General features: G+C 43.5%; 1 protein-coding gene across 2 annotated transcripts; it reads left to right on the top strand.

Moving 5' to 3' along the window:
- Nucleotides 1–41349: 41349 nt before the first annotated feature.
- On the top strand, nucleotides 41350–141326 carry WNT7B (Wnt family member 7B). 2 transcript variants are annotated; one of them, XM_054188415.1, is made up of 4 exons: nucleotides 41350–41578; nucleotides 98389–98615; nucleotides 126648–126919; nucleotides 138942–141326. In XM_054188415.1, the coding sequence occupies exons 1-4, from the start codon at nucleotides 41508–41510 to the stop codon at nucleotides 139419–139421; spliced, it is 1050 nt and encodes a 349-aa protein (XP_054044390.1). In that variant the 5' UTR covers nucleotides 41350–41507; the 3' UTR covers nucleotides 139422–141326. The 2 variants fall into 2 exon arrangements, with proteins under 2 accessions (XP_054044390.1, XP_054044391.1); XM_054188416.1 differs by lacking the exon at nucleotides 41350–41578 and adding an exon at nucleotides 49262–49355.
- Nucleotides 141327–144179: the final 2853 nt, after the last annotated feature.

The raw sequence follows: 144179 nt of genomic DNA, 5'->3' as shown, positions 1-144179 counted from the left end.
CTTCAGTTTTCCTGCCCATAAAATGGGGGTAATGTTACATAGCCATTTTCTAAATTACTACAGGATGTTTAGATGGGAGTCTCTACATTAGGGCACGATAGTGCTACTTTCAGTCTCTCTCCACACAATACTAAGTGCAGTGCTTCCAAAAACATGCCCTGTCTACACTGCTGCGTAGTCAAGTCTGATTTAAAAAAAAAAAATAAAGGCGAGTGAGTGATCAAGCACATATTACAGCTGTGCCACTGGGTCAGTAAGTGAGAAGTTAAAATAAGAAGTTCATTCAATAAAATATTGATTCTGGAAACAGATTACAGGAAATCATACCGTACCACTAACTTAATTTATGAGTATTTATATTGCAGGAATTATACCAATATATCAAACACAACGCCTTCAACCTTAGTTCAAAAGAGAATTTTATCTCTAAGCTTTAACAACAGGGCTGAAAATAATTCAGATTATATGCGCAGCATTTTAGCAGCCCATTTTCATCTTCTTTAAAAGCAACACTCTAATGCATGATGGTTAGGGATCAAGTTGGGATTATGTGGAGGATGTTAAACATATACCAAATAATACATCTGTTTTGAATAAAAGATGTTGCACAGAGTTCCAGTTCATTTTTTTCAAGTCTTTGCTGTACGTGTTGTAGCTGCTAAGTGAAACCACGCATCAGATAAATATATCACTTCAGCAACAGATTGCTAATCAATTGTCTGACATGTTCTGAAATATGTGGGTTAAAAATACTTCGGGGCAAAGGCTTTTCTAGTTCGGAAAAAAAAAACTGTTTCATGTTCTCTTGTGGTTCATTCTTCCATCTCTGAGCTGCTAGGAGTGCTGCCACTGCCCCTGGGCTGGTGCTAGATCATTTTCCCTGTGCCTGAAGCACAGAGAAAGACTTTAAGCAGACCTTATACCATGTTCTCTGCCCATTTACAAAAGCTAGTCTGACTGCGGTCATATTTGCTGTCCTGTCAGCCTCCGGCCAACAAACAGGTTGTTCCCACTAAGAGATCCACTAATATACTCTGTTTGATTGTTGTATCTTATGACTCGAATATTGTTTTGAAGCAAACAGTTTTTCAGAAAATTCATTTAGAAGTTCTGACGCTTGGATTTATTTTTTTTTTAATAGGAAACCGAAAACTTTCCATAGCATACGGTTTGTCAAAAGTACTATCTTTGACTCACTAATAATTTCATTTCAACATGTCAAAACATTACGCTATAACATATTGGTGTTAAATATCTAAATTATAAAACCTGTACAATAGCAATATCAATGACTAGCATGAATAGTTCCTAATATTCAAGCAAAAATACTTTTAATACGTTAATGCTTTCATTGAAAAACCGTTCAGCACTTTTCCTGGTCCTTGCAGGGGACAACCAAAGAAGACACCATGTAGCACCAGAGGGCTGCTCACCATGGGAGACCAATTTCTCCTCTGCCCCCCTTCCCGTGTTGGCTGACCTTTGGGTCCAGACTTGTTACCCACCTCCTTGGGCACATCCACCAGGAAGTGCAGGCCTTCCTCTTAGAGGCAAATGTGACAAATACAAATCACAGCCCAGAGCATGCTTCTCTTGCAGAAAGAGAGGCCCTCTCTATAACATCTGAGAAGGATGCCGCTGGGCTTGTGGCCAAGACCCTGCTGAGGACAGGCCAAAGGCTACAGCTGCCCCACTGGTGCAGGCTGCTGAGAGAGCTCTGCCAAAACTTTCAGTCCCCTAAACGAGTCCCTAACAGTGATGGTCTGTGCACTGGTGGGACTATGTTTGATGGGACTGAGTGGATCCCATGCTGCTTGCCCAGCACACTGTGTGAGCAGCAACTGCACTTCCCACAGCTTACTCTTTTTAGAGTAAGATGAGGGATGCTTTGAATCCCGCAGTCTTCTGGCTTGGGTTACTCCTGTGCAAAAGCAGCCCAGTGCAAACCTTGAAGAGCTTCTCTGCCTCATGAGCCTCCCTGGCCACTTCCCACCCAGCACTATGGTAAGCCACCATGATGCCTGTCCAGTGTACTTCCACACTGCACCCCCAAGACAGTTGTACAAACTCATACTCCTCTCACTGCCTTTCCCAGCAACCAGACCACAAATTAGCTGCCCCTCTTACTATCACGAGAAGCTGTCCCTCTTATCATCACACAACTGGTGAGAAGCCTCAGTTGGCCAGCTTGTACTCCAAGCTACAAGCAACTTGGTTCACTAGGGACATAATTTGGAGGCTTCTTTGTGGAGCAGTAGATGTGGGCACGCTCACAGGGTTCCCAGACACATCACTTCCCAATGCAAGGGAAAATGGGTGCACATGAACACTGCATGTGCTAGGCTGCAGCCACTCTTCTGGTGTCCTCCAAAAAATCTTATTGAATTTCTGGCAGCATTCCTTCCCTTTTCTCATTCTTGGTACCCTCCCCATCTGCAGCCTCACCTCCTTGTCTTCACAGGAGCTCTCTGCAAGACTCCTCCAGGGGCAGGGGAGGAGGGCATTTAGGCTTTTTATTTCCGAATGAGGAAGAAAACAGTAGAAACAGCTGCCCTACAAAGGCCTAGAGTGCAATTATACAAATATTTGCCCTGAATACTCATCCAGCCTCCAACTGACTCCACTCAGGAGCCATAGATATCTTCTATGTAGTGAGTAATTTAAACCCTATTTGATGCCCTCTACTTCTCATACTGGAAAAAACAGTAAACAGTCAATCCCTCTTCAGCTTCTTCACTCCACTCATGCCTATTGTATCATTGTTCAGTGGCCTCCTCTCCATGCTGAAGAGCTTCGGACAATTGATTTTGGTAACCAAACAAGTCCACGTACACTAAAGCGTCCTGCAGCTGCCGGCTCCCAGGAACTCAACCATTCCTACATCAACAGGTATCAAAGACAGAAAGCTTAGTAAAAACACAATCATCACCTGTAATCCAGACTGATCCTGGGCTGACCTTCAAATATTTCCTTACTTGTGTAATTCTCTGTGGTTTTCTGATAACCTGAGGCAGATGCATGTGATGACAGAAGAAATACTTTGAACCTGATATACTGCCGGGTTATGGTTTTGTGCAGTCCTTTTGCTGTGACTGTGAAGCAGGCAGAGTTCTTTAGTAAGTGTAGTATCTGCTAAACACCAGGGCCTTTTACAGTCCCACTGGGATCTGGCTGAAGACCCAGCTCCTTTCTACTACACAGAAAAATCATCCTAAGATAGACTCTTTAGCATAAGAAAGTTGCCAGTGCAAGGGCGTAAATGCTCAGTATTTCTGAGGCAAAGACAACCTAGCCACACCAGCAGATGTTCCTGCAGCCAGGTGAAACTGGCACACACAAAAAATGTAACTTCCAGGGGGAAAAAGAAATTGATTTATGGAGTGGGAAGTTTTCAAAGGGGCTCTTGCAGTCCAAAGGGCCACCTACTACCAGCCCTGCCAACGACTCTTGCTGTCTTCTCAGCATCCTGTTCTCAGTATCTTTATCTCCAATTTGTTCTCACGCAAACTAAATCTCATCTCCTGGCCTAAGTAAGCTTCAGACTAGGATCTGCCTACAGTTACAGTCACCGCGAGTGTTACACCAGCGCTGCCAAAGCAGCAGAGGTCTGCAGCGTGGGTGCAACATTTGTCAGCTGAAGGAGATTTTGTCCCATGGTGGTTACACTAGGCGCTGAACCCAACAGGTTAACCTGGCAGCAGCTTTCTCCTGGCAGCACAGCTGTGTCCACACCAGGAACTTTGCTGGCCGAGCTCCGCTGGGCAGGTGGGATTTCTGTTTTTTTCAGACCCAGGCTACCATCACTGCGTGAGCAAAACTTTCTAATGTAGGCCTGGTCCTAGAAGGAACATCTCCAATACCTATCTAAAAAGCTCGTTACCTCTGCAAGTATCAATAAGCTTGCTTGCCCCTCAACTCCAACTATTAAGAGATATGATTTTGTGTCCTCCAAAACAAAGGAGGTGGGAATACTGGTGATGCTGATGGATCACAGGAAAAGTCAGAACTGCTTCACCGGTTTTTCTGTGGTAGCAGCGTGTGATTGTTGCACTAACAAGGCAATTGGTGAAGCTTCTTCTTACTGATGGTACGTGAGAGACACAGCATCATGATGCGCATTAGAGCAGAATCAGCTCCAGCTTTGGAAAGCAGAGAAAATACACTCACTTTTTTTAGAACCCGTAGGACCACTGCCATTGAAAGACTTTTTAAAAAAGGCATTTAGTTAATTTGTTTAATTGCTCGGCTTACAGATGTCCTACTTTCAATTCTAGTACAGAGCTGGGAAAGTTACACAAAATTAATATGCATTTAGAAATGAATCAACACATTGAACATTAATGCCAGATTATCTGTTAACTTGTTGATATTTAGGATCTTTTTGCTATAGGACCACATTCACTCTTGCCAGGAAAAAAAAAACCCTCTTTGTATGAAGCTACTCGGAAAAATATCATGAGCTGGAGATCTTACGCTGCTTGATAAACAGCTTTGAGTAGGAAACAGAGTGAGGTGAAAGAGCTTTTCTTCATGTGCCTCGTGTTAGAGATGACATTTTGTTCTTCCTTATAGTTACACGTGGGTTACTTCAGTATTTTATTTTGAAAAGCCACAGCATATCCAGCATGTCTCACTCCAGAGAGTCAGATAAAAAGATTAGTCAACAAAAAAAGACGAAAAGAATAAGGAAGTAGTGTGTCATCCCTATATACATGTCAGGCTCATACCACTTTACCCATCTCTGTTTTGAACTGCTGTCGCCAAGTGCATCCTCCGCTCTCCTTAAGCGCCTTGTAGCCTTTTTCAGGTATTTTTTCTGATTCACTTGATTTAAAAACAAAGCAATAGTCACTGAGAGAAATTCTGTAGCTCGTGCGACAGATATCTTGAGGGAGGACCAGGCAGACATTTTAAGTACTGTGTCAAATAAATAAAGAAAAACAGTGCCAATGTAATACTAATACCAGTCATTTTATAAATTAGGAAAATGAAAAAGATCTTGAAACATAACATGAGACTCTTTGTATTCAGGCAGTATAGTACATGTCTTTGATTACTAAATATGTGCATTAACCTAATGATTGTTATTTTAAGTGAAAAATCGTTAAATGTACAGGATATACAGACCATAGTTAAAGTCACACCTCTGTAAAAAGCCTATCTTTTGCATTTCCTGACTTTAAAAAACACTTGAAAACTTGATACCTTCATAAAATCTGCAATGTGGTACATTAATAATAACTCGGTGTTATGTAAAGTTAAAATCTGCTGCCAAATATTAAGGTTGCCAAGCTAACACTGACTTGCAGATAACCATTCTCATGGTGGAGAGTTTTTCCTGGATAATAACTTATTCACTGAAAATGCAGTTTTCACAAATCAAAGCAATCCTTAACTAATGTCAAATCTGGCAAACACATCTGAACATTTTTTTTCAGTGACGAAAATCCTTTGGCTCTATTAATTGAGTAGATGAAGAGCGTTCAAGAGCATGACCCCACAGGGCCAAGGTTAAGGCATTTGCCTCTGAGTTGGGATATCTATTTTGCAGTTTCTGTTCCAAATTCACTGAAGAGGATATTTAACCATTTCGTCTTTTAGTTCTCCAGGTAACTACTCACCACTCTGGTAGTAAAAGGAGAGGGGAAAGGAGGAATAACGAAAATTACCATCTACTCCTATTTATCCAGATATATCACTCACTCTTTTTATTTTCATTAAAAGTGGCCAGGAATATTTTGTATAAGACATTTATGTTAATATGCCATTATTAAAATGTTTGGATTTGGTTCTACCTGAAACAATGTTTAAAACCACAGCCTGGCTGCTGAAACGAAAACTTTGCTTATTCACCTGGGTTTTTTAGATCAGTACCTTTAGTAATGTATTTTCCAGGTCTCTCTTCCTTTAGAAAAACCTGTCTTACGGAACCCTGCCACATGCAGAGAAACAGAAAGTGGTCAAATGCAGCCAGATGCAAAAATCTCATTGTCATGCACATGCGGGGACAGGAAGCAGAAACAATATTAACAATCAGTAAGTAAGAGAATTAATACAGACCCTAGCGTTTACCACGAAGCAGAGGTTACAGATGCTGTAGGCAACATATTAAACACATAGAAAAGCAGATTTTTACCAGTTAGAATGCTTCATTTCCACATGCAATAAAAAAAAAATACGGTCAGCATCTGACCCGCCTGGACCAGGTAGACGGTGATCGATCCAACTCTGACCACCCGCCTTGGCTGAGATCAGCCTCCCTGAGCATTTCTTCCTCGGCCACATTTAGAATTAATCCCAGATGATCCGGATTAGGGGGACCTGAAACCCAGATTCAATACCGCTCCCATTTAAAATACACAATCAAGAAAATTATATTAGTATATTTTAGAGGCATCTAAAACAGTCCAAGTCCATTAAACTGACTGAAGAAGGATAAAGAAATCTCAACAAATAACAAAGGGACCCAGCTGAGAACCTGTTTTTCTGGGGTTTGTGGATGCCTTACTCGTTTCACAATTTTCTTTTCTTTAACTGTTGTAGAGCTTTTAAGAAATAAATGTCTTTAAGATGTAAAGAAAAAAAAAATCTTCTCAAGAATCAGCAATACTCTCTAGGGGTTGTTTTAGGCAATTCTAATTTTACAGTTTCCTCTTCACATTGGATAAGGATCTTGGATATTGTCAGAGATTTGGTATGTGCACAAGATCTTGGCCCTGGAACATTAAGTTGTCATAGCTACTTTGAATGGTTTCTAAACATGACCAAATCCTTCACAGTATCCTTCCCAAGTTTAAAGGGCTCTTCTGCAAAAGCTGGTTCCGAGTGCCTTGAAGTAAGTCTCACTCTTTTGCCTATATGTATCTGTACAGCTGATGTAAAGAAAAACAGTCTCTAAATCCATGACAAGGCAAGTTTAGAAATAACTAACTAAAAAACTAAATAAAAGGAGTCCAGGAATGCTTAAGAGCAGCATTCCTCATACTTAAACAGCAAATTTTCATGGTCTGCAGGGGACTTCTCTTTAAAAAACAAAAGTTTGCAAGGCTTTCTGTGTAACAGTTTTTCAGGTAGAGAGGTCTTCATTGTTCTTCTAAACACACGCTTTTTTAAAAAAAATATAAAATAAGAAAAGCATGGGATAGGGAGACTACAGACCAACTAAGAGAAAGCTCATCTTCTGAAAATATAAGGCAATGGTCCGATTCTTTGATGCAGACTATAAAATACATCCTCGTTTGGTCACAGCAGGGTAAAACTGGAATAAATTCATCAACACCGGAGGAGCTGAGCTGGAATTATACCAGCTGAGAGCAAAGCTAGGCCTTTAGTTTTACATTATGTTCAGCTCTCCTATAACTTGAGTTGAATCATAAATCAGCGGCTTATCATCTCTGGAAGTATATGGAAAACTAAGTCATTTTCTTCTGGGCTTAAAGATGGAAGAATGGTTTAATTACCTTTATCTTCAAAGCAACAATCTCGATTTGAAGATACGGTTGTACTTTAGAATATGTTATTATAAACCTTCTGACACAGGAGAAAGCAACATTTTCCAAACTGTATTTTACACTGTATCTTCAGGTTAGTCTCCTTTCTTTTCCATTTTCAATGCAAGACGTGAGAGCAGAATAAATTGTGAACTTGAACTGTTAAAAGAAGAACAGGGATTTTTGATTGCAAAGGTAGCTACAGGGTAGATTCACAGCAGAGAAAATTAAAAGGGAAATCTAGTAAATGAAAGTTGGTTTGGAACAAGCTTTTCAGCAAGAACTATTGCCGTGAAATACTGCCTTTGAAATAAAAAAAACCAAACCAAACAAACCCTCCCAACCCCTCCCCCCCCCGCCAAAACTCAACAACTCAACAAAAAAACACCAAACCCAGCTTAGTAGGTTAGATCTGCTTTGAGTAGGAGGTTGGACCAGATGACCTCCAAAGTTCCTTCCAACCTAAATCATTCCATGATTTTAAACAAACCGGAATTTTTCTTCTAAACATATTTGTTCAAGAGATTAAAAGAGATTTTAAAATTGATATTGATTGGATAGGTAGTTATTACTATAGCAAAACTTACAAGTAGTCACTTACAAATAGCAAAAATATTACTTCCTCAGTAATACGAAAAATAATGACCTTATGGCTTGATCATTCAAGTAAAGTCTGTTCAGAGAAAAATAAGATGCATAACTCTTTTAACATTTTCCCTAAGCTTTCCCACTGATGAAACACAACTTTCTGGTCATGTATATCACTACTTCTCTCTCAGTCGCAGTCCTCTTGTTGCGTTCCAAAAGACCCAAGGAAACAATGCTGTTGAATACAAAATGTTATGAATGTTATACAGTAAAGGCCTGTTGGAAAATGTTTTAGTGTATAACTTCTAGGAAATTTAGTCTTAATGTGGGATATGCATCACTTATGAACAGGGCACTTAATTTTTATTGCCTTGTTGGTTAAGGTAATTACTTTATAACTGCTAGCAATTTTTCATCAAAACAGGAGGCTGTTTTACCATAGTTTTTTCCTTTTGCTCCACTGGAGTGCACTGGAAAGTATCACAAATGTGGACAGAGGAGAATTGTTAAATGGTGGTATTGGTGCTCATAAATTCAATTTAAAATAAAGTTGCTATAAACCAACAATAGAATGGAATATAAGGCTGACATTAAGATAAAGGAGTGGAATTTGCCACAGTGAAATAATTAAATATTTTAGCAGCTTTAGCTTCAGGTGTGTATTAAGTGAAAAACAAGTAATACGTAAAAGTTTTTGGACTGGTTCTCCCATTGCACTTGTGTTACTTAACAGTGCTTCAGGGTTTCAGTTGGAGATACGAACATGGCTAGGTGAGGTGAGATACTAAACAAAAGCAACAACAAGAGGGTCCTGGAGACTCCACTGGTGCCAGTGCATGTGTACAGGCCCAGTCTTGCATTGCTTCCCTACCTGAAAATCCCACTGAGATTTCTACTTCCATCCCACTCAATCTAATACACACAGAGAGAATCCCCGTTTTCTTTCAAGGAAAAAGTTAGCGTCAAAATGGACTGTGGTGCACTAATTTGAACAATAAATACAATATTTCTTCCTAATGCAGTTAGAGTATGTCCAAAGAGCTCTGCTGGTAAAAATCTGGTCATTTTTATGCTTGCATTTATGTGCAGATCGATAATCCTATGAGGTATTTTGGTATTCATCATATCCATCTCTGTGTTTTCCCAGTGTTCTGATGTGAAGCTCAGCTTTTATATCTTCATGCAAGTCTCTGAATCTGCAGCAGTCCAGCTTCTGAAGGTATGGAAGGCACAACTGGCTGTAATGTTAAAGCTCGCTCCTCTCCCAAAGAGAAACTGAACCGCTTTCAGTGATTAAATGTAGATAACAGTAAACACTTTCAGGATGCAATTATAGAGCATTTTCACTCCTTTTACTGGAGGAAGCAAGCTGCCGTTGACTTAAAAGGGGTTTGAGCTTCTGCTGATAGTTACCCTTTAACAGTTGGGACCACTTCTGACCCACAACACGTGAAACAGTGATCTATACAGTACCATGATGGTCCTAAGAGATATCTGGTTAAGATGTTCTCCAAGAACAGGCCCAAAGTACAAGGAGAGTTCACTCAACTGCTATTAAGTTTACAAGTGCCGTTACGGAAGTATTTTCTGTTTCCTCTGCTTTCATCATGGCTTTGTTGGTAGTATTTCTTTTTTCCCTGAAAAGTTCAAACCCTCTCACATACCTTTCCTTCATACAGTTTTATAGTTTAACGTTTTGGGCTTTCGTTTCCCTTGTAGTACACCTTTAAACATTTTTAGGACATACACTTCTTACAAGTAGCAGCAGATATTTCCTGAGGCAACGTAAGTCTCCTTCCTCAACAAGATGTGTTCTTCCCCCTCTCACTTCTCGTCTTTTGGGTTTTTTTCTTTTTTAGCAGGGGATTATTTTTATTATTTTTTTCTATCTCTTTTCTAATCATCATCTACTTGGAAATATGGATTTGGATGACCAATCTGTCTTTCTTCAGATGAGGGCAGTTTATCACCAATATCTGTAATCCTGGGCCACTACACAAGACGCTGTAAAGACACAAACTACAGAGACAGTTCCTCTCCTGAAGAGTTTACAGTTCAGTGTTTGACAAGAGACCACAGTTGGACACAACGCATGCACACACGAAAGGAGAGACCTGTGGTGGTATATGGCAAGAGATCAGGTAAATTGTCACCTGGACAATGCTCCCCTGTTAGAATATCACTAAGATCTGAAGGACTACATGAATGCTCTTCAGTTGTGCCTACCCAGCCAAACTAACTCCAGGGGAAAACAAACAAGCGAACAGTTAATTCATGGAAATTGTGTTTCCCTCAGCGTGTCTCTGGGTGAGAAGACAGGGTGCTGGGCAGGACATCACAGCAACTCAGGAGCAGAGAGAAGTTCAGTTTTGAACCCTGGAGCCCCTGTATATTTGGAGAAGGAAACCTCCCTGACTTTCCCAGAGAATGATATTTTGAGGGCTTTTTCTGCTACTGTTCTCTCACTTAAACCTTTTTAAAGCCACTGCCAAGGAGGGAAGCAGATCCAAAGATGAGAACTTACAGTTCTCTGAGGTCCCACAGGTGAAAGAATTGGAGAAGAAGATTGTTTCCTCCTGGCATGTCCCTTCTCCCTCTTCTTACCCCTGCCTTGTCATGCAGTGTCTCTGTACTCTTGGAATATTTTGATTTGAGCTTAACTGTAACCAAATCCTACACTACACTCCAGTAAGGCTAAACTAAAAGGCCTGATGAGGAAATGCTGCTGGGAAACATCTGTGCTTTGTTTTCTGCAGCCGAAGAGTTAAAATTATTTTCATAAATACCATAATGTATAAAAGCTGTGAACTCCCAACTGCAGTGTCAGGCTTCCAAATTGTATAAATCTATTTGTCTCTCATATTAGTAAACATTATTTGAACAGAAATAGCACATTGTAACAGCCTAACAAGAAGCAGTCTTTCTGATGATGTTTGAGACTTCTTTGCTCCGCTGTATGGAAATATTTAAGACTTAAAAGATTTATATTACAACATTGCATTTAAAATGGCTCAGTCCTGTTCCCAGTAAAGTCAAAGAGGATTTTTACCGTCAGCTTCCATGGAAATAGCATAAGGGCCAGGAGGCATTTTGACATTATTTTTTTTCCCTGTTTTGTTCTAAGAGTCGAGAAGTTTCTCCACAGCACTCCCCCGCCTTCCTGCCATTCCCTCCAAAAAAAAAAAATTCAAGCAAGTTACCAAGCGTCAATCACTGTCATGGCCAGACATTAAACGTCCATTGAGACCGCTCCGCAAGTAACAGTAAGCGGGCTCTGAATGACAAGAGTTCCACCGTGCACAGCAAATTGGGCACAGAGAAACACAGTGTATATCTAAGTTTATTATTGGAAAGCTTCTGTTGCCTTTTAGGATCCTTTCTCACAATATCCAACACACTTTTATTTGCTCTGAGACAAAAATTCTCACCTTATGCACACATTTGAACTAGCAAGTGATGAAAACTGGTCCTTTAAAGGAATTTGAGTTCGAGTAAACTCAGCAGCCTTTGGTCCACTTTCTTTTTTTATGGTTGACAGATGCCAAATTAAATGAGATAAACAAAGAAACAGTCCCATAACTTTTTTAAATCCATGCTTTAATTTAAATAACGCGACGACAATCACCATTTCTCTTCAACTGAGTTTTCCCACCAGCCTCCAGTATTAAAAAGTTTGTCTTTGTTGTTTTTCGGTTTATGCTGGCTGTTTTTAACAATTTTTTAGATCATGCATTTTGCATTTCTATTGAGCCTTAAAGCGATATGTGAATAGCAAAAGCATATTTTCCTTCTTGATAAAAGTTTACAGGAAACATGGAAATGACACATCCTAATATTTAGGTTTTCCTTCCTCCTTCTGCTTTTTTGCTTGGGTTTTTTTTTTTCCTCTCCTGTATTTTAGATATTCCTCTGCTACAGTGCCCTAAATATTTATGTAACAGACGAAGGTTTTCTCTAAAGTATCCTCTGCTGCATTTCTTAGCAGTGTATTTTCCAAAAAGCTTGTTTGACGTCCCTTAAAATACCAACTGCATCAGGACACCAGTCCTCACAAAGCTAACAATTAGAATGCAGGCAAACTGTGTATCTTCCCATATTTTAAACTGCATCCAGTGGATTTATCTGACCACAGACAGTTACCTCAAACAGCTGGTTTTCAACTGGCATATCTAAAAGCTGAAATGAAGAAAAAAAAAAAACACCCACAGGAATGAAAAACAATGAATTTTCTCAGTTAGCTGTACAGTTTCATTTATTTGAAGCAAACTAAGGGAAAACTAACCTTGCAATGAAACTACTGAGTTGGGACAAAGGTGAGGGTTCTTTAGCTGCTGATTTGATCAAAGATTTCTGTAAAAACTTAAGCATTGACTAGTATGAATTTAATTTTCCCACAAATCTCAGGTGGGAATAGTAATAATAATAGTATCGTTCTCTTCCTTTTTGTTCTGAAAATTTATTTGGAATTATAAGCTCCGTTGGAAACTACCTACTGTGCAGATGTCCAGAGCCCACATTGATGGGTTCTTGATCTATTTTGGTATTACTAAATGTAGCACAAATATATTAGTCATGAAGAAAGCATGTTTATGTGCTTCCTAAAAGTTATATTAAAAAAAAAGTCTGAGCATTTTTTAATGTGGCAGTATGTATTGTATTAGAACAGGAGCCACTATCAGCGTTCAGGCCTGCATCTTCTTTTCTCTTTAATATATAAGCAGCGAGTAGTTTCTGAAATACTTGCATTGTAGTTTTCAGCTAAGCACATTTCAGCAAGTGAGGGGGAGGCGTATAGGATAAGCAGCTGAATTGCTTCCTAAATTTTCGAGTGAGAACGAACACTGGAGGAGACAACTGCACATCCAAATCTGGAGTAAGATGTTTGAAAACAGACTGTTATAATAAATAAATAAAGTAATAATAAAGATTTGCCTGCCTGCTCTTTGTTATCCTTTCTGTTCGGTACTTTTACATATAAGTATATATACACACACATACCATGTATGAATAAAACAAGTTACGCGTTGAAGAAAACCCTCCAGATTGCCTTCCTCGGTTTTTTTTCAGTGAATAATCAACCTACATTGCCATGAAAACTGTGTCTTCGTGGGTGAGCAACAATATTTACATATGCAGATAAACACAAGAAATGCTCTCACCGAAGTTTAGGGTTTATAATCCCCTGTTACTGGTAAAGTCTTCCATAATTTCCTGAAGTATTTGCTGTTTGGGCTGAGGTTACTTTTATTCTTATGCTACTCTTTGAACTGTGGCAAACTGGCAAACTCCTCCTGTGTGATCCTTCCCTCCCGCTGGTTTAAAAGCAGGCAGGTACTCAGCACAAATCTTATATGTCTGCAGTTGTGCCTATGCCAGCCTACAGGCCCAAAAAGTAAGGATGTAACAACACAGCATCCGACACAGTCATTAAGGCACAGAAACACATCAGGCACAAATATGATGTCCTTGCAACGTGCTCCTGTGACAGCTGCCATGGGAAACCTAACTTTGAATTTCCTTAGGTCTCGGTGTAAAAAAAAAGTTTGACCGTGTAGCATTAATACGGAGGGCTGGCCTTGCACCCTTTAGGCACAAAATTATACACTACAGGTGTAAAAGTGAAACCGTTTCAAGCATTTTACTCGCGGCTTTTCCTCTGGTGTCGTGCTTCAGTGTTGTTCTGTTTGAAGAGTCCTAAGTGACCCTTTAAGCTTAAACACAGCCAGACAAACTTTTATCCCAGACAATTATGAGGGAAAACACGGTAATGTCACGCAAACGTGATCCAGTGACTTAATTAGAACCAAGTTAGCAGAGATGGAGAGAAGCCGTAAATCTCCTGAGACTCCTAGGGGGGCTGTTGCGGGAGGGTGAAGCCCTTGCAGCGCTGGGAAAAGGCAATACAAGGGCGGCAAAAAACTCCCCCAAACCCAAAGCAAAACAAAACAGTACCAAAAAATAACCCCCATTTTACAGGGAAAAAAAAAAAAATATTTTTTTTAGAATAAGGCTGTATATTTTTAGCGGAAAAAGTTAAAAAAGGCTGCAGGGAGAGAGCCCAAAGAGTTAATTTCCAGCAGCACTTGAAAGCAGGCAGCAGCCTGGGAAAGGCTCCCGGCGCCCTCTGGTGCGAGGCAGCAGCAGTAGTGGAAATTTCCTTTGGAAACCAGCTTTGTTTCCAAGTTCAGACAGATTAAAATGACTCTCCAACGTGCCGACGGGACGAGGGGTAATTTCCCCGAGCGACAACGCAGGACAAGGGGAGCCTTGCTTGGGGGGCAGCTTAGTTCGGGTGTTTTAGGGAGGGAAGGTTGATTTATTTTTTATTATTATTATTATTTTTCCTTCTCTCTCCCCCCCCCCACCCCCCGCCTCTTATTTCTGCTCCGGAGTCTCAAGTTGAGCCAGCTGCGATATGAAGAAAGGAGCCTTGAAAATCGGGCGGTGAATGAAAACATCGCAGGCTTCTCCGAATAATGGTTGCAGCGTGACAAACATCTTTCCCCCCCCCGAAAAAAAAATCAACAAAAAAAACCCATGCACGCCTGTTTCCCTCCGGTCTGGAGTTTCCAAGGGAGGGCTAGCCTAAATGAGCACGGAGGAGAAACGTCTTCTTCCTACATGACTTTAATACTAAGCGGGAAAAGCCTAAAAAAAAAAAAAAAAAAAAAGGCATTCTTGACTTCAAGCACCTCTCCCTTAAAATTGAAGGATGCTGCCTCACACCCTTATTTTAATTGCCAGGAGTAAGGAGCCTTCTCTGCTATTAGGCTGCGAATTCAGATTTTTTACATGTTTACAATCAATAACAACAAGTAATTTGTAGCTACTTTTGAGAAACAAAACGCACACAAAAAAGCCTACCTACGAACGAAAAGGGGCCGACAGCTCAAAACGGGAGAGCAAACCGCAGGGTTATTCCTTTAGGTACCTGCTGGGGAAATACACTCTGGTTTTAAACCACCCCCCCAAAAAAAAAGGGCGGGGGGGAGTGAAGGGAAGATGATTGCGGGGGTGAAGGCAGCTTCCCAGCTCATCTTAACCAGCTGTTTCTTCTTCATTCCTAAAACCTCCCAAAGTGGCCTGTCTTCCAGCAAAAACACCCTCCAACCCCTTCAAGAGACCTGACAAAAAGCAGGTACCGCTTTTTAGCGGGGAGGGGTGGACTTGCAGCCGTCTCCTCCCCCCTTCCCCCCCACCTTGAGGGTGGGCGATGGTTCGCGTTGGTACCTGGTTACAGCGATGATGTCAACGGGGGTTTTTAGCTCGCCTTTGCCCGCATCTCTTCCTCTCAGCATCCTTTCCGCGGGGGCAGCAGGCTCAGGGTTTCTCCCTCAGCTAAGGATAAATTTACCTTAAAAAAAAAAAAAAAAAAGATGGGATCTTTAATTTTTTTTTTTCTTAAAGAGGCTTTAAAAAAAAAAATGTGGGTTCGTTTTTTTTTTTCGGTTGGTTGGTTGGTTGTTTTTTTTGTTTGCTCGTTTGTTTTGTTTTAAACGAGGCTTTTTAAATAACTGCTTTCACCTCCCGTTCTGACAACGCTTGAGGAAGTTTGGGGAAATAAGCGGCAAGACCCTGACGGCCGCTCTGCTTTTTGCATACGAATCAAAACACATTTCCTTGGGCGGAAAAAAAAATAAATACAAAAATAAACAAAATTTATTTAATAAAAGCCAGCAGATTCCTGTTCTCAAGGTGCGGGTAAGGCTCCGCACCTAACATGGTTTGCAGATGTACATGCATGCGGTTCTTCCACCCCAAGTTCCGCACCGAAGTGCTTTAAAATGTTTTGGTTTTAATTAAAATTTTGCAGCCAGCGATAAGTACGAGCAAACTGTGGCCGAATATTTGTAGGAAGGGTCACGTGCAGGAGGATTTGTCCTATTAATAGGACACAGGAAGAGCCGGGAGAGCAAACGCTTGCCCTGAAGACAACGTGGGATGTTATTTGGGGTAATAGATTAAGGACAGACACTGGAAATCAGTTACTTCGTGGATGCTCCAACGCGTTGTTATTTCGCGTTCAGTAACATTTTAGAAGAAGCTCCTCCGGCTTTTCTGCTGGAAGGGTGCGGGATTATTTGGAAGCAGTATTAAAATGGGGGGGGGGGGGGGGAGCTGGGGGGGGGGCGGAGGGTGTGTGTGAATACAGACGACAGCTCCCTGTTGGGAAGCTAATCAACATTATAGATTGTAAACGTTCAACTATCAAGAGCTGCTTTGCCGCAATTAGTTTAAAATCATAAACATATAAATACAGGAACTAATTATGAGACCACATCGTAGTTTAGCTGGAAATGACTGGAAAGTAACAGACTATTCCCGAAAACTGTCAGTACCTTCCAGGGAAGCCTGTTGATGCTGAAGAATTGATAGTCGGCAGCAAAAAAAAAAAATGGGGCGGGAGGGAAACCAATGTCCCCGTGCTTAGAAGGCAACACACGATACGTTTCTGAAAATCACGATCACCTAATTGTTATTTTGGTAGGTAAAATATCGGCTGAAATAGCACATGTTAAAGATCTCGTAGTAATCCGCTGTTAGAGACCTACGGAGCTTTTAAATTTGACCTTAGCAGTTTAAGAAGTACGCATTTAGGTAACAAGAATAGGATAGCAATTCTTTTTCCTTAATTAAAAATAATTGATGTTTAATGAACACTTTTTACAACAGAGACTTCACAAAACAAGATTTCCGTATTTTTCTTCTAGTTTCTTTTTTTAATTATTATTTTTATTTCGAGCTTTCACTGTTGTGTGGTTTTTTTATTGGTTTTTTTTTTGTTTGGTTGGGTTTTTTATTGCCCATTTTGTATCCATGTTCATTTCTATTAATAAGAGTTTCCAGAAGGAGAAAAAAAAATACGGAGGCGATGAGGAGGGCCTGACTATACTTCTTTAATGAAGTGGAAGACAAAATTTCTATTGACTTACGCGGGAAGAGAATGAGGCCCTACGAGAATTACTGATGGGTGTCCCCTGTGCAGGAGCCAGGTTTACTTTCCTTTCTCCCTTCAGCCTTGCGAGAAGAGACGGCCACCGACCCAAATGCGAACTTCCCGGTTCTCCCACGCGGGTGCATCAGTGTCAGCGCTTGGAGCCGCCTGTCCCTTCCCAGGGAAAGGCCGTTCCATCGGGAGGGAGTGCTGATCTTTTCCCTGCCCGAGCGGCACAAACCCGCTCCCAAAGCTCACCGGCATGCCTGGCTTGCGCGGCCGTGGGGAGGGGGAAAGGGGGACACGCGTGGCAGCTGCGCGCTGTCAGCGGCTGCCATCTCGGTTTGCAGGGAGCCGGAGCAGGACCTGCGGACGGCTGGACCGACGGACAAGGCTGTTAGCGTGGCTCGCTAGTTTCTCAGCAAGCGAGAAACTTGCTTGGTATTCCCACGCAGCAGAAACAAGCCAGGGGCTTTGCAAATCTTCCTTCCAAGGAACTGGAAGTTTAAACTGAATTATCAAGTAGCCCGGAATATTCTGTCTTCATTCACGTTTCAGAGAAATTATTTTATTAACGACCCGTTAGCTGTTATAATGAGCATGTTATTTAATCACTAATGTGCCATGAAAGTTATTATTTATTTGAAACTTCACTGCAATTTCCAGTCTTACCGTGGGTATAATACACGCTATTTAGAAGAAAGGGAGAGGGCTCTCAAATAGGAAACACAGAGTTAGTCCCACATATTGCAGGACGAACACTACACTTAGACTCCTAGTTCCATTTTTGATTCAAGTAAAAGTATTTTCCCACTTGCTAAGCACTCACTGTTCCTGTTGATCTCCCTGGAAGGTGCCGGGTACTGAAGCCTTGGAAGAAAACAGGCCACCTTTCAATAAAGGCCTAACTATGGATTTAAATAGCCTAACTTTAAGCGCCTACGTTAACAAACAAGAAGCCCGACGACTTCATTTCAATCCCCAATTCACCGTACCACGCTCCAAAGATGACATAAACAGATGTGAGCCCTGTAGAAACACTGTGCGAATGTTAAAGCCGGGTGAAAAAAAAAAAAAAAAAAAAAAAAAAACAGAAAAAAGAAAAAAAAAAGTATCATAAACGAAAAACTATTTCAGGGGATGTTAGCATAGTGACAGCCGCACTTCAGAGCACGATCTGCAAACTCCGTCATTCCCTCTGGACACCGCCAGTCCCATTCCTACCGCCGTCCTAGCAAGAATATCAGCAGCGTTACACTCGTCTGTAACACACACACACACACACACACACACACACGGAGCACCGGCGCGACCCGCCGAGTGGGTATTTACGGAACCAGAGCCACCAGTTAATAACCTTGTAGCCAAACAGCCGAGAACCAAGTGATGCCCCCCGACACCCATGATTTCTTTTCGTTCGGGTCCGGCCTTTGCAACCGATCAGGTTTGGGTTTTTTTGCTCCGAGGCGAGGGCATAAAAAAACCAAAACACCCCAGTCCACTAAAACTTAACGGTGCTGTGTCTGAAACCCAGCCCGGCGCCCCGCTTGCAGGCTTCGGATGCGGTGGGAGAGATGAAGCCCACGCGGGAAGCGAGGAAACCACGGCACGAAGAGGGTGACAGCGGCAGGGCAGCGGCTGGGACCCTCCGCCGGCGGGACCGGGCAGGGCTGCGGGATCCCGCCGGCACGCCTCGTTCCCCTATTGTTAAATCAGCAACAGAGACAGTTAAAAGAATTCAAAAGACCTAAAATCAAAACGTTGTCGAGATCTTTGTAAAGCAAAGCAAAGCAAGGAAAAAAAAAACAAACCCCAAGAAGAAAAAAACCCACCAAACTGAAACCAAGCCAACAAAAACCCCCAAAATAAAAGCTTAGGACGCAACGCCGCAGACTGAGCTGTTGCTCGGATTTTCCTCCACGACGCTCCCACCACGGAGGGAATGAACCTTTTTTTTTTCCCCTGCAATGTCTCTTAGCTTTTCTGCAGAAGGCAGCAATCCCATATCTCTGCGCTAGGCCTTGTACAACATCCTAAAACAGTGCAGCGTGAAATAAAGGGTATGCCCAAGATTGAGATATTCTGACTGACATTTATTTTATTTTAAAACTGCATCTTTAAATACAGCGGGCACAAATTAGACCCGAGATAATGCAAAGTCAGTAACAGCAGCAGCTTTTCTAGCCAGGCATTGTCTTTATGTCTGGTTTACCCAGTGCTTCGTAAAATGGATTAAACAGAACGATCCCTCGGTGAATCTAAGCGATGTGATAAACCACAGTGACAAAATATGACCGTACCATTCTCTACATGGTACCTCCGGATTATTTTATGATGGTACGTTCCCCGGTTATTACCTCTACTCATGACTAACGACCGCGGGGTTGGCTGCCAGGATTAAAATGCACAATCTAACCCAGGGAAAGTTTTACATCCCAGGACTAACCTTCCTCTTCACAAACAGTAAAACATGCAGAGTTCAGGAGGTGTAGCGATAAACTCTCACTAAAAATTGTGGCACGGGAGCAACGCATATATTTTTAAATAAACGGCGTGATTATTTATAAAGAATTGGTATGATTTCAGCAACCTTGTCTTTTAAATACAATTCGGGGGCCCTGAATATTACGCATTCAGTTACTTGGGAGGCAAAGGGCAGGCAGGGACGTTCGGGCTGATCACATTTGGGTAATTTTGTTGTCATTTTTTTTTTAGAATTAAGGCAGTACAAAACGAAAGGAGGCGAGAAGCAGGAGCAGCCGCCCGCTCCAGACGAGCAGCAGGCGGACGTCCTCGCCATTTTAAACACTCGCCACGCAGGCCCCGGTTCTCCCGCGTTCAAAAAAAAGGAAAGAAAAAAAAAAAAAGGTCAGCGGAGGATGGGATTACACCAAATGGTAATAAAGGCATTAATTTGGGGACTGCGAAGGGGCCGAGTAAGCGCCAAGGGAGCGAAGTGGTTTCTCCCCGCCGCCCCCTTCCCGCCCGGCTGCGGAGCGCGGCCCCGGGGGGGGCCGGTCCTGCCCGCGGGGGTCCCCGCAAAGGCTGGGCGATGTGAGACGGGGGGAGAGAAGTGGGATGCGACAGACCTTCGGGCGGCGACACCGCCGCTGGGCTGCCGCACGGACAGACAGGCGACCGCAGCCCCGCACCGCGCCCGCGCAGCGAGAGCGCTGCCGTTTCACAGAGCCGAAAAGTTGGAAAAAAAAAAAAAAAAAAATTGTAATAAGCGCGGTGGGGGAGAGAATCGCCACCCCTTCGAGTCTTTATTTCCAGGCAAGAAAGAAGCCTATCACACAGCCCGGCAGAGGGGGAGAGAAGACCCCAAATAAAGATGTCTGCGTGCTGCCCTCGGGCTCTCCCCCCTCTTACGGCGGGCGGGGGAAAAGGCGGGGGGGGACGGACGGGACAGGACAGCGGGGCGACAAGCCCCCGCCTCGCCAGCCCGTGTCCCCGCCGACCGGGGCCCGGTCGCCCTCCCGCGGCACCCCGGGGCGGTGACAGCCCGCAGGTTCCCCTCGTCGGCCCGCAGGAAAAGGGCGGACTGGCGGCGGCCGCGTCATGTCCGTGCGGCCGGAGGAGGAGCGGGAGGGGGACGGGGGTGGGGGGGCGACGACGGGGACATCTGCCTGCGCTCCTCGGCACGCACAGCGCCCGGGAGGGGGGAACCGGGGGCGGCAAGGAAAGGCGGAGAGAGAAAATGGAGAAAGGCGAGGGGAAGGCGGGCCGCGGGCCGGCTGCCACCTGGGCCCGGCGGCCGCGCCAGCGCTCGGCGGCTGCATGGAGGCAGGCGGGGCGGGCAGCCCCGCAGCTGGGACCCGGGCGAGAGGAGCGGCGAGCCTTTCTTTTCCGCCTCCGAAGGCGGACCGGGGGGCCGGGCTGGCACCGCGACGACCCGAGCATCGTGCCGAGGGGGGGGAGCGAACGAGCCGCCTCCCCAGCCCTCCACCCGGCCGCGTCTCCGCAGGCCGGGAGCGGGGAGGGGGGGGGGGGGGGGTTCCGCCGCTCCATCCCGGTTCTCCGCAGCCGGCGCTCAGTCAGAAGCCGCTGGGGATGGGGTGGGAAGCCCAGGCCGGGCCGGAGGACAGCGGCACTCGGTGCGCAGGACCGCGCTTCCGCTCGGCCCCTCACGGAGGCTAACGGGGCCGCCAGGGGGAAAGGGTAAAGCGGACCCTTTTCCAGAACGTTCTCCGCGCTCTGACTGACAGGCCGTCGGGCGGAGGGCGCCCTCTGCTGCCGCCCGGCGAGCAGGCCGACCCCGGATCCGGTCGCCACGCCCCCGGATCCGGTCGCCCCGACCTGCCGGGGTGGCGAGAACAAGGAGGGGGAAGCCGTTACCCTTAAAAATGGAAAATGTAATCATTTTGGCGGGGCAAGGAATCATCTTTCAAAGCTGATCGGGCACCCTACAATATATATCCCCCCTCCCCGCGTATAATTTTTGTCAGGATTTTGTCAGATTCTTTTATTTACAGCCCGGGCGTTTTAAGGCAAAAGTGCTGAGCTGCCGAGTAAAATTAAAAGTTGAGGTCAACCCAGCTGACGAACGCGACGTAGATTTTGTTTTGTTTTGTTTTCGTTTTAAAAGCGCGTGCCCATTTTACCATCGCTGTGTGGTGGTTGGTAGTTCCATTAAAAAGCTCCCAATGTCAGATCGCAAATGCTGAAAACGTAAATCCAGCTTGTCTAATCCAGAGTTTAAAATATTCTTGTGATGTCACAAAATGATGGCTTATAAAATATTTTCATTTAATTAGGAAGCACTAAGAGGATTTCTGCAAGAAAAAAAAAAAAGGCGAGGAAGCTCTGTTTGAATTATTTATGTGCTGTGAACTATCCTGATTGCCACTGAAGCTTTTCAAGTACAAAAAAAAGCAGGCTTTCCTCGCTTTTCATTTTTAGGCTCTAATTCTTTAATTATTCAGGCATGCAAATTCCTGTGAACGGGGATTAATTATGCAGGTAATCAAGGTTTTATTCCAAGTTTACTTTTAAAAAGCGAAGATTAGCCAATGCTATGTACAGTGTTGCTGACACTGCGTTCATGCGCTGAAATACTACTTTGAGGTATGATAATGGTTTGGGATTTCGTGAAAGTAAAAAGGGGCGCAGATGGATTCGTGCCTGGCGTGAAGCGAGGAACGCCAGCCATGTCAGCAGCAGTGTGGCCACCTGGGACAACCCTCTGTCCTGCAAGGGAGGAGGATGAGGGAGCTGGGATTGTTTAGCCTGGAGAAAAGGAGGCTGAGGGGAGACCTTATTGCTCTCTACAGCTACCTGAAAGGAGGCTGTAGCCAGATGGGGGTCACAGAATCACAGAATGGTAGGGGTTGGAAGAGACCTCTGGAGATCATCTAGTCCAACCCCCCTGCCAGAGCAGGGTCACCTAGAGCAGGTTGCACAGGAACGCATCCAGGTGGGTTTTGAATGTCTCCAGAGACGGAGACTCCACCACCTCTCTGGGGCAGCCTGTTCCAGTGCTCTGACACCCTCAGGGTAGAGAAGTTCCTCCTCATGTTTAGGTGGAACTTCCTATGTTCAAGTTTGTGCCCATTACCTCTTGTCCTGTCGCCAGGCACCACTGAAAAGAGCCTGGCCCCATCCTCCTGACACCCACCTTTTAAATATTTATAAGTGTTGATAAGGTCCCCCTTCAGTCATCTTTTTTCCAGACTGAAGAGACCTAAATCCTTCAGCCTTTCTTCATAAGAGAGATGTTCCAATCTCCTAAGGGTCGGTCCCTTCTCCCAAGTAAGAGGCGATAGGACAAGAGGAAATGGCCTCAGGTTGCACCAGGGGAGGTTTAGGTTGGATATTAGGAAAAATTTCTTTGCAGAAAGGGTTATCAAGCATTGGAACAGGCTGCCCAGGGGGTTGAGTCACCATCCCTGGAGGTATTTAAGAGATATGTAGGTGTAGTGCTGAGGGACATGGTTTAGTGGTAACTTGGCAGTGCTAGGTTAATGGTTGGACTTGATATCTCAAACGTCTCTTCCAACTAAAAAGATTCTTCTCTTCTCTTCTCTTCTCTTCTCTTCTCTTCTCTTCTCTTCTCTTCTCTTCTCTTCTCTTCTCTTCTCTTCTCTTCTCTTCTCTCTTCTCCCTTTCTTTTCCAGTGATTTGCACAAAACGGGGTCCCACAGCCTGTGCTGTGAAGAAGCAGGGAGGTCAGAGTCTGGGATTGGGATGAGTGAGCTCGGAGCAAGAGGCAGGAGGAAGACCCTTAATTTTACCATTTTGTACAGCTGAGCTGGCCCCACTCAGGGGTGCCACCTGCTGCCTTTGGTGGTCTGTCCCCTCCAGGAAAGTGCTGCCTTCATTACACAGCTTCGTGGTGCTTTATTTCGCTGCCCCGTTCCCACTTACCTGCCTGGTGCTTGGACACCGACATGGCGTTGAGTGTCTTGGTTTGGGTGCCAAAGCACACAAATCTAGCGGTGGCAGGCCCTAACACGGAGAAGCTCAACTTCTGTGCAGAAACGCTGCTTACTACCATTTAATAGATGGTGCTGTCAGAAGTACTGCTAAATAACACCAAGAGTGAGCACCTTTTACACCTCTAAAAATTTTTGCACCTGCAATCACACTTAGATACTTCAATTAGCAATCCCTCGTTCAAAGCTGGCAGTTATACTTCTGTACTTTCCAGATACGCAAGTGCTGTTGTGTCTTTTTAGTGCAACTATTAGTACGACTAATTCCAGTAGAACTCTAATTTGTTACAAAAGACTTTCTCCTGACCCTTCAGACTAATATATTTTAATGCAGAGCGTAAGTCCCCGAAAATAGCGAGGCTGAGGCCCTGCCAGGCTGACGCCATCCTGCCCAGGGCCTTCCACGGTGCCATCTTGCGTGAGGCGGCTGGGGGGAAGGTGGCCGGCACCTGTTTCAAGGGTCGCTTATGAGCTGTCGGTATCACTTCGAGATACCAGTGAGTTTGAAAGTCAAGATTTGTGGATTGGCCTGTTTTGGATGCTGCTTAATCACGATCAGTCACTTCCATCAGTTGAAGAAATAAAGCCGTACCCTACGAAAGGCTCTTTTGGAGTTGGAGAAAGGGAGTTGTTGTATGCCTCTGTTACTTTATTCATGGTCCAAGGAGAAGAAAATTTGGTTAATTTTAAATGCCAGAGGATTATTTTAAAATGTTAGGACAAGATTTAGAGGTCCGTGGAATGGGCAGCCTGAGTCCTTTGGAGGCCTCGTGACTCTTTCATCTTTCTCCCCCACCCCAGAATTCCCGTTCCACTCCAATTGTTCGAGGCACCCTCTGGGCAGCAGGGAGGGGTCCAAACCATTAAAAAAAGCTGTTTTTTTTCAGGCTGGCAAAAATGCACTACAGCGTCTGTCTCATGCACACACAGCAACTAACAAAACCTCGTAGCTTCTCCCTGCCAAAGTAGCTTCCTCAAGCCTCCCTCAACAGCCGCTCCTTAAAGCAGGAAAAGGAAAACCCAAACCCTACCCACCTTTCACCCACCAACTGATCTGCTGGCGGATATCCAAAAGGAGAAATGGACCTCTTACTTTCATTGGCGTTTAATTTTTTTAACTCCATGACGAGGGTGGTAATTAAGCAGCATTTACAGCGTGGCAGTTCTGACAATGTTAGAAGGAAAAGACAGTGTGGGGGATACCGGTACAGCAGGGGAAAAGTCTACGCATTTTGTAACCAGCCACATTCAGATAGATGAACATCATGCTACAATTAATTATGTAGAAAGTGATACAGAAAATATTTATAGTAAATATAAATTTACTACTTAGAAACAGTAAGTAGCCTTCTCGAAGAATAGAAATAGTAACGCTCGTACTAATCAGTATTAGCATTAGTATTAGCATAGTGGTTTTCAGCCAGCTTGAAGGAAGACATCCTGTTATGAACAAAACCTACAAGTTCAAGTTCATACTTTGTTCTGAAGATAACTTGTGCAATATAAGAAAAGCTGCTTAGAAAAGGAAGATGATTAAAAGAAGTCATGACTAGAGAACCTGCATGCGTGCATCTTCTGGTGACATTTACTTGAGATAGGAAAGAAGAGGAGAGAGAGACAAATTAAGCTCACCAAAAAATCTGATGCACTCCCTTATTTTTTCAAGACGTGATGAATGTGAAGAAGGAAAAAAAGCCTATCGTAAGAATGCACACAAAGGAGAAAACTATCAGCACTTAGTAATGGGATTAAGACATTTTATTTACTTCACTGTAACAATAAGGTATCATATATTGTCCTGCTTTTAGGACAGTTTACAGATGGTTTATAGAATGCCCACACTCAGGGCGTGCAAGCCATAGGGTTGCCTGCTGTGCTGTAGTTACATCAACATAGCCATCACGGTGCAAATCCTTTGTAGATACTGTAGTACTGGTGTGACTTCTGAAGAAACTTCCTGCCTAGGGACAAAAGGGGTGGGGGAATCAGACATCTCCTCTTCTCCCTTATGTTGCATTCAGTTTCTCAAAGCATTGTTTCTCCTGCCCCAGGCGTGGAAGCCACTTCCAGCTTTGGGTGGCTGGAAGACGAAAGGCTGAGGAGCTGATCTTCAATTGTATGGAGTGAACAGCAACAGATGGAGGAGTAGGAAACAAATGAATTGTTCCTTCCCTTTCTGGATCTCTCTCTGGATTTAATTATCCAGTGATTTTGTAGCTGTCAACTGATGGATGTGCAGTCTACCAGTGCCTGCTGGCTAATCCACTTTTGGGCTATATTAGATTGGTTGAAAAATGATTGAATTAGAATAATATTCTGCTGTAACATAAAACAATACTGGGAGAATGAGGAAGTCTATGGAAAAATTATTATTGGTATCAACAGAAGAAACTGAGTTTCAATTTCTAAGGGGTAAATCTGAGTTTCAGTTGCATTAGTGCAGCACCACAGAAAGAGTTGGGCTTGGTCTTGTGAGACTGAGAATTACATAAAAGAAAAAATGAGAGACAGAAAAAAATAGCAAAAAAATAATAGAATGTATGGTCGTGTGGTTTGCTAGGAATCCAAAATAGAGGTTATTGAATTTGTTTTGTGTGGTCAGTAGCATCTTGTAAATCCAGATGCAGAACAGAGAGAGTGGTAAAACAGTAACAACTGGAGAAAGATAAATGGGAAGTTGTAAACCTATCAAAAGAAATACAGGAGAGCTCCTTTAAATGAGTACTTGAGGTTTACATAGCTGGAGATTTGTCTTATGCCATGAGAGTTCTGTGTGTGAAGTTTGTATTCAATGAATCTTGCTTAAATGAATAAGAAAGAAAAAACAACACCAAAACCCAGAATGGTGCATAAACCCGAGTGTGTCTTGACACTCTGTCCATTCTCACACTCTTACTTCTGAGTAATGGTTTACTCTTAAAGCAGTGATTTGGAGTTGATCCCTGAGTAAAATGAGGGATTCTCTGTATATCTTAAAGTCCAAGGAAACTTGTTTAGTATATATGTCTTTTTAATATTTTGTACTTGCTGCAACAAACACACTGTGTGAAAATTGTTTCTGCATAAATGGTACGCCTTTATCATCCTCAATTGTTTCCTCTTAGATATATCTGCATACCAGTATAACCATTATCTTGACTGAATTGACCGTGACTCAATCTACTGTTCCATTTTCTCTAAGTAACTGGAAAAAGAAAGTATTTTTTCAGACTGACTGTTTGCATACTGAGAAATAGAATAAAATGGAATAGCATAGAATATTTCCATTGGAAGTGACCTTAAATGATCATCTAGCCCAACTGCCTGACCACTTCAGGGCTGACCAGAAGTTAAAGCATGCCAAATGCCTCCTAAACACTGACAGGCTTGAGGCATCAACCACTTCTCTAGGAAACCTGTTCCAGTGTTTCTGGAAACTTCAGTGCTCTTAGGAAAGATATGCAAATTATCATTTTTGTATCCAGTGTTTATGAAGGGAGTAGAAATGACCACTGAAAGCAGAGGCCTTGTACTTCCACAAAATTCCCTGAACCAGCCAAGAGTGATTCAGGGAATATCAGTATATCTTACAAGATACATATGGTGTCTGCAAAAGATAAGCCTGATCTCCGTACTTGTTTCTGTCCCTGGGTAATTTTTCCTTGTTTCACGCATATAGACAGATAAAGAAAAGAAGGTGGTGAGAACACCACCAGCAGTATTGCCTATGAGAAGCAACAACTGATGCAGTCACTAGCACATACAGATGACACCTTCAGAAGTGCCTTCATTACAAATTGTGCAAGTGGCCAGTATCCGCCCTTTATGTCAGAAAGTATTAACAATCTTGTCAGTAATAACCTTAAAACCACCCTGTTGCTTTTTGCAAGCCACGAAGAGCAAGGTCTAGCTCACAGTTCTGGCATTTCCCATTCAGCAAAACTGGCGGAAACATCCGAAGAAAGTGGTATATTTATATCCTTTGGCTTTGTTATTGCTTCTTTTGTATCACCCAAAGCTACTGCCATAATTTTAGGTTTTGCATCATTAATAATACCACTGCGGTCTTTCATAGCACAATGAGCAGATAGCAAAGCACACAGAGAAGGAACTAGCACGAATGTCCTCATCTTCTCGCTGAGGCAGGAGGCACAGGGGTGGAAATGACTCACATAAAGTCATTCTGTAGGCCAGTGATTCAGTAAGACTAGTCACATAAAATCCATTATACTCAAATTTCCTTAATGTTCTGACAAACTACACAAACAATGACTAGCTGAAGTAACCTGTGACAAAGAACTAAAAGGCAGAAGGCGCCCACTTACCAATTGTTAGATTTCTATGGGTAAGGTTTGCATTATTTCACTACATTATCAGCAGGATGCCTTGACAGACAAATAATGTAATACACTTAAAACAACTGGAACTGAGTTGGTCTGTCAGCATCTACAAGGAAGACCATTCAGAAAAGCCATGCTAGTCTGAAGGAGAGCGGTAACAGGGTCTAAATTCAAAAAGGGAGCTATTGCCATGGAAATTATTAGTGGAAACAAGGTCTTGTGGATTCCAGAAATACTACATATGCTGTAGGATTACGCTCTTGAACCTAGCTTTCATTTTTATTTTCAAAATATAGTTGTTACAAAGAAATTCTTAGAAATACCAAAGAAATGCTGTGTTTCTTGTATGTTTTTGATACAATTGTTCCTTTTACCAAGGTACTTTTCTTCCATTTGGTTCCAGAATCTTCCTTTCCTTCACTCCTATTCTGATAAACACATCTCTTCTCTTATCGCTGTCTGCTGACTCTCTTCTGTGCAACATGTTTCTCTTATATCACTGTTCTTTCCCAATTTCTCTGGAAATTGCTACCTTACCTTTTCTGTTCTCTTACAGTCTTTTTTTGTCAATGTGTAAGTAGGTATAATAGTCACCCTTAACGGCCTTTGAATACTTATTGTCCCATATTGAACTCTTCCAAAGCACGCACTTATCCTACATACAGAAAACAGATTGCTCTGTATTATGAGATCAAAAAGTAAGATTTAGAGGGCAGTCTCTGCAAGAATGCAGTTCTAAGGAATGACAGACAATTAACATTTGGTTTCCACATTACAAAGGAAAAGTACCCATACAACAATAGGAAAGTTGCAAAGAAATGTCTAGAAAATTGCATGTCTTTTTTTTTTTTTTGATTGCCAAAAGTAAATGGACACCTACAGCTGTCAGCTAACAGAGGGGGTTCCCCCTTACTTTTATGCCCCATTGATTGTGAGAGACATTGTAGACAAAGCAGGACATTGCCTGTAGAATCAAACCAAGTTATGACTTTCTAAAAGGAGAAAAAAGGGAGTGAAAAAATATAATAAGGAAGCATTCAGCCAAGAGCCTGTGTTTGGTAATAGCAATAAATACGTTGTCAGTTTACGGCTCATGGAGACTCAGTAGACAATAGCGTTAACAATTAACTGTTGTATGATAGATCTCTGTTATACCAATCAAAGAGTCAAAGGCAGAAGACCGTATTAGCTCCGGCACACACATAAACAAGCCCATAATGATTCTGTGAATAAAGCTTTCTATCACTTTAGAGGGAATAATTTACTCAGCATAAAACTCTCCTTCAACCAGAGACCCTGCAGACAAAATGTGGTGAGGAATGTCCAGCAGAGTGGTACTAGATTTCAGGGCTATACTCTGGATTTGGAAGGATGTTGGGGACTAATCATTTAAGGCTGGTAGTCAGCAATTTTGTGTTGCGGTGCCAGCCTGCGGAGGAGGAGAACGACTAATAGATAATGGAGGAAACAGGAGGCAGTCTAGCGGTCAGGATTCCTAGGTTCTTGACGGCGTTTGTTCTCTAGCTAGACCAGACAATAGACAGCCATTACAAATAGGGAGAATTATTGTTGGCTTACGTGCATTGTCATATATACAGAGACCATATCAAGACATTTCCTGGTGTGAATTACATTACATTTGTATTGAAGCATTTTCCTTTTTAGGACCCTATGAGTGAACATAGCTACATACAGCTACTCTTTTTTGTATAAAAAATCTCCATGGACAGATGACATTGCCTCACCATTTCTTACTAACACCAGTAGCATTCATTATTAATGTTTATGTAATAGTATCATGTAAAGGTCACAAAGTTAGTCTCCAATTTGCCAACTCTTGTAGGAAGGTGTAGAAAAAAGCCATTGTCTGTACCCAAAGAGGACTGAAAGAATTTCATTTATACCCTGGTTTGAAATCTGTCCATCCTTCAGGAACTGTTTATACTTTCTCCAAAGATGTCCCAGTTCTTCACTTTTCTGTGTGCACAGGTGGAAGCACAGTGGCACTTAGACATTTCCCCCTTTCTTTCAAAAAAGAAGAGAAATTGATTTGAGAAGCCACAGAGAATTAAAGACTCTGTGCTGAGGCAGGGTCATGGAGACTTCATTTGCCAAAATCATTAAGTAACTGATTTCTGCTCCATGCTTTACCTGTATTGCCACCATGGATGGTAGGTATGACAGGAGCCCAGCACCTTACAGGATCTTACAGCATCTTACAGGATTTGTTTTACATCCTTTCTTAGGTAACCTGTCCTCACGCTTTGCAGCTTTCAGGGAGCACACTCTATGGGGGGAGAGATGGGAGCTATGGCAGCCACACGATGTTTTCAAATAATCATAGAATGGTTTGGATTGGAAGAGGCCTTTAAAGGTCATTTAGTCCAACCCCTGGTGGAGGATTGCAGGTGTCAAGCCAGGAAGGCAAAATGGGGAAGCTACTGCCCTTTTGGGCCCTTGCTCAGTAGGCCTGTGCTTGGTTTGGGAAGAATTTTTTTAACATCTTTTATAATGCAGGTAAGGGTACATTAGGGCTGCATCCAATAAAACGCTGGGAACCTTCAGCTCCAACGAAGGTGATGAAAGAGTGGAGGCTGTCAACACCACTTAAGATTCAGACCCTCGTCTCTACAGAAATCTTGTACTGAGATTAATCAGACACTGGATTCAAGCAAAGAGTTAAATCTGAAAAGTAAAGTATGCACTTTCAAACATCTCATAAATTGCTTATAACTGCACAAAATACCGCAGGGTGCATGTGAGCACCCCCACACGGAGCTGAATTGCAGCCAGATAAAATATCCTGCAGCTTTTGCTGATAATCCTGATGAAAGAGAGGCTTATTGTAATAGAAAGAAAATGTAGGAAAGATTTGTAGATAAGTGATCATTATAATTTAGTGACCTGGGGGAGGACATGACACAAACAACATTATTTGATGAATCGTTGAAAACTGTAAAGAGAAGAGTGGCAAACCTTTCTACATTATTTCCAAAGTTTGGCCATTTCTGTATAATTAAATTAATATATTCAATGCAATTATATCATAGAACTACAGTGCGACAGCACAGAGGCAAAGATTTAAATACCCGTGTAAAAGAGACAAATGTTTTGGAAAATGGATGAAGGGTGCATGAAGGGTAAACTCCGTTGGACACAGCCTTATGAAACTACTCACTAGGCATCATCTTCACTTGAAAACCTCTTTAAGGGGGCAGGTTTTTTTTAGATTTAAGACACTGGCAATAGATTGAACTCTTAAGAAGTAAGCTAATGAATGGACATATATCTCAGCACTGTCATTACTATAGCTTTAAATGAAATGCATTCCCTCCTAGGTAAGAGCAGTAGATGGTCCTTGATGATGGCTGGGTGGAAGAGACAGGAAGCTAAACACACCAATGTCCTCATGTTTAGGTTGGCAGCGTCAGTATGATCAATCCTGTGCTTTCAAAACTAGTGCCTGGACTCTCCCTCCCCCACATACCCATTATTAGATTTATTTAACAAATCAGGATAATTTTAAAAATAGCAAATCTAGATGTGTTTTCTTTTCTTAGAAGGCCATAGTTTCTGGGAGGAGGGGAAAAAAAATCACTTTTAGGAGTTTTTCTTGGCATCTCACATGCATGGCAAAAAAAATCCAGAGGTTCTCATCTCATCTGTTTAAAAACATGAAGCATTGGAAGGCATGCGATTAGCTTTTGAAATCTGGCAGTGATGATGTACTGTCAAGTGTATATAAATATGGATCATCAGAGTAATTTTTAAAAACAACATGCACAAAATTGAGAGATGATACTTTTACTCCAAACAGGCGGGCATACATTCATACAGATTTATCCCAAAATAGTAAGCAGTATACAATAAAACAAATTAATAATTTCAATATGAATAAAGCCTATAAAGTCCTGTATTTTTATTCAGAGATGGTTATCAAGTCCTTTAATGAGTTATTCTTAGGAAAAAATGAGTGTTTTAAAGCTCAATTACAAGATATAAAATATGACCCAAACATATGGCTGCTGTTATGAAGTTTCTTACTGATTGCTGAAATCTGTTGATTTTTTTTTTTATATGGGAGGAAAAAAAGATGCTATTATATGGCTTTCTGCCTCTACTGTTCACCTTTCAGGATGTTTCCCTGACAGAGGAGACTGCACCAGGTAGCTAGAGCTGTTACAGCGTGAGACAGATGTGCATTTTCCCTCTAGACCTGAGATTTCTGAGAAATGTAGTTTAGAAACCATAAAGGAAAAAAGGCTGATTTTTTATATGCTTATTTGTAATTCGTGAAACGACAAGATTTTTGTATTTGCAATTAGTGAAATTACAGGATTTTTGTATGCTTATATCCCTGGTCTGGTGGCAATCCCACAGAAGCATGTGTTCCTTCTGATGACAGATCTCTGGGAGATTATGAGTAACACCTTTGAAAGCAGTAAGATGAACTGCTAAAGATGATACACATAATTAAGCTGTATCCATGTTGTGGTCAAGCCAATGGGAAGTGAGTAATCTCCACACTCAAATTAGAAATGAGTAGATTCTCTCTCACTGTCTAGCAATGAGGCAGGGGCATGGATGGATGGAGATGAGGCAGGGTAAGTGGAAACCTCACTAGACCTTAGAGCTCAAAATGTTGATGTCTGATTCGACTGGAGGAGAGAACCATTGTACCATTTTATTTATTACTAATGCTTTCCCCCACTACATTTCTCCCTCTTCTTTTTTTTTTAATGAGTATGCCTACTGTATACTTTTAACGATTCTTACCGAGGTGCCTTAGCTTCTTACAATGAAAAGTACCTCTGCAGAGGGTTACCTGAAGAAGGACTCAAAAGGACCTGCAACTCCAGACTCACAATCTAACTGCACATTATAGGCATGAAGCTAACATCAAACGAGGAGACAGCTGCGGTAGCGGAAAGGCTATAGTAGGGCCTGGGAGAACCTTCTGTTTGGTAATTAAAAGGATAAGAACGTTTGTCTCATATTTCTGTAAGGAAGCAATATCCCCTTAGCGTTGGTAGAAGAGTCTCGTGCTCCTTATCTACAACCTCATCCCATAATTTGGCACTGTGGTCCCTCTGGCCTCACCTTCACTGGGATGCTGCCCCAGTGACAAACACTGTGTCTCACCGTATCTGAACAAAAGCAAAGCTGCTGTTTGCTGTAGCGAGATTTCAAGGTTTGTTCTTGTGTTTGAAATCTACAGTCACGAAATTTCACTGGGACAAAACATCAGGCCAAATCCACAGAGTAGGTACGGCTTTAGTCTTCACGGGCTGATTATCAGTGCTTTTTGGTTTGCAACTCATAGAAGCCAAAAATGATTTTGCATCAGATAGTGTAAGGTTACAATAGAAGAAAATCAGTTAGGTAAAAAGACTCTCCTATAGACTGCTTAACAATGTGTAGCTTCCCTTTTAGTATTATAAAAATTCCAGCACACAATAGGCAGGCAAAAAAATTCAATATATCACATAAAACTATTCAGTCACCTAGCTTTCAAAAAGATGATTTTAAGGGGTAAGTGGAATCTAGACCCACTATAGTACCTTTTGTATTCACCATTTGAAAACAGAGATAACTAAAAAGGTGTTTGCCCACCTAGACATTTCTGAGAATATAATTAGAACACATGACAGGAGCATATAAATTACAAAAAAAAAATTACTCCTGAGTCCTGCTTTTCCTTTGTTGCATCATAGGTAGTTGTTGGCCTAGAGGCCTGCAATAGCTCCTAGAAAAGGGTGAGAGAAGGGATTCCTCTTTAAGTAAAATAAAAACGACAGTAAAAGATTATACTGATTACTGATTATATTACTGGACTAAATTTGTCTTATTGTGATTCCACTATAAACCTGGCTGAACTCAATATTTGGTTTGGGTTCATTTGAGGTGCTTTAGTAGGGCTGCCTTAGGCAAACAGCCGACTTGTGTTCAGTGAGATTGTCTCTCTCTACTACATTACCTGAAGTAGGGAATTAAAGTTGTTCACAGAGTTTCAAAACCTAAAGTTTCAAGCTTTAAGTCTCTGAATTGCTTACCTGATTAGAAATGTGCAGAGACTCCTTTTATTAGACATTTTCTTCGTGAGAACCAGTGAGAGTACTTGCTATTGCAAAGTGAGGATGAAATGGGTCACCTCATGAAACACACCTAGACGCTTTGGGTATTCCTCTGAATTCCTGGATACAAACTATATCTCCTTTGGTCAAGCTAGATGCTTTCTGAAGCTCTTTCAAGTAAGTTGGGAATATTTATTTTATATCTCCCCATGCTTCATGAAGGACAATAGCATTTTCACAGCACAGTGCTTGAAAGCAGAGTCACAGAATCATAGGCATCATGTCTAAAAGGGACCTTGATGCTTCTAGCCTGAGGTAGGATCCTGTACTCCTAAATTTCTGTAGATGTTTACTTAACCTGATCTTAGATCTTGGGAATATCTTCCCTAATTCTTAAACTAATTTTGCCTAAATGCTGCTCAAATACATTTATGTCTGTGTACAACAAATCCTTACCTTGCCATCTTTGCAACATCTTTTTTTCACGTTTGAAGACTATTATCCTCTCTCTGCTCAGTCCATATTTCTGTAAAATAAACAATCACAGCTGATTCAACTTTTCTTCATGGATCATGTCTTCTACACACCTTCCTATTGTTCACCTCTGGGTCACCTCCAGTGACCCACCTATGTCATACTTGAAGTATGCTGCCCAGAAAACACAGTGCATCCATCAGTCTAGGCTTCCTACTGCTGCAAAGAGTAAAAAGATTAGTTCACATACAGCAGGTACATACAACATGCTAGTTTATTCAGAGTATTTAACTTTTTTTGCAGCTATATAATACTGCTGACTCACATTCCGTTTTAACTGCTGAACATTTTTCTGCGGAGAATCTTTCAGACTAGCATAGTCAATGGACTAAGAAGCTAGTTCATGAAGAAGAGAAAAAAAGGACCTAAATTGTATCAAGTGCAGCGCAACAAAGCCAGTAAGTATCCACTTAGCGAGGAGTTAGTGAGAAACTCTGTTAGTTCCATTTCATGCTGGCCCTCCAGACCTGTGTAATGTATCTAATTATACACCTCTGTGGTTTGAACAATGCCTCTCAGCTTTGATGAAACAAAAAGTAAACAAAAATTTTCAAGCCATGATTAACCTGAAAATGTGAAATACATGAAACAACTGAGCATGGACTCCTATGTTACTTATTAATCTAATTTGGTGTCTGTTAAACTGACAAAATGCTAGCAGGCTTAGGAATTACAGGAAGACAGATACCCTGAGAAGTAGAACATATTCCAGGTAATGAGATGTAAAAGAGAGGAAAGATGAGGGAAAGAAATAGGGAACAGGAAACAGAGAAGGAAGGCAAATGAAAGCCAGTGGCAATGAAAGGTGTGGACAAATGCTGTTTTGCATAATACCAAGTGAGAGAACAACCAAGAGTAGCACCGGAAAATTTAGTTACTATCTAAGACCAAATCAAACCTTGACCTTGGTGCAGACCTTCTATTCCCATGAATGGGCACTGTCCTGGACATCTTGCCAGATGTATGCCCCAAAAGCATAAACAGCATGACTAATCTGATAGCCTTCTATGATGGCACGACTAGATGGATAGATGAGGGGAGGGCAGTGGATGTGGTCTACCTTGACTTCAGCGAGGCGTTTGACATGGTCTCCCACAGCATCCTTATAGGGAAGCCTAGGAAGTGTGGGTTAAATGAATGGACAGTGGGGTGGATAGATAACTGGTTGAAAGACAGAGCTCAGAGGGTCGTGATTAGGGGCACAGAGTCTAGCTGGAGGTCAGCGACAAGTGGTGCTCCCCAGGGGTCAGTACTGGGCCCAGTCCTCTTCAATATATCCATCAATGACCTGGATGAAGGGATAGAGTGCACCCTCAGCAAGTCTGCTGATGACACAAAGCTGGGAGGGGTGGCTGACACACCAGAAGGCTGTGGCGCCATACAGAGAGACCTGGACAGGCTGGAGAGTTTTGGCAGAGAGGAACCTTATGAGATTCAACAAGGGCAAGTGTAGGGTGCTGCACCTGGGGAGGAATAACCCCATGCACCAGTGCAGGTTGGGGGCTGACCTGCTGGAGAGCAGCTCTGTGGAAAGAGACCTGGAAGTCCTGGTGGACAACAGGATGACCATGGGCCAGCAATGTGCCCTTGTGGCCAAGAAGGCCAATGGCATCCTGGGGTGCATCAAGAAGAGTGTGGCCAGCAAGTCGAGGGAGGTCATCCTCCCCCTCTACTCTGCCTTGGTGGGGCCACATCTGGAGTACTGTGTCCATTTCTGGGCTCCCCGGTTCAAGGACAGGGAACTGCTGGAGAGGGTGCAGCAAAGGGCTACCAAGATGATTAGGGGACTGGAACACCTCTCTTATGAAGAAAGGCTGAGGGATTTGGGTCTCTTCAGTCTGGAAAAAGGACGACTGAGGGGGGGGTCTTATCAACACTTGTAAATACTTAAAAGGTGGGTGTCAGGAGGATGGGGCCAGGTTGTTTTCAGTGGTGCCTGGCAACAGGACAAGAGGTAACGGGCACAAACTTGAGCATAGGAAGTTCCGCCTAAACATGAGGAGGAACTTCTTTACTTTGAGGGTGGCAGAGCACTGAAACAGGCTGCCCAGAGAGGTGGTGGAGTCTCCATCTCTGGAGACATTCAAAACCCGCCTGGACGCGTTCCTGTGCAACCTGCTCTAGGTGACCCTGCTCTGGCAAGGGGGGGTTGGACAAGATGATCTCCAGAGGTCCCTTCCAACCCTACGATTCTGTGATTCTGTAATTTGCCCACTTCCATCAAATGAGTTCCATGCCCTTCTGCTGAATCAAACCTCAAAGACCAGGTGACTGAGAACAAGGCTGGGCATCAGAAACCCACTGAAGGATATCCTGAGTCTTAAGAAAAGCTCTAGAGGCAGAGAATGGGTTTGGTAGTATCTCAGAAAGAATGGACATCTTAGACCTAGGAAAGAGCTGGGTAAATGAGAGTCATTTAAGAAAAGACTGAATGTGCAAAGGCCTGATAACACGAATACAAAATATTAAAGACTGGTACTAAATATATGTGTATATATACTTAACAGACATTTGTAAAGAACACCGGTAAATTGTGTGTAAGATATGTACACTTCTTATTTTAATTTTTCTTCTTTCAGTTCTTTTTCTCTCTTTCTTTTTCAATGCCATATGCTCTGTATATTTTCCCTGAGGAACATTCTTGCGCTTTTATTTTCATAGTGTTAGATGGAGCCTTCATCTACAATTGCATGGAGCAACAGTGCCAGACAGTGGCTGGCTGGGATAAATGCAGCTGGATTTTCCCCGTAGTTAAGCCTTTGGGACCTGTAACAAGCATGCTAGTTACCTGTCATTGATTTGACCAGTACAGAAAGAAGAGAAAGGCATGTAAAGCAGCCCGTCGCAGAGGAATGATCCCTGTTGCCAATATTCCCCTGAAATTTCACGGGATTTGCTCTGATTTTGAACCCCACGCTTGGAAATAAGCTCTAGGGATGATGATGTGAGCTGTGACCAGCAGTTTAAAATTCCTTTACCCTTCGGCGCTGCTTACACTTCCATTTACAGTATTTACACGTACCTCCTCCTCATACTGTGAAGATTGCTCCTCCTGCTGGGACAGAGTCGTCTGCCAGTAAGGCCCTACAAGTCATAGTAGCCCAGGTCAGGCTAATAGCACCGTGGCCCTTTGTTGCACAGTATGGGTGATGTGCAGTCTGGAATAAAATGAGACCCATGCCTCGGCCAGTGAAACTCTTGCCTGTCGTCCCCTCTTCTGAAGAGTCTGACACCTAAGTTCACAGCCTGACTGGTGACTTCTGGAGGTCACTTGGGTTCTCCTCTCTCAGTGCAGGAAAAGCCTCTCGGTTGAAAGCGTGGGGGTAAATGCACTTGTGACAGACTGTGAAAGCAGAAGTCCAATGGGCCTTTGAAATATTTTACCACAGGAGCCGTTTTATCAAAAGGCTATTGGGAAGTATAGGGACCGGGCAGCAGTGGGGTACAGATGACCTTTCCTTCTGTGGGTTTAGAGGGGCGAATGTTAAGATTTGTCAGCAGAAGGTCAATGGTTGGAAAAACGAATTTTCAATTGACTGCATCACCTGCCACGCCAATTATTTTGCACGAGTAAGAAATAATGATTGTGCACTAGAATAGCATTCAGCAAATGGTTTCAACTCACGTTTACCAATGCTTTTGTCTTTATGAATAGTGCTTTATTTTCTGTAAGTCTTCTAGCATTACTAAAGGGGTACCTGTTTAAAGTAGTTCAACGAGCTTTACATATTTTGCCTATAAAGTAACTGAATTTCTGAATGCTAATGTAAGAATTACCTATTTTAATATTCTATAATTTTTTTTCCTTAAATCACAGAATTATTAAGCTTCATGAGATCTTCTTATCCTCAGCCTAAGCTTTCAGCAATAGATAAACCAAAATTTGAAGGAAAGAAAATCTGTTATTTTCCCCAGTCCATCATCTGCAAATCAATTAGCTGAAGATAACAGGGGAGTAAGGGTCAAAAATACAAACAGATTTTGCTCTGAAAATGATGCTATCTCCGAAGTTAGTTTAGACACAATCTAGTTTAGTTTCTGTTGATGAAAGTTCTTGGGTTTGCATGGAAACACAAAAAAAGGCCTGATAGGTCAAAGAAGCAAGCAGGATGAGCTAGCCTGATGGCTAGCACATAGTCATTGAGGAGATGAAGGTCATCTGAACTGCAGTTCTACTTCGACGGGTTTTGTGAGGATAAAACCCAAACCAACCTGTATAGGCAATCTTTAGAGGAGTAACATAGCAATTAACAGTTGCACTGCTGAGCGCCTTGCTCTCTCTTAACCTCCCCGGACCAGCAGAAGACTAATTCCTGTATACAAACCGGCACGGCTTCACAGCCAGCGGAAGCGTGTCCCTCCACGCTGGTTTTTCACACCCACGCCCGGCTCTGTGCGCGGGTGGGGATCCGCAGGGGACGGGGGGAAGCAGCCCACGGCCAACACCCAGATTTTGCGCTCCCAAAGCCCACAGCGGCCGCGGCGGGGCCGGCCAGCTCGGCCCGGCCGGGAGGGCAGGGGCTGGGGAACTACGGCTTATCGTCCCACCGCAGCCCGGCGGGAACTACCTTCCGAGTCCCCGCAGCCGCCCCTCGCCCCGGCCCGGCGCCGCCGCCCGCCGCCCCTGGGTGGCGGTGTTACCCCGCGGGACGCGGCCGCGGCCGGCGTCCGGGACGCCCCGGCCCAGCGCTCGGCGGCAGGGAGCCGCGCCGGCCTTGGTGGGGCCGGGGGCTGAAGCTCCCCGACGCGGCCCCGCTGCTGCCGCCGCCGCCGCCTCGGCCCTGCCACCGCCCCGCGGGCACGCCTCGGCCACCGCGCCTCCTCCCGCCCCGGGCGGCGCCCGCTCCGCGCCCCGCGGGTGTCCGGGGCTCTCGGGGAAGGGACACTCTTCCCCTTCAAAATGCTTCAAATACCGGCAAAAACACAGGGGGGAACGTGGGCGGGGGGGAGGGGGTGTGTGCTGCGTCTTGAATTCCCTCTGGGCGTTGGTCGAGGGGTTTGGATGGCGGGTCTGGGTAAGGTTATGAGGCTCTCGGAGAAATGGTTTTGCAAAAGGGAAGCGTGGCCTCATCTTACCTAAAAATCCTCACAAAAAAAAAAAAAGACAAAGGGGGATGCAAAAATAAGTGATATTGGGTCAGGGAAAAAAGAGTAAAAGACTACATACAAGGGAAAACTCAACTTTTTAAAAGGACAAATTGGTCATAATTAAGTATTGGGAAAAATGTAGCAGAAGCGGTCTGGAGGAGGGCCGGCTGTCTGCAAGAGCTGGAGCGTTGGTTATTAAAGAATAAAACGTGAGGAATGCATGGGGAAAGGCAGAGCAAAACCGATCAGCAGGGAGAGATAGCGGAGGGCGGCGGTGGGGTGGGCAGGCTCGGCCCTCCCCATCCGTCCGTCCGTCCGTCTGTCCCAGGGGGGACGCGGCGTGAGGCACCCCACAGCAGGGCCCGTCTCCGTCCCGCTTCGCTTCTGCTTCCCCTGCCCAGGGCAAGGCTTGGGATCTCGGGATCTCCGCGCCATGACCCAAGGAGACCCCGTTCTCGGGAGCTGGGCGGGTGGTGGCAAGGTGCGGGCAGCGCTGGCTGTGGGAGCCATCTAAAAATGACCCGCGATTTCACACTGCATCTCCTCAACCACGGCAGCCTGGCTGGGCTTTAAAAAGTCCTTTGTTTTCTCCGTCAGGATAGATACTTTACGATGAACTTCTGTGTTCAGCCTCTTTTGCTTGCTTGTCACTGCCTGCTTTCCTTTCAGCCTTTACTGGTGTGTGTTCAGCCGATTCTCTTCGAGAGATGCCTAGAGCTATCTATGTTTACTGTTACTACATGTATATAAATGTATGTGTATAAGCGGGCATAGGTGCACGGGTTTATCCCTATCTATATAACTTACCACAGCCCACAAACTTGTATTTGAGTGCTATTTAAGCGTGCATATGCATGCAGATATATGCCTCCAGACAGGCGCACATTATGTAGTAGACTGGAATAGATAATGCCACAGAATGCAGGAATAAACTGAGAAGCTCAGAAAACAGCGAGAAAGAAAGAAAAGACAGAGACGGAAAGGAAGAAAAGACAGAAAGAAAAGGAAGCCTTGCTTCTCTGTTAGTGTCCGAACACAAAATGAGTTTTTGCCTCACTGATTAATCTCGCTACGACCAGCAAACTGAATATAATAAACTTGCGTTAAAAGCCAAGTATATCTGTTTCTTAAAGGAGGAAGAGTGTTTTCTTACTGTGGAAAATGATATTAAATTTAGTGACAGGCGTTTGTGTCTGGACACACACACATATCGCCTTTTAGGATACGGAGCTGTAAGCCAACAGGGGTTAACGCCTGCCTCTTTTTGATTAGAAAGAAGAGGGGGAAGGGGGAAAAAAAAAGAGAAAGGAGAAAAAAAAGAAGAAAAAAAAGAGTTAACAATCTCTTTTGCGAAGTCCATACATTGCAAATCGAGCCGCGTTACCATACTAGAGGAAATGAAAAAATGCTTCGGTTTGAGAGGACGAGTCCTTTATTTCCCTTATTGGATACGTTTCGTGTGTTTTCCCCAACGCTCCGGCTTAAGGACATGCCTTCTGAAACGCAAACACACGCATAACTCGCACACGCACATGCACACAGACAGATAAGATATGTATTAGATCCTGACACACACGGGGTGGGGGGAAGAGCAGGAGAGAGAGAGAGAGGAGAGAGAGAGAGAGAGAGAGAGAGAGAGAGAGAGAGAGAGATCCTCCTACCTGGAGCCATAGATTGCAAGATACGTAGTGTTACCTGGGGAAGTCAGAACAAGTAAAAACACATTGAACTTCAGGGCTCTATGAGGCAGTTGATCAAGATCAGTGCTTGCTCATTTTCTCCCTCAGACTGTCTGTCTTGGGATTTTTGTTTTATCGTTTTGAGCAGCTCTTTCTATTTTTTCCTCCCTCTTTAGCTTTAATATCGGAGCCGGTTTCGGTCACCATGGCTCTGGGAAGAGCTGCTTATCTGCATGGTGTTGATTTTTTACACTTCGGCCGGCTTTGCTCCTGGGTAGCTTCGGCAATGCTCTTGACTGGGATTTAATCGACAAGATCAGTTCGACTTTTTGTGCAATTTTTATGGCTCAGTCCATTTTCTAGATCATGCACAGAAACTTTCGGAAGTGGATTTTCTACGTGTTTCTATGCTTTGGAGTCATCTATGTCAAATTAGGGTAAGTCCTTGTGCACGACAAATCTCCTTTGGCTTTTGGGTCACGTTATTACAGACTTGTGAACAAAATGTTGCAAAAGGAAAAAAAGAGAAAAAAAGAAAGAAAGGAAAAAAAAAAAAAAAGAGGTGATTATTTCTCTCTGTCTCCCCGCTCTGCTCCCCCGGGGTGTCCCAGTGGTGGCAGCCCCCCGAAGACGTCCGCGTTTCCCCCGGTGCCGGGGCCGGGGCCGGGGCAGCGCGGCGGGGCGATGCCCGACTGCGGAGCCGCCCAGCCGGGAGGGAGCCGGTCGCGAGTGATGACGGATCCTTTTATTTTGTACTGCTTAAGCGAACTTAAATATTATCTCTGGCGTACAGTACCCTCAGGAAAAAAAAAAAAAAAAGAAAAAAAAAAAGCAGCCTGACAGAGTTAACTCAGCCGCTGCTGCTGGGACAATGGAGCTTAGGTATTAAAAAGGCGAAAGGGGCGGGAGGAGGGGAATCCCTGCTCTGAACCTGCACTCAGGGATTTGTTTTATGCAGGCCTAGACACAATTTGCGTTTCTATCCATCACACAGACGTGTTGAAATTAACTTGACAACTGGTCCGGCTACCTCCGCGCTGCAGCGCCCAGGAAGCCGGGCGGGCTCCGCCGACGGGACCGGCCCCGGGGGCCCGTAGGCCGGCGGGTAGCGGGGGCTCCCGGGAAGCCCGCCGTTTGCTCCTCGGTATTTGATCACCACGATCGAGATCACGCTGTTATTTTAGTTGCCAGGTTTCTCCCTCTCTCCCTCTGCCTCTCCCCCCCGTACCTGTATGCCCTTATTAATATTGCTCGTCGCAGTAGGCTGACTTGAGTTGAATTTCCACATTCCTGAGCCCCAGCCGAGTCCTTACCTGTCGAGCTACAAACTCTTTAAAGATCCTGTCTTTGCATAGCTGCGGGATTTTTTTTTAAATGATCAAGAATGCATAAGGTGAGTTGCAATCCAAAAACGCTCGCTTGCCACCTTGAAATCAATAGAGGGAAGAGCGGCGGGGGGGGGGGGGTGTGGGGAGCGGGGAGCCAAAGGGCAACCCCCAAAGGCGGGAGACCGGGGGCAATTCCCCGGAGGGCCGGGCAGGCAGGCCGGCCGGCGGCACGGCGCAGCACCCCGTCCCGTCCCGTTCCGTTCCGTCCCGTTCCGGAGCGGGAGGGCAGCGGCGCAGGGAGAAGCTGGGAGCTGCCCGGCCCTGCCCGCCCGCCGGGACCTGCCGGGGCCCCGCCGCCCGCCCGTCCCGCCGCCGCTGCCGCCGCGGGCGCTGCTCCGGGCACGATGCGCGGCGGGGACAGCCCCGTCCCCGCTGTCAGCAGCCCGGGCAGCGGCGGGGAGGAGGGGGCTGGCGGGTAGGGAATCTGCCAGAGGGAGCACGCCAGACCCGAGGATTAAGGTTACAGGGGGAGGGGAAGGAGAGGGGGGGAAGAATTAAATTAGGCTCCTCAGTGATGAGAAGGGAAGCGCTGCCCCAGCAGGGTCGGTGCCCCCCACCGGGAGCTCCCCCTGCCCTCTCTCTCCCCAGCCGCGGGCAGCCAGGGCAGGGCTGCTGGCGAATGCCTTCCGGAGGGTCCCCAGCAGGTTGCTCGGCGGGCACCGGCCGGATTGCGTCCCTCCGCCTGCGTTTGCTTATTTTTTTATATTTTTTTTGGCACGGTTTCTCGGCCCGCCCCCGCAGCCGCAGGTGCCGCCGCGGGGGCCGGCGGAGCGCGGCGCTGCCGCGCGGGCGGCCCGCGGAGGATGCGCGGACGCCGAGAAGGCCCTCTGCGCTGCACCCCCTGCCCTGGCCCGCTGAGGAGCCCACGTCAAACCCCTGCCCCGACCGGCGCATATGCCCGGGGGTGGCCCCAAGTCCTGCCTGCTGGCGACAGGAGGGTGTTTTCTGTGCTCTGACCTCTGCGGGGCTACATACCTGTGCCGCCCTTTGTCGTCGCTGTGGTCGGCAGCGACGGGCTCTGTCGTCCTCCAGGCTCAGGTTGACAGGGATTTTAGACGAAAAGTGAATTTAGGGAGGTTGCGTATCCATAAATGAAGCGATGGCGGGGGCACCCCGCCTGCTTCAATAACCGGAGGACTTCGTGCAACACATCCCTCACAGAGAGAGCGAGAGGCAGGCGAGCCCAAAGAAAATGCTTTGCAAAATAAGGGTAATGATATTGCTATTCGCTTTCACTGCGGTTTTATTTTTAAAGGGAACAGAAGATTGGGCACATGTCAGTCTGGAAGGCAGATCTTTTTTCGAAATTGATTTGGGCTGTTTTAGAAGGGGATTCGGAGCAAAAATCACAAGAATGCTGTTGGATTGAGCCTGGAAGTAAAACTGAGTGGTCAGCAGGAGCAGTAAAAGCCCTTACAGAAACCCCATCAGATCCATCACCATGCCTGTAAGGCGATGAGGATACTTCACTTTCTCTGAACAATAGGAGAGAAATTTGCTCCGAGATCCAGGGCTACTTCTAGGCTAGGCATGTGGGATGCAATTATTTCCTCTTTCATCAGCCACTGGAACTACCATTTTGTTGAAACCATATCCTTTGAGTGTAATGATACCTTTTCTAGTGAGCTCTCTGCATAGAAAAGGGGGGGCAGATGAAGTGAGATAAAGCGTAGTTTGTCTTCCAGTGCATTAGGTTTATTTTGCAGCGCGAAGGAGAGCGCCATTGTGTCAGCGATGGCAAAGAGGTCAGACTTGGCAGGCTTTTTTTTTTTTTCTTTTTTCTTTGCTGTGGAGCACGTGTTCATGTCTTAATAAAACGTGCTAAAAGCTCCGCTCTCAGTGGCAAACAGGAGACTGAGAGTAGAGAAAATAAAGCAATACAGAAGTATTCACCCAGCTGTCGGGCGGGGCGGGGGGCGTTCCATGGGGTGACATGGCAGGGTACCAGAAAAAAGCCGCGATGTCCAGTCAGGAGGAGAAAGCAAGGTCCCGCTCCAGTAGTCCTCCCTCTCAGGGAATTCCCGTTGTTCCCATTTCTATTTCCTATCCCCGAGTTTGCCGGAGAGAGAGGCGTGAGGTGAAGCATCCCTTGATATTTCTGTCGATGACGTTTCCGTCCAGGCACCGAAGCGTAAAGCGCCTGCAGCCCTGCTGCTGACTCCGCGTATCCCCTCGCGAAAAGAGATCACATCAAATATTGACCCCAGCTAGCAGCAGGATTGAAACAGAAATATTTCCTGCGAAGGTCGCAGAGCACTCGGCTCCAGTTTAATTAATAAATACGTCGGAAGTTAAAAATCACAGCTGTACCCCAGATGCAAATCACAGCGGATGCTCTGGGGATGTGACCTTCCTTCGGAAAGACGGGCAATGCCCGCATCAGGGTTCTGGGGGCAAACCCCACCCTTTTTTATCTTTTCTGGAGGGGAAAAAGGGGGTCAGCCGGGAGCAGCGACAAGAGGAGCGGAGAGGACCCCCTTCCTCCGCGGGGAAGATGCGGTCCGAGGGCTGCAGGCGGCGGGAGCTGGCGCTGCCCAAGGGAGCAACGAAAGGCGCCGGCATCCCGTCTGGGGGCGGCGGGGACCCTTCCTCCGTGCCCCAGCGGCAACGCCGAACGGAGCTGGGGGCTCACAGGGCTGCGGGCGTCGGGGGCCCCGGCCAATCCCGGGGAGGCCGGAGCACGCCGCTCCCTCTGGGGACTCCCGGGGGACGCTGAGGCGGGGAACGGGCCAGCCGACCCCGCTTCCCGCCCCGTCGGCGAAGCTCGCCTTGGCTTTGCGGCAAACGCCAAAGAAATCCCGCTCCCCTCGCCCATCCCCGGGGCTGCCCTCGACGGCGGGCAGCACGTGGCAGCGCCGGGAGCCCCCGGGAGGAGACGAGCGGGATTTACGCTCGAAGCCCCGGACGGTGCGGCTGCTCGGCGCCGTCCCCCGCGGCGGAACGACAGGCTCCCCCGGCCCCTCGACGGGCACCCTCCGTTTGTGCCGCTGCTGATGCTGCCGCCGCCACCCCTCGCCCTCCCCGCCAACCATACGTCCGCTTATTTTAAGCGACTCATCTTTTTCCCCCGCCTTCTTTCCCCTGGCACTAGACTTGAAGCTCGATGAGCTACAAAGAATTACCCGGTTCCGACCAGAAAGGAGTCCGGTGTGCTGGCCACCGGGCGTACCTTCAAAGCTCTCACCGGCTTCCGACGTGCTCTTGTGCCAGACACTCTCCAGGTTTGGGGTAAGAAAAGAAGCCGCAGCTGGGAATAGACAGATAAAAAGGAAAAACCAAAAAGGAAATACTTTATTCGTGCCTGCTCTGCTTCATGTGCCCGGCTGTGGTGTCGGCAACCATTTCGATGCCGTTCTGCCCCTGTTTTGTCCAAAATACACGTGTTTGTGGAAGAAGCAACGACAGATGCTGAAATGCCCATATTAGGTGTTGCTGACAATACCCCCTCCTCCAGTGTCATACCAGTTTATTGAAGGCAATATATTCGGCTTCAATCAACTAAACAAGTGCACTTCTCGCTACCCCCGGCTAACGTACGTACAGAAACAATTTGGAGGGAATTTAGCAGGTTATTCTTATCATCATCATTATTAATTTTCCGACGTAATAACCGGCCCGCCGTTTTAGAATAAAATTTAACTTTCCGAAAAGAAACGACACGTTTTTGTTTCTTTTATGCAAGTTTCCTCCTCCTACACAGCTAAGCTGTGGACAAAACCAGTTTCGATCCGAAAATTGTGGAGATTGGTAAACCATCTTCGTTTCACATGCACTGGGTCAAACTCTGCCAGCACCAGTTCGAAGTTTTCCAGCGCCAGCATTTACTTTTCATTTTTACAATTCGTCTTTCCCCCTCCCCCCCCCTTTCCCCCCGGCACATCTTTAAAAGCAGATGCACGTTTAAAAATATATTCGAAGCCGTACAAGTGCTAGAAATAAAACATGAAAAGTCTCTACCCGTTCCCCTAGTTCGTGTTCAGCACAGCTGCTCCAACCACAGCCTGCATGTCCGAGAGAGGGAACGGGCACTAGAGGAGATACACATCTATATGTCTGTCTATATCTATACATAAGCGCACACACACACCTACAGAAGTATAAATATGACCATTTTGGAATCTTAAAGAATTATAAATAAGAGGATTCTGGGATGCAAATAGTCGTTGAAAGGCTTAATCTTCTGCCTCTTGTTAATCGAGATTAGTGTTTCTCAAAAGGACGTTGACTATCCCCCGCGTCTGGACTGAACTTGTAGATGAAAGTGGTTAAATGAAAACAAACCCCGAGAAGATTTTTATCGCATATTGGGCGGCAGACAACGTTTTTAACACCAATTCTGCAATTCCCATTCCATCTGAAGGAATATTTCGTTGTGTCACGGAGACAGCTGCACCCATGTGCCGGGACTGGTTAACTGGAGGAGGTGTTCCCAGGGTGTTTGGAAGAGCTCTTGGCCAAGAGAACTCCTTCAGTCATTAGGCAATTAACCTGAGACGAACATTTACAAACCCTACGGACCGAGGAGACTTCGGAGCCTGGTTCTCGCTCGTTTCGGCTGCATTTGTGCTAAATTATCTGCGGTGCGCGTTTCTCTTTCGGTCTTCGTTCTGAAACCCTGACCTCGGCATCCGCAGCGCACGTCTTTCCACCATCTATCCCACCACTAAAAATTCTTTTTTTTTTTTCCCCCCCCTACGAAAAAAAAAAAAGGACAAACGCCCAACGAGGCAAAGAGGAAGACTGACTATCTGCTGCACCGTTGGGGTTACACGGGACGAAGGGCTCCCGCCCGCCGGAGCTGGGAAGGGTCGAGCATCACCTCGCCCCGGAGCGCGGCGGTGCCGAGGGGCAGGAGCCGCCCGGCTCGGAGGAAAGGCAAGTGAGAAGCAACTAACCTGCCGGGAAACCTCCCTTCGGACTGGCGTCTTCTCAGGAAGGAGAGAGGGAGAGGGAAGAGAGGAGACGCCAGCTCTGCCTGCGGGAGCGGCAAGCCGGGAGCCGCCGGCAGCTGCTGCCGCCCCCCGCTCGCCCCCCTACAACCGGCTCTTTCGCACCAGTCCTCTCCCTCCCCTTCTCGCGCGAAATCCAATCTCGCCAGGAAGCTACGAGTGTGCAGGTCTCTATTTCTCACTCAGGCGAGCTACGACAACATATACGCCTTTTTGGGTTTTGGTGTTTTTTTTTTTTTGTTGTTCTTTTTTTTTTTGAAAGATCCCCTGAAACCGGAGCTTAATTTTCAACACCGGGGACAACAAGAGCCAAAGCCCTGCCGAGGCTGGAGGGACGGCGAAGCCCTTCGGGGGAACTGGGGCAGCCGCCCATAATAAAAGCAATTAACCGAGAGCGGAGCCGGGAGCTGCCAGCTCCTTCGGGATCCCTCCCAGGGCGAGCTGAAAGGGTGCCACGGCCGTCGCAGGGAGCCAGCCGCCCGCAGCCCGCCGAGCGCCGAGGGAGAGCTTTAAAAATGCCCCATGGAGCGGGTGAGGAGCGGTGGCGGAGCCAGGCGTAGGGAAAGGGCTCAGCCAGGGAGCGCGGATTCATTTGCAGCCCGGGCTAGATCAGTGTCTCTCCATTGTCATCCTCCCCTTTAAAAAAAAAAAAAAAAAAAAAAAAGAGAGAGAGACAGAGGGAGAGAGAGAGAAAAAAGTAGGCGGATTGCAGTGACTGACTGCCCAATGGCAGCCCCGAGTCTCAGGAGAGTTAGAGAGAGAGGGGGAGAGAGAGAGAGAGAGGCACTTTCTGCCATCCAAATCCCTTAAACCATCCTCATTCCAACACGAGAACCCACTGTAACAACTTCCAACCACTGAGACATGACAGGCAGGAGCCCAGAGGCAGCAGCAGCAGCGAGAGCAGCAGCAGCAGCACATACTCTGCACAGGGAGCAGCATTAGGACCAGGGGAATACTAGACACAACAATACAAACAAACAAACAAACAAACAGACAAAGCCCCCCCAAGCCCAAGGGACTGGATTCCAACTCAGATTCAAGCCACAGCTGACACCAAAAAGGGTGGGGAATTACGACCAGGGGGGGCCAGGAAGGAATAACCAAGGAAGCGAACTCCAAGAGTGTAAACGGGATTCAGCCATGATCCTTTTTTCATCTCGCAGTGTGTTACTCTCAGTGTATTACCCTCAGATTTTCCTCATCCTTACCAGTGGGAGTTACCTGTAAGTGATCCAGATTTTTTTTTTTTTTTTTTCAAAATACTGTTTGAAATGACCCCGCTAGCAGCTACCTAGGGGCAATGCGCAAAGCGAGCAGAGGGAGCCGGGAGAAGCCAGCACGGGCGGCAGCTCCGTGCAGTGCGTGGTGGTGAGGATGATGATGGTGGTGGTGGTGGCGGTGGTGGTGGCGGCGGCGGCGGAGGTGCTGTGCTGGTGGCGGTGCTGGCGCTGCTGCTCGGACCCTGCCCGGGGGAAGGTACACACCGCCAGGTAACTCCCGGGGCTGCCCCGCCGGCGGGGGCCGGGGCCCGGCGTGCCCGCAGCGGGGGCGGCGCACCTTGGAGGGCGGCGGGGCAAACGGGGCAACGGAGCGGCCGGCGTCTCCCCTGGGGACTCCGACCCCGACTCCTCCTCCTGCCAAACCGGAGATGGGCATCGCTTCGCGCTCGTCGGGGGAAGCGTGTTGTTTCTGCGCGGAGATCCCGAGGAGCCGTGGGCCGCTGCGGCCGGCGGCGAGCGCCCAGCCCCGCAGCTCGGGGCGAGCCCCCGGCGGCGGAGGCGCTTGCTAGCCGGCTGCTTTTGCTCCGGAGGGATCTCCAGTCCCGCAGTTAGAGCTGGCTCCAGGACCTTTTCCTTGTGAGGAAGGGGGTGGAGGTAGGGGTGGGGGAAATGAGAGTCGGTGGGTGGGACTGCAAGGAGTTTCGGTCTCTTTTTTTTTAATATCTATATCTGTATCTAACGTTGCGGTGGATAAGTCGCGGCTGGGTTAGTCCGTGCGGGCTGCGGAGAGAGTGTCCGCCGCCGTGCTCCTGCAGGTCCCCCCGGCAGGTCTCTGTCCCCGCCGGGAGCAGCGTCAGGGTGCCGGGGGTGGCGGGCCGGGGGTCCCGGCGCCGGCCGAACGCCGTGCCGAGGGGATCCGGGCCCGGTCGGGGCTGCACGCCGGAGCCCGGGGGGCGGGGGGGGCCGCTGGGAAGCTGTCAAGGGCTTCTGCTCGCCCGCGCTCCGGGCGAGACCTGACCGCGCTTTGGGGCAGCCGTGGGGAGGGGAGGGCGCTGGGGGCGGCAGGTCCCCCGGCCGGTGGAGCCGGTTTAAAGTCTGGACCCTTCTCCCTCCCTCGAGCATCCCGCCAGCCCCGCCGTGCCGAGACACTGGGATCGGGCCCGGGGGAGCTCCGGGAAGCGCAGCCGGCGGTTGGGGTCCGGCCCGGGGGACGGCGGCAGAGGGGCTCCCCTCGTCTCGGTCTGTGATGGGGAACACCCGCCTCGGTATCCCCGGCCTCGCATGCACCTCGGCGGCGGGGGCCGGGCGGATTTCCCTTCTCCCCCACCCCCGTACCAAGCTCGGACCTTTTCGCACCCCGGCGGGTGCAAAATTTGAGCTCCTACCCCTGAACTGTATGTGGATTTATGTATCTATGCCTCTTAATATTTTTTTTTCCTTCTGTCTGCCTGCGCGGGAGCACATGCATATAAGAGAGCACGTGTGTGTGTGTTCCTCTCTCTCTGTGTGTGTGTGTGTGTGTATTTTCTGTGGGCTATGGAAAAATATAACCCACCGCTATGGAAGAAAAGTAGGAATAAACACACCCATAAAAAGAAACTAAACGCCTATTTTTACATTCTTAATTCTTAATGAAATGCACATGCCTTGGCTACCGATATTTAAAGGCGCTTGATTTATGGAAGCAAGTTAGGTTTAATTCGGTTGGATGCTATTGATTAAACCAAATAGACAGAGCTGCCTGTTTCTTTTCACAGGCGGGATAAGTCTGCTGGTAGGTGACCAATAGCTTGTAAAAAAAATTGCAGTGCTATCTTTTTTTTTTTTTAAAAAAAACAGGAGAAAGGAGTCGTAATAAATAAATAAATACACCCTTTTAATATAAGCGTAGCCATATTTTTCTCAAAACCGTAGGAAATTACTATCCTACAAAGTTTTCCTTCTATAAATAGTTCAAATCTTGAAACAAAAGTTTTAAACCGCACACCAGATGCTGGGATGCTAGCGGTTTCCCTTGCTGTGTGACATAATTATAAGGTCCGAAAGCAAAAGCTATAGAAGTATAATAATAATACTAAGGCGACTGCTGAGGGGAAATACAAGGGAAGCAATGCCTGCTTTATTTAGAGCGAACTGCTTGGGGATCTTTTGAGCGCTGCCCCCGCGACAATGAGAAGTTGTTGCGGATAAATAATGCTCCCTCGCCTTTCCCTGTGCCATCCCCAGTTCATCCCCTCAGCGGCAGGTCACTCGGAGCTGGACCCGCGGAGCCGGAGCCGAGGTGGCTATTGCAGTCCAGCAGAGCAGAAGGGAAAGGGATCAGGAGGTGAAACCCAACAAAGCGGAGCCCCCAAGCAACGCGCACCTCCCTCCATCCATCACTCCGGAGGGACGGAGCCGGCTGCCTCCCCGGGGAGAGAGCAGCGCCACCGGGGCCAGCGGGGAGAGGCTGCCTGCCCCCCCCCTCCCTCCGCTGGGCCACCCCCGACTCCCCGCCAGCCCCCCGGGTCACCCCCGACCCCTGGGTGTCTCAGCTGTGTCCCCAGTAAGTGTCCCCCCCCGGGCTCTTCGCCCCCGGTAAGCGGGGAGCAGCGGCGGGGAGAGCCGGGCACGCTGCGATGCTTCGCCTCGCTCCCTTTTGGAAGTTAAAAGAAAGAGGAGTTATTTCAGTGCTTAATGGATAGTAGCCTAGAAAACTTGTGGTGTTTATCTTGTGGGTAAATATACTCCTCTGGCTTACTAATGGTAGCTTTTGAAGATTAAAGCATAGTAGAGCCTGTTCGAGCATTATCTTCTGGTGTCTGTTTCTGCTATCCTTGCTCTCTGGAGGGGAGGATGCTTCCCGAGCTGCTATTTACTGAGCTACATGGACTGTCAATGGTTATGTTAATTTTGCCCGAGATCTCTATCATCCTTTGGCTATGGGAACAACTCCATGGGCTCGGAGTTGCTGGTCCTTGAGGCATACAGAGGATCCTTTGGCAGTATGTAGCAGTGGGTGAGCTAAACCGAGTGTCCCTGCTCCCTCTCTCTTGGCGCGTGTGAGTTGGGGCAGGAGAGGGGAGGTGGGCACGATGCCGCTCGGTTATTCTGCTAGAGAAGCTGTAAAGCAAAAATCCCATAATGAGGAAACAGGATTTTCAAAATGAAAAAGGCAATGATGAAATGAAATTTCATTTTCAGAATGAAAGAGGCACGGGGGCCTCAGTGTTTTATGTGCACTAGCTGGGAAGAAAGTGAACTTATAGTAGAATACATCCAAAATTACTCTAAAGAACCTACTCCTTTATAAAATTGATTTCTGTATTGTAAATATGCTATCTGATAAAGTAATCTTCTTAGGCGTGCTTGCCTACTAACCTTTGGCCCTCTGAAACACTGTAAATATTTTTTACAACCAGAAGCGTGTGATGACTGACTTTTCAAAAAAGAAAATCGACTGCAGCTAGAATAGCTGGTAGTGTGATGATTGATGCATTTTAATGCTCTGGACAGAATTTGGTAATCCAATTACATATTTAAAGTATAAAACTGACATTTAATAATATCTATGTAATTAGTATAAATGTCTAAAAAACAGGATTATATATAATACTTTCTGGCACCATTTCTTGCAGTGCATGTTTGAGTGCGCATGTGTCTGTACGCACACACATTTAGCTTATTCTGAAGAAGATGGTGCTAGTCTAACTTTCCATTTGCGTACTCCTTTCACTGTTCATCTTCTTTAGGGTTGGATGCGCTCACCAGCAATGTGAGAGTCGTTTCTTAAGAAGCTTATTTCGGGGATTACCTGCTGGTACACAGACAGAGTTAATTCAGTTATTTGCTGTAAAGTGATTGTGAATAACTCGTAAGAGACAGCGTGTGTATGTAGTAACAGCAGCATAAATCTTCAAAGCAACTACGTATTGTAACAGCGTAATACAGCAAATAATTTATATTAGCGAATAGATAATACTGGCTGGTTAGGAAATGTAGAGGAAGAAAAATCCTTTGCACATTTTGCATCTGTTCTGCTGATGCTCTCATGTCCTTACAATTCCACATCCCTTACAACAGGGCTTCTCCACACTGGTGGGAAGCGGGTTAGAAGGAACGCATATTTTTCATATGCTTACAGGAAAATACTCATGCCTAATCCCTAAAGATTAGGGCTGCTGGAGACAGTCCCTGAAGCTTGTCCCTTAGTCTGTGCAATGCGGGAGGGAGCTACGCAAGCAGAGAAGAGCCAGCCTGCTCCGTGGCGCAGACCCTTGGAGGGGACGGTGGGCACGGCTTCACTGTTAATAGCAACCAGCGTGACTGATGCTCCCACATCAGGGCTACACAATCTGTCCCACTCTTCCCTTCCCGGTTAGATCAGGGCTGTATTGACCTCTGTGATAAAACTGGCTGCTACGGGAACAGGATTGTCCCTGGCTCAGTCACTGGACTGCGGTGTAAATCCGTCACTTCCCTGCCTTTGCACTTACTTACTCATAACTGAGACCGTGTACTCTTTAGGGCAAGCTTGCCCTCTCAGCCTCTATTTGTGAAGAGTCCTGTGCCCAAGGACAGCTCTGTTGAGATCCTTAGGTACTCCTTTTATATGGTACTATAATAATAGTCATTGATAAGAGGATTTGGAACAGGACTTCAACTTTACTGTCCCTCAGAGATGTGTTGGCTTAAAGACAGAACATGTGAACCTCCAAAGGAAGGTTTTCAACCTGTTTTCAGGATCACCTAAAGGTAATGCTTTTGCTTGTCAGAAACAACAAAGATAAAGTATATTTGTGTGCTGGGCTGACATAATCACTGCGAGCTTGGCTTACCTGCCTGATACAGGCTATTTCCATGTATTGAAGCTGCCACACAAAGATGTGAGTGTGATTGTGATATGACTTCTTGGTAGCTCTGAGAGACCCAGACTAAAATTCCCGTCTAAAGCCGCAGATCTTTGGTAAATCTGTGACTGGCCACCCCTCTCTCTGCCATGGTTTAGGCCAAGCACCCAAGTTCTGAATATCCCGGAACCCAAATGCATTTGGATGCAGGCACCTCTCTCGATCCTTTGTGGCAAGCAGGTTCTGGGAATAGGGTGTCTAGCATGCCTTAAAGTTGAAAAAAAATAATTATAAGGAAAAGTGGCAGCATACAGAATTTGTAGGACCACAGCGTGGAATTATTACATGGGCTGCATTACTAATAATATAACAAGTGGGTATAAAGCAACATGAAATATTCAGATGAGTAGGTGAGATTAAATGCAGATATGCTTGCATATTAAACAAAGAACAAGGCTAATCCCTCAGAAGACAATCTTTCAAAGGAGGTGTTAAAGAGCTAAACAAAGTGAGCTGCAATTATTCATTTAGACTGACAAACACATTTTATGCAATGGAAAAGATGCCCCACGTGTACCTGGCAATATGGCATGCTAAAGGTAGAGCAGTGCCAAGTGTTTTCTGCACGGGACTGCGTAATTTGGACGGAAATATTGTCAGAGATTCCTAACCCCCAAAATACAGTTTAACCGTCTAGTCCTCCCAAGTTACCACACGCAACAGAAAGCTGGGACCAGCTACAGATCAAAGGTGCTCTGCAGACGCGCTGACACCACGCGTTACAGAACTGGTTAATGTTGCAAGCCTGATTTCCTCAGCCCATAACCTTTGCACGTCGTTTTACCCTCTGTGGACTCTCATCGGTGTCTTTCATGCACGCTGGCAAACCACCTCTACCTGCTAACTACCTGTCAGCTGGCTTTTTGCAAGCCCAGGTTCTCCTGCCTGCTTGATTCTTCTCATTATTTTTGCGCTTTCTTCCTTGATGCTTCACTGCCCTCCTGTGCAGCATTAGCCCAACCTGATGCAGAAATATAATTTATACAGTGTTACAGGAGCACTTCGCATGAGAGTCATACGGGAACCAGCCAGGCCTCTAGTCAGGAGATCCATGATCAAAATATCTACGCACAAAAGTAAAATCTCCATGACTTTCGGGTTTTGGGATGGTGCCGTGCACATGTGAATACCTTGGCAATGAGCTGAACAAACTTGTCGCCGAAAGCTGCAGGTTTACAAGCCCAGAATTACTTGGGAAGACTAAGAAAGACCAGGAGCTCAGGCACAGGAGTGCTCTGGAAGAAAAGACAAGGAAAGCAGTTTTCTGGAGGATGTCTTTCAGTCCTTCAAGGTTTATTAGCACCCTCTCCTTCTCTTTTATTCTCCCTTCAATCCTCCCCCAAAGGTAAAAGGATACATTTTCCCTCCATTCTGGAGAGCTGCATAGGACTTGCTGGCTACTTCTTGTCAAGGCAGCTCCTATGTATTTGCTTTTGCTAAAGCACATGCATAAGGAGAATTGCAAATACTTCAACTGGAGCAAATGTGAGGAAATTCTAGATACAGAGACTTAAAGTATTTTCTCAGTAGGTTTTACTGTCCATACGCAATATATTTCTATGACTTCTCTCTTCTGTTACTGCCCAAATGTTTTTAGGACAAACTTTCAGACAAAGCGCTGAGTTGTCTTTTCCTCACTTTCCTCCTGGGCTTGCTTTCTAAAAGGCGGTGTTCCTGATAGTGCGATGGAGCTGGAAGTTAGCTGCCTCGTTCAGTTCTAATGAGTGTAGGCAGCTTTTCTAAAGTTAAGATAGTTAAGGCCAAGTGGTTGCTCTCATCATAAAAAAATCTTTCTTCCATTAGGATGCGAGAGCAAGGTGATTATCACCTATTAATTATTTTACAGCAAATCATACCTTCTTTAGAAAATCTGAAGACAGGCTAAATTAGAGAGTTATTGTATCTTTTTCTGGAAATAATTTTAATAGTGCATAGAGTTTGTACCCACATCATTGTTAGCGTTTTGAATTTATTTTCTTTTCAGCCTATGCGTGTGGATCAGATTTCCCTCGTGGCAGGAACCCACAAAGGATAAAATTCACGTTTATGCAAAAATCCCACTTAATCATCATGGTGACACAGTCTTTGTTCTAGCCCTTTGTCCAAGGTCAGATTTCACCCTGAGTTCCTAAGTAATAACAAAAAAAGGACATCCAGTGGTATAGCAAGTGTGCAGCTGAGGGCAAAAGCTAGCCTCAGATGGTTTACATGTGTCAGAAGAATTTTCCCCTGTGAAGTGGCACGGAGTCCACCGCTTAGTGTACTGTGTGTCCCAAATCATTTATTTGAGGTAGAGCCACCCTGCTGCTAATCAGTGACACCACCTTCAAAACTGATTGAACTCCGGGGACTTTACTGGCAGATTTGTGGTGCAAAGATAACGCTGACGACTTACTTCTTCCACTAGCCCATACCTGGAACGCAGGAGCAAAGGTATTCAAAGATATTTGCTTCTGGGTGGCCATCATTATAGATCTGTGAAGCATTTTGTGAAGATCTTATGTCTTGTCTCTTCAGCCCCGAGGGCCTCAGGCTTCTCTCCCCTGGGCTTACGTCCGCAGCTCAGTAAGTTAATAAAGCAGGAGTGACTCCGCCGCAGTCAACGGAGTGACTCTGGTGCAAGTGAGAGGAGGACCAAACAGAAAGTCAGCACAAGCCTTGTTCTTCCAGTATCCATCCGAGCACAGACTTGGCACAGGCTGCCATATTACGCAATTTAAAGGGAATGTGGCCATATTTCCCAAGAACATACAGCAAAAGCAATATTAATAGGAGGCCATGTCAGACAAAACCCAAAATCAGTTCTATGGGTTATTGAAAGAATCATTACGGCCCCTGGTGCCAGTAAGAGCTGACATAAAAACAAAACATTATTTATTTTTTGAGGGGAGAAGCACTTCAAAAGCACTGTGGCATTTGCTCGTTATGTGCAAGGCATTGTGGGGCAGCCCAGCTTTCAAAGCTGGAAGTAAGCATAAGCCAGAAAGATATAAACCACTCTCTGCCTGCAAGCAGGGCCTGGAAAACAGTTTGAGGTGTATTTAATTTAGAATTGTTTAAGTGCTGCAGTGCTGGGATTGGGTATCATATCCACCCTCCTAATCTGACTGAAGTGAGACATAATTATGAAAAGTGACTACTATTTAATAATAGTTTCTTTCATTCAAGGATCGTAAGTGAATTAATCCTCCCAGTATTCAAGTGAACCGGGCAAGGATCATTTCACTCACTGCTGGGGTGGAATGCAGCAGCTGCTAAGTAGCGCCCAGCAGAGTTGTATGGACATGCAGGACCAGCACCGGTCCCAACATCCCTGGCAGCAAGGCAAGAAAGCATCTGAAAAAGCCCAAGTGCATCTCTAATTGATCTGGGCCCTGGCCAGGGCAGCGGGATAGCCCCTCCAAAGAGTATGCTTTTCCATGGTGGGTTTTGCTCTGTGGTGAGGACAGGCAAGGTCCCAGACAGGACCGAAGCCTGAGATACTGAATAGTAGTATCCTGACTTCTGCTTGCCTCAGTTTCCCACAGCTTTAATAGGGCAATAACAATGCTGGCACGGCTTGGATGTATGGGAGGGGCAGAAAAGTGAAAGCTGCCACAGCACTTTGAAAACAGAAAATGCGATGTAAATGCCGCGTCATTGCTTTCAGTGATTCTTTTCTGACCACAAGCAGCGGAGACGGCATGAGCGCCCCTCATCTGAAACATGGCATCGCTATCACCTACTCCCCCACCGTGTCCAGCACAGCCTCGGGGAGAGGGCAGAGGGAAAGCGCCACTTACCAAAGTCACAAAGCATCCTTTCTGACAGTGCCTCCCCTTTCCACGGGAGCCAGTCAGCCACCCATGGGCGCAGCAGGGCAAGGTTTGGCCGAGGAGAGCTGCTGGCCTCGGGGTGCGAGGTGGCCAGTGGCAGGCTGGGTAGCAGGCAGGACATGGTTAAGGGAGTGCAGCATCTCTCATGACTCCTTTGGCTGCTCGCCAGGGAGCCATGTGACTCCATGGTTAAAAGAGTCCTCTCAACCATGAGACACTTTTTTTTTCCCCCTCTGGTTGTACCTTTTCTTTTCTGAACTTAAAAGAAAACAAAACGTACCCACAAAACTTTCCACATTAAAGTTGTATTGTAGTCCGATGACTCAGGGTGAGAAATCCAAGGGAACGAAGAGGAAGGGGAACATTTCTGAATCAGACCTGTTGTGCTGAGCCTTAAAGGAGAGGAGGATTTTGCTGGATGGAGAACAGCACTGCTGTACAGCAGAGTGAGCAAGGAGCAAAGGACGGGGCTTAAATCTGTTCCCTACTGCTGTGGGCTACAGCCAAGCCTGTCAGGGTTGCTTCAAATCCAGGGGACTTTGATGCTATCAGAAGGGCCAAGGGTGGGACTGCAAATAAATATGGCTTCATCTGATTCATAGTGAATTCCTTTTTCTCCACTCCCATGGCCTAAAGGGTACATCACCTAGCTTTACAGTTTTTTGGTTGTTTTCTTTTATTGGCACCTCTCATCACAGTATCTGAGCACCGCCCATAATAATTAGATTGGCACATCCCTAGTAGACTTCCTGGAGTCTTTTGTTCTTCTCCCTTCTCTGTCTCTGGGGAGCTCTGCCCAGGGTAGGTGCTCCTGAGGGGAGGGATGGGGTCAGGTTATTGTTGTTAATGTCGCTCTGGGTATGTTGTAAAAGATGTATCAAAGAGGAAGTTCTTGCACTATGACCTAAAGGTCATCAGACTCTGGATTAGTCTAATCTCTGAAAGTTTTTCCCCAGACAGATCCTTTCGACCGAGAGTAACTTACCTTTGGGCTCAGAGCTTTGTCTTGTGTTTTATGATCTTCCTTGCTCCTGAGGAGCTCAACAGCCTTGGCAGAGGCAGAGGTTTGGTCTGTCTTCTCTTGCTGGGCCACGATCCACTAATTGCTGTGTGGAGGTTAGGCTTCACACCTTGAACTGGGGATGAAAGAGAATAGGAAAGATGAGAAGAACTTGCATGCAGAGACAATGTGCACAGCGTAACCTCACCTGGACACAGGCTACCTACTTTGAAGTCGGCACACTGTTTTGATGGTCAGAGCACTTTGGAAGTCATAAAGCCTCTGTCTTCCTTTGGCTTTGCCCTCTTTTGGGAGAAAAAGGGCAAAATACATCGAAAATTGCCAGCCAAGCAATTGTCCAGGCTCATCCTTCTGTTTGGGTCTCTTGTAGGCTGCACTGAGTGGTTTGAAAAGCTGTGGCTGGAGAGTGGCAAGTTCAGGGATGTCCATTAACCACTAACATGCAACGCAAACTGTGCTGAGGATGTGGGGGTACAGGACAGGAGTTAGAAGCAACAGCTGGCTGCTTTGTAACCCCCAAACGCAGCTGTGCTTCTGAGCAAAACCAAGGCACCGTCTCAGTGTAAATACTCAATTTTAAGGAATGCACTTGGGACAAGCATGTGTGCCTGCCCCTGTGTGCTCCTCTCCTCTCCCCACCCACACTACGCAGCGTGCCAAAGCCAGCTCCTCAGCAACAAGACTTGGCAGGTGGCACCTGATGAGATAATCATGCCCCTGGGACATTAGGAGGCATGAGGTGCAGCCAGGTGCTCCTAATCTGTCCATGGGTGTGATTTTCTGTGGTAACCACACCCTCAAGTGTTGTCTTAGTGCAATTAGGAAATTTGTTCAGTTTAGGTCAAGTACTTCTATTAGGGTGCTCTTCACACCTAACATGTGTTGGCATGGCAGGAGCATGTGGATGTCCAGGGTCAGGCAATGCACTGTGCTGAGTGGCGTTCCTGCAACTAGCAGAGAAGAGATCCTACCTCTCACCACTTTGCACTCTGCTTATTTCTGAACCTGGACCTTCCCTCCGCGAAGACCCGCTAATCTGAGCATTAATTCAGGTGCAAGTAAAACCAAATGGAAACGGCTCCCTCGGACAAGACGCTTCGTTTCGTATGTCACGGGCAAGGAACCCTTTAAGAGTTTGCCACTTTCTCTTCCTGGGATTTCCATTTTGCAAGAAGCGTTTTAAAAACTAAACCGTATGAGGGCTGTACTGCAGCAAAGACCAAATCCTTCTTGTAGGTGGAAAATGCCTTGCCTTTCACAGGCTGGCTTGCGTTTCAGTCTTACTATAGGTATGTGTTAAGTCAGTCTTGTAGTGAAAAATACCAGACAGATACACAGGGTCCTACCTTGTTATTAAAGCCTTGTTGTAATGACATCCAACAGACAATGAGGCTCTGGCTATCACACAGGTGAATAGGAAGGGGGGGGCTTCCAGCTGCCTGCAGAATTCCTTGCCCGTGTCTTCACTTGGGCAGAGCTGTCATTGCTTGCTGTGTCTACTGCAATGCTCTAAGAGGAATAAACTGAAACAGCACAGAAGTGGCTTCAAGTGCTGCCAAGGTCTTGGTGTGACTTTGGGGAAGCCTTTCCCGCCTGTATGTTGCGGTTCCTCTTCCAGCTTTGCCTGCTTGGGCTGCAAGCGGGGAAAGATCTCTCCGTGCCTTCGCACAGGGAAGCACGTGCAAAACTTGTGCTATTTGCCCTTCACCTGGCCAGCTTAGGTGCTGCCTTGTTTAAAGTTTCAGTTTGAATTTTGGCTCCACCCAAACATTGCTGGAATAACTGCAGGATTTGGCTCACAATATTTTGTTAGGACAGTGCTGTTAATTGGAAAGAAATGGTAAAATCCATCAACTCACTGAGGAAGATCTCCTACGTTGGGTAAAGATAAATCAGAGGGACTGACGTATTTTACCTCTCCGAAAATGAAAAATGCTTTCAGTGCTAACAAAGGTTCTCCTTTTCTTCATATTGCACAGATATGTTTTTTGAGGTGTATCAGATCTTTGCTTACATGATAGTTGCCATTGTATACCTAATTAGAAATCAGCTTTAGCTTTCTGACAATAGCTGGCACGGATTATGTTCACTCTAAGACATCTTGTGAGATAATTAAAGCGATGACTGACAACATAGCACAGCAAAAGGAATGTTTCTTAAAGTAGGGCTGCTTTACTGGTTGCTTGTACGCATTTTGTTAAATGCAGCCCCAGTGCAACTACCCTAACTTTGGTGAACTCCCCAGAAACAAATCCGGCCCCTTATTTTTTGAGAGGTAATCCTGAAATTCTCTCCATTTCTGACTCCTTTTTAAATTCATGTTTAAACACATGTAGATGAATATTCCGCTTATGAAGGGTGCCTGAATCACAGCCCTGGAAAATGAATTCCTCTCCTTACCCACAAAACCAGTACAGGACAAGCAGAGGGTGTGTGAGCTTCCCCACTCCACCCCATCCTTGTGTCTCATCCATGACCTAGAGGGGCAACCTCTAGCTAGGCATAAGCGGGTGGCTCAGTCTCTGTACTTATTTAATCCTTGGCCAACCTGCTAAGGCTGCCAATAAGGGTGCCAATTGTGGTGGTGGTTTCTGTGATGTGGATAGTCGTCCACTGGGAACTGGATTAAGACCATCAACTCATTTCAAATACTCTAGGCCACAAAGCATCTGCCAAACAGTAACCATTTTTTTGGTCACTACTGACTTGGGTCATGTTTGGATCAGCGATGAAAGGCTCCATATCCCAGTACCAATCCCCTGAGCCATACAGTTTCCCGGAATAATTTTTTAAAGAAGGAAAACATTATTTATTGTCTTAGATCCTACTTTGATCTGCTGATTTTTGGTGTGCATATTGGCCTTTTAAGGTGCATAATTTTCGTTACTTCATTGCAGAGGGTTCAGATGTTGTGAGAGATTTTGGAAGATGGCAGGTGGCAGATCCATGTGGTGTGATCCCAAATGAGCTCTCAGAGATAGTGGTTACACACTCTGGCACCTCAGTTGCCATTGTATTTGGACATAAAACTGATCTTACCCCTTTAAACTTATCACACAGTCCTTCAGCAGGGAAAGCACCATTAAATTTAAGAAGATCACATTGCTTCCTTTGCTCTTGTTCTTTCAGAGATACCTAGATATCTGTGTCAGATCCGTGGCATCAACCAGCTTTGCTGGTAGCTCTCCCAGCAGCTAATTATATTGTCAGTGGTCCCTGCTGAACCCACCACAAACTTTCATGTATGCCCACTAGCACTCCGTGTTGTCGGGAAATGACTTATTTCGCAGAAGCTGCAGGACTGCAGCAGGCAGGGACTAAATTACTTGGCTCAAATCACACCACCCAGCAGGGCAGGGAACTGGGGTGGAGTTTTCCCGATCTCAGCCCAGCTCCCAAACCACTGGCAGTCCTTCTCTTCAGCACACCTGAGAATGGAGCTAGGGCCATTCTTGGTTTAGTTGGCAATGAAAAATATTGCTTCCTGTGGCCGTGTCTCTTGCCAAGAAGAGACCCCTACCCTGGAAAATTCCTAGGATGAGAAGCATGTTGTCAGCACACTGAAGGAGTGTCTTCCTGGCCTTTCTTGAATAATATACGCTGTGCTATATTGCCACCAGCTCTCCCTTAAGCTGAAGTAAATCCTAAAAGGTGACTGGGTTTTTCTTTCCTCAGGGTAATTTACATTTACGCTAGCATGAAGGCACTACTTTGCTTGCATTAGTTCCTCAGAACCGTGAGTCATCTACCACCTTCTTCTCGATTACATGCGGAAGTGAAGCATGCTGTGATATCAAAGGAGTGACTGTTAGGATGATAGGAAATTCTGAGCCAATCTATTACAGCTATGGATGGTCAGAAGCAACAGATAGAGGAAAAACTGATAGTATTGAGTTGATGGTATTGTGAAGCTGTGGTAGAATCTGCTTTCTGTCACACAAGAAAAGTGTCAGGAGCATCATACCAGTAGATATCTTACAGTGGTTTATTGGTATTAGACTGTGAAACATATATTTTGGATTTCCTTTTATTTTTAAACAAAAAACCTATTTTATTCAATGTATCCTTCCACTGTGAAAAATTGTTTCTGTTAAGAGAAATAGAAGAAGATGGAAAAAGAAAGGGAAAAGACTGTTTGCAAGATTATATGCAGTCATATAGATATGTATAGAAATCATAATTCTTTAATTCTTAAAAAAATAAATGCATCGCTACAAAGCCCTCTTTTTTAAAGTTTCCCTGGTTATTTGGAGCCCTTTTATGTTTTTTTCAGAATAGAAGCTTCCCTTTCAATAGCAGACAATGCTTAAATTCAAGAAAACACATGGAGAAATGTGAGCGTGCTGGCTTAAGGCAGCTTGTAGTTACATGCATATATTCAAGCAGATCATGGCCCAAACCTTGAAAAAACACAGGACGTACACAGCCTAGCACCCTTGTATGTTCCCTGAGTACAAAGGGATTCCAACACTTGCTCAACTCTTTTCTAAACAAAGTTCAAAATTCAGGTGAGAGCTCTCAATTTTACTTTTTCACTAGCAAACCCATGAAAAGTGAGCTGAAGATGTGCAGTGTCAGTATCAGTGAAATCTCAGCTTGGGACATAGGAGTTTATATAAGTTAGGTTTTTCCTTTTAGCCTCTTGGTCGCACGTGAGGACCAAACTTACGTCTCATGAGTTTTGAGAGGAAAAGCAATGGGGAGCTGTGGGCATCAAGGGAAGAGACAGCAAGGGCAGAGCCTGCGCGTTCCCCATGGAGAAGGGAATGAAGAGAAGTGGGGTGGAAAATACAATGGGGAGGAAAGTGAGTGAACTAGGAAGAGAAAAGGGGAAAGAGCCCAGCAGCAGGAAGGAAAGGGAGTGAGAGGTCAGGGAAGCATGGACAACAGAAAAGATGGATCTAGAGAACGAAACAGGCTTTAGCATGGTTGCGACTGAGAGGGAAGCAGTTCTTGGGAGATTCAGCATTTAGCCAAATCGTTGTTTAACTCATCTTGTTGGCCCAGGTCATGACCCCATCAGTTGGTCAGAAATGTAATCACCTGAGAGCAGCTTTTTTTGCAACTCAGCATGAGGACCACAGTCTGGAGAGGAGCATCGCCTGCAACCAGGAGGAAGGCACGAAGTTGGGAAGTATGGTCAGAAAGGGCGAGCAGAACAGCTCAGGAAACCAACCTCAGCCCAGAGATGCCCCGCTGGGCTGCTGTGGCTTATTTGTCCCCAGAAAGGATGTGACTGACCATCACTGGTCAGGAAGAGAGACAACAAAGGACAGAGCACAACTTGTAGCTGGCTAATTTCAGCTAGCAGAGGATGATCCCCCTTTTAAGGAGGAGGCAGGGGGAGAGGTGCAAGAGAGGGAATGTAAAAGAGCTGAGAGACAAAGCGCAGTTTACATCAATAAGAGAATTTGGCTTTGGAAGAAGATTTTCTGCATGGCTGCTCCACATAAATTGTGCTTAGCTCTACAGTTGCAGGATGTTGGGGTCTCTGACCAGGCCCTTGAGTGTAAACTCCTAAGGACAAATTTACTATTTAGCATCCCAATATGCTACCAGCCACTAAACCTGAAGCCTTATGTGGGTGCACTTTTAAGTTTAGAAATTCGGAAATGCTGTAATAATAATGGTTAATAAGGACATGGATTAAAGCCTCTCCTTACAGGACTTAATTGGTCAGTTTTGGGGTAAATGTACTCTTTGGCCTGAGAGTCTGCAATTGCAGTGCACAACGGCAACACATAATATTACAGTTCTTCAGTCACAGCAAATGCCGTGTAACACCCGTGTGCAAGGGCAAAATGGGACAGTCACTGCCGAGGGGATGCTCAGCTTTTCTTTCCTCCAGAGCATGAATTCATTTCAAAAGCCAAGCTTTCAGGGGGTATAGCATTGTTTGTGTGCAGCCAAACCATGAAGGATTTTCTTCTCAAATTAAATTCAGCTCTTTTCTTCCCATCTCTAGAACTAACTCTCTTCAATATTTCCTCTGACTGAGATCCAGTTTTTAACAAACATATATAAGAGCTATTGCTTGGCACAGAATAGAGACCTTGGCTTTTATAGCATACATGCACTACCAGCGTCTAGTTTATTACTTTGTAAAGTATTTTGGGGATATGTCTGTGTTTATACAAAGCTTAGTTCAGTACCATGCATATTTCACATCTCTCTCTTCTTTTCTGTTGTTTTCTTCATGAACACAAATATATATAAAAGGTTTATAAGATAGAGAAAGACTCAGGAAAAGGTCCTTTACTACTATGAGTGGTTTTGAGATCTTCTTTTTAGCTTTGTTTGGAGCTCTCTTTCCAAAGTTGCCCACAGTTTTAGTTGAAATTGGCACCTCATACACACATACATGATTTTAATATATATATATTTCACAGGCCTGACTCTCAAAGTTTCAGTCAGCAGTTTTCACTTAGGACATATATGAGTAGACCTAAGACCAGGCAAATGTTAACGTAAGCTGGCTATTGCATCTCATTCTTCTGAGGAGCTCATATTAGACTCCTTAAGATGAACAGAGCGAGATTGTCATCTGCAGTAAACTATTTTATCAAAACTAATCTCAGTGTAGCTATGCCGGTTTCGATCTTGACTCCTGTCATACAATCACAGAGCTGTATTTTTCTTTTTTTCCCCTCTCTTCTACTCCCTCCATTGTTGTTTCTAAAATGAAGTGTTTAAGGAAGGAGATAACGGAGAAAGAAACACATGAAACTAAAAGGAGGCTCAGAAACCACCTATGATCCCCACTAGCGGATTCTGCTTTTCGGAATAAACTTCTAGTCACCCACTTTCCCTGAGACGTGAACCCAAAGATATGCTTCCCGGGGACCAGGAAGCACGTGGCAAATACCTGGAGAGAGACTCACTCACACGCTCAGCAACACCCTCTGGCACACACGTGCAGTCACCCAGGCAGAAGAGCGAATGCTAGCTCCAGTGCCTCCAAGCTGAGAACACATATCTGGGCAAACATAGGTTATTATAACTCTGGACAGCAAACCACAAAGGCATTCAAAGAATCACCACCACAACGTTTTGCAGAATATTATTACAACTGTCACCAGCAGTTCTGTCAGAAATCTGAAAATTGCAAAGGACAAAATTTAACTACTGAGGAGCAGGAAATTCTCAAAAATTGCCTGGCAGCACGCTGACACACTTCAGACCAGATAAAAAAATGATGGGCTTTGCTGCTAACCATCCTGCAGAGCACAGGGGGAAAGCTAATGTCAGAAAGATACTCATCTACACCTCTTCCTTTAAGATCCTGCATGACTTCTCATTAGTGTTTTTAAGTCTGTTCTCTCGCCTCCTCTGTATTGCACCACCTCTGGAGCTGGACTAGCTCCAAGGAGCAAGTCGAACGCTGTTCTTCATCAAAATCTCCAATTTGACTAGAATTGTGACTTTGGGAACAGGTTTGAATTTTATGAGAGAGAAAATAAATGGAGTTGTGCCCATCTGGCCTATACCTGCACCAGCAGAATATGTTACAGTAATATTGCAGTTAAATTACACCCCTGAACTCACTGAAGACATCTGATTGGGCATGACCTCTTGTGCTGTTAAAAGACTTATTTTGTGCATTTATATATTCTGATATAAAATACATGGCATTTTGTGTTGCTCCAGATTTTAATTATGCAGTATTAATCCTGTCCCCGTGCCTCCTTAATGCAAGAAGTTGTCAGAGGAGAAGTAGAGATACGGACACAAGGATCTGAGAGTTGGAGCTTTTGGAGCTTGGGAAGCTTCCACAGGAAGGAGTTTTGGTGTCTTGAACCCTTGGGATATCTTCTAGGCAGGAGATGGAACAGGGCTGTTACGCAAAGGTGCAGAGCTTGAATTCCTTCTATAAGTCCCAGAACGAGTAACGGCTCTGAGGAACCTTCTCCATGCTGCATCCCTTTTAGCTGCTGCTTCAGTCAAAGATGATCCACAAGCACATTGCCTAAAAGCTTCTGGATAAATTTCTAGGAGTGAAATGATTAAGCACACTAATTGCCATTTATGCCAGATTTCAGGAAAAGCAGATTTGTAGCACGAACCGTGCAGCTTACATTTCTCTCTGAGCTATTGTTTCCGACTCCTTGCAGACTGAGGGGAACAGCAAATCACAGTAGTTTGTGTGTTGAAGGACTAATGAACTAGTTAAGACAATATTCAGGATCAGAATGGTGCTGCAGCTTCCAAGTAATGAGCAAGGACATGTCAATGCAGTTGGCCCCAATTGCTGTCTGTGTGAGAGCCTGCCAGCATATGTGTGAAGTGTTGCTGTGTGTAAACTTGTGCCAGCAAAGCCTTGTTGCCTCTGTCATCACGTATTCCAAGGATGGTTTTCCTGGAGCCCCACACGCGGGCACGAGCAGACCCCGCGGGCGCTCCTGTATGCGGGGATGTGGTTGCAGGCAGACAGTGCCCAGCGTGATGTGATGCCTGCTGGTGTCTGCCTGCTACGTTCCCGTGTCATGCCCTGTACAGAAAAAAGATTGATCCTGGAAATACCCCGGAGAATTATAAAATATATTCTTTTTACTACTGGTCCTGCCCATCTGCCTCTTAAGCCAGGTGTTTTTAAAACTAAGAGTTCAGGGACTTGTCTGTAACACGGCACCAGCATGGTGGAGCTGTGAAAGTGTCCAGTTGTGAAAAATCCCTTCAGCTGATGCTGCCCTGGCGACCTGGCAATTGGTGTAGATCTGGAAACCGAAGTTCAGCATCAAGTCCTCTCACTTCAGAGCCAGTGCTGGATGGGATCTTTTGTTATCCAGTGTAGTTGTTTGCAACCATGAGAAAATGCAATTGAATTTTTTTAAGGGTAAAAAGGCTCCTACTTTACAGGCCACAGGGCGAATGAGAACATGTCGTAACAGGAGCGCTTTCTCAGCATCCTGAGGCCACTGTCTACATAAAAGTGTGTATTGCCCAGTGTCAGTAAGTATTGACCTTGTTTAAGGCCTAGAAATGGGCAGAAGACAATTCCTAGCTCCTCAGGGGTACAGCATGCTCCTTTCCAGTGGGAATGACTTTATAAGATATTACACATGAAGCCTGTCAATCATCCAAGGCTGACTGTTGCATCTCCGTCATAGGAAATACCAGTTCTTGGGGGAAATATGTTTATTTGTGCACTAGTGGTTTTATAACTGCTGCTTGGGTTTGGAGCTTCAGAAGTGGCTCCAGCAAGCCTGGGTTAATGGACTGAGAGTACGAGAGGTGCAGGATAAGTAACGTAGGAGGCATTTCCGCAGCTTACCAGCTGATATCACCACAATGTAAGTGATATCAATGTATGTGCTGAACAAAGCAATCTGTTGTATCGGGTTCCCGCCTAGCTCAGTTCAGCAAAAGGCTGACGTTCTGTGGCCTAATTTCACCAAAGTAGTTAAGCCTGGGAGTATCCCACTGGCTCTGGTTCGAACTCAGTGGGAACGTATGCGTCTTTAAAAACTTTCCACACGCTCTTAAGAGCACGTCTAAAGCCCATGGCCAGTGTGCTCCATGGGACGAACACCAAAAGGCTGAGTGTCACCAGCAGCCACCGGTGACGTGTGTGCTTCTGTCACAGCACGCTCCCTTGGGTGGGCCGTTGCTTCACCAGACTGTTTTCAGTTACATTTTTTTCCTGACCAGGGCTGTTTAGTTTGTCCCTTTGCTCTCAGACCTTTGCTTGGACAGTTTGTGTTGCTTTTTAAGAGCTGCCTTTAACACGGGAGCTCAGATCTCTTTGGGAAAGCTGCCTGCAGTCATCAAAATCGAAAGGGACAAATCCGCATATGGAACGTGCTGAATGTGTAATGTCACGTAGATGCCTGAAGGAGATATGAGGTCTTTAAGAAATCATACTGCTCCTCTACTGGATGTTGAGCTTTTAACTCTTTGGGAAATCTGCATACTGGACAGATTTCCTTTTAATTATCTGTCCCCACTGTCATCGCTAGCTTAAAAGCTTATTGAAGGTAATCACCTTCCCTGAAAGCCTGGAGAACATCCATTCACTCACACGCCTGTGTTATTGTCCGTACATCCAGCTGAAGATGCACTCATTCTCTGGCTATGCACTGGATCCCTTCCCGGTGCCTCTTCTCACAGAGCTGCACCTCCAGGTGCCTCATTCCCCCATACGCAGAGACGTGGCATGACCCTTTATTTTTGGTCTTCTGCAGCTGTACTCTAGGGATGGTCATTCCTCCCCCAGCATTCTCCTTTCCTGTTCATTGCTATTCTAACATCTGCTATTTATTTATTTTCAAGCTGGACCTTTGCTCTACAGCTGCCCATACAAAGTAGCTTCTAGGAGGGCAAACCACCAGCACCAGTGGAATTAATCTTCTACCACCCATCCCCTGGTCTAGCAGGCGAGGAAAGGGAAAAACGTGTGCACAGGCAAGGTCCTGAGCAGGACAGGAACCGTAAGGCAACACTAATGAGCGCTGATACTGACCTTTGTGTCCTATATATGTAGTGCCAGGCAACTATTGCGGTGAGGACAGTCATTTCTTTGGAGACCTCAGAGACTCCTGTATGCTTAAATGGACTTTGGCTCAGGCCACCTTTGTTTGATACAATCATTTGCTTTAATGGGGTGAGTCAAATTACTCCAGTTCCCTCCCAGTTTGAGACACAGCTGATTGAAGGGGAGGGTGTGGAGATTGCAGCGGGAGGGAGAAAGAGGGAATAGCCTCCTTTGAAAGCAAATAGATGCTACCGCTTTTGCTAATTGCATACAAGTCAAAAGCTAAGCCATAAATGGTAGTGCAAGTCTGAGATTACTCGAATGTTATTCGAATGCAGAATGCTGTATGAAGCAGATATAGAAGAGCTTAGTGTTAGAAAAGGCTCTTATCTTCACTTGTTAAACCACTCGTGTGTTATGACAAGTCATCCCCCGCCTAACAAATGAAGATTTGTGCACCACCAGCAGTGTTAAAAAGTATAGATACTAGAAACTGTAACAGTGGATCCAAATGGGCCCTGATCTTTGGAGGACTGATACGTCAATCCAGTCGTAGCTCAGACCCCTTTCGCATGAAACATCCAAAACCCACCTGTCCATCACGTACTGACAAACATGCAGAGTAATTTTCATATGAGAACTGACTTCCCAGTCCACTGAATCTAGTGAAAAGACTCCTGCTGATTTCAACAGGCTTTGCATCAAGCACAGGGGTGACTGATAATGCACACCAAGCGTTAACATGTGGCCCAGCAGGAGGGAAGATATTGCAGCTTCTGCTCATATTTGGTAGCTCCTGTTAAGCCAAGGCATACCAGAGTGGGTCCTCAGAGATGACTCGCTGCAGAGTGGCAGAAAATTTGCCTCGGTGTTAATATCCAGAGTTGTTTTCAAAGTCAACTGGAATACATATTTGTGTGTAGGATTTTTTCCTTGGAAAATTCAATATGCGGAAACCACAATTGCTCCATGATAAGAGGTAAACAAAGAGAAGAACAAAAGGAGCTGTGAAAGGCAGCGGCGTGTTGCAATCCTTTTGAATGTTTATCTGCAGCAACACGCAGAGGTGGATTCATACAACCAAATTTAGGCAACGAGGAGAGGCTCTGAAGTTAGGAGTCTGGTCATCCTGGGTGCCTCCTACAGTTAATGGAGAAACAGGCAGGTCCATGGGGTAATTCAATCCACCTCCGTTCTGAATCATCCTGGGAGGTGGCTGGCTCTTTCCGTGATGGTAGAGGGCACCTGGGGCACCTGGTTGCCTAACCCAGGCACCTCTGGCAGCACTGTGAACAGCAGAGAAAATGGGTCCCAGTGAAGACTGCTACCAATCAGCTTTGTTTAATTCCCATTAAAATTAATTAGACCTAGCCTGGCTGCTTGAATGCTGCAATGCAAGAGAGTTGGAAGGGTGCGAATGGGATGGATGCTAAAGAGGCAGAGGATCAAATTCTGCTCTGTGCGCATGATCCCATGATATGTGTGGGTCACAAGTAGTGTAAAGGAAAATGCAGCACTGGCAGTCCTTGTGCTGCATGGATTTTCGGATTGATGAATGGGAGCTGTAAAAACCCCTCATAAATTAAAATAGTCCTGGGGTGTTGCAGCAGTGGCATCCTTTTTTAGGCTGTTGGACTGAGTAGCGTGATGGCACTGATAGATAGCAACATTTCTTTGAAGGTAGGATAGTGAATCATAGAATCACAGAATTGCCTAGGTTAGAAGGGACCTTTCAGATCATCTAGTCTGACCATCAACCTGACTCTGACAAAAAACTTCATCAAACTATATCTCTAAGCACTATGTCTACCCATCTTTTAAATACCTCCAGGGATGGTGCCTCAACCACTTGCCTGGGCAGCCTATTCCAATGCTTAATAACCCTTTCAGTGTAAAATTTTTTCCTAATATGCAGTCTAAACTTCCCCTAGCGCAACTTGAGGCCATTTCCTCTTGTCCTACTGCCTGTTCCTTGGGAGAAGAGACTGACTCCCACCTCACTACAGCCTCTTTTCAGATGGTTGTAGAGAGCAAGAAGGTCTCCCCTCAGCCTCCTTTTCTCCAGATTAAACAACCTCAGCTCCCTCAGCCACTCTTTCACCAACACACCGCTGTTCCTGAAGAAAAACAACCTCTCAGCCTTTGTTATCGGTTATCAGTGCCATGGTCGATGTACAGATGAGGAGGAGGCAGAGCAAACCTGTTTTCTCATTCAGGTAAGGGGTTCAGCAGCAGTTCGGGGAGAGGTAACACAGTCTCTAGAGGTGCCAAAGTGTGCTTGGGACTTCCAGGCAGACAGAGTGAGTCACAGGGAGGGACAGAGAGAGCAAGAAAGGGAAGCGAGTTCAAATCTGGGAAGGTAGAGAGTGTGTAAGTGCTGTGTAAGTCAATTGAATCCTATAGATACTAATACTTATCATAAATACCAAAGAGGTTTTAGCAACCACAGACTCTCAGAAAGTAGTAAATGAAGACTGTTTCCTGTGGTTAGCAGGACCAGAGAAGACGACGTGAGTGGAGGAAAAAGAGATAACAGGACTGTGAGTGCAATGGAAGGGATGTTGCGGAGTATGACGTAATGGAATATGGATTAGCAGCAATTATGTGGCATGGACAACAAGATCAGATGATTAGCTTTTCCAGAAAGATGCTGTAGTGTTTTTCCCGGCAATCCCTTATTAAAAGGGTGCTAGAATGCATGAACAATACAAGAAAAACCCTTCTTATTCTAGTGGCTTTTCTTTCCATAACTCCATAAGTTTTGCCCAAAAAGCATTGCAAACTACTTTTTTTTTTTTTTAAGTTCTGCTTCATTTCAGTTTTATGTCTTGCTTGCTTTGTTTTTCAGATGGCTCTGAACTGCGAGGCTTACAATCTATGCAGAAATATTTTTAACTCTGAAAGTTGCTTTTGGGGAGCTCTGTCAATGCAGAGATCACCATTTACTACTTTTACTTTGCAACACCATCTCTCACAAGGGCCTACCTACCCTGTGGGGTACAATAGCCTGTCAATAGTTCGGTTTTTTTCTTTCTTCAGAAAACACACTGGAGGGTGAAGGAAATGATAAGCATTATAACAGTCTTCTTGTATAACATTTTGATTTAAATAACAAAAAAAGACATTATGAAAAAAATATAGAAATGCATCTTTGAAGGTAAGGCAGCAGTACAACGCCCAGGAAAATATAGAGTTTTCTTTGACTTAAAAAGCCTTTGACTTTGACTCTAAACTTTGGGCATTCCCAACATGCAGAAGCGATTTGGTTTTTTTCTCTTTTCTGGAGGACAGATTGTAGTGAATTTCAAATATAATTGTCAATGCTGGACCCTAAACCTTCTCAGGTGGTTCCATCTACAGGTTAAGTAGAGCCCTATTCAGAATGGATATAAGGGTGAGAAACTGGGCCACAGCTGATTCAAGTTAGGACTACACATACAAGCCAAGGCAGAGAGGGAGAATTTTCATCTGTAATTATAGGAGCGATTGTTATGCATTTAGTTTGGTGTCGAGAATTTTCTCGTTCTGTGACTGCATCAGAAATTTCAGACAAGGCAGTTCAGAAGGGTCTTAGAAAGAGGCTAGTGAAAAGGATACTGCCCTGACCTTCATGACTGTTTCTCTCATAATCTCTAGAGTGATTCCTGTTCTCTTGAACAGGAATTTGCAACTGGTATCAGAGTTGTGTCCAAATTTGACATTTGAAAGCTCCAAATTTGGGTTAAAATTTGAGTTTAGTAGTTACTTCCTTTTTCCTGAGAACTGCGGAAGGATCCTGAACGTGGCTCCTGCCAAAGTGTGCATTAGCATGTGGTCTTTAATTCACGGTCATGTTTTTCTACAGGATCCGTGCCTCAGGAGGGCATGCTCTGGGCCATTTCCTTAGAGTGACTTTGGGTTGGTAGGCTTTGCTCCAGGGACTGTGACTGAGCACAGGCTGTTTAGGGGGGGAGCAGGACGCTCCTGTGTGTCAAGCATTTGAGTGTTGCTGTCGGGAACTATGTCCTGTTTCTTCCCCCGGTCCAGCTGCCGGTGTACTTCTAGCTGAGTCATTCGAACTTCCATCAGTAGTCAGTTAGTGGTAGCTGTTCCCTGTATTTGATCGCTTGATTTGAGTTCCCAGGATGTGACTTGCTGAAGTGGGGAGCAGTCCCAGCTGCAGGAGAAGTCAGAAGGGTCAGTGCTTCAGACAAAAAGTTGTTTTGAAGGCTGGTGTCCTAAGAGTTGTCAAACTGAACTCCTTGGATTGGTGAATGCCTCATAGTTAAATCTTGCTAAATTTCTGAGGTGTGAAGAATCGTGTCTCCCCTCCTCAAAGGGAGGGGACGATTTTTCTGTGATTCTCTCACACATTGTATTGATAAGCACTATGCAAAAGCCAAGGTCAAGCTCAGAATTCATGATAAAATGGGAGTTTGAAGTGCTAATAAAGCCTGGGGTGTGCACAGGGAACAAGCAGAAAGCAAGACAGAGCAATTCCTCCTCAAAGGAGTGCATCCATCCTGCGCACTAAGTGGAGGAGAGGGGTCCTGTGGAAGAACAAGTTGTGTTGCCGTTGAACTGCAGGCTCTACAACTGTGCACACGCAGAAGACAGATGTATTAAAGTTTCACTGACAGTCCTCGTTCTGGTATTTCCTAACTTACAAGTGCTTGACCTCATGACCTTAAAAAGTTATTGTAGAGTTGCTTTCTATCCGTTAATATTATTTATGCTTACAGTGGTTTAAATTGAAAGACTGATAGAATGAACTAGTACATGATGTAAATTGTCTTTTTTTTGTGTGTGTTTTAGGGAACAGTTCTTTCCACCCTTGATTTTCTGAGGCTTCCTCTATGACAAATCATAATATATTGGCTCCGTCACTTTTAAATTATCAAGTTAATTGAAGTCTGTTAAATCCTAGAATTTAACAGTTTGGGATTTTAGAGCCATAGCCCAAATTCATCCCTCATATTACTCTAATGACTTTGGTATTTGGCTTATTTCACCCTTTTCATTTTGGTAGGTTAATCCTGCTAGCCTTACTCACAATGAAGAGATACATCGACTTGGCCTAGCACACTGGACTCCTTTGTGTCAACAACTCAGTAAACGAAGAGACATATTTGGATGCCTTTGCAGGGCAAAAAAAAGAACTACTTTGTGTCTTGCCAAAGAAACAGAAGCATTCACAGAGCAAATTAAAACTTTGCCACATAGCTGATGGAAAACCGCTAAGTGATAATTTCACACAGTAGTTTGCTGAAGACTGCACCCTGCTTGTAAGCTCTTGGTTAAATTGTCCTAACTCTTAAACTGGACGTCTTACTAAAACAAGGTGTATTTTTAGATAAAGACATTAGAACACACTGTAATTTCTGCAGCTGGTTACGCTTTGCAAGAGAAGGAAAGCAAGGTGAATGGCTGGGTGTGAGCATAGGTACGTGTGTATGTGTGCGTGTGTGTGCAGGTATCTGTAACAAAGGCAGAGTTAACTATTATTTGAAAGAAAAAAATCAACCGCGGAAATTTCTGGGTTTGCCTTGTGGTTTTTTGGTTGTTGTTTTTTGTTTTTTTTTTTAAAGGAAAGAAATCTTGTAAAAGGTGCAGCCTGCAAACCAGCTTGGCTGGGTTAGACCAGGGTAAATGAAGAAGGGTGGTAGCAGAAGCAGGATATTGTGGAATATATCTGAACAGAAGAGTGATGGCCTGAGGTTGACCAAAGCTCATGGAACAGAGAGCTCCCAGCTTCACCGTGATCAGCCCAAATTCTGTCTAGAGCAGTGCTTAGTTCGAAGACATCATCACACCATGGCTGCTGGGTGGCTGAGGAGAAAACAGATGTTGTGGCTTGACAGCAGGTCCCCCATGGGTCCCACCAAGCCACTTCTGTAACTAGGAGTAATTAACACCCCTATTTCCAGCATCAGCTTCAAGGCCAAGAGGCATGCTTGGAAAGGTGAGAGTTCTTTCTCTGAGAGGCCCCTAGGTTGTGGCTAAACTCAAAGAGTGAGCACTGTGTACCCTCCAGCCTTTAAACACCCGAAGAGAGCGGGCTGCTGGGAAGAACATAAGCCATGGGAATCAATGGGTTAAATTTACTATCTCACCATTTAACTACCCCCGAGGAAAAGTAGTGAGACTGGTTAGTGAAAAAAGAGAAAGCAACTCTATCTTAGGATGCTACTGTCAGCGTCGTAGGGCAGAACTAAATTTTGTACTGCAGAGGTTTCTGTTTCTTTTTGGCTGTTGTTTGCTCTTCTGTGATAAACGTTAGTGTCTGAATCAATGACTGGAAGCTGAAAATAGAATCATTCAGGTTTTTTATGACAGCAAACGTTACAGCAGGAGTCACTAGAGCAAACCATTAAGGGGACCGATGGGCTGTTCACCTTGGGAAGTGCTCGTGTACAGTCTGGATCCTTTCCGGCATGTACTTTAGTTCTGGGTTTCTTAGATGAGTAATTTGTGACCTTTTTAGGGGTCAAAAGAGGATTTGGGTGACGTTACAAAGTTTTAGATGGCAGCATGCAGCCACTTGGTTCCTCCAAGGTGGAGGAGTGAGAGGCAGCGCAGGTGTGGGCCTCCCCTGGTAGCACTAGCCAAGGCACAGTGCGGTAGCTTCAGTTTTTTGGTGGGGGCTCGGCTCCTCCAAACCAAGGGGGATGTGCAGCAAGCAAGGAAGGAAAGGACAGTGAAGCAGAGAAGAGGTGTCTTATTGTCAGCATCTATAAAGTCATAAAACTGCTTTATTTATGCTTGGGCTGCCTCTATGATAAGAATTTGAGATATAGTATATTCAGTATGTCCTCCTTGTCTTTAGTAGGAGCTAACTGATACACAAACTAACATTAGCATCTTAGACATGTAACTAACATGTTAGTTAATGTTAGTCTGTTCAACATATACCTGAATTTGAAAATGGTCCTTAAGATGGTACTGCTGAGCCACATGAAGAAGACATTTGCTATACCTACACTCTTGTACCTTCTCTGGAGCTGGAAAACACTGACATATGTTTGGCAAAAGTGAAGAGGATGGTTTGTTTTAGAATTACTACTTTGGCAAAAACATCAGATTAGCTAGTAAAAAAAAAGATATGGGCAGCTAGGAAAACAAAACAAAATCCCAACCAGCTATCTTTCTTCCATGCAAATGAATAATAGCAACTACAGCAAAAAGGATCAGGATTTTTAAAAGAGTTTGAAAAGGTTAATTTGGATGGCAGAGGGGGACATTAAAATGATGGTACTCTGCTTTTTTATTGCCTCCCTTCTTTGCTGTTATCTTGTTTGTTACTGGTGGTACCTATGTGGGAGTCAGTTGGTATTTGCCCTCTAATTAATTTTCCAGCTAAATTAATGCCTAGCACTGAGTCCTTACACTGGAAGAGATTACAAGAACGGGCAAGTCACTGTCCTGGCCCACATACTGTCTAGGAAGGGAAAACAGGTGAATGCAAGGGAGCAGGAAAGAAGCATAAGGCAGTGAAATGGCTTGCCCAAAGATACACAGCAAATCGGAGCCAAGACTAGGACCAGATCTTGTTGTTTTGATCCAGTATCTGAGCCACTGGAGAAGTGCCTCTCCACCTCTTGTCTGTTGACCTCCTGGAAGAATGGATAAGCCAGGAGAGCAAGTGTAGGCTGGTCTTCAGGACCAGGAGACTATCGATATCCTGCATCTATCTGATGCATCCCTCACACAACCTGACTCAGGTAGTGAACATAGGAAGTGAGCTGATACCCTAGATGTGAATGGAGCAACATGAGACCTGAGTCAGGTTGCCTGATTTTCTATGAGCCTAGATTTCCATTTCAAAACCAAAACACGTGGGATGATCTGGCCTATCATCTCCCTGATTGGACATTATAGCGCTAAGATCCCTTATTCAGAAAGACAATGGGAAGGTACATGTGGTAAAATACCACACTAAGTATATGCCAGGGAGGCTTCCCATGCCATTTAGAAGCTGTAAGCCCCTAAAGTGTGGATGATATTGAGGCAGACAACTAAACCCAGTAAAACTTAATCTTGTGTCCAGCAACTGCTTGGTTTTTATCCTATCTGAAGGTGTACATCTATTGGAAACTATAGCTAATTGTTTTCTACCAACTCCTGTGTGGGGTTTTGATCCCCTCCTTTTACATTGTACTATAATAGTTGGAATCACTCAACCCCGAAAGGGAATGGGTAATTCTGCAAGTTTCAATAAGCACTGAGGAGTTGAGTAAGAGTTTGCTTGGCAAAGATATTGCATGTGAAAAATTTCACTAGGTTAAGATGGTAGGGAGCCATTTAAGACATTCTGTTCCAGTGACAGGAAAAGGCTTTTCCATTAAAGTTCATTAAAAGCTTTGTGAAGCAAAAGATGTTTTGGATTAATTGCCACATTCAAATTCAAAACAGTTTTTCGCATAGTTCTGTGCCTCATTATTCACATTTCTAACAGTACCACTTCTCATTTGTTGCTATTGCTAGGAATTTTCGATACATGATTTTTTAAGACCCTAGGTTTTATTTCACATAGGACAGGTTCAAAAATAATTTGATTTGCTTGTACAGTGTGCCAGCATGTTCAGAGGAAGCTTCAGAATGTGTTGGATCCCACCAACAGCTGATGCCAATTAATAAAAAAGTAATAGAAACTAGCTCATTGCAGCAAGGATAAGCGTAAGGTTGCTGCGGCAATGCTTAATTCCTTGATAAAGTTGCTGTACAGAAATGTCAGAAGTCCAGCTTTGATTCCCGTCTACAGTAACTCACAAGATCTTCACAGGGACCTAACTTCTTCATGTTTTCTTTTTAGGCATCTCTACAGCGTCAGGTTACGATTTGGCTGCATTTTACTCAGCTTTCCTTATGACTTCACGCAGGCCAGGACAGCTGTAAGCTTGTGAGTCAACAGCTTTCAATCAAACCCAACGATCTCAGCCACTAGGAAGACAATCTGTCAATAAGACAAAAATAAAAGCTACCTGACAGTTCACCATGCTTTGGAGTAAGGGATATTTAATTCCATCCCCTCTAGCTTGAAGTAACCACAGGTTGAAAATATTAGCTTACTGCCGTGTGAGTTCACAGAATTAAGTGGAGCGCAGGTGATATTGGTGGAATCTGCAGCATTTGGTTCAGAATTTTAAACCCATAAAGATACAAAGGCATTGCAAAGAATCAGTGACCAAGAAAATAAAAAGTTGGTGTAGGCCAATATAATACAGCTTTTTATTTTCACACCATTGATTCAGATCATCACAAAACCAGTAGTTTTGAATGATGTGAGTTTGACCAGCCTTGGGATAATTTCTGCAGCCCAGAACACCACAGCTGCCATTATCTGCCATTGCCTCATTGGCAGTTTTTACACAGAATTCAAGGTCTGAATAGTAATAGAAAAAGAACTACATTTTCACCCTCAGACAAGATTTTTCAGGTTCAGCACTGAATTCTGCAGTCACTGGGCGCGGAGAGGGAAATAAGGAAGGGAGAACATCAGTTTCTAGAAATTTACCACAAGAAATGTGGCAAAATTTTTTTTCGGCCTCTCATTCTTAAATTAAAAAACACACACACTATATCTGGTGAGAGCTGGAGGAGAATTTCTTCTATAACTGGAAAAATACCATCAGGCAAACACCCACTGTTTAATTGCCACTTTTTTTTTATCTTGGCTACATAGGATTTTATTTCCCTTTGCAGTCCCTGTATTTGTCACCCTGAGTCATCTAAGGTCGAGCAGCTCAACCATCTCTGCCATAGTGCACGTCTTTTCTGGGATCACTATTGCCATGTTTGCATATCGCAGCGGTTGGTACCACCAGACCCTCCTTAGCTTGGGTACCACTGGCAGCGCAGTGTGGTGCTTGGCATGGACCAGCGGCCCTACCAAGCTCAGCTTCTTCAGACCAGGCTGCGTTCCCTTCGGCCTTCTTTACATTGCTTGCTGTCTTGCATAGACCTTCCCATGCTGCTGTCACAGCTGTGACATAAGTGACATGCTAACAATTGAAGCCAGCAGGCCTTGGTCTATGAGGTCTCTTTCTCCCAAGATTTCCAGTTTTCTCAGGTCTTTCCTATCTCATTCCTGGAAGTTATTAGCGCTTCAGACAGGTCTTGCTGTAGACTTAGGTGAGTAAAAGTGGGCTGCAATATGTTAAGACCTTGTGCCACAAACTATTTTATTTCTCTTTTGGGTTTACCTTTTCCTTCTGAGTGACTGAGTTTTTTGTCGTGGGAAACATTTCTTATTCTTGATGAACTTTTCTCTATGTTAGAGTTTTGCGTAGTGACATTGTGTAGAGTTGGAGGATACACTGTGCTGAACATTTGGCAGAACTGAGAATAACCCCTTCACCAAGAAAGTGACTGCTTATGTGTTTCACTGAAAGAGCACAAGGGTGGTTTTGAGTTAAGTAACCAAACTGGCTAGAGGACCAATCATGACATTTATGGTTCAAAAAGTGTCTATGGTATAAAAATTATTATAATCTCAAGCTTCCTGTTTGAAGTCCCCAGTTCTGTGAATCACGTTTTCCTCTACTAGCAAAACAAGAAAAGTGATCATCCTCTTCTGTGCAGTATGGATTAATTCATTGCCATTTCTAGATAGCCCTCAGATCCTCAAAGCACATGATTTTATGTTCAAAAGTTGTAAGCCTATTTCATAAGACTGGCCATACTGTAAGCCAGCTCTTTTGCCACCCACAGTTCCCCTGTGGTAAGTTATGGCCAAAATCCATCCTGACATCACTTCATCTCCCCAGAAAGCATCCTAACAAACACACAAATTCATACCCCTTTTCTTTTTGAGATAGAGACACACCTACCCGTGCTTTTTATGTATTATATGTAACTAAGTCATGAATATATGACACATCTGTACTTTCTGAAGGAGCCCCCAAACGGTTGGAGGCCTCTGACACCTGTGGTCAATTCTACATTCATGGGATTGTCCCACTGAGCCGTAGAGTTAAATACCAAACCAAGACTAAATTCCAAGGTAGAGTCATTCGGTTCAGAACTGGAAGGTATCAGCCATTCAGCAGGAAATGGTATCACATTTACTTAAGTAATCAGCAGCTTTCTTGCCCCCAGCTTTACCAGAAAAGAGCTAGGATAGTTGTTGTGCAGACCAAATGCAGAAGGACTGTTTAAACAGAAAGAGGAGAATACAATATATAGTTAATACTTATAGGAATTTTACACAGGCAAATATAATTATGTGATTTTCCATCAGTGCTCTGACTCCAAAAAATGCCAGAGGATTTTTAACACCACAAGAGACCAAGCTCTCTGTTTCATCTCTGGGAGGCAACATCAAGCTGTAGGACATGCGTCACCATCTATCACCAGCTATTTTCACTGTGAATTAGGCATTGGGTATCTCCAGAGGAACTGGATTTTGGGCTAGCATGAGATTGCATTGTTTTATTCTACAACGAAGTTGCTGATTCTTGTTAGCTTTGGGGAGTTGGTTTGTGATGTTTGGATTGTATTATCAGGATCATGCACTATCTGGGCTAGTTATCAGATCCTTCATGAAGCTATAGTTTTCCAAACACTAAACAAAAAACCCCAAAGGGACGATTTTCTTACCCTTGTACTTCTGTAAGACAGAAGAATGCTGTGTTTTTTTTTTTTTGTTTCTGGGTGACAGGACGTTTTGAAGCTTAACAAACAAGATGCTTAAGAGAGGTCTAAAGTACACTTTAAGACATGTCATTGAAATATTATTTTATAATACCTTTTTTTTGTGAAAGCATTCAAAACATTCTCTTTATTAAAGTTACTGAACAAATATGTATGGTGTTCACCTACTGCAACTAGTTGTTCCTTTAAAATAGAGATTATTACAGCATTCTGTAAGTATTTTTTAGAACACACCAGAAGTCAGATTAAAAGCACTCAGCTTGGAAAACACTAGCCACCACAGGAAGAGCCTTGGGAGGACGGATTTTTAACAGCATGAACTGTGATTTTTTTTTTTTTTTTCTGGGCATCTGTGGGGTGGGCTTCCCCACACAGAAAGGCAGTTTGTGTCTCATGGTCAAATTTTCAAAATAAGCGAGATTTCTGTTGACCCTCCAAATGGGTGGCCAACTCATCACAGAGAATTGTCTGTCAACTGAGTAGATTTGTGACAGGGGTGAGTGGTCCTACTTACGGACTGAACCCATGACCTCCTAATCCTATCTCATGTGTAGTGCCTGCTAGACTGTTCAATGGTCATTAGACCTGGGTGAACAATTTGGACAAAAAAATTGAGCCATTCTGGGGATTAGAGATCCAAAGAAACCAAACCTCAGCTCTCAAAGTTACTTTAGGCTTTCAGCTTCCATGTAATTTTTTATTACAGTGGTGTCTTTCCCATGCTACACGTTTGTTCTGCCATGGCAGTAAACTTTCATCCTGGATCGTATAGGCCAAGCTGGGATATGGTACAAGTCCGTTGTGTGTGAGCTAGAGAAACTGGAGTTTAAGGATTCACTTTGATGGAATAACGCAATAGTAATCCAATAAAATTCGGCTCTTTGATTTTTACTAGGATGAAATGCTCAGAAGTTGAATAAAAAAGTGTAAATGCTGGCTCAATTCTAGAGCTGTTTATGTAAAGTAGTATTGGACAGAAAGTTTTATACTACATTCCATAGAAAATCCATGAGTTATAGCAAATTCAAAAGCATATAATGATTTGGACTCTTAATCTTAGTTCCTAGGGCCCCTTGACATACAGACTGGCCTAGAAATGTAACAGAGAGAGACTGCATTTCAGCCTGCAACTGAAAGACACTTCACCAACACATTCCAGTCCTTACAACAAAAACTTCTTTGACTTTGTTTTGAGATGTGAGAGGATGACCCCGAAGGGCTGGAAGTGATGCCACCTGTCCTGGTTTGAGATAGAATAAATCCAGTTTTCCTTTCCAGTAATTTTACTTTTCAGTTAAGCCTATTCCAACTGGCTGCACTATTCCTATAACACCCAGGGTCAGCTCACTTTATGTGCCCCGTTGGTGGGTCAGAAGCGGAGGAGCGTAGAGGGGTCGCACCTGCAGGGAGGAGCGGGCAGGACAGGTGACCCAAAACTGACCAACAGGGTGTTCCATTCCATCTGCATCATGCTCAGTATAAAAGCTGATGGATCAAAGGGGTCAGCGTCTTTGTCTTCAATGGCCAGTGTCTGAGGAGGACCCTGTTCTTCTGCCTTTGATCCCGACCCACACGTTCCTGAATCCAGTTCCTGTCTGCTGCCGAGTCCAGTCTGGGACTTTCTCAGTGCTTGCCACTGGCATGATCATCATCCTGGGAGCTTGATATTGATTTTATATATGTTTTTTTTATATAGTTCATTATTTTCTTATTAATATTATTATATTTTCTTATTATTGCTAATATTTCATTAAAGCTGTTTTAGTCTTTTTTTCAACCTGTTAAGTCTCCCTCCCTTATTCTCTCTCCCTTCCCCTTCTGGGGAGGGAGGGATTAGTAGAGAACATTTGTCATTCGTTTAGTGGCCAGACCAGCCTAAAGCTTGACACCACCAAATTTCTCTTAACCAGTTCACAGACCTCTGGTTAGAGAAATTCTCCTGCGCAGTTGTTCCGATTCTCAGAAATGCAATGAAACCAAAACACCTCAAGCATACTATCGCTTACTGGGAAACTAGTTTCCTCTGCTGTAATTCTACTCAATACTGCACCAAAACTTGGTTTAGATTTGTTCAGACTGTGTATCTGTGGGAGCCAATACATGCAATATTTCTAACACTGCTTAAATATATGCTTTTAAAACGTGACCTTCTTGTATTTTAAGAATTTAGTGAGGATACTTTTACTTGCAGAGTTTACCCTGTCTCAGATACTAAAAGCTTTAATGTAAATATCAAGCATAATCTATTCAAACTCTGTTTCTACACTTTTTACCGTACTTTCCCTCCATCTGCCCCGTGTTTTCCAAGTCAGATGCTGCAACTCCCCTTATTTACAAATCAAAGGAGTACTGATAACTGGATGCTAATTGCACAGCTGCTCCTGTTCTACTAATGATGGGGTGAGACACAAGTTCAAGGAGTCAAAATATTTTTGCAGGCCAAGACAGTCTTAACGCTGAATCCATGCAGGAACTGAAGAAGTCAGAAGCAATGGAAACTCACTCTAAAATGAGGACTAAATAGTCACTTTACTTCAGGTCTCAACTCTGTTTCTCTCCTCCCTCCATGTGTACCTATTTTCAGATTTACAGTGTTTTGCTTCCTTTTCCTCCTATACTGCTATGAAGGATACAAAGGAAGGCCTCAGCGTTGAGCCAGTATTGGTTTTGATATCCTCTATATATTAAGTTTCACTCTCAATATGAAACCAATGATTTCTCAGATCAGCTCATTCCCCTTCGCCTACAGCTATCCCAGAGCGTGGTGGTTGATCTAACACAGGCTGTCAGGGAGCCTCAGTATTGCAGATGGCCTGAGGTCTCTGGTCCTTAATTAAGTCAGTAGAGTCGGTCATCCCCCCGTATAGGGCATCTCTCCGCTGGACCAAACCCGAGAGGAGCAGCAGTCCTGCCTTTTCTGCTACGTGCCTTTTCAGACTGTGGTATGAAGGAAGGAGGGACACTTGTGGGGTTTGTTTTGGGACGTAATGTTGGCAAGCAAGGAAGGGTAAGAGCATGATATAGAAGATACCCACTGATGACAGCTGCGCTGGGGTATCTCCCGAATTAGAGCTAAGCCCAGGATCAGTGGGTAGCAGGCAGCATCCAGAATGGCACTTAATGTGTGGGACAGCAAAACCAGTTATCTTTTTACTGTATCCCTGTGAGGAGGAGAGGGGAGTGTATTTCCTTCAGTGCTAGCCATATTCAGTTTAGCAGCTTCTTGTGCAGAAAAACATGGACCAGTGGGAGGGGGCATTGAAGAGAGCGATAGAAATGATCCGAGGTGTCATGCCTGAGAGGAAAAGTTCGATAAGGACTGTTTTGCGCTGCAGAAGATTTATAAAAAATGTAAAAGATGGTGCAAGACCTCTGGGGACAAAATATTCTGTTTCCATAGGGCATTAAAGAAGGAGCACTGAAGAGTTGGAATTTAGGGAAAACTAAGTTAGAGTGTTTTTATAAATAGTACTAAGTATCTGTCAGGGGTGAGAAGTGCATAGCTGATCCTGCCTTAGGGAAGGTGGGTGGACTACTGTCTCCTTAAGGTCACTTTCTGTCCTATTTATTCCCTTCTGTTGTTAATACTGTGACTTCCCATCCCCATTCAGACAGAAGTGGTTACCACAGTGCTTCCTCGCAAGACCCTCTCTGGGGAATGCAGCTCATTCAGTCTCAAACCAGCGTTTGTGGTCTTGTAATATCCTAACGGGAGCCTTTCAATGTAAGCATCCAGAGGCCAGCTCTGCACACTGCTGTGCGTACATATGCCAGTCCAACAGAGTGCTTTGGCATGTGCTTATAGATCCTTAGATGCATGTGTTCTGCTGGTACACTTAAAGATAAGTGTGTGCTTTGTTTTGCCAGGGCTGGCTTAACACCATATGCAAAGGCGTATCGCATCATTTGGGTACCCACTGGGAGAAACTAAGAATGCAGGTTGCAGATTTCACATCTTAGAGCACGCCCACGACTATTCTTGGCTACAATCACAACCCTTTTTAACTAACCTCACTTTCTGAGTAGTGGGTAAGTGCCATAGGGCTTAATGATATTTAATTTGTAGGCTTTTAGGAAAATTTAATAGTTTCAAGACTGAATTATAGTCCATGATGATATTGTTAGTTTAAGTTTTTCTCCTCTGGAATGGTTAAATGTAATTCAGACAGAAAAGTTACACTTCTCTATCAATTTCTAGTGTGCTTAAGGGTAAAAGTTAAAAAAATCAGTGGCAAGAGTGACAGAATTGGGAAAAAAAACAGAGTAAGTATTTGTTAGCAGTGAAGGAAGATTTATCTAAGCACGTGAGGCTGGCAGAAGATGAAAACTAGGGTGTGAGTCAGATGTAGCTGTTAAGCTACGCTTAACCTGTGCTGGGTGCTCGCTGACTGACGCTTCGTGTGCTGACCATCTGCCTATATACCCTATAGATTTCCTATACTTCATTTTTATGTAGCTGTTTTAGTACCACCTCTGCTGGCTCAGCTGTGAATCCCAAACGTTTATTATTGCTTACCTCTTTAAATATGCTCATTCTTTGGATTACATGGCCATAAAGGGACGTCTTCGAATTACTAGATTTAGGAAGAGAACAGGAGGGGGAAAGCATGCAAGATGCCCATAGCCAACAGCATCTTCAGTTTGAAGGCAGGAAGAAGCTTAATTGGGGTCAATATACACCATAACAAAAATGCAGGTAAATGCTTGCATAGGTATGATTGCCAGTGTGTGTGTGTGATCTTTTGAGAGAAGATTTTAGAAGGAGAAGTATTTCATCCAGCTGCTTTCACAAGCTTATAGCGATTTGCAAAAAGCCAGGGACACACCCAACACGGGCTACTGGGATAATAACACAGATGCATGATTTTTATGGCTGCCTACCAAATTTAGAAACTCCCTCTGGAAAAACAACTCAAAATGGCTTTTGCTAATCCTTCTGAGCACCTGGAATAAGCTCAACAAGCTGGGGAACTAGAAAAGTTACTGTGTGGTTTACCATGGCTCTTACATCACTCGAAATTAAAATTTTGAAATAAGCAGATGAAAGAAACCTTAGAAAGTCATGGATAGCTCTGTTGGGTGTTACATTGTTTTGCACCAGTGTTGACAGTTCAGATTATAAAACACAGTGTTTCTGTTCACAGAAAGCCCACACGCTGAATACAATAACATTTTGAACGTTTGGAAATCTGCATAGGAGATATATTTTTTATATTCTACAGTTTCTGGGGGGTTCCCTCCTTTTTTTTTTTTTACCTTCAAGGCCTTCTCAGATTGCAGCTATTTTATCGTGTTGCTCAAGTTCTGGGAACAGATCCGAAGATCTGATGTGTCTCGTAGGGTATTCGCAACCGAACCCTCTTTCGTTCTCTTACTAACCTGAATAACCTCAGGTACACAAACTGCCTTGCAACTTGAATGACATAATTCATGTAAGGAAGTTAAGCATAAGTTATCTATCTGACGGATCAGAATTTCTCTTTGCATGATTATCAAGAGCCAATGGGAGTTTTGCTGGGTGCAAGGAATACAGACCTTCTCCGTAAAAATGGCAAGCAGTTTTGCTTACAGTTAGTTGTGATGGTGCAGAAAGGCTGCAAATAATTTTGTCACTGGGAAATAAATGTCGCCAAATAGACTCAGAAGGGGAAATGCAAGATTAGTTAATGCACTAATAGGCTATTAAAAAAAATATTTTTACAAGGGCAGTTCAGGTATTTGTTTAAAAATAGGCTGCATTTTAAATTTATTTTATTTTTAGACAAATATTTATTAGAAGTATTAAAATCTACCAACTGCAGGGTTTCTGCAATCTGTATTTCTTAAGTATCTACCTCAGTGCAAGGCTTCTACATCTTCGATTAATTTTGGGCTCTGGTGTTTACTATGAAGTCTTTATGCAGGGATGTATTCTGATACATTTCCTTAGGGTGATTTGCAGCTTAATAGCAAATTTTCCTGCTGAAGCAAATAGGACTACATGACTAGGAAAGCACGAAGGGTGTCAACTATGCATCTAGCATATTGAAATCTGTGATAGATCTCTGGTATTTAATACGCCGGTCCTTAAATCAAGGCTTTGCAAAATCTCACCTGAGCTGTGCAGGCTGAAGGGAACTTTCAGGGCATCTCTGTTTGAGGAGCATGCCCACGTCGCAGACAGCCTAGTGAGCTCATTTAAAGCTACTAGTCTAGCTATAGCACAACCTCCTGGTTGCCAAACCTGTCCCAGGAGCCGGACAAGCACCCAGGCAATCAGCCCTTGCTCGTCTCAGGTCTACGGTGGTTACACTGCAACTTCTAACAGGTCACCCAAAGCTGGTCTGGATGTGTCTGCATGAGGCTGAGCTCGCCACTGGGTGATGGTGCAGAAGTACCCTTGGTCTGCAAGGCGGGCTGGCTGTGCAACTCCATCTCCAACACCAAGGCCAGGAGGGAGGCTGTATCTGCCAGGTCACCTAAAACTGAACAGGTGTTGCTCTGCTGCTTCCAGTACCTTGTGCCTGTGTAATTTTCTGTGGACTTTCTTTCTGGATGTGCCGACCTGCCACTGAGTAATGTGACATGGCATTCTGCACACTGGTAGCAACATGATAGTACTACCCACAGAATGGATGCAAGTCTCTAAATCAATAGAAAAATATTAGAAAAGGCAAAATATCTTGATTCCAAAAGTAGAGCACGTGGGACAAACTGTGATGTAATTAGTTGCTCCAAAAAAGGGCAAAGAATAGCTGCCTTCACGCCAGACCTGGAGAGGTCAGTGGTTTCTGCTTCTTGGACTTTGTGTTTCTTTCCCAGTTTTTCCCACATCTTGGAAACAATGCAAGTGAGGTCACTATAAATGAGTGTACACCAACTCGTGTAATTTGAGGGAAAGGTGAAAGCAGGACATTGAGGAGGAAAACATCTAGGGCTCAAGGCTCTGCAACCAATTTGGGAGTATGTCAAGGAGCCAATGAACTGCCTGGTACACTTGGGCAGTGCCAAGTATGCGCCCAGTTGTCACACTCACTTCCTTACCTCCTGCACACCTGCTCAGGAGAGGCTGTCCTTCCCCTGGTGGTGTGTCATCCCAAAGCTTCATCAATTGTAGAGAAAAATCAAGAGAAGACCTTACGCTCTTCATCCTCTGTGTTGGCAGACAGCAGTCTTGCCTTAAGCGGGACAATTAGAACAGATGGGAACAACAAACGCTGCCACTGGTTTGAGCAATGCACCCATTCCAGGTGTAGAAACAGGCCAGTAAGTAACCCTGACAGCATCAAGCCTATGTTTTTTATGGTTTTAATTCTGTTTGCAGATGCAAACTTTTTTTTGCCAAGAAAGGTTGGACCAGATGACCCTTGAGGTTCCTTCCAACCTGGTATTCTATGATTCCATGATGATTCTATGTTATTTAATTTCACATCCTGATATCTCATGGCCTTAGCAGATTTACCACCATGAAAAATGTGATGAGAAAAGAAAAAATAAATCATGACTCAGAGTATATTGGTGGATTCAGTATATAAAAATGCAATGTCACCGACAAAGTAAATTTATTTTTTTTTTCTTCTGCTGCTAAGCCAAGACCAGTCAGACAGCTTGATTTGTGGTCATCTATCTGTGCACAAATAGCAACCTCCAGTGGTCATTTAGTCCAAATTGCACATTGTGTGTGGGGTCAATATGGTCTTTCCACCTTCTTCACTTAAAAGGACCTCTGAGACTATTTTTTATCAGTTTTCAGGTGTAGCTTAAAGCCACATACATGCTTTAATCCTCATGATTAGCAGCCATTGCAGTGTAGTCTTAAAATTAACACAGAAGATTAAATTTTACAACAGAATGGCTCATTAGTAAGTTTTCTGAATTTTTTCTCATTGACTGCCCAGATATTAGCTAACAAAAATGAGTTCCTACCTGAACCACCACAGCAATAAATCCAGATGATTTCCTTTTGGGAAGCAGGTATCTTCCTTTCCCGTGGGCCCACTATTACATGCTTTCCTCTTTCAATTTTTGTACCATATCCATGGAAGTCCTGTCCAAGCAAAGCCAAAAGATTAACATATATCATATACTTAAATGAAAAATATAACAAAGGATGTATTTTAAAATAGATTCCACCAACAGTCCATCTTTAAGTTTTTAAACCCACAAATGCATACTTGCTATTAACTGAAAGACATTGTACAGCAAGCTAACCAAGGAATATATGCTTCTGTGCACAAGAACTGTTCTACCATAGTTTCAGGGCCACACCATGACTGTGACACACTTCCATCAGATCTCACAAATTTAGCAGGTCTTCCCAAATCTTAGACTTTGCCTGAAGGACTTAATCTTCCTCTTCCCCTTTTAACCTTTTCACAGGGGAGAGCAGTCTGCTAAACTTTGGACGAAGCCAAAATGTCACTCCAGTTATGGCTATTAAGGCTTGGAATAAAGTTTGGAAAATGCCCACACAGAATCGTAGAATGGTTAGAGTTGGAAGGGATTTTGGAAGTCATCTAGTTCCAATCCCCCCTGCCATGGGCAGGGACACCTCCCACTAGACCAGATTACTCAAAGCCCCATCCAACCTGACCTTGAACACTTCCAGGGAAGTGGCATCCACAACTCCTCTGGGCAACTTGTTCCAGTGCCTCACCACCCTCACAGTAAAGAATTTCTTCCTAATATCTAATCTAGATTTCCCCTCTTTCAGTTTAAAACTGTTACCCCTCATCCTATCGCTCCATTCCCTGATAGAGTTCCTCCCCATCTTTCCTGTAGGCCCCCTTTAGGTGCTGGAAGGCCGCTATAAGGTCTCCCTGGAGTCTTCTCTTCTCCAGGCTGAACAACCCCAACTCTGTAAGTCTGTCTTCATAGGAGAGGTGCCCCAGCCCTCTGATCATCTTTGTGGCCCTCCTCTGGACCTGTTCCAACAGGTCCATGTCCTTCTTATGTTGGTTTCCCCAGAGCTGGATGCAGTACTCCAGGTGGGGTCTCACCAGAGCAGAGCAGAGGGGCAGAATCACCTCCCTTGACCGGCTGGCCATGCTTCTTTTGATGCAGCCCAGAATGTGGTTGGCTTTCTGGGCTACAAGTGCACATTGCCAGCTCATGTTAAACTTCTCATCCACCAACACCCCCAAGTTCTTCTCTTCAGGGCTGCGATCAATCCATTCTCCACCCAGCCTGTATTTGTGCCTGGGATTGCCGTGACCCAGGTGCAGGACCTTGCACTTGGTGCATCTATGCATATGTTATGGAGAGAATTTATTCATTCTTATTTGATATATGAAAAACATAACAAAAGCATGCATTTTACAACTTTAAGTGTGAAATATTTATTTCTCCGTAACATTGAATTGTTTTTGTGTAGACATCAAAAATCTGCGGCTTATCTCTTCCAGCTATTTTGGTATTTCAAAGTTGTATTCCCCCACAGGGGAACTGCAATATCCCACCACAGTTATTCTGCAAGGTCATTTTGCTTTCCACTGTGGTGGATCGCTCTTCAGCAAACAACTCTCTAACTTTCTGTCAGATATCAGCATGACTCTTTCTAGTGCTAAGGGAAAACAGAAATGGGGTCGAAGAAAAATAATAGTGCTGGACATCAATACCAACTGCAAGTGCTCACCAAGTGTCTTGGCATTCAGGAACGGACATTTTTGTTACTGATGGTAGAAGTTGCTCGGTACTTTGCAGAGCATGACAGAAGTATGCTTGCAGAACTGAAATGGTAGGTCCTGTTAACAGTGTTTATATAGCTATAAGAAAAAAATTGTATGAAACACAAGTGTTTCAGTTTGATTTCTAAATTTGATAAAGTCCTGGGTTTTCAAAAGGGATCGAATTATTTTATATCAACACCATTTTTCATTAAACTTACTCAGCTAAGTTCAGTTATGCCACGTGTCACCACCTTCATCACTGGCAAGCCCAAAGCAGGAATATTCCAGCCTTTCACAAATTGCCCCATGCATGCCAGGAGAGCTGTCGCCTTCCTGCAGCTTCCAACACAGGCCACAGCTTGCTAAAGCCTATCACTTTACTCTGGTTTAGCAAACCAAACGCTTCTTGAAACCCAAATTGCTTTGGAATTGACATTTCCCACACTTCAGATATTTTAACATCCTATTTTACTTTTATTGATTTTTATATGTACAAGATGTGAATGTTTTCCACCATATAGCAAGATGCCCTTAGAATAATGTGAGTGGAGACAAGAAAGAAAAGGCTTGTTATATAGTACTTTGACATGTAAATTCAGAATGCCTGCTGCAAGAAAGTAAGTGTCCAATGTAAATTTAAATGTCCAATTTGCCAGTGTGCTTTATACAATAGGACATATGAGGCGTGTGAGGCATTTCTGTTTTCCACGAGTCTTCCCTTGGTGTGAAAAATTTCAGTAAAGGTAAACTAGAGATTTAACAGGTCTTCAAGATATCCTGCTGTTACATACCAAGTGTTGCCTCACTTAAATATTAATAAAAATTATTGCAGTGGATCAGTCATACACTAAATAAGATATGGATCAACTTACAATCATATTGGATTGCCATTTTTGGGGATAATTCTCAGGAGACATCATGCCAGAAATACTCCTGAGTCATAGATGCTTTTGCTTTCTCTTGCTCTGGCATGAGCAGCAAGGATTAGCTCAAGGCCGATACCAAGCACTGATGGTGATTGACAGCTGGTGAGTAGGAGAGTAAAATTTTGTCTCGAACCTCTCCCAGTCCTCCCACCCTGCTGTAATGATATTTAAATGATGCTCCTGGGCCTTCAGATGGAGCTTCTTGCATTAAGAATCACAGAATGGTTTGGGTTGGAAGGGACCTTAAAGATCACCTGGTTCCAAGCCCCCTGCCATGGGCAGGGACACCTCCCACTAGACCAGGCTGCTCAAAGTCCCATCCAGCCTGGCCTTGAGCACTTCCAGGGATGGGGCATCCAGGGCTCTGTGAGCAACCTGTTCCAGTGTCTCACTATCCCCACAGTAAAGAATTTCTTCCTGATATCTAATCAAAATCTCCCCTCTTTCAGTTTAAAACCATTACCCCTTGTCCTATCGCTACACTCCCTCATTTTACGAGTCCCTCCCCATCTCTCCTGTAGGCCAAAGCGAGTACCACTCCCCAGTTATCCTACAATTTGGGCTCAGGACCACTGGTAATCCTATGGTTTTGTGCAGCAACCAAAAGGACAGTGCAAGGTACAAACCCTTCTTGTAGAGAGGGGTGCTCTGCTGACTCACGGGGCTTTTACCATCTCCATTTTGGCTCATAACATTCACGCCTGCACTGCTGCTTCTGGTACTCGGTGTAAGCTTTTCTTTGGTATACACTACAGAACTAGTGGGGTAAATGCCTCAACAACAGAGATTGCATAAAAGAGTCATCTGCACGGACACAAAACCCCGTGGGCCCTGAGGAGACCCCTTGGTCAGAGCCCGTGCTTGCTGCTGTGGTGCAGCCCGTGAGTGTGGGTCCTAGGGGCAGCATGCAGGACACTGCCACACAGGTGCTGTGACCTGGGGACATCTCTCCGCAAGGCAAGGTCTCCCCTGCTTCCTCCTGAAGCCTAATCATTTGCTGCCAGCTTCATAGCAGCTGTCCTGTGCCTCCCAGCTGGCAGGAAGGGGAGGGTGTGAATCCAAGGCTTTGCTGATGTTTCCCCCATCGATTCCTCTCTAAAGCAGGCGTTTAGCCTGAGGCACGCTCTGCCCTTGCGTGAGTCATCCCTGAAGCTTAGCTATCCCACCACTTTCATTCTTGACCATGCCAGCAATCACACTATATAATCTAGCCGGCTTTGTTTTTTTTGGGGTGACCTCCTCAGAGAAATCTATGCCTTTTGTTTTTTGGGAGTAAACGTGTTGCTGTCCCTGGCCCCCACGTCCGAAGGCTCAGCTTGGAGCTCCAGCAGAGATGAGCGTACCACACAGCCCTCTTTGATTTCCATTTCAATAACACATGCGCCGAACAATGATTTCCCAAAGCCAGTGGTGGAAAAGAAAATTGAAAGCCTAAACATATGCAGATGGCATTCAGAGCCCGGGACGCTCCTGCCAATTTCTGCAACTGATGCACACTCAAAATATTTACTTAGGAATTCTTAATTAAGTAAACCATTCAGTAGTGGTGTAGTGTTTCAGATGAGTCGCAGTGTCACCACAAAATATCTTGGTGGTTCCTTCTAAACAAAGAATCCATTATGGGGATTTTTATCAGAGACGGTAGGGTAAGTTTTCGGTACAGTGCGCTGAGGTTTAAGCCGTGCGGCTCCTCTGCTGTTAATGGGATTCGCGTGGCTAAATCCCCTCATTCCCTGCTGAAAATGAACCCCCTGCCCAACAGCAGCTTCAGGTGAATATCGAGCAGCAGGAATAGGGGTGAGCTCACGGTGACCCTCCGGGCGCCTATTCAGAGGGGTTGCAGTGAGGCTGGCTTGGCAGCTCGGGAGGAAATGTGCGCTGTGCTGCTGTGCAGCCAGGAATACAAATGAGGGAGGGTGTCAGAGGAGAAGGTATAGCTCCCGAAACCACCCTTGGCCTGCAACAAAACGTTATTTGCCCAGGGAGAAAGGATTGACAGAGAAGAATTTTTAGGGCAAATATTTTTTTTTTTTTTTTTTTTTAAATCAGAAAGATTAAAATCAACTTGGTTAAGTGCTTTATCTGTATGAAATGTGTTGTTGGTTTAATCCCTCTGTCTTACATCTCCTTTTGTTATATATTTGTCGGAACCGAATTTTAAACTCTTTGGAGAAACCTCAGTAGGCATCTGTGCCTGTAGCTGGGGAACAACTCTGAAGACTGGTTAGTTACTGCTGTTTATCTATACATAGCCAGTTCTATTTCATCATTTTGGTAAAAATTCAGATTCTTCTAACAATAGTAAAAATTAGGATTTTCCTCATGTAACACATGTGGTTGTACAACTATCCTTTATGTGGATTGCCACTTGTGGGAAGACTCTAAGACTCTCTATAAACTACAGTTCAAGTGATGACCTTCCTATACGTGAAACTCATCTCAAGTTGCAAGAACATAATAACATTTGAAATCAATGAAATGACTGATGTGCTCAAGTTAAGCAAATACCTACATTTACAAATCTAAAATACAGACTCAGGAAAGCAAATTATGAATGAGGAGTACATTTTTCTTCTGACAAGCAACACTGCACTAAATTTTATGTTCTTAAAACTCACATGATTTTAGGCCTCAGTGTTTAATTTCTGAAGTGTTTTCAAAGACCTTTACTTTTATGAATTGCTTGGAATATATAGTAATTTTCATGGTTGTGATCTTTCAATTTTTCCACATACCTCTGTGAAAAGGAAAGCTGTAGTTGTTTAGGTACCAGACACAGCCATAATAGGAAATACATTTTGAGGCAGAATTTTCATTTTTTTGCGACAGTAGTTATCTGTCTCTGCATAATTAAACAAGCAGTATTTCAGAAAAGCATCTGAAACTTGTCTCCCACTGCCATGAACTTTTGCTTGCTATGACTGCAGTCACAGTTATTCTTTCAAAGAATGAGAAACTTGACATTTCAGGATTCTGATGCAGAAACCAAGCCCTCCAAAACATCGCTCCTCAGGTTTAGTTTGATGTAAATTTGAACTGCAAGGTCCTATCCAAGCCCAGATTCAGATAATCTTTTTTTTTTTTTTTAATCTTTGGATGTAACTCTTTGTAACTACTGCTTATTTCAGTGCTGGTGTTCCCTTGGATTAATGACTAAGTGATGACGAAAGGTAAAGACTCTCCATATGCCAGCCACTACCATTAATTGCTTAGGAAATATGACATTATTCCAGTAACACCATTTAGTTGGATAGCCCATGTGGATGACCCAACATAAAACTCCAAAGCGTGCGCGGCTGTGGTGGTGTGGGGTGGTTACAATTACTGTAAACTGCACCAGGAATCTTAACAAAATGCTGCACTCAGGATTTCCTTCTGATAAGACTCAAGGGTGTTTGCACCGCAGAGAAAGATTAGATGGGAGAAGATGCCAAAATGTGGCAGGGGGGGATCTGCCTTTTGACAGTTATAAAGCAAGACATTCTCCATCTAGAAAAAAAATAAAAATGTAGCCTTCAACCTGCCAAGGGGCAGGAGCACGGCACAACCCTCCTAAATGTGTGATGGACGCACAAACTGAGGCACACTGCAAGAAAAGGCGGAGAGGAATCTTGAAATGCTGTTGGGTGCATTTCTTTAATATAAATAAAGTTTTCCAAAACCTCAGTTTCATGATTCAGCATTTCTTTTGGCACTGAAATTAGAGCAACAATTTAAAAGTAGGCTAAACAAGTCTGAGGGAATATGCTGGTAAGTTCAGGCCAGAGAGGGGGAAGTCCCTGGAAGTAATAATAAAAAAACTAAGACCCATCCACCCCCAATAATTGCAGTTTAATTCTTTTAATGAGGAATATCTTAAAGCACTTTACAAACACGTGATAATAATCGTATCCTCACAATACCTTCTGAGGCAGATATGATCATTCTTATTTTCTGGATGAATAAACTGATGCACTGTATTAAAATACTTTGACCAAGGCCTTCTCCAAAACCAATGGGAGTCCAACGAATACACTCTTTAATCTAATTGTGAGACAGTAGCAATGTGTACGGAGGAAGCAAATAAACTAAAAATTATACGTGGGGTAGATACCGTAGCCAACTCTTCCTTGCTTTCCTTTGTTTTAAAAGTCATAAGTGTTTGCTGCTCAACTTGGGAAAACAGTGGAAACTGTGGGTGCTCAGTACTCTTAAAAGAATTACGTCAGAAAGTTATCTCTCAGCTTTTATCAGTATTTTTCATTTTTTAATTGTAAAAAATATTTATATCATATACAAATAATTTTCATATATAATTTTTGTCAGTAAGTTGGTCGCCTCAGTAAGACAATGACCGTTGGGCAGCCAGGGGACCAGAGCTGCACGTCCTGTGCACGTGTGTTGAGCATCAACTTAAATTTTGAATGCTTGTCTGTTTCTTAGGACCCAGCCCCAGATTCCTTCAGGACTAGGTTTTCCTAGAAGGGTCAGTGTCTGAAGCAGCTCCTGCTGCAAGGGAAATGGGTTACCAGACAGTGAGGTCTTGCAGGATGCTTGGGCAAGGGTGCTTGGGCACCTGGTCTGTCCCAGAGAACTGTGAAAGCCAGGTGGAAGGGATGGGGTAAAGACGGGACACAGCCTGAGAGGCACCTGGAGAACCACTGCGTATGCTGAGCCGGGCAGCTGTTGCTGCCAGGGAGCCCTGGCTGTTGCTCTGCTCTCAAGAACGGCTGCAGAAGTTCACCCTTTCCTCAGATGACCTGCTGCCTGTGAGCCATGGCAGAGAGTGAGTCGCCAACCTGGGTTGCCTTCAGCCTCCCTTGGGGAGAAGAACTGGGACTAAGCTGTAAAAGCAGAGCCCCCTGCCCCCCCGGCATCTTCAGGTTACACACATTGTACAAGATACCTGTCCCTTGTCGTAACTTTGAAAGCATGGAAGGGCCAGACCTGGATCCTAATATGATTTGGGAAAGGGTCCTGGCGTTTTATGGTCATCAAAGAGTATGGTTCTGAATACAACACTTCAGCTATAAAGGAAAAATAGTTTTCTTTGTGTTTTACTGCAACATTTTCAGGATGTACACCCTACTTGATGTGAAAAGTCGCTGAAATCAGAGAGATAAAAGCTCCATGAGCTATGAAACTAAACACTTTTTCTTTTCTGTACTATGATTTTTAAAAAATTAAATATTGATACTTTCCCCTGTGATTGTCATTAACGCTTGAAACTGTAAGTTAATATATAAAGCACCATTGTAAAGGTCAGCGAATCTTGCTATCTCTACATCAAACTCATAATGTTTTATTTGAAGATTATCATATCTCCTGGAAAGTGCTGATTTAAAGACATCTTAATTTAAATATTTTATTCAGTTGCTTAAGTAGAAGTCGGCCAGAAACAAAAACCTTAGCTCAAAACCTTCATGACTCTTGGGGACTCGCTGGTTCCAGCTGATGCTCCAGCTTTGTTGCCCAGTACCCAGAGGAACACGAATTAAAGCTACAGGTCTGAGTGCTCCTGCTCCAAACACCGTGAGTGGTCAGAGCTGCAACTACATTTTGTTCTTATTTTTGTTTAATAGGCAGCGCCACATGGCATGCATGCTCTGTGTTTGTACTGCCATACAAACTATATCCATAACACCTCCCCCCCACCAAGCCGTAAATAAAAAAACACAATTGGCGAATTTCTCATGGATTGTTAACTTTGGAAAAGATGCACAAATACCTATTAAAGGCGGAGTGAATCATCACGGAATTTCCATTCCATAGTAAAAGTGGTATTTCATTTTGGCCAGGGAAGAGTTCTCCGTTTCACCCTTTTTGCTCTGGCTTTACTGTAGTTTATTGAAATGGCAAAATGAAACACTCTGATTTCGTTGAAATGCAACATTTATGTAATTTTGCAGTTACCTTTGAGATCAAGTTGATAAATTCCTATAAAATTCTTCTACTTTGTTTAGTCAGCATTTTCCAAAAAGAGCATTTCCAGCGGGAAATTTTTAGCGCTAAGAAGAAAGGCTTAACTCAGCGTTCAGGATGGAAAGGAAGGTAACGGGGAAGTTAGTCTGTATTCTGTTACTAACCTGTTTATATATCATGACTTCTGTTACTGTGAAGCTCCACTTAAACCCAAGGTGCTGCAGCATGATCTGGGCAAGCATCTTTACGTTACAGAGGCGGTCAACAACTGCATTTGATAGGAAAATGAAATTACCCGCATGATCCAATACCAGGCTGGGACAAGCGAAAGAGGGGAGAGGGAGAGGAGAGCGGAGGAGCAGGACAGCCGCATGGGCAGCGTGGCAGGGGCTTTTCCAGGCTTTGGTTGCATAGCTGTCTCAGGGTCCATCACACCATGCTGAGCCAGGCCTGTTTTGCTAACGTAGCTATACTGCTCTCTTTGCTCCTGCTGACTTGTCCAGAGCCAGGTGAAGCATCCCGGCATGGGCCTGGATGGTACTTGGTAGATGCGACCTGAGGTATGACTGAAGGTGTACACATGTTGTCTTATTTTTTTCAAAATATTACCACCTAGAATGTAGCCTGTAAAAAGGTTGAAAAATGAGCCTGTAAAGATGTTGAAAAGTGAGCTGAAAAATGAAAAATAAATACTCTAAAGTGAAAACATATGGCAGGTGCAAGTTATACGCAAACTTTATAATGAATTCTGAAAATATACTTGAAGAAAGAGAACTACAAATGTTTCTAGTCTGGGTGACACATATTAAGGATCACTCCTATGTGCTCCATGATATTTGCCAGGTCTAAAAGCACAGTTATGCTGGTGAACTTTCATTAATCACTCAATACCCTGTGTGTTATTATGGGCAAGAGGGTTGGTGGAGTCAAGTCATTCTCTAAATTGTGCCTAACAGTTTCAAATGAGGTATGGATGAACTGGCTGCAGTAACTAAAACGCTGAACCTAACTCTACGTAAGCCATTCAAGGCAGACATGAGTTTCAGAGATTCACGGACAATCAATTAGCGCTATATTTTTTGCTTTTAAATATGTCTTGCTTTACACATCTCATGGGTTGATGGCTCTGTGTAGGACTGAAAGCAAAAGTGCCAAAATTCCATTTCTTTGTTGTTTCTGTCACAAATCAGATCAGGAATTACCGCAAGATTTCCAACCTCTTTTCCCAGACCAGAGAGGTTGGGATAAGTTGGCATAATTATAGGAACCCAACTTCCAACCCTTCCCCTTTTGCCCAGCACCTTGCCTACCACACGGCAGCACACAGCAAAAACCATCAATGACCTCACATTGGTTATAACCTGTCTTTCTGCTTTTTTTCTTCAGAGCTTTGTCATCCGTGGTGGCTTTAGGAGCTAATATCATCTGCAACAAAATCCCAGGCCTGGCCCCTCGGCAGCGAGCAATCTGCCAGAGCCGCCCTGATGCCATCATTGTGATCGGGGAAGGGGCACAAATGGGAATCAATGAGTGCCAGTACCAGTTTCGGTACGGGAGGTGGAACTGCTCCGCACTGGGAGAGAAAACAGTCTTTGGACAAGAGCTTCGAGTAGGTAAGGGTGTCTCTAATATGGTGCCGAAGTGATATGTTGGGGCTGGTTTTCTTTTAGCTTTCTGACTGCAGTCCTGCAAAGGATTTTGCCTCTGGTATTTGCCCGCCGGAGCACAGCAGTGGTGCTCCCAGAACAACTGTGGTCTGTGTGTTTTCACTCATTGAAAAGTAACTGTCAAGAGACAGGAGATCTCTAGTGATCTCTAGATGAAGTCATTCATATCTGTGCAACTTCATACCCACCAAGGACCCAGATGCCTGCACAGGCATCCAAGGACACAGTTATCACACCCTGTGAAAAAATATTTTTGATTGTTGTCCTGTTAGAGGTTTCCGTGATAACTGTGGTGCATATTATGGCCAATCAAAAGGGAACTAAAATCATCTCCAAAAAAATCCCTCTGCAGACTTCCAAAAGCTTAAGTAATGGGAGAATCCCAATTAACTGATGTAAGTACAGTGCATATGACACTGCCCTTCCAATATATGGCAGTGATACGTATCCATTTTAGTGTTGCTATCATACTGTAAAGAAAATACTGCAAGTGATTTGAGGCAGGAAACCTGTTCAAAGAAAATAATACAAGACCTTGGCCTGACAAACTGTTAGCTGGCAAAAGTTAAATTGATCACTTTCCATTTACCCTGTGTTTGATATTATTTCATAGGAGAGGTTATGCAATTTTTTTCCAGCACTGAGATCATTATTTTCCTCATCACCCAGCTGAGTATCCTTAGCCTGTTCTTGACCTTTCCTCTCTCCCCCAAGGGCTGCCCACTTACCATCCTCCATACTGTTTACTAAGTGTTGGGATAATGTTTTGTAACGTGTGGCTCTCACAAGGGCATTCAGAGTGATACCATCCAGTTTCTCAGTGGGGTTTTACCCTGTTCTTCTTGTTTCCAATTCTTCTTTTGGTGATACCTCTTTCTTTATTTCAGTGGTTCGGGCGAGTCTTGTGCCTCCAACACAACTGAGTGTGGACAGACATAAGATCTCATTAAAACTATGTTAAAAAAAAGGCATAACATTTCATCCCATCTGTGCAAAAAGGAAATGACTTACATGGTGCTTTGGCTGTTACTGGAGATCAAGGCTTTGCTTTTTTTTTCCAACACCATTCTGAAATGAATGCCAAAACCTGAGCTACGCTTAAGTCAGCGATGGAACTGACTATTTTTTTAAAGAACATGCAAGTCTGAGAGTCTGGCTTAGGTCTGGGTTTTTTGAGGGCACTGTGGTCCAGCTGTAAAATGTTGTAATTGAATAAATCCATTGGCATCAGGGGAACTGACTTACACCCACAGAGAATCTGCCATATTCTGTGAGCTGAACATATACTGAAAAGTTGGTAGTGAGGAATTTGCTCATCAGTGTCTCTTCCCACGTTTGTCCTGAGATATTTCTAATTCTGTTCAGATAACACTGCTCGTCTAACTTCTCTTTCCTAAAAAGATTGTTAAGTGGAAGGGATTAAACATTCTCAAGACAACATACACAGGAGATAACCTAACATTTGACTTTTACCAACCATCAACTTCAAATGAACCAGAAAAACATCTGGTCGCTTGTCTTGACTATTAGAAGCACAGGTCTGGTCCTCCTTGGTTGGTCTTATGCTTTTTTGTCTTAAGTTTATTTCCAAAATGATGTTACTGCCAGAAGATATACAGCTGCCAAGCATGCCACCCTTGTACTTCTCCATGCTACATTGTCTTGATCTGCCAAATCCTGCAGCCATGCTCTGACCCTTAGACAAGTAAGTCCTCTTAACTTCCGTGAGATCACTTACGTCCTTGAAGAGGACATTCGGGAGGGTAGTAGCAGAGTTGGTGTCATCACTAAGCTTCCTGGTGAAAAGGCTTTCACCACTTCTGCTCGCCTCTTCAAGCTGAGAATCTTGTGGCACCTCATCAGCTCTGTCTTTGTACTCATGAGTAATAATCTTCTTCACCAGAGAGACTCCTTTCATCCTCACAAAACTTGCAAGTGAGTGCAGTCCAAATGCATAAAGAGGACTACAAGTTGGGCCTGTGCTTTCATTCTGAAGGTTTCTATAGAAAATAAGAGCTACAGGGAACAAAAATTGTTAGCATCAGGATGGACCAGCTACCAGGTTGGTCAGACTACACAAAGTTTGAAAAAAACAGGATTTTCTTGAGCCACTGTTCAGGCCGTATTTGCCAAAATATTCACCAGATTCTTGACCTCTTCACCGAACCTGGGTGGTTTCCTGCAACTCTGAAATGGCTGATGTGGAATTTGGTGGGTTCTTTTATGGCTTAACCTAAACACAGATGAAACTTGGCAGTCGCAGCTGAGTTCTGCTTTGACATTTGTTGGGTGTGAAACCACACAAACTGTAACGGATGGAGAAGGTTTACATGACCCCTGCCAGCTCAGCCAGATGAGTTCCATGCAGGTCTATAAAGGATCTCATAATCCACAGGTCTTTATTTGTTTTATTAGTGAAGTAGCACCCAGAGATGATGTGGTCAGTATCTAGGAAAAGGACAGGGTTTAGGAAGTGGTGTTATTACACTAGTGAGGGGGGAAAAATGTCAAAAAAGGACAAAACTTGAAAAAGAAAACCACTTAAAGGTACAAAACACTTGTAAGCATAAATATTCACGTGTGTAACAAAACACGTCCCTGTCTGACACATACAGAAACACTAAACCAGACATTTGGTTCTGCCTGAACAGACTGAAGAAAGGATTAAGACTAAAAAAGACAGGCATGTTTTTCACTTCACCTCAAAGGAAAACCCATCTAGCTTCCTCCCAGAACTGCCTAGGGAGATGAACAATCAAGGCAAGTTATTCAGGTCATAGGGTGGAGAGGGCGAGTAAGCTATGATAGCGTGATATTAAGCGCTCTCTATCTGCATGGGAAAGAGAGGGCCTGATCTTTAGCCGCTGGACCAAGGCTATACCACTAGCATTGACGAGTGCAGATTTATGGTTATTCTCACTCGTATCCTGATGTGACACTTCCCTCCCTCCATTCAAAGCAAACCCCCAGACTCACCCAACATGAGGTTTCTCCAACAGCTGTGCATCTGTGGACAACACCACCTCTTGGGTGCCATTATGCTCCAACTATGCATGCCTTCCAGCCACAACCAAGCAGCATCCAGAAGGCATGACACAGGAGCAAATGTCCACTCTGGTGACTTCTGGGAATTATACTATGCCAGGGGAATCGCCAGTAAGTTAGCTAAGCTGCATCAATGCTGAGCTATTTTTTTCAAAGAGGTACTTCAGTGACTGAGGTCTGTACTACCTATATAATACATGGGAGTCTGTATTAAAAACAATTGAAATAGTTCAGAGGACAGAATAACAACTGTAGAAATTATATTAGGCATGGGGACAGAATAACAACTGTAGAAATTATATTAGGCATGGGGCATTCATGTTGGTGTGAAAGATTTATAGCAGCTAGAGATAAAAAGCGACAGAGGGATCCGAATTAGTAGCATGAACAAAGGATGTAGCATGGGATGAATTAGCCAAACATTGTGTATAGATTTTTTTTTGGGTGTATTTATAACTGGGAACTTTTCCATAGTCATGCCATCCCCAAAGAAAAGTCACTACTACACTCATTTTACTCATCCTGTCCCTCTACATACTTGTATTTGTCACCTTCCTGCACCTATCCCCAGCTTCTCACATGAAGTCGTCTTTTGCACTCTCCACTTATTCCTCTTGCTGTAAGCCTCTTTAACAAACTACCTCCTTAAAGATTATCTCTTTAACAAATGGATTCACAAATTAATTGGTCAATGATATACCAGTGTTCATTATGGATAACCACTGATGAAAGATAATTGTCCTTTGAATTTTTTGAGGGCAAAGACCCTGATCTGGAAAAGTATAGCCTATCAGGTTATTGATGCAAAAGAGCTCCAGCAATAAGGACTGGTCTCTATTACCCCAAATGGTGGTTGGAGCAATCTATCATGTGGGTACCTCTATAAGTTACATCTGTAGATGTCTCCTTTGTCAGACTCATGATGTGGTAGTATTCATTTGGCTGTGTCATCGATACAGTGATTTGGCAAATCATTGAACTGGCCACCTGGCAGGGAAGAATCGATAAATGGGCAAATCCCAGAGGAGTTCTGAAGTTTTTTAAAAAGATCTCTGAGCTTTTGTATTGATCTGTAGATTTCTGGCATGTTGAAAGGGTGCATCTGAAGTGAGGTTAAAGCCCTGTTTGCTGCGGGAAGTTTAGGAGAAGAACACCTTCTTAAGAAGCTTTCTGTTGCCATGCATTCACTCAACTTTTGGTCCACTCTCCAGGCAGAAAGGGGGAGGGGTAGGTGAGAAGCTACAGTTTTAAAGACTATCAAGATCTGTGCATGGATTTTATTAACTCACAGGTGAAGAAGACTTTACAATTTATTTTGAGAAACACGGTCAGAAAATAAAGTTGAATGTTGCTGTTATATACAAGCATGCACTCATACATATGCACACATAAACTGCTTAAGAAGACAGCATAATTTCAAACAGAAGATTAAGAAAGGGAGGGGAACACCTTCGGAAGGAAAGATACTTATAAAAAAAGTGATTCTTTCTGTATTTGCACCGAAAACAGGTAACTAAGTCCACATTGGATCCCAGTGTTTTAGCTGCAGGCCTGAAAGAAAGTAGGAATCGGGCATGAAAGATATGTAAGTGATGGCGTCATGGAGAAATGGTTGGCATCTTATCATACATGCTGAGGGGGTGTCAGTCAGTAAATTATTCTTGATTCAGGCCATATATAGACTTAATTAAATTTGGATTCAGACTCACATATGAATCCAGTCATTTTTATTCTGGGGTATGATGGTGGTTTAACCGAGATGCCAAATGTTCATAAAAACTTCCTACCAAAAATGGGAGGAGTAGAGAGGCTCATTATTCTCCAAAAATGGAAATTTGCGTCCAAGCAGATACATTAATCTAGCACAGTAGTGTCTAGTATGGTATGAGTTGGCCAACTTGGAAAGCCTGACTTTCAGTATGAGCAGAAAACTTCCAATACATGAAGACAGGCGGCATTCTTAGGAATGCTTTACAACCATACTTGTGCTTTAATGCTATCAGCAAATCAATAAAGGGAACCATAAATGAATCCAGATAGTTTGCCTAAAGTACATTTCTATCTCACTTTTTCCCTTTCTTTCCTCCTGCCATTTCTTTCTCTGTTACTTTATGTTCTCATTTTCCAATTTTTTAATCAATTTATGTTGTTAGTTATATATTTATTAATGCTTAGTAATATTCATATATCAGGTTGACTGTATGTTTATTATTCTAACATCTGTGTGTTTATTATGGGAAAATCTATCTTTACCGACTTGTGTTATATCCAATAAAAACAATATGGGGGAAAGAAAGGAATCGTACAGCTGGAAACAATTTGGAGGGGGAAAATGAGTTGGAATTAGATTATTTTAAATATGATACAGAGCAGGGTACACACTTCACCGACAGAAAGGCAGTAATTATCTTTGTCATAGCAGTAGGTGCTATGATTGGTTTAGGCATTTGTCAGTTATTGTGAACCTCAATTGCACAGTGGCTTTTGGACCTAACGTGGAAAAATTTCTGGTTTTTTGTTGCTGTCATATGGCACGGTCCCAGACAACAGCGTCCTTTGAGCGTTCAAGCAACTGATTAGAAAGAAACTTGCTTTCAGTACTTTGAGCTGGATGTCTGCGTTGGTGCTAGGATATGGTAAAAAGCACTCTAGTGTGAGAGGTGGCTTCTCAGGGGTTGGCATCAGCTTTCAACTCCTAGTGCAGCAGGCTGCCTGGGATGCCAGGAGAGAGGTGCACAGGATGCATTCAATCATCTGAAATCTGTACCAGGACTGTGTGCGACTTCCGGAAGAACACATAGGAGCAATACAAACCAGGACTTTATCACTCACATGGCTACCTTGGAGTGACTGCCGATGTCCATTTCACAAAATGTCATGTGGAGCTGTTGCATTTGCAAGTGTGATTTAGCAAAACAAGTAGATGCTATAAATACCATGGCAAATTTAATGAGCTGTGGCTTATGCAATGATAGTTTTTAAGCACCATGATGTATAACAAGATTTATAATTCTTGGCTTATTTAGAGAGAGAATTTTCTCATTATTAAGCTGAATTAAAAAAAAATGACAAACACAACAAGACATGCATAGCGTACCCATACCAGCTGGATAACTGATAGGCAGGCAGGCAGAGCCAGCTGGTAAAGAGAGAAAAAAACCCGAAATCTGAGGATGTCCTCAATGTGCTGATTTTGCAGGACAGATTTATCAAACTGCAAACTCTCATTGCAAAGCCTTCTCTTAAAATGTCTCAAACAGCGCATTTCTTTTCACAACTAGAAGTGTTGTTGCTGGAAGGAGAAACAAAAATATCCTTAACCTTAAGGATATCCAGTATATTTATTCTAGCTTCTTAAATATATATTATTGCAGAAAGATTATGTCAGTGACTATCCCACAAGTTGCCTGACAAAGGTAGAAAGGTCATGCTGCAGGAAAACTGGGCTACTCCACCTAAGGACCCTTGCACTTCTATTAGTTACTCTGCAAGTAGTAAGGTAAGTACCACAAGGTACGCAAACCACCCTGCAAGGACAGTTTTTCCAGTCCAATTCATTTTGATGGAAAGCTTAACAGTGGGGAAAAAGCTGTGATAATCTAGTTGTTATAAGGTGAAGTAAGTGAGAGGTCTATTTTAGTTTGCATTATTATCTTTGGAGGAAATTAAAGAAATGATTCAAACAGTTCATACTTTCTGGCTGTAGAAGGGTGGATAAGCTTTTTACTATCACAAGTAGCAAAGCAAGAGAGTAACCCAAACCAGAATAAGAAAATAAACCTCCCAGCTGGCAGCAGCTGAGGTTGGGAAGGACTGGTAAAAAAGTTATGAAACAACTACTGTGCTAAGAATTTATATTATTTTAACTGAGGAGACAGCCTATTGTGAGAGTGGTATGTTCAGACTCTTCTTCATTTTAGTAGGTTTCTGTCACTTGGAGGTTTTTAGAAAAATAAAGGTATCTTTCTATGCTAAGGAAGTACTGTTGTATTAAAGAAACAGCCTATTTTGAGAGGGTGGAGGATTTCCAGGTTAGTGAATTAGTTCGAAAGGTTCTGTGCGATAATTTCTCTGTGCTTTAAAAATTTCTTTAGATGCCAGAGCCTCATAATGATCTGGTGAGGCTTAATTAATGTTTTCAAAACACACTGCAAATCATAGACGAAAAGATAAACGTGAATGGACAGTACCATTTGTAAATTTTGAGTTGACAGTAATAAATTTTGTTTGACTGCTTTGCTACATTAATTTTATCATCCGCATCTCTTTTTTCTTTGTGTTCCTACAAAAGAAATGCCTAGCATATATAAGCTGTAACATATATAATCATTTCCAACCATGAACAGACAGATTTTTATATTCCCCAATTTGTATTCTCTACTCCCTGGTCTTTTTGTAATGTACTACTGTCTAGTTCAAGTATAGCTCAATCGTGTGGGTTTTTTTTCTCCTTCAAGGGTCATGATTTTGAAGAAAAGTATAATGTTCTTAAATCAAAATGTTAACGTTGCCATTTAAATATTTACCTCTTTGGCAGCACGCTTGCTTTAAAAGGCAGACATCCTTATTCTAAACATAGTGCTAATATGTTAATACAATTACTTCATGAACCCTGCATGGCCTGCAGCTGGATGAGAAATGGTAGATGTTGACCCAAATAAAATCTGGAATTTCCATCCTGAGAGAAGTGCTAAGTTTTTAAACTTATGTTTCATTCCATTTTTACATAGAAAAATTAAGATTTTCTTGGAACAGATGTTTTTCTGTAGACGTTTTCAAAGGTGAATACACTGATATGCCTGACTCTGAACAACTCCATTTTGGTTTGCTGGTGCACTTAGTTTTAAATTGGTTAAGCGCATTGATGCAAATTGATGCAGGGAACTGTAACTGGGGAGACTCAAGTCTCTGTAGCGCATGAGCTCTGCTCTCACGTGCTTCCGTTTGCGTTCTAAGCTATATGGCTCCCTAACACATCACACAGCTCGACTGGAGACATCAAGTAGCATGACACACTGCCTTCCTGTGACCTTATGCCTCAGGTTAAAAAAAGGCCATTACGCTCTCAGAAAACAACAGACTGATGAGGGGATGCAGTTTAATACTTTGTTTCAATGGTTCAAACCTAAATGGACCTGTTTTTTATTAAAAGGAATAGCTCCATTCAGGTGTGGGTATGGACACCTATGGGTAAGGGGCGGGTACTTATGGTTTTTGGCATTATGCGATCACCTTAATAAATATGTAATTAGCAGTAGTGGAAAAGGGTACTATTATGTATAATGTGGCTTTACAGGCAGAGCCTGTAATGACCTGTAACTCTGTTCATCTCTTGCTCAGCATTGGCCAGAACAAAACCCCTCCTTTTCTCTTGCTTTTAACTCTGTCTTTAGCTACTCAGGATAAAATTTTCCATGTTACTTTACTGGTCTCCCTTGGGATGAGTGAGTCAGAGGTCCTGTGGAAAAGATAACGTGCAAATTCTAGGCTATTTTTTAATTGAATACTGTACCATAATTTGGACACAACAGGGCTAACTTTGCATAGCAACATTAAGTTTGGCATGTCCTTACTTCCAAGTGCCTCACTTGGAACGTTAATGTTCCTTTAATGTCATTTTTTCATGTCAGTTTGGAATAAAATTGCTGGCTGCAAATGATTCATAGCATGCTGACTCAATTAGTTACTTCCAGTGTCCCAGTCCTATTGGTCAATGGCTTACAACGTAATGCATGCTTAAAACAGGAAGGCAAATAGCATTTAAAGTTAAATAAAGTAGTGCTGGGCTTAATTCAAAATGATAGGGGCCAAATTCTGCTCCTATTGCTGTCAGTAGAAATTTTGCCACTGCTTTCACCAGAGCCAGGATTTTACAGCCACTAAAAGGCTCCTGGGTTTTGGGTACAAGCAGAAGTTTAAATTGGAGCTGAATTTCATAGCAGGGATTCAGCTAAAACCTCATTAGTTAAGTGGAAATCAACTATACAACATCTGAATTTTAAAGTGCCGAGCAACTTTGCAAACAGGCAAGTACTGTCAAATCTTGCCGCGGCAAGGAAAGTTCTTTACGTAAGACGACAGGTAGCGCGGGACAGCAGCTAACCTGCCGGTATGCGACGCTGTAATAACTTGGGGTTCTAATGACTTTGGAGATTCCTTGAGCTTTACTACTGCGGTTAACTATGTTGTCAAAATCTCTTCCCTAGAATTACAGATGATAGGTTTGGTCATCTCGTTCAACCTCTACATCAGGCAGGACAGGCTAAACATAACATTAGGCTTCAGAGTTACATATGTAGCAGCATCCCTCCCTTTTCTCCTCTGTTCTTTGGGATACGTCCTGTTTGGTAAACCATCTGTTTCTAAATTGGAAAGCCTGAAGTGCACAGAGGGGCATTTACAAACATCACAAAAAACACAGCATTTGTCGATGTGTACATTTTGGTTTGCAAACAAATGTTTTAGTATTCAGGCTTAGATCGCAGATCCATGCAATTTGCTGTCCTGCCTCTAGTCACAAGCAATTTCTTTTTCTAATGAAGTGCCTGGCATATTCCAAAATATTATGTCTGACAAATATCTTATTATCTAATTGATAAAATTTCCTTCTTGAGTATCATGCATGACTTTTTAGCATTGGATTAAATTATCCGTGACTGTAGTTTATTTCTTACTGACATATTATATGTCCATAACTGTGAAGTTTAATATTACTGTTGCGGATAGAAGAGTCAAATTAAAATGAAAGCAAGCAAGAAAGAGGACTGTAGTATCTATATTTGGATGCTTGAAAAAACGAATCTAGCACAGTAGTGCTTGGATAGCTATTCTTTCAGATTAAAATTGTCTAACAACTTTAGTTGTACTCTGTTTACCCAGTATGTGCTTAACTTTAAATCCACTGCTTAAGTCCTATTAAAGTAAACGAGGGTTCGAAAGTGTTTCACTTTAAATGCATGCCCAAGTGGTTTGCAGAATACAGAAGTACTTGTGGAAGCCAGCATGCAAGATCAAGCTGACAATGGGTCCTTCAGCTAGTAAAAAGTGTCACACCTATCTAATTTTGATCAGATTTGGCCTTAGGATTTAAGTGGATCCATCAGAGAACTTTTATCCACAAGTGTAATCTATTGCAATCTATAATGCTCTCTCCACTGTAGAGGTTCAACCTCTGATTTCTGGGACTGTGACAAAAAGATGATTCCCAACACTTAACCAGTGTCAGTGTAAAAGGTGGGCTCGGATGGCTGAGGAGTCTTTAAGTATATTGCTCTCACCCCAGAAAGCTCACTGGTGCACTGGGAGAACACACTTCTATCTCCAGAAGCTCAACAGACATCGACTGAACTGCTGCACGCTGGAAAGCTCTATTCAAGTTGCTAAAACGAACAAAGTTTACTCATGGATCATGATTTATTTATACATGTTCACTCATTTCTTAAGGACAACATGGAAACTTGTTTTTTGTCTGATTCAGCCTCCACCCATCCTTGTTCAGAAGAGGTGTCCACGCAATGTCCCATCTGACATGGTCAATGCAACCTTGCAGTTCCTGAGGGGAATGGCACAAGAGGTAGCTGTGGTTTCTGTCTCTGTTGCTGAACTAGAGGGCTTCGGAAAACAAAGGCAGAAAAATGGGGAGACCCTTCCTCACTTCTTCCGTTTGGCCCAGTTTCATACTGCATAGCTCCAGGCATTTGCATGAGATATCTAAGATAGGAACCTAGTCAGCCTGTATTCCTTGTATGGTCAAAGAAGAGACAAGCACTTCCAGAGGGCGATTTGGATTTTAATTTGACTGTATGACTGTCTGGAGGTCCCTGTTGACTATCCTGGGAGCGTAGACTTAGGTATTAGGTATCAAGCCTGTTAATGTCTAATTTTGACTTGTCTGTGAATTTTTTCCTCCTCTCCATGTATGTTTCTTAGGGGACCGTGTGATCCTCTAATTTACCTGCTTGCCCCACATAGCAGACGTGAAAAGTTGTCTTAGCTGATGACTTTCAGTTCAGACAGATACTGGCAAAAAAGATGCTGCAACCACAGGCGTAACTCCGCCACTGCTATTTGGAAATTTAAGAACAAGTGGGAGTCCAAAATTGCCACCAGATGGTGCACCTATTTAGCAAGTGACAGAGACATGTTCCACAAGAAAGGGTAGCCACAGCCTCCAGCAACCCATCAAGTTGCTTCCCCTGCTGTTTATTCTCAGCTGTGATTGAATTGAATGTGTTTGAAACATGGACCTGCTGGTCACGCTATTCTGTTACATTTAATATGGAGTATGTTTTCAATCTCTGTGATGGAAGCCTTTCAACTGCTTGGCTAGGGACGTGGGGAAGTGGAAAAGTGCGTAGCAGATCTACAAATGCATGTAAAGGGAGAAGAAAAGAAAGAGATGGGGCAGGAGCCGGAAAAACTGGTAATGGCAAATGCCAATGAGTGGCTCCAAAATCAGAAATGGTCAGCACAGAGAATCTGTGTGTTGCTGTTTCATTAAGTTGGGCTAGTTCTGGCTGTTAATGGTAGGTAGCTGGGAGAAGGTTCAGGTCAGGGCCTTTCTGAAGGACAGTCTTGATGTCTAAGTCAGTACTTTGGAAAGCTGCCAATGCCAGTATCCCAGGAGAAAACACATGGGGTATTTTATTAACTGCATAGCAAAGGTGGTGAACTTTCCTAAAGAGAGAAGTGGGTTTTATTCTCTAACTGCTTCTCATTCCTAAGCACTTGTGGTACTCCACACTCAGAGAGATTAGCACAAGTTGAGAAGCATATATTTTCTGCCATATTTCTCAGAATGTCACAAGACCATGGGATTCTTTACTAGATTTGCTGTAAAACAATACATTACCAAGTGTAGGACACGAATAGTTCTCTCTTCCCATTCTACTCTTCTTGCTTTAAAGAATATTCTAAAGTAATATGTAGCTTCCTGGCAAGACTCTTTCATGAACATTACAAAATTGATGCAGAAGAAAATATTGTGAGTCATTTGTTTGCATTGATGTGTCTTTTACTGTTTTTATTTTTTTGGTATATTTTAAAGGATGCTGTAAATAGAATTTAATATATTGCTACAGAATGATTAATTAGAAAGGTTGTTCTTCTAATTACAACTTGACTAGTAAAGGAATATCTGAACTAAAAATTTCCTCTGAGCAATGAGTGAAAATATTTGCATATTCTTTAACCCGGGAAGTACGCATTCTGAATAGATAAAATAATTTTTCGTTCTCTTTGTCCAAGCTGAGAGGATGGTGTCACCTCAAAAAGCTCAATACAATTCCCTTCCTGTCATTTTTCACATACCCTGTGGCTCCTAGTTCAGTGTGAGAACTATCATTTTATGGTTAAAGCATGGACCAGGAGATAACGCATTTGGATTCTGTTCCCAGCTGTGCCATATACTTTTCTTGTGACCTTGGGCAAGTCACTTCATACCTCACTGTCTGGAGAATAAAGATGACTAATTTCAGTGGGGAACTGAAAGGCTTAATTAATGTGGACTAACATCCACTTAAACATTTGTGAAGTACTCTGGGATCCTCAAACAAGAATGGTTGCCATTAAGGTCGTCTTAACCAAACAGGAAGCAAAGGACAGAAATGTCATAGAGGGATTTGTTCTACTAGAAAGCGAGTCCAGGCCTGAAAAAAAGACCATACTGAAAAATCTCAGTAGAATAGGTCTGGTAAGGTTATTAGATGACTTCGCATAAGAGGGAAGTTGGGAAATTTTAGGCAGTTATCTACAAAGAGCCCAAACTCAAATTTCTCAAAGAGAACATACTTACATGTTCAGAACTTACATGTAACATAAAAGAGACAGAATAAAGCCCACGGGGAGAGCTACTTACTGTATGCCTACTGTATGTGTTCTGTGATTCTTTGAGTAAATCTTCCTGTCCAAGGCCCTCTTTTTCTAGCTACTGGTGCACAGTGACATCCTGACACCCACGGTGGGGCTTCAACACTTTTTCCCTCCTTCCCTTTCTTTTTCTCCTTGCTGAGCCCCTTTTTCTTTTACTTTGGCAGTTCGGTAATGCTGAAACCAAGTTCCCTTCCCTTTTGTTTTCTTTTCCCTTGTCCATTGATCAACCATGTTGCTTTATTACAGACACTGTAGTATTAACTACAGTATAAACAGAAGCTCTTAGCAGGAGAGTTAGCCGGGATTTCCCTGCCCTCTTACACAACCAAAGTTTCTGCAGCGCCACTTTCTTGTTTGTTTTCAGGGATTAGTGGAAATATTCCACATACTGCTGACATAATGAGGCATAAGCTTCGCTCAAAGAAGGCAAGAAACTGATTTTTAAAAGACACTGGACTACTGTGCTACCAGGGATAGACATGGAAAGTTTGAAAGGTGGCAAAGTACTGTCAAATCTGAGCGGCAGTAAGATTGCTGATGGGTTTTTGCACAGCGTGAAGTATTTCCGTGAATACTGTGTCCTGCTCAAAATTAAATTCAAAGCATCTGCATGGAATATCACATACAGCAGCATGTGTGTGTTGTCAGTTTGTGTTAGCCAGAGGAGCATGACATCATGTGACAGACAAAAACACTACTTGGTACCATATAGCCTAATCCAAGGCTTTTCACGTGAAACAGTTGTTTTGTTTTGGTTTCAAGACATTTGCCTTTCTAACTGGTCTGTTTTAATTAGAGCTCAACCTGAACCACAAACGATAGATTTGAACTTTCCCAGAGTTCAGTGGTGTTCAGATCTGGCTTTTGGTTTGGCCCATCGCAAAGACAGGGGTCAGCTTCAAAGTTCAGATCTGGAAATGGGCTGCTACAAAGCAGGGGGCTCAAGAGATTATTTGATGAGACCCATATCTCATTTTAATGGTGGATTTGCAGTAGAGACACTTGCTGGCTTTTTTTAAATGTAAGTTTACGTAAGCAGCGTCTTGAAGACTGGTGTTAATACCCATCTATCTACTTAAATGCTCTTGTATTTGTACTGCAGAAAGAGACTTGTCCCTCCTTTCCTGGTCCCAAAGCCTGGATCCTGGTCTGAAGCTGGAGTACCTTAGAAACCTACAGATTTTGCTTCTGATCTTTGTTTTAAACTCATCCTTTAGCTCTAGGGTATTGCACTTAAAAAAATGGAAGCTCTTTGTGGGCTAGAAATTTGATCTTTTTATCCTCATAACACTTAGTTTTTTCAGCTGAAAGGGCAGCTAACTCACAGGGCTGGCATCCACCCTTTCATCAAACTCTTGCAGGTTTTGATCAGCATCCTAGGGTGAGCTTGCTCAGTACCTGGCAAAACACAAGCTTAGCAAAACACAAATAAATAACAACCACTAGCCTACTAGATAAGGCAATCTGACTGGTAGGGTTAGCTGGACAGGTTCAGATTACGCAGCGATTCAGTAACTTTCATGAGTCCTGAGAAGACTCATATAATTCTTCCTTGTTTATGTGAATCTTGTCACTTCCCAACTCCTATCAGGACCAGAAACTCCGGAGCTGAAAAAAAAGACTTTGCTCTTGTGATGCTTCCAGACTCATTTTGCAAACCAGAGAGGTTTGGACCAGAATCTAAACTTTGTGTATTTATCCAAAACCCTCTGAGCTCTTTACTCTTTTAAATCTCTTTCATATGTGTGATTTGTGCTGTGTCTTGTTCACTGGGGTTACAAACTCGACTACCAGGCAAAGACCCTTTAAACACCAAGAAGGGTAGACATCATTACGTGAACCTAGCTCTCCTCCCAGAAAGACTGTAAGGCAAGAAAAATGCATCAGAAATGTGAATGCAGCCACACAAGCCGTGCAAGAGCATTTGGAAAATATTTAAGCAAACTCGAAAGCAACTTTCAACCCAGCCCTTTCACCATAACTTTCTCATTTGCTTTCCACAAAATCTGAGCTCTGACAGGGGATGCCAGTGACTTACGGGGTTACTGCCCGGCTGTTTGCCCTGTGTCTGGAAGATGTGATCTCTGCAGTGGAATTAGGAAAGCAGAACACAGGCTCTTACTGATGATCTGCAAACCCAGCCTCTCCGCTGCAGCTGCCAAAGAAGGGCTGGTTTGGGCTGGACTGTAAGTTAAAGTCAATGATGCACAGTCCTTCTGCTACCATGGGAGATATCAAGGGAGTGGTAACATCCTAAACAGCCACATCAAGAGCCATTGCATCTCACCTATCAAACCCCACCTTGCCAAGAATGTACCAGAGAAACTCATTAAAGCCCTCACACCTAAAGGATGAGTGGTGAGTCACCAGTGATAGCGCTCACCTTATAGACTTGCTTGTGAAATTTGACATATAGAGTTGGTCCTCTAAGGTGTCCTTCCAGGCATCAGAAACCATGCCAGGAATTTATGTGAGTCATAGATTTGTAGGACAATCTTAGTGAACAGTGTTCAGAATTACCCTCCAGGAGACAATCCAACAGCATTTCCCAGCAAATGCAAAGAGAACCTCTCTGCTATGTCCCTGTGCAGGATTTTACAGAAAAAGGCAACATTCTAGTACACTATTTGATACAAGTTATTTTTCCTTTTTTGTCAAGCATAGGAAATAGTCTTTTGTCTATGTCTATAATATTTTGAAGAATATCTTGAGGCCACCTTGAAGAGCAGATTCTCTGGACAGGCTGAAAGCATAACAATTTCTGTGCCTGGAAAGTGTTATCCCAGGCACACAGGAGCTGTTTCTCCATGACCAGCAGTCTAAAATGCTTTTCAGAGCCCCCAGCCTGGCTGTCATCGTTTCTGAGGTTGGGCAGTACTTCCTCCATATTCATTGCTGTTACCACAAAAGGGTGTGTAAATCGAGGTATTTCTAGTTGTCATTATTTCGTAGTTATTTGACTTAATACTCCTCTTCCATTGCTGTTGCAGTGAAAAATACAATGTGACAGATCATTATGCCATTTTATGATATTTCTCTGGATTTAGGTTGGAAATCTGACAAATACTTTAAATAAATATTTATTTATTACCTCTTGTCTATACCAAGTAAGACGCCTAGTGCATGCAATTCAGTTTAATTAAAGATACTGCTGTTCCTCATAAACCTTATTTTACAAATGTCATGACTAAGCAGAATTAGTACTTTATTTTATATAAAATCATCCTAATTCTGTACCTGATAGAATCAAACTAAATGATACTCTGAAAAAAAAAAATTAGAAAAATACACTAGAAGTTATATTGTGTTCAGTAAAATATCTTTATCCTAATCAGTGAAACAAACAAAATAATCTTCTGGCTTTTAATGTAATGAAATATTTTTCCCCAGTCAGAATATAAAACAGGATAAGGACTGATAGTAGAATGGTTTAAGGGTGGGGTCTCCTTTACTAAAACCACCGTATACCCTCAGCAATTACACTTAGATGACTGCTGCCAGCAGATTTGGAAAGGCTCACTGTGCAGGGAAATCTGGCTTAACTCTCTGATGGGATAAGTTTAGACTCTCTCCCTTTCTTTGCATGTTCTACTCTCAGTTTTGGGGCTTCCCCATGCAGCTTGATAGCTTCTGGAAGTCTTGCTTTTTTGGTGTCTAACTCTCTCAGTGCTCGGTAAGACTGGATTCCTATCCTGGCCACATGGAAAATACTCGGTGGCGGAACATCTTAAAGACAGGCTTTAGAGCCAAAATCCCTTTGCAGATTTAGCTCTAAGTGTCTAGCTATTGCCCTATAGATTTAATTAATTTTGTATACTGTAAACATTGGCATCTAATCTGAATACAGTGCCTCATACCTGCAAAATGTCTTGGGCTAGGCTTGCTTGCTACTGCTCTTGCTTTCTATGTGTTTCCAAAAGGGGATTTCTAGATTAATACGTATGTATATCAAACAACTGTGTTGGCTAACATAAGAAGCGAGTACAAGAAAAAAAGTCTATGTTGACAAACAGAAGAAGCCAGCTGTTAAGATCCTGCTTAAAGTTGCACATGTTTTACTAGTATCAAGAAATGTTATCGACTCCAAATGGGGACATGAAAATATTTAGCATCTCTCTGAAACAGAAGCAAATGCAATCTCAGCAAAAATTCTGGCAAGACGCTTAAATTAGTTTGTTTTTTTCAAATCAAAAGTAAAGGAAGGATGTGGATCTAATGCTATGCAGGTATGGCGTGTGAGGAGGTGTGAGCGCAGAATGTCAGGAGAGGACTCTAAGTGCCGTGTACTGGCAGGTGGGGTGACGCTGAACAATTCTTTGTCCAAATCCCTTTATGGCTCTGGCAGTAGCCACAACCAGTTCAATACTATGCTAGATCAGTATGTGGAAGTGCAGAGCAAAGAAGCCCCAGTCCCAGGGGCTGCTGCTTCTTTCCTGGAGCTCTCCTGTCCCACCGTGCAGCTGCACAGACATCCTCCCTGAAAACAGGGTTGAGTTTGTGTTTCAGTTGTCAGTTGAGAAGTCTACATGTAAATTCCTCTGTGGCCTCCCCACAAAGAGAATCCAAGAAGATGACAGCTTGTTCTCTTATAGGTCCTTCTCCCCTAGGGATAAATGCCTTAATCTCCTCGTGCCTTGTGCAAGAAAGATAATAGTGTCTCTCTTCTGTTGCCCTCTCCAGCTGAAAGACACAGCTTCTTCAGGCAAGGACTACCTTTGTGCACAGACACAAAGATTTGTGTGTAACACCAATTTCAGGTGTGTATCACGTAGTATATCTGTAATTTGATAATTATGGCAAAGCGGCCCTGGCCCACTAATAAGCTCTGCACAATATATTGAGGGAACGTTCATGATTTAACTAACTCGCCTCAAGAAATTCTGAAGCAAGAGCTGAAATTTCATCTGCAACATACACAGACATTCGCACCCACAGATACCCACCCTCAGACACTCTGGCATGCCCAGGTATAGGAGCTTAGTGCTTACAACTACTCATAATTCAGTGAACCCTTTAAAAGGTGTTATTATTTAACATGTTTCTACAGCAAAGCACAGGTGTGCACAGTGATTTATAAAAGAATACAGACATGACCACTGCCCTCAGGGATTTGTTATCTAGGTTAGAAGTGACATAAGATAATACAGGAAAAGATGACTTCATGCAAATGGAAGTGCAGATTTATTTCTAAAGAGGTGTTCTTCAACACAGTATATTTGCGTGAGGCCACTGAAATGATTGAAACAAGTTAATTAAAATACTGATCCAGCAGAGAGTCCACTGAGAAGGTCTGATTCGGCAAGGTGATTACTTCTTAATATTCCTGAGCGTGGTAGTAGGGATGACAGAGTATTTGTGAAACTGGGTCCATAGCAAAGTCAAACATAATCGCAGAATCATAGAATAATTTAGGTTGGAAGGATTCTCTATTGACAGCCCAGGAGAATAACCATTCTTACCTGATTCACTCACTAAAGGCTCAAGCCTATACAATCCACATACGTGAAAATCTTAGTGACTAAAACGATTTGGTAGCAACCTACCCTGCTGTTGTATCCTACTAAATTGAGCATCAAGTTGACTTGAAAACAAATTTACTTTAAAAATGTGGTAATATTGTCCTACATTTCCCTGACAGGTTCAGAGTGGAGGTTTGTTTTCTGCTGTTTTGGGTTTTTTGGGGGGTTTTGGTTGTTGTTTTTTTTTATGATATAGTAAGCATATTTTCTATTTCTTATATTGGTACAGGACATTTCCCTCGGTGAGCACCACATAGGTATCTCAGAAACCTTTAACAGGCCATAATGCAGTGCAAGAGCACTATCAAGAGCAAATCTAAAATAAGAAAAATATGTGCCCACATACTGTAGCTTCCCTTCCCTTTTTCTTAAATATTGTTTTTATTTTTCCCTGTGAAATGACCTTAAATAAAAGAGACCATAATGCATTGGCAGATCCTACACATAAGAACTGTTATTGTTAATAGATTGACGCGGTTGAATTAGATTAGAATAGAATAGAATAGAATAGAATAGAATAGAATAGAATAGAATAGTATAGAATAGAATAGAATAGAATAGAATAGAATAGAATAGAATAGAATACGACATCTGGTTCCTTATAGCCCCATTTAATTTAAGGACGTTAGCATACTTTAGGACTTAGTCTCTCTGAGATGCCTTCAGGAGTCCATGCTTTCCAACAAGGGGTGCAAAGAACTTTTAAAAAATCCCAGTATGCTGCAAGATGGCTCCGTCTGAGCTTTCACATATTACAATATATCAAACCACTAGTCATCATTGAAAAGAAAAAGCGCCAAACATTCAGCAGGGAATCATTAAGTCCCCACAATGGGACGTCAGTAGGTCCAGAAGAGAGCACAGGCAGGAGACGATCTCTCTGCTCCAGCTATTGCTTCCCACATAGTACTTTGACAGTATGAGCAGTAGCATTGTGAAAACACAGCCGTCTGTGACACTGCACAGGCTTTTCTCAATGGTACACTGTATCTGGGAACTACCCCCTCATGCTTTGTGCACTGTGTATTTCTCAAGCCATGCTCTTGTGCATTCTTTAAATGAGTGCTTAGCACCATGTTCTGATTAAACCCTGACAAAATCAAGCAGTGGGGCTTTGGGATCAAAATTTAATTTCCCCATTTGCTGTCAGAATGAGATACAGATTGTTTGTTAGGGCCGAGTTAGTAAGAAATACTTGCTACAACAAATACAGTTTTACAGGGGAGACACCAAAAATGTCATATTTCTGTGGGCATCTCTAAACGTCCACTCAAAGGTCACAGCCAACTTACTAACCTGACAGGAGCTGTCCCAGAAAATTCCACCAAGGGACATGCTGCCAAAAGACAGTCAAAAACACACCAGAATTATGCTCACTTTGGAAGAGAAATGCTGACTATTGTTAATGGTTGCCAGTAGTTAACTGAATATCTTTAGGGGCTAAATTAAATAAAAAAGCCCTGTAAATTGTTAGAAGCCTCATTACAGAAACCACTGTGAAAATTACCACCAAGTCTTTAGAAAATAACCATGAAATTGGAAAAATGCTTGAAAAAATGTGAAAAGCAGAGGCATAGCAAATAGCTTTTTAATAGACATGCTTTCAAAAGTATATAAACAGTGACAGCAAGGAGCTGCAAAAAGGCAAGTGTGAAATAAGTCTGGCTCATGCACAGCCCATTCTAAAAGAAAATTTGACAAACCCGCATGAGCAACAGAAAACAATCCAGTTGACAGAGTGATTCCAGACTGATGGCCAAATTTCTGGCATCTCCAACTACAAAAACTTAGTGGGAGTCTAGAGATGAAAAACGCTGAATAAGAGAAGAATCGGTAAATAAACCATTATGTCATAGCACTACACATTCTCGGCTTTGAAATCTGCAATGTTCTCCATCCCAACCGTGTGTAATCGGAAATAGACATCATGAGCAGTCTAGGAAGGTGTTGAAACCACGTGCAACTCCTGCTCTAGCTTTATCTAGATAAAGCAAAATTAAGGCTATTTTGATCAGACTGTGGCAGGAAAAAAAGGATTTTAGAGAGGAAATGGGAAACAAATACATAGTGTAAAGAGAACATTACCCAATGTGACTACTGGAAGACTCCATCAGATTTGACCAGAAAGTAACAGATATTCGACCTGCACCAGGTTCATCACTCTGGAGCCCTTCTGAGCACAGGTGCTACAAGAAGAACCTCATGACCACAGATGACTATATCTGTTTTTTGACAACAGGCTACACACTAATCATTCAGTCAGTACTTTGTCAATGAGTGGAAGATGAAGGAAAAAACCCGGTCCACTACTCAGTTGAGTGGACCCCTGAGGAGAGTGTAAGCCAAGAATAACGTCAAGAAGGCCAAGCAGTTCTCACTTCAGCTTTCACTAAAAAGGTCAATGGTGAGCAAGCAGATGGTTACAGAACTAATATCATCGACAGAGGAATACCATCTCAGCATTGGATTGTCCAGGTTGAATGCTTTCCAGTTAGCTGTCCCTCATCTCAGAACATTTAATGAAGTCATGTTAGACCCATTAGTCCTGACATCCGCTAGTGCTGAAAAGTTGTGGAGAACTCCAATTAAGAAGAATTGAAAAGACGAATGTATTTCCTTTGTCTGAAAGAAAAAAAGAAAGGAATTACAGGACCAATCAGCTTAACTTCAGTAAATGAAAAAATATGGGAACAAAACCCCATTTGTAAGCTCATAACTGAGAACAAGGAGATGAGTAACAGTCAACAAGGATCTGTCAAGAACAAATCATGTTAAACCAATCTAATTTCCTTCTTTTGCCACCCAGGGCCTCAGAGGCAGAGAAGCAGCAGTTTATACCATATATCTTGGACTTAAGTGAAGCTTTTGACACTGTTTTATAAGACATTCTCATAGAAAAACTAAGGAAAAGCTAACCAAATGGTTACATACTTCTGGAAATGGTACGTGGAGGGTAGCTATAAAAATGGAAGGATGTACTAACTGGGTTTCCTTTGTGATCTGTGCTGGATCTGGTACCAGTCAGTATTACACTCTTGACTTGACAAAGGGAATAAGCTGTGCATGTTGAATTTAAAAATGATGTCAGGCTGGGAGGGACTGTAAGGAAGCCAGAGGAAGTTTGGGTCAAAATTGAAAATGATCGTGGAGAAATGGTCCAGAAAAGAAGAAAAAGGAAAATAAAATGAAGAAAGAGGAGGCAAATCAGAAAGGCAAATACATGGGGTTCTATACATGGGAATAATCAGCTACACAAATGCAAGATGGGAAACATCTGGTGTGATAGCAGCTGCAGAGAAGACTCAGCTGCAAACTGAGTAAGAGTCAAAAATGTCCTGCTGCTGTGAAAACACCATGCTGGCATGAGTAAACAGGAGTGTAGCATGTGAGACATATGAAGTGCTCCTTCTGCTCTAGCCCCCAGCAGGCAAGGCCTCAGCTGCGGCTCCCTATCGCATCGCCGGCACCACACCACAAGGCCAGTCCGTTGGGAGATCTGGAGGAGAGCACAGGGAATGATCACAGCTCCTGAAATTGCTCTGCAAGGACTGACAATAGAACACATCTGGAAAGGCGTGGAAGTCTTTAAATATTTAAAGACTGCTGCTAGAAGGGAGCAATCGGTCCTTAGCATCTGTACAGAAAGAAGCAGTGGGTTTGAGTTCAGAAAAATAGTTTCAGGCTACTATTAGTAAAACGTGTACCAAAAGGGGTCCTGAGGCACTAGAATACACTGTGGAATGCCCACCCCTGAAGATCTTTAAGGACAGGATAAATAAAAAGCTGTTGTGAAGGACACCTGTGTTACTAGACTATGTTAGGGTTGAGGGAAGGACTAGAGACCCTCCTGAGGTTCCTGCCAGCCCTGCTTTTCTGTGGTGTTTTTTCTGCTTGTACAGTCTGATTTCAGTGGTCAATAGCAACACTACAGGCCTGGGGAAGAGTGGCTGGAAAGCTGCCTGGTGGAAAAGCTCCTGGGGGTGTTGGTCGACAGCTGGCTGAATATGAGCCAGCAGCGTGCCCAAGTAGCCAAAGAACGCCAATAGCATCCTGGCCTGTATCAGAAATAGTGTGGCCAGCAGGACTAGGGAAGTGATCATCCCCCTCAGCACTGTGAGGCTGCACCTCGAGTACTGTGTTCAGTTTAGGACCCCTCACTACAGGAGAGACTTTGAGGTACTGGAGTGTGTTCAGAGAAGGGCAACAAAGCTGGTGAGGGGTCTGGAGAACAAGTCTTATGAGGATCGGCTGAGGGAACCCGGGTTGTTTAATCTGGAGGAAAGGAGGCTGAGGGGAGACCTTATCGCTCTCTACAGCTACCTGAAAGGAGGTTGTAGAGAGATGGGGTCAGTCTCTTCTCCCAAGTAACAGGCAGTAGGACAATAGGAAATGGCCTCAAGTTGTGCCAAGGGAGGTTTAGGATGGATATTAGGAAAAAAAATTTCACAGAAAGGGTTATCAAGCATTGGAACAGGCTGCCCAGGGAAGTGGTTGAGGCACCATCCCTGGTGGTATTTAAAAGACAGCGTAGATGTAGTCCTTAGGGACATGGCTTAGTGGTGGACTTGGCAGTATTAGGTTAACTGCTTGACTCAATGATCTTAAAGGTCTCTTCCAACCATAATGATTCTGTGATTCTATGATAGCTCTGATATGCAGCACCACTACACTAAATTAGAGGGATAGAGAAATTAAACCTATCCCTGCTTATAGATTATAAACGAAGAAGCCCCACATTAGTTACACTGAAAATGCAAATAGAGAAAGGATCTGCTCCAGACAGTGAGAAAACTCTCACTGACTTGTACTACCTTTGGATCGAACCCAAAGAGAAGAGCCTGTACTATTCTCTTTGAGAATTGCTAATGAGAGTGCTGAATAAAATACAAAATTACAAAGGAACTAAACTTGTCTGTAAAAGTCTTCATCCAGTCCTACTTGGGGTACTGTTGTCTGAGATTTTGTTTACTCATCTAGATGTATCTATTGTCTTTTGCCCATGCGAAAGAAGACTTGTTGAAAAGAATAATTTTGGCAAAAAAAATCAAACTTCTGCTGTGGTTCATTTCTTCTCACCACTGATATATATTGTATTGTGTCGTATAATCAATCTGGTGTCTACAGATGGTGTAAGTACATGAGGAATTTGTTTTGTTTAACAGCAGCGTGTAGTATTTTTTCTCTATCATTGTTGATCCAAGATTTAGCAAATTACTGGCTAAACAGTGTATATTCTACAGCTTAATACTTCAAGTTACATTACAGTTCTAGCAGCTGACATTCAGCGGCACTCTTATTCATCTAGCTGCTGACATTAGACATTTCAGAATGACGTGTAGACTAGTAATATTCTCATCTAGTTACCCATAAAAATAGATGCCTTGCTAATAACTATGAAATACTTCAATCATTAACCCTGCACTCACAGCTGAATGATCAAAAAATATATTTAGCATATATGATTTTCAGCTGATTGTGGGTACATGCTGAAAATACGCTGCTGAATGTGTGCATGCTCGAATGTAGTAAACTATGGCAATTATGGAACTTGCAATAATTTTCATATCAGACTGTACTAAGTTTAGTGCTTAGTTCGCAGTCTAAAACTTAGACAGAGATGACATCTAAGTTAGGGGTAAAGTATAGGCTGCTCCACAACTCCAACAACGGATAAATAGGCTCCTCTCACCCTATCTGCCAGAAATCATGCCTTTTAGGAAGCAATGTTCCAGTATCTGTCCGTCTGAGCAGCAACTGCCTGCATTGCTGGGTACTAGAGCGCTTTTAAAATACAGCCCTCAGTTAGAATGCAAATGAACTGAAGCAAATGGCAGTAACTCAGACCAGCAGACCACAAGGAAGACTTCTCTCACGGCCTGGCAGATTGTGAGAAGTGACCTTCAGCACCTTCACCAAAGACATAAGCTTCATTTCAGTTAGTACTGATGGTGGTCTCTTATCGGGGTTATTAGATCAGGCAGTTATCAGATCAGACAGAGTGACATTCACGTTACTCATGAAACCATGCGTTCTGTGTTTTGGGAATTAAATCAGAAAACTGTCTTCATTGACGCAGGCATTTCTAAGAGGAAAATGGGTGAATCCAAGGGTTGCACAAAAAAGTGTCTTTTCCGCCAAAATAAAGCCTCAAAACGATTATACAGGTCTACATGACAGAAAACATTAAAAAGTCGAACAAGAATTTTTCTTCTGAGACACAGATCGTGAGCATATATGGTGCCAAATAACTAGGTGACCAGGATATTCACTGGAAAAAGAAGAATCTAGCTTCAAAGTTGGGTCAAATCCCAAATCTTCTGCTATTTATAATCTTTCTCCGTTTCATGAATATCGCTGGAAAGACTTGTCTCTTTTTCATTGCCGAACAAGAATATTTTTGAAATCTCAGAAAATTCCATAAAATGAGATTATTGTTCTCCATTCAGGTATCACAGCAATCATTGCTTAAATATTTTTAGCTGCCTAACAAAGACTTGCTTAGAACAGATTCCAAGCGATGACATGCTAATGGAAAGCTTTGTGTACAGCAGAGGCACTATTTGAGCGCAGAGGTTCCCCTCCCTCCCCCATCAGCATTTTCTGATAGACTCTACTGATCCTAGGACTTTAGAGAACTGCTGAGGTAATGCTTATGCTGAAGTTCAAGGAAAGTTTTGGAACATCCTCTAGTCAAAAAAAACTAAAGTCAAAAACTTTAATTCTTAGCAGGACAACTTAACTTGCAAAAGGAATCCGATTTTCAAGCCGGATCTTATTTCTGAGCCCTTCTTATTTTAGAACAGCATTGAAACAGAAGAGTAATCTCTTCAGAGAGTCAATATGTTTTCCATTTGGTATTATCCCATGACTTGAGATAATTCTGTCACTGCTATAGTTCTCAAGTGGGTGAAGGAAGGATGTTTTCCTCTGTTCCTGAAGGTAATCAGGGTGGAATGGGAATCAGGGAAAGCGAAATGCAGATAAAGACAGGATATTCTTTAGTTTTACAAGACTGATCAAGGGAAGCGCCGTGTGAAAACTCACGGACAGGTCACAGACACAAGTGGCCATGGTAAAATGGCTTACTTTCTACTCTGGATACACGTGGAATACATTGAGCTTAAAAATAAAACATAAGCAACCTCTCTCTGGTTAATCTCTGAGTAAATCTACTAAGCTGTAGCTCACAGCTGGTCTGCTCCCTGACTGGAATATGTTTCTGCTTGTTTATAAGTGTTTCTACATGTGTTTCAAAGGTGTCTGAGCTCAAAAAATTTCCTGGGTCTGATTTTGCATTCTCATTTACTCTCACCCTGAAAAGGAAGGAATATGTAGTTTCGATTACATGTCATATTTACAATCTTTCAATCTATACAGTAAGAACAGATTATTATTTTTTTCCTTGAAAGCGGACGAAGAAAGAAATCCTGACAGTCAACAGGATACCTTTGAAAACACAGGTCTTGGCTTTGACTTCAGCAGACGGGTGAAGAAGAGAGTGAATATCGATATGCGTTTTTAGAGAACACACTAGGAACTAGAACAGAGGTTCCCAAACTTTTTTGGATTGCTATCAACCCTCAGAATTTCTTGCGGACCACCAGGCATCATTATCATCAAACTTTTAATTGAAAACACTATTAAAAACAGTGTTTAATATGGCTCTGTGGATTAGCTGTGAACCCTTTGCCGTGGCCTCCTGGACCACCAGTGTTCTGCGGACCACGGTTTGGGAACCACCGAACCAGACTGCACACATAGTACATCCCTACAAAACACTTCTGTGTCTGAAAGCAAAGTCAGTCCTTCTGTTGCACAATTTACTCAAATAATACACAAGTCAGTTTAACCTTGTTGGTACCTGAAGAACACAGTACCCTTTTATTTTTCTCTTACCTTAATTCTCTTTTTTTATTGCTTTGGAGAAACCAGTAAATGGTGCCAAAAACCAGTTTACGATTGTTTCTTGTAGGATCTTTCTCATATCCGGCAGCGGTGTAACTTTTCAGGAAGCTATCTATGAAAATAAGAAATAAAAACCATAAAACCCCCCACACTGTGCACTGATAATTCCAGAATAGTTACCATATCTGTGAATCCTAAAATAAAAAAAAAAAATTAAAATACCTCCTAAGTTTTTGTTTTGTATTGTTTTGTTTTGGTTTGGTTTTCTTTGTCTTTGTTTTGTTTTGTTTTGTCTTTGTTTTGTTTTTTTCTCCTCTGGAAAATTTCTTTTTTTTTCCTTCCCAAATCCATTAACGATGTTAAAGCTCTGTGTGTGGTCATTAAAGCATTTCAACAACTTTCTGCAAATTCTTTACAGTTATTCTTTGGCTGTGGTAGTACAAGATTGTCTGTTTATCACCAGATAAACACACAGAAGAAAATAAGGCTAGTGCTGAGAAGGGAACTTGTAGGGAAACATTATAAATAAGAACTGCAAAACACCAAGGGCCATGATTCAGCCCTACCTTAAGTCAGTGACAGAGTGTGATATCACGTGAGAGCACGAATGGGCTGTAGCATCCCTTTCGGTCGTTTTGCCTCTGTATCTCCTTGCGTATGTGCATCCCACAGGCAACTCAGCCAAACAGTGCCTAGTGAAGAAAGGGGGGGTCTATTTGTCTCTCTCCATATCCTCAGCTATAACAGGGAACCGGGAATGAGGAACCTTGTCAACTAGTGTCATCGTAGAAAAACAAAAAAGCCTTTTTTCTAAAAGGACTTTTTTTCTAAAGAAGACTGTGCTTCTATGACAGTATCTCACTTGTTCTGGAGGGGAAACAATGCTCCCACAGCACTTCCATACCCGTCGTATGCTCAATAGCTGAGGTAATGCAGAGGTCTGAGTCAGAGTGAGAGCGGAAGAGAGTAGTTACAGCAAAACTAATACGCAAGAGAAGTCAGCAAAGGAAAGGGGTAGTCTCTACCTTACCTTGAAAGAAAGCAAAGCCTTCCTGGCTCTTGTCTCTACAGGTCTCTCTTCCAATACTTTACATCCAGCATCACTAATGGGTGCTACTGGAGTGCTTATAAAGGTGGATTAATAATCTTCCCCATTTGTGTCCTAGCACTCTTGCACATCCGAAAGGGTCTGGTATTTCTTAAGTTGCCTGAATGCTTTTCTGTTTCTATGCAGTGCCAATGGTTAGAGGTAACCAATGTTTTCCAGGGAGCACTGCTGCCAGTGACTCGCTTATTAACCATCTGATATAGATAAAATTCAGCTTGCAAACCTGACTAGACAGTGTGAAAACAATCGTATTGCCTCACCTCACCACTGTCCAGACTCATTGCCAAATTGCCCTTTGGCAAAGGGGGTTAGATGGACTGTCATATGGCCGGTGCTTACCTGGGGTAATATGCCCCAGTTGAGCCAAGCATTTTAAATATGTATGTAATTCTGTAAGAATGAGAATTACCCACCAGAAGTAACGCCCTCCTCGCATTCCTGCCTGACACCGTTGCTGTAGATAATGTCTGTACTTTCTTTAGTAAGCGCTGCCTTTCTGCCAACCCACCAGCTTTTGGCTTCTCTCCACAGGAAGCAGGGAAGCTGCGTTCACCTATGCCATTACTGCTGCCGGGGTTGCACACGCTGTCACGGCCGCCTGCAGCCAGGGCAACCTCAGCAATTGTGGCTGTGACCGAGAGAAACAGGGCTACTACAACCAGGAGGAGGGCTGGAAGTGGGGAGGCTGCTCTGCGGATATCAGATACGGCATTGAGTTCTCCCGGAGGTTTGTTGATGCCCGAGAAATCAAAAAGAATGCACGGAGGCTGATGAACTTGCACAACAATGAGGCTGGAAGAAAGGTATTCCAGAAAGGACGAGGGATGGGGTAACGTGTGTGCTGGAGGACGGGGGGAGGCTGGCTTGGTGGCAGGAGGCATACCCCGAGAACTTACCCCTCTGCTGTTATCCCACAGCCACATCCAGTTACCTGATGGCATCTAATGTTTACATTTTGTTGCTGTTTCTTTTTATTCAGAGCTGGCCACGTACTATAGATGCTCCCCTAAATGCTTCTGCTTCCTAAGCCTTCTTTCCAGTCCCACTGATAACAGAGAGGACTTTGTTGGAGCTGTTTGGCATAACATGTTTGGCATTTTTCATCTCCTTTGCAAAAATCTAGCAAGAGATGTCGAGGCTTGTGATGGGACAGGACTGAGTGTCTGCACTGCTGAACTCCCACAGCACTTGCAGCTATTTACTCCATCCAAAATCAAAACACCTCTTTGACCACAGCTGTAATGAAATACACACTTCATAGCAAAGGCACAATTGTCCATTTCGCACTGGTGGGCTACAAATGGCTGCATAAACATCACTTTGGAAGAAGAAAGAGTTTCATGTCTACAACCATGACTGAGTAGTTGTTTGCAATGGAAACAATACACATCATGGAGCTATGTCCATTGAATAACATTCCTCATAGCTCTCAAAGGTCGCCCTTTAAAAAGTATAATAAATCTTTCTGCATAATACGTACCTACCTCAGGAAAGATTTTACTATATGCTTCAAAGTATTTTCACCCAGGTAAAAAAATTGCTGGTTCTACCCTCCAGTGTTGCAGAAGACTCCAATATATCACTCCTCCACATCTAGACCCCAAAGTTAGACTGAAATTTTCTCCCTTACTTTGTGTGCGCTTTCAGTCCTACACCAAACACTGGCTGCTGAGCTGGGCAGAGATGGTTAAGTTGGTGGTGACAGAAGCAGTACTATTTTCTCACTAGCTGTGTTTTGGAGGATGCTTATTAACACTGTTGCGCTTTAACCCCAGCTGGCAGCTAGAACCACAGAGCCACTTGCTCACTCCCCCCAGTTGTGATGGGGGAGAGAATCAGAAGAGTAAAAGGGAGGGAAAACTCAAGGGTTGAGATAAAGACAGTTTAATAGGTAGAGCAAAAGCCATGCACACAAGCAAAGCAAAATAAGAAATTCTTTCGCCGCTTCCCATGGGCAGGCAGGTGTTCAGCCATCTCCAGGAAAGCAGGGCTCCATCATGCGTAATGGTTACTTGGGAAGACAAATGCCATAATTGCGACATTCCCCTCTTCCTTCTTCTTCTCCCAGCTTTATATACTGAGCATGATGTCATATGGCATGGAATATCACCTTGGTCAGTTGGGCTCCCAACTTCCTGTGCCCCCCCACAGCCTACTTGCTGGTGGTGTAGTGTGAGGAGCAGAAAAGCCCTTGGCTGCTTAGCAACAACCAAAACCACCAGTGCACTATCACACTATTCCCATCCCTAGTCCAAAATATAGCTCTATAACAGCTGCTAGTAAGAAAGTTAACTCTATCCCAGCTGAAACCATGACATACCCAGGCCATGCAAGAAAACCTCCTGGGTATTGCAGTTGGTTGCGCACTGAAACTGAAGGTGGTGTACGAACAGTTATCCATTGGGATGAAAGTATTGCATAAATTCAAGTTGGTAAAAGAGACCAGTTATGGGGCATAATCTCAAGTGTACAGAGAGGCTTGATACTGGATTGATGCACAATACTAGATTGATACTTTATATTGAGCTCTCCAGATGTAAAGGAGGCAGCTGACTGAAGAGCCAGGTAGAAAGGCATCCCTAAGAGCAGCACAATCTTTTTTTCCCAAAGCTTGCTCGGTTAGGGGGTCAGAATACCTCACACTGCTGTATTGCAGCCTGGAAGATCCAGGTCTGATCACTTCTTTGGGCATTTCACCGTGGTGTCATGCATTGCATTTGGATGCAGAAGAAGATGGAAGCCACATGTTAGACTTGCAAGGGAGCATTTATTACCGCTAGATGCATTATGATCCCTGCTTAAACTGGCGACCCTCTGTAGGGGGCACTGTGCCACCCCCATGGAGATGTTGATGCATGTCCTGTTTTGAACATGTTACAGTCTAGATGTGAAAGAGGGACAAAAGAGCAAAAGCGGATGCATAGATGGAGAAGAGCAAAGTCCCTTGCCCAAGGACAGAAGGCGGCTCCATATCTGAGGCAGGCACTGATCCCAGGTCCCCCACTTCTAAATATAGTCCAGTAACCACTAGACCACATTGCTGATTCTTATTAAGCAAATTATATTTTTTACTCTTCATCAGAATTTCATAGGCAGGGGGACATAAGCAAACCAAAGAAGTGTGTGTTTTTACAAATATTTCTGCTAGCAGCATTCGTGCAAATGTATTTCTTTTAACATTTCTAAAAACATAATTTTCTGCAAATGTTCTTGCAAAAACAAATGATAACGCTCACTTTTGTGCTTTTGAGATAGGAGTAAAAAGGCATGTAAATACCGACAATATAGGGCTTTTTTCCCCAAGTACCCTTTTTCATAAATAGTATTTTGGAATTCCCACACGTTTTTGTTGTTGGCAGTTTTCAGTAGTTATTTATACCCATATATTTTCATTGTAATCATTAATGCATCATATTGCTTTCAAAAGCTAAGGATTTGGTGCAGCTTTTTGTTTTTAAGTACAATCCATCAAATCCTGAGGAATGTGCTCATATAAAAGATGGTTTGGGGGCCATGTTTAGAAATAATGTTGGTGTTATGACATACATTCCCATGAAATGAATATGCAAAGTTGGACAGTATGTAATACTTAGTGATTTTGGTTCATCTGAGATCATCCGCTATTTGTATAAATTAGACATTATGAATTTGAGACTGACTGAAACTTTAGGTTAGAACAAAACTCTGGAAACTAGGATATACTTGCTTTGTTTTTTGGGTTGGACCTTTACAAAAGCAGCCACAGAGTTTTGTGCAATTTCAACATGAAATCACAAGTCCCTTCTGAGAATCCACACAAATTTGAAATCTGATCTACACCCACCTGAAATTTGGCAGTTTTAGGGGTCCTGGGTAAACCTGGTTTGGATTTTGAGCCTAACACAAAATCTGAAACCAGGAGATTTTGCTTATGTGTTGGTGTTATTCTGACATACTCCACAGGGTCCTTATTCACAATCAAGTTATGTCTCACACTGCATTCATATCTTGGCACTGGCTGAAGCACAACACTGAACCTCCATCTTCCTCCTTTCCCCTTCCAACATCTCACGACACAACTGGGAAAAGCTCGTACATTTCTGAGTAAGACTCTGTCACTACCATCCTGCTGATGTGAATCTGACATGTCTTAAAATTTGGAAACAGTTTGGAGCCAAGCTTCTGGTTCATGACTACTGTTATTAAGGACCAAAGTAAGGGTATTTTCCCCTCTTTTTGAACAGGAATAAAAGGTAAGAAGGAGACCATAGGCAACTCAGGTTATTTTTATTTTTTACCTCTCTGCTGCTTCAGAAGTTCTCAAATAATCTTTTCAACTGTGGGGTGGGAATGCCGAGACAGTAAAGGAATTACATGTTTTTGTAGCTTTCTACAGAGATTCTGCCAACTACTAAAATATTTCTTAGTTCCAGTTCAATCTTATCCAAACTGGTGCAGGGAAAAAAATCCAACAACTTGATTATGTGAACGTTGGTCCATTTCTCAAAGTCTTATATTTCACGGAGCTTTCACTATTAAAACCCCTCTCACGTTTAAATCTATAATGGTAAGGCTCACAATTCTTATTCAGTACTGGCTTAGTTCACACTGAATCGGCTTTTTGAGTTAGGTAACAACAATATTTAGCCAATAAATCTGCTATCTTCATTTTAGTCTTCTCTTTAAATCCCAGAGCCTCCTAAGAGATGAGGAAAAAAGGATGCAAAGAACTCCCACTCCCCCCTACTGTTATTTCCAACTTGCTGTGAAGTCAGTGGAAGACCTCTGATGACCTCACTAGACCTCTACCAGGTGCCCAGAAGATCATTGCTAGGACCATTATCCAGGACTCTGACCAGCAGTTTTGCCCCCAGAGCAATTATTTGGGTGCTCTTTTATACCATCGCATGGAATTTTTCATGTCCTGGGGCAGGAATTTTGCCCATCCTTAATCTCTCCCAGCACTTGTCCCAGACACGCCTGAGAGTTAGAGGCGTTTGTAACTATAGCAGTGACGACGATGTTTTGCTCTCACAGGGATGTTCTCAAAAGCCAGCCCGCTGGTATTTCACTGTTGTTAAAAATAGAGTCCTGAGGGATTTCTCTTTAAGGAAAAAACAGCACGCTCTATAAATAATTGCACAAAATTTGCAAACAGATGGGGGGAAATAGTTCTGGGGGCACAGCTGAGATGCTCAGCGCAACACTTTGGTACCTCCTTGAAAACAGACGATATTTAGGCTTTTCAGGGAATTTCTGATGACTCCAGAAAGAATGAAGCCCCCAGTTGCCCCACATTGCATCCCTTAATTGCTCTGCATTGCATTTCTAAGAACTATTTCAGCTAATGTCAAATTTGTGAAGTTTCTAGTAAATCTGTTACAAATAGCACCAGTGACAAAATAATAAGCTTGCCATTGGTGCCATTAGGAAGAAATAAATGCTTAGCGATTCCCAGTGACATGAGACGCTACCGATGGAAGATTTATGCTTTGCGGCAAAACAGCATCGTGCTGTGTAAAAGAGCGAAGTAGCTAACTTCACCACCATGTTTTAGATGGCCGCTATGACTCAGGATGGAAAGTACAAGTTTGATAAATGAAAACAAGCCCCCAAAGGAAGACTAGTGTAAGTCTAATGCAAATCTTACCGAAAGAATGGTTTGTTGCAAATCTGAATGATTACAGAGAGACCTGTGGGCAAAATTTTGATAGAGCAATGAAAAATTAAATACCAGTAAAACCAAGTAAGCTTTGATGCTGTTTTATGAGACAGCTTTCTACCATGTATTTTTAGAAACAAGTATCTTTATTCTGGGATAAATGAACTTAGAAAGCGTAACATCTGGGAACGCACGCCATTAATCTTAACTTTTTGTTGAAAGCTTCAAAACAATGACCGGCTCTCATGGGGAATCTCAATTACAAAAATGGGTTTTTCTGTTTGTTTGTTTTCAAGGGGGAGAGCTAAAAGAACAAGCTGACAAATTGGTAGCAGATCACAGCTTTTACCAAAAAGAAGAAAAGAAATGTTTCTAACAGTTTATCAATCAATTAGGCTCTTACGATAGACAATGACTGTGGTTATGTGGAGAAAAAGCTGGCCTATTTCTTTCCCTTCCAGAAACACGCCCATCACACTGGCTGCCAGCAATTCAGCCTGGTACCAGCCCAATATTTAGGCCTTTGTAATGTCGATGGGGTTTTCTTGTTGTTTTTTTGGAATGCCTGGAAGATGACAACATCTTATTTTACATTTCAAACAATAAGAGTATGGGGACAAAAAAAAAATAAAAAAATTCAGACTCTCTTCAGGAGAGATTAGTCAATTACTTGGGACAACATTTCCATCTAAGCCATGGCTCGTTCTCACAGTTCCTGGCGCCACAGGACTGTGGTACTGGGAAGGGATTTTTGCTGACATGCTTTGGCGGTAGAACAGCTAATGAGGTGATTGGTTGGTCACCATTCACATTATATATATATATATATATATTTATACACACGTACACACACATATATGTATATGTAGGTGGGCCAAGTGTGTACATAATTATGTATATTTATAGATATTGATGTGTTGTCTGTGCATAAAATGTGTAAGAAAGTGTTAGCTCACTTCACATGAAATATTTAAACTAATAAGCTCACTTCTGCAAGATGCACGGCATGCCCTAATATGTTGCAAACTGCCTTCACTGTCACCTAACAGGACATAAAGGTTAGAAGAAAAACCCCAGAAAAAGACTCTGGACGAAATGTTCCAAAGTCGTAGTGGAGGCTGAATCCCAGTTTCAAAAGTGAAAGTCGACTAATTTGATGCTCCTATAAGCCTAAAATATTTTTCAAAATGCCACTTTGTGTCCTAAGTCATTTCAGCAATTTAAAGAATGTGACTTTCCAGGTTTTACAGCCCTGAGTCCATCATTTGCTGAAAGTTTCTTTCTCTGAAAGAGACAACCTATTTCACTGCACATCCCTTAAGAGAACACTGAAAGAAAAGCGTTTGATAGTTGTGCTTGACGGTGTACTTTCCGCTTTCCCACTTAAATTGATTTGCAGACAGATATAAATCCAATTTCAAAAAGTTTGGTGTTACAGCTTGGGTGGGTTGGATGGATAACTAGTGCTTATCCATATGTCCTGAATATGCAAGCTTTGGCTCGAAATCTCATGAGGATAGTTCTCCTGCTTCCAGTTGGGCTGGATTTACTAGCCTATTTTTTTCTTCCAGAAACACACCCTTAATATTGACTGCCAGAAGCTACATCTGGTACTATCTTACTTTTTGAACATTTTGCTTTAAAATTAGAGGGGGAAATAGCCAAATATTTTAGGACTTGCTAAATGGTTTTATTCTAGAAATGTGCATGCCCATGCATACCATGCAATGTATGCAAGACACGTATCATCCATCTGGTAAAATGTTACTGCACCCTGTCCCCCCACCCCCCAAAAAAAAAAACCCTGCCCTGACATCTCTATATTGCTTGACAGAATAAAAACAGTAATGTAATGTTTTCACCCCTTTAAGATGATATTTAAAATTTTACCTTCAAGCTTGATAGCAAATTCTATAGAAGTGACAGTAAAATACTGCAATTGCACTCATTTTGGGAATGATTTAAAAGGTGCTTCTCAAGTTGTTTTTTTTCTTTTTGCAACACTACACTGTAAAAATAAATTTCAGAAAGTTTTAACCAATTGCAGCAGTTTATTGCTCAAACTTAGAAGTTATTCTCTCTTTTTCTAGAAGGTAGGGAAGAGGCACAGATGGGTAAGGGTCTATAGCCCATCCCCACAGTGGTAGGGACTTTCATCTGATGAGCAGCAGGTCTCCAAATCCCAAGCTTATTTTCCTGCTAGCCAAGCGGAGAATTTAGGTAAAGAGAGCAGTGGGCTGCCTTCAGTTTTTTTAGTGCATTCAGTGGGGATACTACAAGGGTGGGTGCCTTGCCTAGAGAGGCAGGCGAAGGTTAGGAGGAGGTGAATCGATGCCTCTTGGTATGTCAGAGGGTCCCCAGTCCTGCTGAGCATCGGCCAGTGCCATGGAAAAGCCATCTCGCGCCGTGGCTGGATAGTACCCGCTGCAAAGCAGAGGCTCCCTGCTCCCATCAAACTAAACAATAAGAAAAAAAGGGATGTGACAAGAAAAGGAGTAAGCAGAGTAATCCAGTTCCTCATCTCCCATCCCACAGGGTATAAACCCTGTTTTGATGCTCGATGGAGCAGCCTCACGGAGGAGCAGAAAGAAAAGTATGCGTCTGAAGCACCCACATTCCTCTCCTGCTGGCTCCCTGTCTTCTCTTCACGGGGCTGGGCACAACCTGAGGAGACATGACATGAAGTGCTCAATTTTGGCCTTCATGATCTGCTATTAGTGAAGAATATTTCCAGGACACTCGTATTAGAGGAGTAGCATTGCACCCTACTAATGTTAGTTACACCCCTGGCTAGCTAAGTTAAAAAGCCAAACCCAAGCAAACCCAACTTTGTTTCCCAGATGGGTGCATGGGATCAGCATTTTGACAGCAGTGGTGGACCCCAGGCTGCACTCAGACTTAGGTTCGGCATTGTCCGCGCGTCGTCGGCAAGCCATCAGCTCTCGTGGCTGCAGCTGCTCAAGTATCAAAGGGGTGGTGACATCTTATGACCAGAATCCACCTCTTTTGGAACTGGTATTACCCCCCAAAAAAGTTGATCACTTGCATATTTGATGGGGGGAAACTCCTAAAGTCTTCTGTTTCTTTTTGATACTGCACTCGAAAAGTAATAGGGATTTTGTTACATTCAACATCTGGTCCAAAAATGTGCATTTCCACTAAGGAAAACACAAACCAGAAAAGGCAAGCCAAAACAAACACACACAAAATGTTACTATTGTTTTTACATATTTTATCCAGATAGGATTTTTAATATGTACAGAAACTGTATCTGATGCTATGCAGTTGGGTCTAGATATGGAACTTGAAAAGATTAATTTCTTTTCATGCGTATCATTTTGTTTTATTTCAGTCTTCGCAAGTCTTTTTCTACTTAACTGGCAACGGACAACCCTCAAATTGCATTTTCAGTGTATGATTTATATAGGTATAAAAATATGTGGGATAAGAAAGCTTTAACATTATATTTCACAATTCATTTAACAAAGTAGCAGTAGTTAGAAGATTTTACTTGGCAAGACCATACCGGGGTGGGAGTGGGCCTGTATGTGGAAAAGGGACCTAAGGAATGTTCCTACGATTAGTCTGAGGCAGCGCAGTCCAACGATGGGAATTTGCTCTCAGAGGTAGATCTTGCTGTAAACCATTCAAGATTAGATAGGAGGCACTGACATACATGACAAATGAAACTGCTGAGAGAGTGGGTCGTACGAGCTAATGATTTTCAATCTTTAATCAGGCACCTAGCTTGGCACAGTGTATTAGACTGAGTAAATAAGTACCTTTAAGGCTCAGGGTCAAAGCTTTGACGGGAATTTTGCCGAGGAAAAGTGAGCTGGAGGGACACTTAGGAAGAAAAACGTGAGTCGCTCTTCATTCACAGCATTGGGCGAACAGGGTCAAATCCTGTAAACTTTGCCAGGTCCAGTGGCACCTTGCTGGCAAGTGGGAAGCTGCTCGAGATGTACCACGCAGATAGACATACCTCTGGGAAAGCCGGAGTGTGCCGGCTTGTCAGCAAAGAGGAACGCTCCGCAGCATCTGGGTGGAAAGAAGGAAAAAAAAAAAAAAATCTTGCTTAGAATCTGCTTAGTTTGGGCCTTGTATTCCCTGACCTCCAAGTTTTTGGGCACAATTTTATACCCACAGCTGACTGTGGGCACACAAATTATAGCATTCAGGAATTTAACTACCTGATGATTGGGCCTGTGCTCAGTGTTGTAACCCCAAGCATTCCACATTCATGAGAGAAGCCTCCAAAAAAATAAAAAAACCTGTGAGGTTGGCTTCAGGATCAGGAATTAATACTTTTCGAAACTTCTGCTTTTTTGAGCCTGCGTGGCTTTCATTTGCAAGTTCTTCCACGATCATAAACAGTGGGAACCTCTGAAAAAGTATAGCAGTGAAGTCAGATTTCTGTACAGCAAAATGACTCACAAAAACTGGACCTTCATGAAGACAACAACAAAAAAAGAAATCGAGACCTGAGATAAAGTTGCTGGAGATTGCACTACAGAGGGTGTCAGGCAGTGCTGTATTTAAATGGCAGCGTCTCACCCAAAGGCAAACACACCCAGGCAAACACAGATAGGCACACACATCCATATATAAATATACATATACAAAGGTACCACCTAGAACACCAGAATGGGTGACATCTTGGTTTTTTTCAGGAATAACGACACTTTTAGTTGTATCAGGGAACCACGTCCATCGGAGAGACGGAGGATCCTTGGGACGGTGTCCAGAGTGTCGAGCCCCCACACAAGGCAAAGGTGCCTCACAAGCTTCACCCCCTCCCGCTCTCTGAGCAAGTTACTGACGTGGCCTTTTCAAACTGAAAAACCGGCACCACAAACACGTGCAGAACCTGACAAAACACGTATTAAACCACAAACCTGCGCTTCGCCAAGGTTTACTACTTAGGGAGAAAAAGGAGCACGAATCAATCAGGTGTGGCAGACCCATCCCATTTGGTAACGCTTTCCTGGAAGTCCTTGGATCGTAGTGCTCTTTGGTGAAGGCATAGAGGAGGTTGTCTCCAGCCACCTTTTGTCACGGATTTTGCTACAGTTCTTGTGGCTGCAACTGCATGTTGATGCATTGTTGAGAGATGTAGAAACAGGGTGGTTTAAAAAAACCCACCCCACACTTCAGCAATATCAAGCAAAATTTATTAGCACTTTTCTACATATCTACATGCACATCTAAATACCAATAGATTATTTCAACCCAGATTTGTGGAATAGGATTTGAATCTTGTTTGGGGGTCTTTCAAAAATCCCATCCTTCTGCACAGGCACGAAGTAGAGACAGAGGAATCCTGAAAGGCCCTGGAATATTTCCCACGGCATTCCTCTACTCACTGCCACTGAGACGCTGCTGCTGCTGCAGCAGAAGGTGGCAAGTTTTCTGGCTTCTCTTTTTTCCGTAGGGAAGGTAGGAAAGTGATACAGCTTGTTGGAGAGCAGAGGCCGTTCCAGTGTCCATCAGAAGCTGCTCATCACAGCCTTGCTGCTGTTCTTTTTAGAGTAGTTGCAGCTATAGGGGCTTCTTGCCTAACCCAGTAAACCTTCCTGGAAATCACCCTTTCTGCCTCTGAAAGGCTAACTTGACCTTGACCTGGGAAAAGCCTGTGTTTCCAGAAGGTCTAAGGTATTTTTGACTAGGATGCTCAGCTAACTTGTACTTGCTACTGTATGTTGGCAAGGGAGAATCAAAACCAAATATTCTCTTTAATATTGAAACCCCAGAAATCTGGGAAAAAACAAAACATACAATTTAAGTGAAACTCAAACAACTCAGGAGGGTGCCCTCTATTTGCAGGGATAACCAGATCGGTACAGCTTTTATTTTAAGGCCAGTTTCTTAAGCAGTAAGCATTTTTTACTTCCCTTCTACTTCATTATGCCATTGTACTCAGATTTCGGCCCTTTTATCCTTTGCCCATTTCAGTCATGTTCTGGGATCTGCAATGAAACCACTACAGGAGATGGTCTGCAGCATCAGTAATGCTTTAGGACAAGCTCGGTAGCTCGTATTTCTTTGTTAGCATCCCATTGCGAAGGGGAAAGATCGCTTCGCTTTGTTCTTAAGGCTTGATTTTCTTAAGCTAATGGTGACTGTGGGTGTAATTGTGGTCAGGCTTAAGTGGTAGCACGAGGGCAGAAAAACAGAGGCGCTTCCGTGAGACCGGTTTCCCCTCCGCCGTGCACACGGGCATCTGCTTGCCGTTCCCCCGGGCGTAGCCCCGCGTCCGGGGAAGGAGGGATGTGCCAGCAGTCGAGCATCTTGGCTGCAGCGGAGGCGGGAGGTCGGGAGTGGAGCGTGAGCCCAAGCACCCGCCAGTGCTTGGGTCCCTTCTAGGGACCATCTGACACTGGATTAACCTCCTCTAGATTAATCTCCTTTAGCAATAGCAATAATAAATACTCTTACTTCTCTCTGGCTGGCAGCTGAGCAGGACCCTTCACTGGGTTTTATAATCCTCTAGTGTTGCGCAATCGTTGCTTTGGTGCAAAAAATGTATATGTGGCTGAACGAACGTTTGCTTGATATTTGGGCTAGATGCTGCAGAGTGCTGCTTCTAAAGGGGATCGTATGCTCTGTGAGCCAAATAGTGAAGAGTTATGCTGGTATTGCCACTGCCGGTATCGGCAAAATTTTTAATTATGCAGTGAACATGAATGCCTATTCAGCCACGCAGTACATATAGTTCCGTGATATTAAAGCCGGTGAAAATTTTTTAAACATTCTTTGAACGTTACTTGAGGCAATTAAGCTTAAATATGCTGAATCTTAAAAAATTTTTTTAAAACTTTTTTTTTTTCTGTTTTCAAAACGACAATGGCTCGAATTATTTTTTTTAAGTCACTGGAATCCCATGGATTACTTTGTCTCTAAAGACACGTCTTCTGAAATTTCAGTAAATCTTCTCCAATATTTGGACACAGAATGCAAATCTTTTCTATTAAATTGCAAACACTGCGCTACTGACCAGGTGCCATGTAAAACAAAGTATGTTCTGAGCATTCCGCTGGCAGGTGAGAAGATTTATAAGCATGCCTTTGAAAAATTTCAACCAGTAGTAATGAACGTGCGTATGAACTAAACAGACTGAGATTTAGGCCAGTTTGCAATACCGTTTTCCCGCAGTAACAATATGCAAATGTCTGTACACATAGGTTCTCGAAGAGAGAATGAAATTGGAGTGCAAGTGTCACGGAGTTTCAGGTTCCTGTACAACTAAGACCTGCTGGACCACGCTGCCTAAATTCAGAGAGATTGGATATATTTTGAAAGAGAAATACAACGCTGCAGTGCAAGTGGAGGTGGTACGAGCCAGTAGACTAAGACAGCCAACCTTCCTGAAGATCAAGCAGATTAAGAGTTACCAGAAACCCATGGAAACGGATTTAGTGTATATCGAAAAGTCACCCAACTACTGTGAGGAAGATGCTTCCACGGGGAGCGTCGGTACCCAGGGACGACTCTGCAACCGCACCTCTCCCAATGCGGATGGGTGTGACATGATGTGCTGTGGAAGAGGGTACAACACGCACCAGTACACCAAGGTGTGGCAGTGTAATTGCAAATTCCACTGGTGCTGCTTTGTGAAGTGCAACACGTGTAGCGAGAGGACAGAGGTGTTCACCTGCAAATAACGGCATCACGTGCAAATGAACAGAACAAATCACCACGAGTGAAGACAGTGGAGTACAACAAACGACGACAGCATCATTTTGCACATCTAATCTTCTTTGGAAAAAATACCCCAACCAACACCACGACAACCACTCCCTCGCCACTACTTACACTTCTAAGGATGGTGCATTTTGGCTGGCTGGCTGTTGTAACTGCTTTGGAAACAAGGGCAGCAGGATTAAGGTGATGTTGACAACCACATGAAACTTTCTCTCTCTCTCTCTTTTTTTTTTTTTTTTTTAAACTACAATCTGGGTGTTGCAGAGTTCTCCTCGTAAGTGTTTTAAGTTATACATATCAGAGAAGCTGATTGCATTGCAGCTCCCATGAAATTTAAAAGAAAAAGACGCTTTCTCTTATTTTACAACAACAAAACCACCAAGCCCTGTGCAAACCAAGACTTTTTTTTTTGAAGGAAGTGAAACCTTCACTGACTAGAACACAGCAGTCTGGCTGCAAAACCCTAAATTTCTAAGAAAGCAGGTAGAGAGAAAACAACTGGTAGGGAGACAAAATCTGTGGCGGAAATACTCCACTATCAGTTTGGAAAAAATAAAGTTCGCAAAAGTACATCAGCTGCCAGTGACACTGGAACTCTTTGAATGAACATTAAAAATAATTATTTATGTTTTTAATAGTATCAAAAAATTCTAAGCACTAACGGGTAGCTATGTCTTAATTCTGTACTAAATGTAAACTTATTGGAACTCTGACGTTATGATTTTTGTATTTGGTTCTCCCTAAGTTCTTCAATGCTACTGATCTGTTGTCACTCCACTATTAGAGAGTTCAATTACTGTAGGCCTTAAGCAATTACCAGAACTGAACAAAAAGATCATGCGAAACTGTGGTTACAAATGCTTGATAAAGACTTTTCCCACTTGCCTCCTGAATAAGAATGACTCTTTTTAGACTCAGGCTTAAGGTGTGGAGCACCTGCCCTCAGCTCCTCGTAGGGAGTTTTAGGACACAAAGACACGCTTCAACAAATATCAAAGGTTTTGCTTTGCCGTCAGATGCACTGGCAGGATCTTCCAAGCATTGCATTTTGCCTTTAACGGTTGAAAGTTGCTATTACCAATAGTTTTATGTAACTTCTCAGTATGAACTGAGAAGTTAATGAAAATACGTTAGCTGAGCTCTAGGCTGCTGCAACCTGTGAGCTGTGGTGGCTTCATGAGCATAAAAAAGCTAAAATTCGGGTTAGTATGCATCGTCGTTATTCTAAGGTTGGCAATAACGTACCCCCCGGTAAATACATGAATGTTAAGAAAGAAGAAAGACTTTTTACACCAGCACACAAGTCTAATTCACACACCTTTTCCCTACGAGAGATTTTTTAAAAATCCTCAGATATTTTTCTACTGTAAAATCCAGTGATTTTAACCCTAAGATACATGCTCACTTTTAACACCGCACATTTAATCACATAAATGTTTGCTTGCAGCAAGGGTCCCTACCTGATTTTCCGAAAACTTGCATTAAAAATTTCCTAACGTCTGCTTATTTGCATTTCTAGCTTTTGTTTCATTTTATTACTTCTCTTGAGGGGTTGCACAGCCATGAGCCCTCCCCACCAGACATGGAGCACTTCCCACACCACACAGTGCTCCTGGGGCAAGGGGCTGGTGGAGGTACTGCTCCGCCAGCTCTCATGGCTGGATACGTGAATGAGCCAGGATTACCTCTGTAATTTATGGACCTGTATTATCAAAAGTAACTAATCACCTGGGGACCTTCGTTTGAACAGTCGCGAGGACCTGCCTCTCTGACCCCAAGCACTTACCCTCTGAAAATCAGACCCCTTTGATGAGTCTCCCACAGAGTGATCCAAAATCGAAGAGCTCATATTTTTTTCATTGCTGCTGTTGTTTCTAACTACCAGCTAGAAATTCAAACTCAGCCTTGGCGTGAACGAGCGCAACTCCACAGAAGTCAACAGGGGCCCCCAGAAATGCTTGAGTCGCTCCATGTAATTTAAAGTCCCTTTGATTCATGGGTATTGTTGAATAATAGTGATATACTGTACTTTCACTACATTCTTGACAGGAAGCAAATAAAGCTCCCAAGCACGGTAATGCACAGTCTTATGGTACTAGATACTGTAAATATATTAGAATAGTATTTGTTAAGTACAATTGAGGAATCCAATTAAGTTATATTATTGTATATCGTTTAAATGTCTATAGAGTATTTTAAATTATTGTGAACGACACTGCGTTAAGAAAGAAAAAAAAAGGGTTATATATTATAACACCAACCACTCTGAAAAGTGGACCAAAGTGACACTTTCTCTTTTTTTTTTTTTTTCATACTCCTATTTCAAATAGCTCTGTCAGCTATTGTAAGTAACACCATGGTAACAGTCCGACTATTGGATGAGCTGTCTAGAATATAACATTTCAGAGCATCCTATAAAAGCTTTGCTCGTGTGGGGGTGCAGCATTCAGAAAGGTACTGTACGGCACAAAGCAGGGGCTGACCACAGAAATGCATGGACTTTGAACTATGTCCCAGGAAAAAGCAGTTTTTGTCAGAAAACGCCATTACCACTAATTTACTGAAACATCCCCAAAATAGGGCAACCTTTTAAGGAAGGTGTCGATGAACAGAAGTGGGTTACACACAACTTTCCTTTTTAAAAATGTAGTTTGATGTCAAAGAACTGTGACAATAGAGGTTTGAATGCGACCAGCAAGACTACGTGGTTTAACCATACCTTAGCCATGACAAAACTCAAAATACTGTATGTTATTAAAGAATTTAAGAGCAAAGATCAATTTGTTTACTATGTTAATGTTTTATGGCAAGCAGAAAACAAAAGATGAAATGTGTTTCCATTAAAATTTAATTTCCCCCCCCTTCTAGTTCCCTTTCTTCTTGTTTGTTATTCATATGGAGAAAAAGAAAGAAGGCAACAATGCCTTATGGGAAGGACATTTGTGTGCAGGCTTCTCTGGATGAGAAATGATATGCAAATTCCAAGTCCAAAGCAGTTTTTGTGTTTTGTGAGAAACAGTAATGAACGTGCCTGTGTTTGGTATCACAGTCCAAAGTCATCCACCTGCAGCAATGGTACAGAGAAACTGGCACTAGCACCAACCTCGTTACTACCAGAGAATTTGGAAGGCTCAAATGAGAAGGAGATAATTGTTTTATGACAGAAATGTGGCATCAGACTCCAAAATAGTGCTCAACCATGAAAACCTCTCATAACAGATTAGCAAACAGAGAGAAATAAGAGGCGTAGAGGAGAGGCTTGAAGGCCCTGACTTCAGCACTTGCTTATGCAAGCAAGTTATGGACACATCTGAAAACCTACCCAAATCTGGACCTAAAAGATTTTACAGCATTTACCTTGGTCAGAATCGTAGCAACTCCCCTTGATATTGAGAATAGTGTCTTCCTCCACGAAATCTAAAGAAAATGTACAACTTCTGTTGTATTTGCCCCTCAGGGAAGATATCCAGCCATAGATAAAGGTATAGCCAAATTCCACATGAACTAAATCCAAAATAACTTCATTAAAATGAACTGAGTTGCCCTGAGTTTAGAGCGGTATAAGTATGCACAGCATTGTATCCATGGATGCCAAAGAAAACAGTGCACCTTCTTTCTAATTACATCATGGGAAACTTGTTAATAGAGCTGCAGGAAGTTTTTATAGCAAATGGTAATATTACATTTGTTTCTATGATGACATCTGGAAACTAGATGAAACTCATCAAAAGGTTTGCAAATCTTTTAACAAATCTCAAGCATGTTGTGAGTAGGTCACTTAAAGTTTCAAACATATTTCCATGGATTTCTTTCTTAGTTTAAGGTTAAAACCCAAAAGCGATACTGAACGTAATAAATCAAGACCTCCCCTTATACCAGCTTTCCCATGCGAATAACTTGATACGCCTTTCACTACTGAAGGCACTATTGGTGTTCAACAGAAAATGCTTTCTATAAAGCTAGAGGTAATTTGCATTCATAGCAATTTTCATAACTGGGCAGAATGACTGCATGTTTCCTTTCCAATCCTTCAGACCTTTTGTTGCAATGACAGTTCCCACAGCGAAGGCGGTACGGTAAGTGGTACAGTAAAGACCCAGCATTCTTCTCTCCGAGTGACGGCCACAACGAGATGTGGGATATACACAGCTAAAACGATGTCCAAGGGAAAAACCCCAAAACATCAAAGTTGGAAAGGCAGGGGAAGTTGTAAGCAATTTCAGTTTGTGATACTGATATTGCAAGAAACCTCCTGCACGCAACACAAACCGCATTGTAGGCTGAACCCTACCCACAAACTTTTTTCCCCTCGTATCCAAAGTCCCTGTCTGCAAGTCTGCAAATCCGGACTCTGTCACTGGAGAACAAGCACACCCAAAGGTTGGCAAGTATTTTCCTCTTGGCATTTTAGCTGCTATTAGGAAATTGTAGGGGATCATTTTCTGACAGGGGAAATGCAGCTGCAAATTTAAAATTTGCATCCCTTTTTTTTAAATGAAGATCTAGGGTGTTTTTCCCTGCACATTCCTGCAGTACGGATGCATGTGCTTTAAAAGATTGGTTTGCTGAATAAAGATGGCAGTTTTCACATAATACACGGTTATTGGTTATAATGTGTTCCACAGCGTGCTGAGGCAGAGGGAATAATTAAAAATCTTTAGTCATGCTGTTTTTACTGAAGGTAATACACTAAATATTACCCGTTTGGAGACCCCTAG

Source organism: Rissa tridactyla, chromosome 1 (genome assembly GCF_028500815.1).
Source record: "Rissa tridactyla isolate bRisTri1 chromosome 1, bRisTri1.patW.cur.20221130, whole genome shotgun sequence".
NCBI classification, from domain to species: Eukaryota; Metazoa; Chordata; class Aves; order Charadriiformes; family Laridae; genus Rissa; species Rissa tridactyla.
Note: the sequence above shows the minus strand (reverse complement) of the source record. Positions and strands in the feature narration are given on the sequence as shown.

Coding starts and splice junctions, on each gene's coding strand:
- WNT7B (XM_054188415.1), top strand. CDS start 41,508: ATGCACAGAAACTTTCGGAAGTGGATTTTCTACGTGTTTCTATGCTTT. Junction 41,579..98,388: donor GTCATCTATGTCAAATTAGG/GTAAGTCCTTGT, acceptor TTTTTTCTTCAG/AGCTTTGTCATCCGTGGTGG. Junction 126,920..138,941: donor ACAATGAGGCTGGAAGAAAG/GTATTCCAGAAA, acceptor CTGTACACATAG/GTTCTCGAAGAGAGAATGAA.